The sequence below is a fragment of the Pleurodeles waltl genome, chromosome 1_2 (genome assembly GCF_031143425.1).
Source record: "Pleurodeles waltl isolate 20211129_DDA chromosome 1_2, aPleWal1.hap1.20221129, whole genome shotgun sequence".
Taxonomy (NCBI): Eukaryota; Metazoa; Chordata; class Amphibia; order Caudata; family Salamandridae; genus Pleurodeles; species Pleurodeles waltl.
The window spans coordinates 1,311,042,412-1,311,186,590 of NC_090437.1; the positions used below are offsets into that span (position 1 = coordinate 1,311,042,412).

The 144,179-nt window shown below is 47.4% G+C and overlaps 1 protein-coding gene across 2 annotated transcripts; it reads right to left on the minus strand.

Moving 5' to 3' along the window:
* Positions 1-51,009: 51,009 nt before the first annotated feature.
* PRADC1 (protease associated domain containing 1) lies at positions 51,010-88,798 on the minus strand. 2 transcript variants are annotated; one of them, XM_069205601.1, is made up of 5 exons: positions 88,684-88,798; positions 57,938-58,038; positions 57,206-57,315; positions 54,964-55,131; positions 51,010-52,239 (listed from the first exon to the last, which is right to left on the minus strand). In XM_069205601.1, the coding sequence occupies exons 1-5, from the start codon at positions 88,736-88,738 to the stop codon at positions 52,119-52,121; spliced, it is 555 nt and encodes a 184-aa protein (XP_069061702.1). In that variant the 5' UTR covers positions 88,739-88,798; the 3' UTR covers positions 51,010-52,118. The 2 variants fall into 2 exon arrangements, with proteins under 2 accessions (XP_069061702.1, XP_069061703.1); XM_069205602.1 differs by lacking the exon at positions 88,684-88,798 and adding an exon at positions 88,554-88,642.
* Between the last annotated feature and the right edge of the window lie 55,381 nt (positions 88,799-144,179).

Below are 144,179 nucleotides of genomic sequence, written 5' to 3' on the forward strand. Positions count from 1 at the left end.
CTGCCAGCTGGAGCTAAAGACAGCAATATCTTCAAGATAAGCTGCACTAAAGGACTCCAAGCCAGCAAGGACTTGATTCACCAACCTTTGGAAGGTGGCAGGGGCATTCTTTAAACCAAAGGGCATAACAGTAAACTGATAATGCCCATCAGGTGTGGAGAATGCTGTCTTTTCTTTTGCTCCTGGTGCCATTTTGATTTGCCAGTACCCTGCTGTTAAGTCAAAGGTACTTAAGAATTTGGCAGCACCTAATTTATCAATCAGTTCATCAGCCCTTGGAATGGGATGGGCATCTGTCTTGGTGACAGAATTAAGTCCTCTGTAGTCCACACACAACCTCATCTCTCTCTTTCCATCTTTGGTGTGAGGTTTGGTAACTAAGACCACTGGGCTAGCCCAGGGACTGTCAGAGTGCTCAATGACTCCCAATTCCATCATCTTGTGGACTTCCACTTTGATGCTTTCCTTAACTTGGTCAGACTGTCTGACTATTTTCTTTTTGACAGGCATGCTGTCTCCTGTGTCCACATCATGGGTACACAGGTGTGTCTGACCAGGGGTTAGGGAAAAGAGCTCAGCAAACTGTTGCAGGACCTTCCTACAATCAGATTGCTGTTGGCCAGAGAGGGTGTCTGAGTAGATCACTCCATCAACTGAGCCATCCTTAGGGTTTGTGGAGAGGAGATCAGGGAGAGGTTCACTCTCAGCTTCCTGGTCCTCATTTGTTACCATCAACAGATTCACATCAGCCCTGTCATGGAAGAGCTTAAGGCGGTTCACATTGATCACCCTCTTGGGGCTCCTGCTAGTGCCTAGGTCCACCAGGTAGGTGACCTGACTCTTCTTTTCTAGCACTGGGTAAGGGCCACTCCATTTGTCCTTAAGTGCCCTGGGAGCCACAGGCTCCAGAACCCAGACTTTCTGCCCTGGTTGAAATTCAACCATTGCAGCCTTTTGGTCATACCAAAACTTCTGGAGCTGTTGGCTGGCCTCAAGGTTTTTACTTGCCTTTTCCATGTACTCTGCCATCCTTGAACGTAGGCCAAGTACATAGTCCACTATGTCTTGTTTAGGTTCATGAAGAGGTCTCTCCCAGCCTTCTTTCACAAGAGCTAGTGGTCCCCTTACAGGGTGGCCAAACAGAAGTTCAAAGGGTGAGAACCCTACTCCCTTCTGAGGCACCTCTCTGTAAGCGAAAAGCAGACATGGTAAGAGGACATCCCATCTCCTTTTGAGTTTTTCAGGGAACCCCATGATCATGACTTTTAATGTCTTGTTGAATGTCTCAACAAGGCCATTAGTTTGTGGATGAATTTGTAAGTCACTCCACACTCATTCCACATGTGTTTCAGGTATGCTGACATGAAGTTGGTACCTCTGTCAGACACCACCTCCTTAGGAAAACCCACTCTGGTAAAAATACCAATGAGGGCCTTGGCTACTGCAGGGGCAGTAGTCGAACTAAGGGGAATTGCTTCAGGGTATCTAGTAGCATGATCCACTACTACTAGTATGTACATGTTCCCTGAGGCTGTGGGAGGTTCAAGTGGACCCACTATGTCCACACCCACTCTTTCAAAGGGGACCCCCACCACTGGAAGTGGAATGAGGGGGGCCTTTGGGTGTCCACCTGTCTTACCACTGGCTTGACAGGTGGTACAGGAGACACAAAACTCCTTGACCTTCTGGGACATGTTGGGCCAATAGAAGTGGTTGACTAGTCTCTCCCACGTCTTGGTTTGTCCCAAATGCCCAGCAAGAGGAATATCATGGGCTAAGGTCAGTATGAACTCCCTAAACTCCTGAGGCACTACCACTCTCCTAGTGGCACCAGGTTTGGGATCTCTTGCCTCAGTGTAAAGGAGTCCATCTTCCCAATAGACCCTATGTGTTCCAGTTTTCTTGCCATTGGACTCTTCAGCAGCTTGCTGCCTAAGGCCTTCAAGAGAGGGACAGGTTTCTTGCCCCTTACACAACTGCTCCCTTGAGGGTCCCCCTGGGCCTAAGAGCGCAACCTGATAAGGTTCTAACTCTAGAGGCTCAGTTCCCTCAGAGGGCAGAACTTCTTCCTGAGAAGAGAGGTTCTCTTTTTGTTGTTGTGTTGCAGCTGGCTTCCCAGTTGTCTTTCCTTTTCTCTTGGTAGGCTGGGCCCTTTTTCCAGGCTCCAACTCTACTTTTTCACCCTGAGCCTTGCACTGTGCCCTTGTCTTGACACACACCAGTTCAGGGATACCCAGCATGGCTGCATGGGTTTTCAATTGTACCTCAGCCCATGCTGAGGACTCCAGGTCATTTCCAAGCAAACAGTCTACTGGGATATTTGAGGAGACCACCACCTGTTTCAGGCCATTGACCCCTCCCCACTCTAAAGTTACCATAGCCATGGGATGTACTTTAGTTTGATTGTCAGCGTTGGTGACTGGATAAGTTTGTCCAGCCAGGTATTGACCAGGGGAAACCAGTTTCTCTGTCACCATGGTGACACTGGCACCTGTATCTCTCAGGCCTTATACACTTGTCTCATTAATTAAAAGCTGCTGCCTGTATTTTTGCATGTTAGGAGGCCAGGCAGCCAGTGTGGCTAAATCCACCCCACCCTCAGAGACTAATGTAGCTTCAGTGTGACACCTGATTTGCTCTGGGCACACTGTTGATCCCACTTGGAGACTAGCCATTCCAGTGTTAGCTGGAGTGGAGTTAGAAGTGGTACTTTTCTTGGGACAGGCCTTGTCTCCAGTTTGGTGTCCAGGCTGATTACAGCTACGACACCAGGCCTTTTTGGGATCAAAGTTTTTACCCTTGTACCCAAAATTGGATTGTGAAGAGGCTCTGGGCCCACCCTCCTGTGCAGGTTTTTGGGGGCCTGTAGAAGACTCTTTACTATTTTTATTTTTGGATGTCTCAACACTCTTCCCCTGGGGAGGCTTTGTGACCCCTTTCTTTTGGTCACCACCTGTGGAAGTCTTGGTCACCCTAGTCTTGACCCAATGGTCCGCCTTCTTTCCCAATTCTTGGGGAGAAATTGGTCCTAGGTCTACCAGATGCTGATGCAGTTTATCATTTGAACAATTACTCAATAGGTGTTCCTTCACAAATAAATTGTACAGCCCATCATAATAATTAACACCACTGCCTTGAATCCAACCATCCAGTGTTTTCACTGAGTAGTCCACAAAATCAACCCAGGTCTGGCTCGAGGTTTTTTGAGCCCCCCTGAATCTAATTCTACACTCCTCAGTGGAGAATCCAAAGCCCTCAATCAGGGTACCCTTCATGAGGTCATAAGATTCTGCATCTTTTCCAGAGAGTGTGAGGAGTCTATCCCTACACTTTCCAGTGAACATTTCCCAAAGGAGAGCACCCCAGTGAGATCTGTTTACTTTTCTGGTTGCACAAGCCCTCTCAAAAGCTGTGAACCATTTGGTGATGTCATCACCATCTTCAATATTTAGTTACAATCCCTTTGGGGATTTTCAACATGTCAGGAGAATCTCTGACCCTATTTATGTTGCTGCCACCATGGATGGGACCAAAACCCATCTCTTGTCTTTCCCTTTCTATGGCTAGGAGCTGTCTCTCTAAAGCCAATTGTTTGGCCATCCTGGCTAACAGGAGGTCATTTTCACTGAGGCTCTCCTCAGTGATTACAAAGGTGCTGGACCCTCCTGTGAGGGAAGCAGCATCTCTGACTATTATAGTTGGAGATAGGGCTTGAGGGGCCCTGATCTCCCTAATTAGGACTGGAGAGGGGGAAGTCTCCTCCAAGTCACTAACTTCATCCTCTGGGAGGTCATCCTCAGAGGGGTTGGCTTTTTCAAACTCTTCCAGCAGCTCCTGGAGCTGTAGTTTGGAGGGTCTTATGCCAACTGGGATTTTCTTTATTTTGCAGAGAGACCTTAGCTCCCTCATCTTAAGATGGAGGTAAGGTGTGAGGTCGAGTTCCATCACATTCTCTTCTGCACTAGACATTATGGGGGTCATTACGACCCTGGCGGGCAGATTTACAAGGCCATAGCAAAACCGGAGCTTCACTTTTTGCACTCTCCGTTGGCGCTAACCACTTCTCAACATTTACAAGGCAGTGTAACGCCACTTTTTGTGGCTTTATGCCTCCTTGTAAAAATGGGCCCTTCTGACACACTTTTCAGTGTCAGAGGGACATGCAATGGGTGTTGCAGTGGGCGTTACACTGCAAGACCCATTGCTTTTGACGCTGCACCAGGTTTATAAGAATTCTTATATCAGAGGCAGCACCAAAATCTAACACCAACCCAGAAGTGGTCTTAGCATGGCAAAACAAGGAGGAATACTTTTATTCCTCCTTGTTTTTTGCTTCTTCTATGTATGATGCATTCTGAAGAACACATAGAAGAAACAAAATGATGATTGTTTATGGGCAGGAAGGGACACCTTCCTGCACATAAACAATTACACCCCTCAACACAGACACCCTTGCACTATGGTGTTAATTTACCGCTGGTGCAGGGATAAACGCAGGTCTGTGCCGTATACTCAACAGAAATTCTGACAACATCTTAAGAATAGCATGATATGTCATGCTCATGGTGGATTATACATCTAAATGGGTGGTGACCAAGTGTGTAAATTCAGTTGATACCCGGACAGTAATTGAGTTTCTGGAAGAAGAGTTCTCTAAGGAAGGTATACCTAGCCATTTAGTCACTGACAATGGGGTACAATTGACTTCGCAAGACATGAAGCATTTTTTAGACTCCCTAGCTGTTAAGCATTTAAGGACAGCATTGTATTTGCCCCAGGCCAATGGTCTAGCTGAGCGTATGAATAGGATGGTGAAAGCTTGTGTGCAAGAAGCTGTTCAAACCAGAACTCCTTTAGCTAATCTATTGAGGGACTTGTGGTGGGCATATCGCAACACCCCAAGTTCTCAAAGCCTCTTTCCTTCCAGCTTTAAATTATGGACATGAAGCCAATCCAGGTCAACTCACCACACTGATAGAAAAGCTCCAAGTTAAAACTTATAAAAGAGTGTTCAAGCTGCCACAATATATAAGGAGTCATTTGATAAGGCTAGAATTTGGCCTTGAATGCCAGAAATGGGCCCAAATGGGGGCCTTCCTGAAATAATACCACAGGATAATCATGGCATCAACCAACACCTTGAAATCATCTCTCTGCCATGTCTATGAAACAAAAATGAATCCCTGGTCACAATATCTAACTGCAGCACTAACCAGTCTTCAAATCGACCGAGTAGAATGATCCATTTGGCGCAGTCACATATTCCAATCAAGTCTGTGCTGAAAAGGCTGACAAAAACGCTTTCCCCGGCAAGTGACCTGGAAAAACTGAGCAACACTCCAGTGCAAGAAGCGTTGGCAGCATCTTACATGCATGCCTCACAGCACTTGGCAGCTCAGCCATATTTGACCTGCATGATTAGGAAAACCGGCGTGACACAGATTGCTTTTGCAAGACTGCTCGGCATAAAAGGAGCTGAACCCAAAATGGAACCCTTTTACCAATATGAAAATTTGCAGGCTTTGTGGATACAAAATAGACATTCATCCACAGATTATGCTACTGCCCGGCACTGATGAATGCATGACGCACTTTATTAAGACCTTTTTCCTTCGCCATGGCACAAGATCCTGTATTGAGGCCAGATCACTGGTGTTCACCCTAAAGGAGCCAGCTAAACTGTCCAAATTCGGGAAGTTTATTACGCAGTTGCAAGCAAAACTGAATGAACGCTCAATGCCCATTCAGACTTTTTTTTTTGCAACAATCTGCGTTTTACAACTGATTGTTTAACACTGTGATATTATAAATTTTTAGTATTTTAACTTGTTTTTTCCGACCCCAAAAGCTTGAATATATGCAAGAGTTTTCACTTCAATTGTTTTATTGGCCTAGATTTTGATAATGGCAACGGTATGCATTTTAGGCAATCCACTTACCGTAACAAGACATCTCACTGAAATTTCTGAAAGCTGATGATTTGCAATGATGGGATGCACTCTAAATCCTTTATACAGGGAGTTTTTGCCCTGTTATGATGAAATGAAGTTTTGTTCATATTCACAATGCTAGCTTTTGCTAGTATCCTATTCACTGCTAGTAGATGATCTGTACTGAAAGTGCGTATGTCATATTGTTATTCATCCAAACAGATTACAACTCATCATGATGGAATGCCTTCCATGTTGTATACTGCATATGTACATCTTTTTGTATTTCTACTTGTTGTACTCTGGTGCATTTTGCAATGATTTTAAGTAATCATGCAATAAAGAGATGATGACGACCCATCAGGATATGCAGGACACACCTCAGCCCCCTTTGTGTGACTGTCAAGAGTGAATTCACAAACAGCCCAACGGTCATCCAAACCCAGATGTGTATTCAGCAGATAGGCAGAGGCACAAAATGGTTAAGCAAGAAAATGCCACTTTCTGAAAGAGGCATTTGGGAATTTACAATTTAAAAACCAACTTTGCCAAAAGATGTATGTAGGAAGCTGGCTCTCTATATACTATATCAAAATGAGATGGTGTGCACTGGGTCCAGGGGTTCCCCAGAGGCTTAATAGAGGCTAAAGTAGATAATACTAATGCTCTCTTTTGTGGTAGTGTGGCCAAGCAGTTAGGCTTATCAGAGGGTAGTGCAAATCATTTTGTTGTACACACACAGACAATAGAAGAAGCACACACTCAATGACTTAACTCCAGACCAATGTTTTTTTATATAACAAAAATATATTTCCTTAATTTATTTCTAGAACCACAAGAAATAAGTTGCAGATAATTACATTAATGAATTCGTATTTCACATCTGAATCAATATTACTTTGTTTGGAATCGGTAAGTTATACAGTTTAAGAATAAATGGCAATTATCTGTTTTAAAAGTTGACACGGTGCAATTTTCTGAAACGGTTCCTGGGGAGAAGAAATGTTAGTAAGATTTACAGGTAAGTACTTAGCTTACAGTTCCATTCTCGGGGGTTAGGATGTCCACAGGTTGGGGTTCAAGTTAACCCCAAACACCCACCACCAGCAACATGGGCTCCTAAGGGGACTGGGGGCAATCGGTTTCAGATCTGCTGGCAGGTAAGTACTTGCCTCTTTGGAGGGCAGGCCTGGGGGATTAGAGGAGCACCAGGGAGACCACAAGTAGGCACCAAACACACACCCTCAGCGGCACAGGGGCGGCTGGGTGCAGGGTGCAAACAAAGCCTTGGGCTCCCAATGCTTTCCTATGAAGGGACACTGGGGTTACTTAGATGCTGCAGGCTGGGTCCAGGGGGTTGGTTCGGGAGAACCTCAGGCTGGACAAGTAGGAGGGCCACCTGCTGAACAATGCTGCACCAGTGGTCGAGTTCTCCAAGGCCTGGGGGCTGCGGGTGCAGTGTGTCCTTAGGCATCGGATATCTGCATCCAGGAGCTTTCGCTGTCGGGGGTCTGCTGAATTCACACTGCAGGCATCATCGTGGGGGGCAGAAGAGGGCAACCCAGGGTGGGCACTTGCTAAGAATCGCCTGGGGGTCCTCTCTAGCCAGATGGGCCACCTGGACACGGGCCATGGGCGTCAGGTGCAGAGTCGTCAGGTCTCACGGATACAGGGAGACAAGAGTCCTTTGGTGTAGTTTATTTTGGACAGGGCTTCTGTCCTCAGGAGTTCTTGGTCCTTTGTGATGCAGGGCAGTCCTCTGGAGCTTGGCAGAGGTTGCTGGTCCCACAGGATGCATCGCTGTTCTTGTGCAGGTTCTTTGAAGCAGGACACAGGCCGGTAGGGCTGGGGACCAAGTCAGTTTTCGTCTTCCTTCTTCTCTGCTGGGGTTTCAGCTTAGCAGTGCTTCTGATTTCTTGTCAGGTCACCAGGAATCTGACGGCTTGGTTTCAGACGAGCCCTTAAATCCTGGATTTAGGGTCGTTACAGGGTTCAGAGGGCAGTCGCCAATGGCTACTGTCCCTGAGGGTGGCTACACCCTTCTCGTGTCCACTCCCTCTAGGGAGGGGGACACAAACCTAACCCTATTGGTCCCTGTCTTCCAAACTAAGATGGAGGATTCTGCAGGGGGAGCTCACCTCAGCACTGGACATCTTAGGGGTGGTCCTAGCTGGGGTGGTCACTCCTTCCTGCTTTCTCTAATTTTCATGCTGGACTTTCCACCAAAAGTGGGGCTTTGTCCAGGGGGCGGGCAACTCCACTAGCTGGGGTGCCCTGGGGCACTGTAACAAGAGGCTTGAGCCTTTGAGGCTAAGCACCAGGTCTTTACCGTTCCACCCAAGACAGGCCTTGTTTCTAGCCACCCCATGTGGTCAGAAGCTCGTCTGGAAGTGGCAGGCTGGCACAGACTGGTCAGTCCTGCACTAGCAGTTTGGCTAACATTCAGGGGGCATCTCTAAGATGCCCTCTGGGTGCATTTTACAATAAATCCAACACTGACATCAGTGAGTGTTTATTGTGCTGAGACGTTTGATACCAAACTTCCCAGTATTCAGTGAAGCCATTATGGATCTGTGGAGTTCGTAATGACAACCTCCCAGACCATATACTCAATATGGCTACACTGCACTGACAATGTCTAAGAATGGACTTAGACACTGTAGGGGCATAGTGCTCATGCAGCTATGCCCTGACCTGTGGTATAGTGCACCCTGCCTTAGGGCTGTAAGGCCTGCTAGAGGGGTGACTTACCTATGCCATAGGACGTGGTTTGTGTGCAAGGCACCCTGAGAGGGGTGCCATGTCGACTTTGCTTTTTTTCTCCGCACTAGCACACACAAGCTGCAAAGGCAGTATGCATGCTCTTGGTGAGGGGTCCCCCAGGGTGGCATAATACATGCTGCAGCCCTTGGGGACCTGCCCTGGCCACAGGGCCCTTGATATCATGGGTACATTTTACAAGGGACTTATCTGCGGGCCATGGGTGTGCTAATTGTGGAAACAAAGGTACAGATTTTGAGAAAGAACACTGGTGCTGGGGCCTGATTAGCAGGATCCCAGCACACTCTCAATAAATGTTGGCATCAATATTAGGCAACAAATTGGGGGGGGGGGGGTAACCATGCCAACAAGGGCACTTTCCCACAATGTATTTTGAAATTGTGAGTTCAGAGACCCCAAACTTCATAGCTTTATCTTCTCCCAATGGGAAATTACACTTAACAGATATTTCCATGGGGCTGCCTTGGGCCTACCTTAGGGGTGAATTACATGTAGTTAAAGTGAAGCTTTGGGCCTGGCAAGTGGGTGCAACTGCCAGGTCAAACTGACAGTAAAAACTGCACGCACAGACACTGCCTGGCAGGTCTGGGAAATGTTTACAGGGCTGCTCGTGGGTGGCACAATCAGTGCTGCAGGCCCACTACCACCATTTGATTTACAGGCCCAGGGCACACTTAGTGCATGTACCTAGGAACTTACTAGTAAATCAAATCTGCCAATCGTGGATATACCAATCACCAATACCATTAAGACAGAGAGCACTGTGGTAAAGTGCCCAGAGTCCTCAAGCCAGCAAAAATGAAATTCAGCACAAGATCAAAACAGGAGATCAGAAGCCAAAAAGACAGGGTAAACCCTGCAGAAAGGGCCATTTCCAACATCTCCCTTATTTCCTTAGGCACACATGATAGTAAGTAGGTGGCCTCTCGCAGCTGAGTGCAGTGGAGGTAGCTAGGGAGGGCAACATCTGACCCCAAGTGTATTCCACCTGTACTTGTATTGAATTACTTGTTGGGGAGTATTGGTGGGTTGGGGTGGGGTATTACAGTGCCATGTCAGTTGGGGTGTACATGGCAAGGGGGGTAGTTGGCTTGTATCTTATGCAACTGTTCGTTGTTAGTCGTTTATGCAGAAATGTTTTACATATGGTGGGGCTAGGCCTGGCAAAGTACACAATGCAGGCTTTAGTCAGTGACTGACGTAGGACAAGGGGTGGTGGATCCCTCGGGTTGTCCACTACCGTGGTTTCTCACATAGAACGTCAGGGTCTTAATGATCACAGAAAAATAGGTAAGGTGGTGGCATCTCTGAAGAGGCATAGAATAGAGTTAGCGATATTGCAAGAAACTTACTTGGCTCCAGGGAGCAGTGTATTGATGCAGCGCAAAACGCAGGGCCACTACTATGCAGCAAGCTTTACCTCTCAGGCTCGAGGGGTATTAGTATGAGTCAGCTGAGGATCAGGGGTTCGCCTACTGGAGATGAGCATAGACCCAAGGGGGATACGTAGTGGCCCGTTGCTATAAGGAAGACTTGGCAGTGTTGCTTGTAGGGGTGTACGGTCCCAATTATGATGATTCACAGTTTCATTATTCCATAAGCGTGTGCCTGTTGCAGTGGGGTGATCTGCCACAAATCTGGGGCAGTAATTTTAATTGTGTTCTAAATCCAGACTGTGGCCGCTCTAAGGGTCCTTTCTCACCACCACACGGTGGCTGCTGGAGCTTTTGCAGACATTGCTGATAGAGAGGGCCTCCTTGATGTCTGGCGCTATAGATCTCACATCGGGGCAGGATACATGCAAAATTCCTCAATGCATGACATCCACACATGCATTGATTTCTGGCTCGTATCTAGGGATTGCTGTCTAGGGTTCAGAGATGTGAACCAGTGCCACAGCCCTAGTCTGATCATTCACCTGTGTTGTTAGAGCTTGAGCTCTGAACCAGGAGGGTTGCAGCGTTCACCTGGCGCCCCTCCCCTCACTCCCTAACAGATTCAGTATTCAGAGATGAATTGGCTCTGGCTATTCAGGAGTTTTTACGTATAAATGTGGGAACAGTTAACAAATTTGCCACGATGTGGGAGACCTTCAAGGTCTATATCAGAGGTGTCACACTGTGAAAGCACACGGGGGTCCTTAAGGAGCCACTTGAGGGGGGAAATAGCAGAACTGGAGCGGAAACACCAAAGCTGGGCGGATGGCCCTCTCCTGAGCGAAATCAAGGCAAAAGTAGATGAATTTCATGAGCCAGCACAAAGGGAAGTCCATCACTTAGGGAATATGCTATAGCCCGTACTTATAGAGAGGGAGAACACCCAAGTGCCACGCTTGCTGCATTACTGCGTAATTGTAGAGGTGCAAGATGAGCAGGGGCAATCTATCTGTGACCCAGACCAGATAACAGACAGATTCCGTAGATACAATGCAGACTTATATCAGTCGAGAGTTTCACATGACGAAGCCAATGCTGCTGTTTGACCCCTATGACGGCACCTCTGCAGCCAGCAGAGGTTTGCGAGGCAGTAAAGTACACGCAATCCAGTAAAGTGCCAGGCCCAGGAGGGCTCACTGTAGCCTTTGACAAAGCCCAGCAAGATGTATTGATTCCTCACCTGGTCAAACTATTCGAAGAGATGGCGGGGACGGGTGTCATGCCTCATCCATGTGTGAGGCCTTAACAGTAATGTTTCTAAAACCCGGCAAACCGCTAATCCAGTGTCCATTTTATATATCTTTATTACTACTAAATGTGGATATTAAACTTTCCGCTCAAGTACTAGGCGATAGAGCGGCTCTGCTCCCGCCTGGATTCGTCCCAGGCCGTAGTCTCACCTTCAGTCTCAGAGCTCTGCTTGGTGCCACACAGAGAATTAATCCAGAGGTCCAGGTAGCATTCCATTCTGTTGAATTGTGGTTTGTATTGGCGGCAATGTGTTGCATAGCCGTGGGTGGAGTGTTTTTGCATCCGATGAAGGTGCTCTTCACCTTCCCGACAAGTTGGATTTGTGTCAATGGGGTTATCTCTGCTCCTATTGCGATCACCAGAGGCACCAAGCCGGGTTGCCCTCTGACCCCATTACTATATGTAATGTTAGGGGAACCATTGGAGCGTGCACTCTGCTAATACCACGGGTTTAGGGATTTGCGTTTTCCAAGTTACAACTTCATAATCTTGGCGTATGTGGACACTTCGCTGCTCTACATTCGCAATCCAGAACGTCATGTCACCCCTGTGCTGCTTGAGGTAGTACGGTTCAAGGGCTTTTCTGGCACTGGAATTTCCCCTGCAGCGGACGATGGTATCAGTACGTTACTTGGGGATGTAGGTGCACAGGGACCCGGCGGCGGTCCTCCTCGATAACAAAGGCAGTGCGGAACAAAAGCTATCTGAGGCGGGTGACCGCTGGATTACATTGCCACGGTCACTAATGCGACGCATCACCATTATGAAGATGGTGCTGTTACCCAGATTTTTATTCCTCTTTCAGAATATCCCGCGGTTACTGACTCGAGTGGTGTTCGGCAATAGATGGTCGTCAGGATAAAGTTGGCCTGGGCGGGGAAGCACCGAGGGTACGGTGGAGGTACTCACGTTTTATGATATGGGTGGCCTTAATGCTCCAGATTTGGAGTCATATTACAAAGCAGCGCAGAGCATGTTTGCACATTATTGGCTACACGGCCCACGTGATTTACTTCATCTGCATCTGGAAAGGAACACCGCGCACCCCAGCACGCTACCCCACGCACTATTTGACAATCCAAAACAGAGACATGGGGGCATATTTATACTCCGTTTGCGCCGAATTTGCGTTGTTTTTTTCGACGCAAATTCGACGCAAAACTAACTCCATATTTATACTTTGGCGTTAGACGCGTCTAGCGCCAAAGTTCATGGAGTTAGCGTCATTTTTTTGCGTGAACACCTTCCTTGCGTTAATGATATGCAAGGTAGGCGTTCCCGTCTAAAAAAATGACTCCCAGGCATGTGCGTGGTATTTATACTCCCGGGTAGAAATGACGCCCGGGAGTGGGCGGGGCAAAAAACCCTGCATTTGCGCCTGAATTTAACGCCTGGGTCAGGGCAGGCGTTAAGGGACCTGTGGGCTCAGAATGAGCCCAGAGGTGCCCTCCCATGCCCCCAGGGACACCCCCTGCCACCCTTGCCCACCCCAGGAGGACACCCAAGGATGGAGGGACCCACCCCAGGGACATTAAGGTAAGTTCCGGTAAGTATATATATATATTTTTTTTTTGTGGCATAGGGGGGCCAGATTTGTGCCCCCCTACATGCCACTATGCCCAATGACCATGCCCATGCCCAGGGGACAGAAGTCCCCTGGGCATGGCCATTGGGCAAGGGGGCATGACTCCTGTCTTTGCTAAGACAGGAGTCATTTCAAAGAGGGATGGGCGTCGTAAAAAAATGGTGCAAATCGGGTTAAGGCGATTTTTTTGCCTCAACCTGACTTGCCCCATTTTGAGACGCCCATACGCCATTTTCCCCTACGCCGGCGCTGCCTGGTGTACGTGGTTTTTTTTCACGCACACCAGGCAGCGCCGGTCGGCTAACGCCATTCTATAAATACGGCGCCCGCATGGCGCTTCAGAATGGCGTTAGACGGCGCTAATTTTTTTGACGCTAAACTGCGTTAGCGCAGTTTAGCGTCAAAAAGTATAAATACGGGCCATGGTGTTTTGGATTCCTTAAAAGTCACAGTGCATGCATGGCATATTACTCTTGAGCGCCAAGCTGGTTCTATATTGTATTCCCCACATGTTCCAGTGACTTGGCGTTCCTGGTTCCCGATGGTTCGGGCGAGAGGGGTCGCAAGGACCTTACACACTCTAGGGATTGATACCATGGGAGATTTGTTCTAAGATGGCACTATGTGCACCTGGGCAATGGTTCAGGAACAGAGTGACGCGCCTACCACTCTCAGTCGCTACCACTTTCATAGAGCTAGACATACATCCCGGATCCCTCAGACATACCAGCACTGTCCTCATTGGTGTAGGTGGCTGCCCCGAACAGACTGGTAGCAAGACTTTATGTTTATGTTCAAGAAGCACGCAGACCTGGGCTAAGTCTTGACTTGAGTGGCAAAGAGGTCTTGGGGTTATCATAACCGACAATCACTGGCAATACTGTTGTTCAGTTGTGAAGACTATCTCCTTGAATGGCAGGCACAGGTTAATACAATTTAAATACGTCAATCGGGTATATTACACCCAGAACGACTATTAAGATATGGTCTGTGGGATACCGTAGCCCGTCATCAGGGTGGCGAGAGAAGGTAGCTGGATTTGCTCATATGGCATGATTTTGTCGAGGAGTGTAGAAGTTCCGGAAAACTGTATTTGGCAAACTGGAGGTCATCCCTGGGGTTCTGCTAGAGTTTACTCCGATGCTGGCATTGTTGGGGTACGATAGAGACGGGGAAGTCAGGTGACTGGTAGCCATAGGTTTACTGCTTGCAAGACGAAAAGTGGCTATGAGATGAGCTTGCAGGCCACTGCCAACCCTTAAGCATTGGCACGTTGGCACGCAGACATGGTATACTGTAACACACAAACAGATATTTATAGTGAATTGCTTCTACCCTCAGAGCCGTCCCAGGAACCAGTGGGGTCCATATCAGACCCACCTAGGTGGCAAAGAGACAGGGAAGGTGGAAGGAGGTGAGGGGCCTGCCATGGGAAATGAGTGATGCCGACTCTGAGAAACACCCCTGGGAGGTCAGGTAACACTGGTGACCAGTCATGTATGTAAATTGCTCTTTGATCATGCACCTCTCACTCAGTGCCCTGTCAATATATCTCTGTGTGCTAGAGGAAGCCTAGCTCCTCTGTAATTGTATTGAGAACCATGTCATGTGTCAGTTGCATAATTTATCAATTACCCTATTACCAGGACCTGTACAGTTTCTCTCTTTCATCTACACACAGTGGTCACGATTGTAACAAGTCGTTCACTGCCATGCCTGGTCAAACTGTATATTTTTGAATTTTTATTTCAATAAAAAGAATATATTTATTTTTATAAAAAGCATTGTGAATCGGACTGCTGAGTGTCAGTGTGTTCTTTAATCTGGAAACTTGTGAGGACTGTATTTGACAGGCCTTGGTACCCACCACTGTCTGACGAGAAAGCAGCAATGCCAACCTCAAGATAATATTACCCAGTGGCAGGTGCTACAGGGTAATTATAGTTAGGACAACATTTCCGTAAGAAATTTATTTTTTGCTAATACTTTTGGCTTCGTTTGTCGAATCTTCACAAAACATGCAAAAACAATCTCATCCACCTCAGCTGCTTCCTGGAAAGTTTCAGGGTGATCCGTCAAGCAGTGCCCATGCCTTAGGCAATAAAAAAAAATGGAAAATGTCACTTACCCAGTGTACATCTGTTTGTGGCATTAGTCGCTGCAGATTCACATGCTGTGCACATCCCGCCATCTGGTGTTGGGCTCGGAGTGTTACAAGTTGTTTTTCTTCGAAGAAGTCTTTTCGAGTCACGAGATCGAGGGACTCCTCCCATTTCGGCTCCATTGCGCATGGGCGTCGACTCCATCTTAGATTGTTTTCCCCCGCAGAGGGTGAGGTAGGAGTTGTATATGCTAGTAATAGTGCCCATGCAATGGAGTGAATACGTATGTACATAATGTAGTTTAAAGTAAGATATATATTTACAAATATACAGATGTTCAAGATCAACTTCTAAACGGCTACAGGCTCCCGGGGAGGCGGGTGGGCGCATGTGAATCTGCAGCGACTCATGCCACGAACAGATGTACACTGGGTAAGTGACATTTTCCGTTCGGTGGCTTGTGTAGCTGCAGATACACATGCTGTGCATAGACTAGTAAGCAGTTATCTCCCCAAAAGCGGTGGTTCAGCCTGTAGGAGTTGAAGTTGTCTGAAACAATGTTCGTAGTACTGCTAGGCCTACTGTGGCTTGCTGTGTTGTAAGCACGTCTACACAGTAGCGTTTGGTAAATGTATGAGGCGTAGACCATGTAGCTGCCTTACATATTTCTGTCATTGGAATATTTCCTAGAAAGGCCATGGTAGCACCTTTCTTTCTAGTTGAGTGTGCCTTTGGTGTAATAGGCAGTTCTCTTTTAGCTTTAAGATAACAGGTTTGAATGCACCTAACTATCCATCTAGCAATGCCTTGCTTAGAAATTGGATTTCCTGTATGAGGTTTTTGGAAAGCAATAAATAATTGTTTTGTTTTGCGAATTAGTTTTGTTCTGTCAATGTAGTACATTAACGCTCTTTTGATGTCCAATGTATGTAGTGCTCTTTCAGCTACAGAGTCTGGCTGTGGGAAGAACACTGGTAATTCTACTGTTTGATTTAAGTGGAACGGTGATATGACTTTTGGTAAAAATGTAGGATTTGTTTGTAGAACTACTTTATGCTTGTGTATCTGAATAAATGGTTCTTGTATGGTAAATGCTTGAATCTCACTTACTCTTCTTAAAGATGTGATGGCAATTAAAAATGCAACTTTCCATGTTAAGTATTGCATTTCACAAGAGTGCATGGGCTCAAAAGGTGGACCCATGAGTCGTGTTAAGACAATGTTGAGGTTCCATGAAGGAACTGGTGGTGTTCTTGGTGGTATAATTCTCTTTAGACCTTCCATAAATGCTTTTATGACTGGTATTCTAAATAGAGAAGTTGAGTGCGTAATTTGCAGGTAAGCTGAAATTGCTGTAAGATGTATTTTAATGGAAGAAAAAGATAGCTTTGATTTTTGCAAATGTAGTAAGTATCCTACGATGTCTTTGGCAGATGCGTGTAAGGGTTGAATTTGATTATTGTGGCAGTAATAGACAAATCTTTTCCACTTATTTAAATAGCAATGTCTAGTGGTAGGTTTCCTAGCTTGTTTTATGACCTCCATACATTCCTGTGTAAGGTCTAAATGTCCGAACTCTAGGACTTCAGGAGCCAGATTGCTAGATTCAGCGATGCTGGATTTGGGTGTCTGATCTGTTGTTTGTGTTGCGTTAACAGATCTGGTATGTTTGGTAGTTTGACATGATGCACTACTGAGAGGTCTAGTAGTGTTGTGTACCAAGGTTGCCTTGCCCATGTCGGTGCTATTAGTATGAGTTTGAGTTTGTTTTGACTCAGCTTGTTTACTAGATATGGAAGGAGTGGGAGAGGGGGAAAAGCGTAAGCAAATATCCCTGACCAACTCATCCATAACGCATTGCCCTGAGACTGATCTTATGGGTACCTGGATGCGAAGTTTTGGCATTTTGCGTTTTCCTTTGTTGCAAATAGATCTATTTGTGTCGTTCCTCAACTTTGGAAGTAAGTATTCAGTATTTGGGGGTGAATCTCCCATTCGTGGATCTGTTGGTGATCCCGAGAAAGATTGTCCGCCAGCTGGTTCTGAATTCCTGGAATAAATTGTGCTATTAGGCGAATGTGGTTGTGAATCGCCCAATGCCATATTTTCTGTGCCAGGAGACACAACTGTGTTGAGTGTGTGCCTCCCTGTTTGTTTAGGTAATACATCGTTGTCATGTTGTCTGTTTTGACAAGAATGCGTTTGTAGCTTATTATGGGTTGAAATGCTTTCAGCGCTAGAAATACTGGCAATAGTTCTAAGTGATTTATGTGAAAGTGTTTTTGGTGAGTGTCCCATTGTCCTTGGATGCTGTGTTGATTGAGGTGTGCTCCCCACCCTATCATGGAGGCATCTGTCGTTATTACATATTGTGGCACTGGGTCTTGGAAAGGCCGCCCTTGGTTTAAATTTATACTGTTCCACCATTGAAGCGAGGTGTATGTTTGGCGGTCTACCAACACCAGATCTAGAATTTGACCCTGTGCCTGTGACCACTGTGATGCTAGGCACTGTTGTAAGGGCCGCATGTGCAACCTTGCGTTTGGGACAATGGCTATGCATGAGGACATCATGCCTAGGAGTTTCATCACCTTTTTGACTTGTATTTTTTGATTTGGATACATGGCCTGTATTACATTGTGAAATGCCTGAACCCTTTGTGGGCTTGGCGTGGCAATCCCTTTTGCTGTGTTGATTGTCGCCCCTAAGTATTGCTGTGTTTGACACGGCAGAAGGTGTGACTTTGTGTAGTTGATTGAGAAACCTAGTTTGTGGAGGGTTTCTATGACATACTTTGTGTGTTGTGAACACCGTCCTAGCGTGTTTGTTTTGATTAACCAATCGTCTAGGTACGGGAACACATGTATTTGCTGCCTTCTGATATGTGCAGCTACGACTGCTAGGCATTTTGTAAAAACTCTTGGCGCAGTTGTTATTCCGAACGGCAACACCTTGAATTGGTAATGTATCCCTTGGAATACAAACCTTAAGTACTTTCTGTGTGAAGGATGTATCGGTATATGGAAATATGCATCCTTTAGGTCTAGTGTTGTCATGTAGTCTTGTTGTTTGAGCAGTGGGATTACGTCTTGTAATGTCACCATGTGAAAGTGATCTGATTTGATGTAGGTATTTAATGTTCTGAGATCTAATATAGGTCTCAGACTCTTGTCTTTTTTTGGGTATGAGAAAGTACAGAGAGTAAACTCCTGTTCCTTTCTGTTGGTTTGGTACTAATTCTATTGCTTCTTTCTGTAGCAACGCCTGAACTTCTAGTCCTAGAAGATCTATATGTTGTTTTGACATATTGTGTGTTTTCGGTGGGACGTTTGGAGGGAATTTGAGAAATTCTATGCAATAACCATGCTGGATAATTGCCAGTACCCAAGTATCTGTTGTTATTTCCTCCCAATGTTTGTAAAACTTGCTTAGTCTCCCCCCACAGGTGTTATGTGTTGGGGATGTGTGACTTGTAAGTCACTGCTTATTTTGAGGAGTTTTGGGACTTTGGAACTTTCCTCTATTTTTTTGGAACTGTCCCCCTCTATATTGTACCCGAAAACTTCCACGCAGATATTGGCTCTTATAAGTGGGCCTTGTTTGTGAGGTCATGGGTTCTGTGCTTTGCCCTCGAAACACCCCTCGAAACTGTGTTTTTCGAAATGTGCCTCTGCTCTGTGGGGAGTAGAGTGCGCCCATGGCTTTGGCCGTGTCAGTGTCCTTCTTAAGTTTTTCGATAGCAGTGTCCACCTCCGGCCAAAACAACTGCTGTCCGTTAAATGGCATATTGAGCACAGCTTGCTGTATTTCTGGTTTAAATCCTGATGTACGCAGCCATGCATGTCTCCTTATTGTTACTGCTGTGTTGACAGTTCTAGCAGCTGTGTCTGCAGCATCCATAGCTGACCGTATCTGATTGTTGGAGATACTCTGTCCTTCTTCAACTACTTGCTGTGCTCTTTTGTGGAACTCCTTGGGCATATGTTCTATAAAATGTTGCATTTCGTCCCAATGAGCCCTATCGTATCTGGCCAACAAAGCCTGTGAATTTGCAATACGCCACTGGTTTGCTGCCTGTGCTGCCACCCTTTTGCCTGCTGCGTCAAATTTGCAACTTTCCTTATCTGGAGGTGGTGCATCTCCTGAAGTATGTGAGTTTGCTCTCTTGCGAGCTGCCCCTACTACAACTGAGTCCGGTGTTAGCTGTTGTGAGATGTACACGGGGTCTGTTGGTGGCGGTTTATATTTTTTCTCCACTCTTGGAGTAATGGCCCTTCCTTTTACAGGCTCCTGAAACACTTGTTTGGAGTGTTTGAGCATTCCGGGTAGCATGGGAAGACTCTGGTACTGGCTGTGTGTGGACGACAGTGTATTAAATAGAAAGTCGTCTTCAATGGGCTCTGCATGTAGGCTGACATTATGAAATGCCGCTGCCCTCGACACCACTTGTGCGTAGGCTGTACTATCTTCTGGTGGCGACGGTCTAGCTGGATAACAGTCAGGACTATTATCTGACACTGGTGCATCATAAAGGTCCCATGCGTCAGGGTCATCTTGACTCATCCCTGTGTGGGTCGGGATTGCATCATAGGTGGAGTGGCTACCGGTGATGGTTGCGGAGAGCATTGTGGAGATGGTGACGTGGTTACTTGTTTAGCCACCTTTGCCTGTGGCTGCTTGTCTTTCTCCTGGAAGGCAAGTTTGCGTATCATCCTAATAGGAGGGAGAGTGCTGATCTTTCCCTTGCTCTTCGGTCTCTTAATGTCTTCCTCGACCAAAACGCTCGACAGGCTTCACAGGTATCCTCCTTGTGCTCTGGAGACAGACACAAGTTACAGACCAGATGCTGATCTGTATATGGATACTTGTTATGGCATTTTGGGCAGAAGCGGAATGGGGTCCGTTCCATCAGCCTTGAAGAGACACGTGGTCGGGCTGACCAGGCCCCGACGGGGGGGATCGAAAAAACCCCAAAGGGCCACCGGAGCTTTTCAAAAGTCGGTGTCGATCTGTTATAACTAACCCGATACCGAACGCAAACAATACCGATGATTTTTCAGAGATTCTAACTAACTTTTTGACCCGAAACACGGAGCAAAAAGGAACACGTCCGAACCCGATGGCAGAAAAAAAAACCAATCTAAGATGGAGTCGACGCCCATGCGCAATGGAGCCGAAATGGGAGGAGTCCCTCGATCTCGTGACTCGAAAAGACTTCTTCGAAGAAAAAACAACTTGTAACACTCAGAGCCCAACACCAGATGGCGGGATGTGCACAGCATGTGTATCTGCAGCTACACATGCCACCAAACATATATATATAGTAGGGATACTCTGCACCTATTAGAGGGATCCCAGGAGGACTGCCTCTGGGGTTAAATTAAGATGATTTTTCTTTTTTGCGATTCCGTTGAACGTGTGTCCTAAGTGTGGCCCAGTATAATTCTGCATGGTAACCACGGATCCCTGGCATCACAAAAAAAAAAAAAAGAGCAGGATGTTGCTGAAACCCCAGACTGCACACAACTGCCTAAGCGGTGCTGGGCCTGGCCGCAAACCCATACATCATTCATGACATGTTAAATGACCACACTGACAACATCACTGATTCCATCTGAAATTACATAATTTAAGATAACACTGTGCATGGCAATGGAGTGAATTATAGTTATGTCATATAACTATAATTGGAGAATTTTAGTATTTTTTTTTTTAAAGTTTTGTTTTTAACATGGTATGCTGTGACATTTTCACCTAACAAACCTTTAACCTTTTTTTTTTTTTTAAATCATTTTTTTAGTGAATATATACCTTTAAATGAGGCAACATAGCACTTCAATGTGGGATAACAACACACTAGTTCAGTCTGCAATAAATTGGTCTGTTTCCCACCATTGTGTGTCAACTTCCTTGTTTTGGACATTGACGGGTTCCACAGCCCTCCTCTGGCACCAACATCCATTGGTGAATGTTATCTTCTATGAGACTTTTTATTTTATTTTATATAAAGGTATTACCGAATGGTGGTCCCCAGTAAGTCTTTATAGTTAGGACCTAGTATCCATAGGAAAAGTGTTTTTTGTTTTGCTAATAACATTGGCACCGTTTGAAATCTTCACAAAAGTTTTAAAACTACTTTGGCACTCACTTCAGCTATTGTCTCAAACGTTTTGGGGTGATTTTTCAAGCTGGGGCGGAGAAAAATTGGGTGTTCCAAAACACGTTTTCCCCATGCAATTTCCCATAGGGATTTTAGACATAACTACAGCCAGAACCGCTGAACGGAATTACACCAAATTTGGCAGAAAGCTAGATTATGGTCCAGAAAAATCTCTCTTTGTAATTTGGTGTAAATCAGTTCAGTAGTTTTGGAGATATTAAAGAAAACATATTTATGTATATCTACGGATGCAGATGGTCCACAAATCCAACAGATCTCAAAGAGAGATCTGAATGGCTGCCTCCACTTCAACTAGGAAGTGGTGGCAGCAATCTTTGGACTCAGACTCGGCAGAGTCCCAAGAAAAAATGCCCAAACAAAAACTTAAGGGGCAGGATAGGAATACCCTGAACCCCTAGGCCTGGTGGTGGGGTCCCACGGGTGCCTCGCTGGGGGCCAAAAATGTATTTTTTTTTAAATCTGCTGAAATTTCTTTTTGGATGGGCCAGGTCCCAGGGGATTTTACTTATAATATAGGGGGAGCACATGGCCCTGGCGACCCCATCTCCTGTGGCCCATCTGAATGTGAAAACAGGGAGCCACGTAGTCCCCTCCCCCGTGCTAATAATGGCCCCAGGGACCCCATCAGGACATAGCTGATTTCCTGCCCACACTGGTGTGGGTAAGAAAAACGGTTTGCTCTCGCATGGCCGGAGCAATTTCAAAGCTCGTGCCAAGCAATCGCAAACACTAAGACCCAGATTTAAGAGGGCCTTTTGCAATCTAATGACACATTAGGGTCATTTTTTTATGCTAATGTGACATTAGATGGCCAAAAATGCCGCATGAAATTCCCTAATTGGCATAGTGCTTGCCTTGCACCCCTTTGTAACCGCTTGCACCACATTATGCCTGTGCCAGGCATAATGTATGCAAGGGGGGGGGGGCATAAGGGGGCAGAAAATATTGCGTCATTTTTTCTGCCATTTTTAACACCTGCTCAGAGCAGAGCAGTGCTTTGCCGGATTAGCATCAACATTTTTTAAGCTAATCCTAAAAAGCGCTGAAGTAGCGTAAAAAATGTTGATGCTAGTTCCCTAACTACCACCAGGGTGCTCTGTATATTAAATACAGCACACACATGGCGGCGTTAGGGGGACACAAAAAAAGTGGCACCTTTCATAAATCTGCTACCAGGGGGTAGGAGCATAACGGTCCTGCGCCCAGCACACTGTGAGCAGGCTTTAGCCATGTGTAGCACAGGGTTGGTCGCAGAGTCACACCCTGTACCCAAACCCTTGTGGGTGGCCACCACCAGCTGCCTTGGGTTAGCTGCAAGGCCAACCTCTTGTTCGCGGCCAACCCACCACACTCACTTTGTCATTTTTTTTTTTTAAATGGTTTTCAGATCCCGCATGGACCTCTGTGATACAGCAAGACTCTTGCAGGAGTAAGGGGCTCATGCTTCCCATGAACGTCCAGTAGCATCCCAGGAACCGGTGTCAGTGTACCCCTATCATGCCACCTTATTCTTTTTTTTCCATTTTTAAGATGCAAGCTGAATCCCCATACCCTATTACAGCGATTGCACCGTTTCTCTGCATGTTGTGGCCAGCCAGTTAGTGCACAAGTTCCTGCAGGACTTGTGGGAGTGAGGCAGGCGACTGGGAAAAAGGTCCCTCCGCCAAGCCGATCGCTCTATTATTTGCAGTTGTGTTCTTGCAGGACTCCCGCGTAACCAATCATCCACATATCTATAGATTTTAAACTGTAATTTCTCAAAACCTACTGAGCAGATTTACACCAAATCACAAAAAGCACGCCTTCTGGGTAAAGACCTAGCTGTCTGCCAAATTTAGTGTAATTCCATTTGTCTTTATTGGTATCTAAAATGCCCTATGGAAATAGTATGGGGGGGAAATGTGTTTTAGTCTGCCCTTTTTTTCGCACCCCCCCCTTTCACAAATCACCTCAAAACTTTCAAGGAAGCAGCTGATGTGGATGAACTTTTCTTGGGAAAGTTTCATGAAGATTTTGTCAATCTGTGCCAAAGTTATTAGCAAACCAAATTAAATCCATTTCCTAAAAGCGAGGTCCTAACTATACACACACTGCGGCAACAGACTGTTTAATATATATTTTGTTTATCATATTAAAACTATTTTTATATTATTTTCATATTTAAATAAGGTTACATGTATGTTTTGGTGATTTATTTTTGGTACTTTTTACTTTTAAGTTATTGTTGATATTTTATTTAGTTTTTAACTTTTTATATGCTTTAAATAACTCATAATATATATTTTTTTATATATATATTACTTTTAGAAACTATTTACTTTTAATTATATTATTTAGTATTTTAATACTTTGAGTTATATATGAATGTATAAATATGAGTGTGTCTTTATTATGGTCCACTTTGTTTTTGACTAGTTTTGTAGTTTACATAGAAAGTATGTATACTCTATATTTCTGTAAACTTTATTTTTGAAACAATATTCTGGTATATCGATATTGTTGTTCTCAATATTTTGTCACACATCCCTTATAGAACCACCTACTTGAAAAATCCCTAGCTTGGAAACATTTAATCAGGTCTCCCCTCGATTGAGCTTTATCTTGGTTTAAAGTCATTCTTTCATTCATTTTCTATTTTTTGCACGTAACACATTCCAAAACACATTCTTTTTTTGTTTTAAATCATTACAGAAAATCTTGTGGTTCCACTAATGTAAAAGATTTACACCCCCTAGGACCTTCAAAAGGAGTAACACCTGGTGTGGATTGCAGTGTGGCATGATACGAGAACAAGATGTCAGAACAATATTTATTCGACTTGCAAGTGTTAGTCTGCCACAGCCTCCAATTAGTCGATTTTGCCCTCTCCACAAGGTCACGGTCACCCCCCCCACCCCCCCCGGGGATAATTTAAATGTGTCCTTTTGTGCTCAATCCGTTTCTTTTCAAAATTTGAACATGTCATTAGATGTGAACAGTACTGCACTCGCTGTCACAATCACCTTCAGTAGACATTAGTTTGCAAACACACGCCTCAGAAATTCAATGGCACAAACATTGCATTTATACTTACAGTCTATAAAAAAAATAAGTGCAATCTTGTTCCCAAAGTTAGCAAACAGGCCAAGATAATCTAATGCAACCTTTTTCTAAACGTGCTGAGGGAACACCAAAGCTACCATAGATGAAATTCCTGTGATCAAATGTTTGAAGGCACCTTTATATAGGTTACATCCTTTGACTTGGACCTCTACATCAGAGTCCCTTTCAGGCCACCAATATTTTTCACAAAGTTTTATTTTTCTTCATGGTCATGCTCAGATGTCTACTTTGTGCTTAAATGGTTTACCCAATTTCCCTCTGATACAACTAGGAGGCACCAGTTTGTCTCATATGAACAATAGCTGTTTCCATGGACAATTCAGGTGAAATTTTAGCAAATGAATGAAGGTCACCATACAAACATCTTTCCTTATGCCATATTTGAATTACCCATTGTAAAATGTTTTGTAGTATAGTACCCTCAGCCAGAGCTTGTCCCCACAAACTTTGCAAGTTTGAGCTTCAAATACAACAGAAGTAATGATGCACTCCATATCTTCACATTCTGGCTTAACAATAGATTCCACCTATAGGCATGCATGACCAAATATCTGTCCTTTTGTTAGTAGTGCCTGGAACATATTCAAGAGTGAACTTATATTCTTGCGGTTTAGTGGTTAATATTGCTGTCAATCTTTCCGAATGCGTGCCTAGTCTACTCAGGGTGAATACTTGAGGTTTATGATTGGTTTGGATGTTGAAGTGTGCACCTAAAAGAAAGCTTCTAAAGTGTTGAACTGCCCACATGCAAGCTAGCATTTCCTTTTCAATCACAGAATAATTGTTTTCTGAATCTTTCAACAGACATGAAGCTCATGCAACAGTACATTTCTTTTTTACTCTTCTGTGTAACAACAGCGTCTAGACATTTATGACTCACATCAATAGTTATACAGACAGCGAGTCCTAGAAAAAAGGTTGTAGAGATGCATTCAATAAGTCTTACTTGATGTGCTGGAACACATCCTTTTGTTCCTTGCCCCTGGAGAATTCTTTTTAATTCAGTAAGTGAGGATGTGTTCAAGTACAGAGGCAAAGTTAGAATTTGCAAAGACTCACAAAAGACATAACCTGTTCCCTGTTCGTTGAATGAGGAGCATTTTCAATGGCTTTGCCCAATCGTATCCTAGGACTAACTCCATCGGCACTAACAACATGTCATAGGCATTCTAACTGCTGTTACCCAAACACGTCAGATGAAACTTATTCAACTCCATTTTCTCTAACACTGCAATAAGCCTATATTTGTGTCCTACCAGTCTTTCCCAGCCAACCACTTTAATCGTGAAAGATTAATACACCTTCTATGTTTCCTACCATTTTCTCCACGATCCTTTGAAAAAAAAAAGGCAGCTGCCCAAACAAAACCAAATTGAGTTTTTCCAATACAAAAGATTGCTATCTACAGTAACAGATTCGGTTGGTAAAATGTAAGATGACATGATGATGGCACAAGAGGATCTTGGAGATCAATTGGTTGAATATGGTGGCATTGTTTAACTTGGCCATGAACTTGTCTATTCTAGGTAGTGGGTGTTCTTCTTGGCCATCGCACTATGGGAAAGCCAAATGGAATGAGCCACTGGGTTCAATAACCCCTTCAGATTGTAGCTTATACACGGAGTGTGACAATGACCCCACTGACCCTCGGGTAGGTCGCTCCCCTGCTCACGCAGCGCCTCCAGTCCCTGACTGCCTTCCTCTCCTGTGAGTGTGCTCCCCCCTTCTTGCCCGTGTACCCCGAGTGCTTGTGCTTGTGCTGACTAAAAATCCCTTTTCTCTCCTTGTATCCCGTGCGTGTGCCCCCGAGTGCCGTGCGCCGTCCTCCCCTCTCAGCCCCTCCTTTTCAGTAGATTTTAGTAGGCTCTTGTTCCCTTTTCGCCGTCTTGCCACTTTTTCCCGCCGCTCCTACCGCGCTTTTCCCGCCGTTTTTTGCCGCTCTTTTTTGCCGCTCTTTTTTCCCGCTTCCAGCTCCCCTGCCCGCCCACCTCCCGCCTCCCAGCTGACCCCGCCTCCTCACCTACCCCTTAAATGGCGGCCGCGCGCAGCGGGTGCGCCGCTGGCGCGCCTAAGGCGCGCCTAAGGCAAGCCCGTCTGCGCCCGTCCGCGCCTGGACCGCGCCCAGCGCCCGAACCCCTGCCCCCCGCACCCCCCGCTTGACCTATGACTCCGCCACCCTCGCCAACCTCAACCCCGGCCGCGCGCCGGGCTGCTACCGCGCCACCCCGAAACGAACCCACGGACCCTTCACCTGCAGCAACTGCCGCTTCACCTGCCTACGGACCCACACCGCCACCACCAAGAACGACGCCCCCGGAAGCAACCTCGAATGCATCCTGGTCAACACCCGCTCCGTCCACAGGCACGCCATCGAACTGTGGAACCTCATCAACTCAACGAACCCAGACATCGCCTTCCTCACCGAGACCTGGATGAACCCTTCCTCGGCACCCGACATCGCCATAGCCATCCCCGACGGCTACAAAATCATCCGGAGAGACCGCTTCAACCGCACCGGAGGAGGCATCGCCATCGCACACAAAAGCTCCATCAGCATCTCGACCCACACCGACAACTCACTTCCCGATGCCGAACACCTCCACTTCGCGATCCACATCGACCCCAAGACAACCCTAAGAGGCACCCTCATGTACAGACCACCAGGACCCCGCACCAAGTTCAGCGAAGACATCGCAGACTTCGTCAACCCCCACGCACTCTCATCCACCGACTACATCCTCCTAGGAGACCTCAACTTTCACCTGGAGAACCACACCGACAACAACACCACCGCCGCTCTAGACAACCTCGCCAACCTGGGACTGAAACAACTGGTCAACACCCCCACCCACTACGCCGGACACACGCTCGACCCCATCTTCTCCTCAAGCAAACACATCACCTTCAGCCACACCACCGAACTCACATGGTCGGACCACAGCTGCGTCCACTTCAGCTTCAAGAAAACCACCGTGCATCACCACACCCGGCAACCACCAAAAAGACACTGGAACCGAATCACCACAGAACAACTCGCAGCAACGCTCTCCCTGAACCAACCCACCAGCACCAGCAACCCCAACGAGGCCGCCAACAACCTCACCAACTGGATCTCCGACTGCGCCAACCTCCTGGCCCCTCTGAAGACCCAAACCAACACCAACAACCACAAGAAAAACTCCTGGTTCACCACCGAACTCAAAAACTCCAAGAAAGAATGCCGCCTCCGCGAGAAGACATGGCGCCTCAACCCGACAGAGGAAAACCTGACAGCTCTCAAGGACACCACCCGCCAACACCACCAACGCCTCCGCACCGCACGAAAAACAGCCTACCAGAACAGACTTGACAACAACGCCCACAACAGCAAGGAACTATTTGGCATCGTCAAAGAGCTCTCCAACCCGGACGCAGAAACCAACCCCATCCCTCCCTCACAGGACCTCTGCGACTCCCTCGCGACCTTCTTCCACCGTAAGATCGCCGACATCTACAACAGCTTCACGACCACCAACATGAACCCGCCCCCGGAAGCCGCAAACGACATCTCCACCATCCTCGCCTGGAACCCTACCACCACCGAGGAAACCACCCGCGTCATGAACTCGATCCACTCGGGATCACCCTCCGACCCGTCCTCACCACATTTACAACAAGGCCGACAACATCATCGCACCCCACCTCCGAGACGTCATCAACGCCTCCCTCACCACCGCTACCTTCCCTGAAAGCTGGAAACACGCAGAACTCAACGCCCTCTTAAAGAAACCTACAGCAGACCCCACCGAACTCAAAAACTTCCGGCCTATCTCCCTCCTACCGTTCCCCGCCAAAGTGATTGAGAAAATCGTCAACGCTCAACTCACCGCCGCCCTGGAAACCTCCGACTCCCTCGACTCCACTCAGTTCGGATTCAGGGCCAACCACAGCACCGAAACCGCCCTCATCGCAGCCACGGACGACATCCGAGCCCTGACCGACAAGGGTGAAACCGTGGCCCTCATTCTCCTGGATCTCTCTGCAGCCTTCGACACGGTCTGCCACCGCACCCTGATAGACCGCCTCTGCAGCGCCGGCATCCGAGGCAAGGCCCTGGAATGGGTCATCTCCTTCCTCTCCGGAAGGACCCAGAGAGTCCGCCTCCCCCCCTTCAGATCCGCAGCCACGGAGATCATCTGCGGCGTACCCCAAGGATCCTCCCTCAGTCCCACCCTATTCAACGTCTACATGACCCCTCTGGCAAACATCGCACGCAAACACGGACTCGACATCATATCCTACGCCGACGACACCCAGCTCATCTTATCCCTCACCAACAACCCCACATCAGCAAGGACCAGACTGCACGACGGCATGAAGGAAGTAGCGACCTGGATGACAGACAGCCGACTGAAACTGAACACAGATAAAACGGAGGTCCTCATCCTCGGCCCTACCCCCTCCGCATGGGACGACTCCTGGTGGCCCCCCGCCCTAGGCAGCACTCCCCAACCGACCAACCACGCAAGCACGCAACCTCGGCTTCATCCTGGACTCCTCCCTCTCGATGACCAGACAGGTCAACTCGGTGACCTCAGCGTGCTTCAACACCCTCCGCACCTCCGCATGCTCCGCAAGATCTTCCGCTGGATCCCCATCGACACCAGGAAGACCGTCACCCACGCCCTCGTCACCAGCCGCCTGGACTACGGGAACACTCTGTACGCCGGCATCACCACCAAGCTGCAGAGGAAACTTCAACGGATCCAGAACGCCGCAGCACGACTCATCCTGGACATACCTCGCCACCACCACATCTCCGGACACCTGAGAAAACTCCATTGGCTCCCGGTCAACAAGAGGATCACCTTCAGACTCCTCACCCACGCACACAAAGCCCTCTACAACCTCGGACCCAAACTCATCAACTCCCGCATCTCCTTCTACACTCCTCCGCGCACTCTGCGCTCCACCGGTCAGGCCTTGGCAGCCGTTCCCCGCATCCGCAAAACCACCGCCGGAGGAAAATCCTTCTCTTTTCTGGCAGCGAAGACCTGGAACTCCCTGCCCAGTCACCTTCGCGCCATACCCGAACACCTCCCCTTCAGAAGGCAGCTCAAGACCTGGCTCTTCGAGCACTGACCCCCTCCCCCCAGCGCCTTGAGACCCTTATGGGTGAGTAGCGCGCTTTATAAATGTGATTGATTGATTCATGCCTTATTGTAGGAAGTTGGCTCTGTATGTGCTATTTCAAAGTAAGGAATAGCATGCACAGAGTCCAAGGGTTCCCCTTAGAGGTAAAATAGTGGTAAAAAGAGATAATACTAATGCTCTATTTTGTGGTAGTGTGGTCGAGCAGTAGGCTTATCCAAGGAGTAGTGTTAAGCATTTGTTGTACATACACATAGACAATAAATGAGGTACACACACTCAGAGACAAATCCAGCCAATAGGTTTTGTATAGAAAAATATATTTTCTTAGTTTATTTTAAGAACCACAGGTTCAAATTTAACATGTAAAATCTTGTTTGAAAGGTATTGCAGGTAAGTACATTAGGAACTTTGAATCATTTCAATTGCATGTATACTTTTCAAGTTATTCACAAATAGCTATTTTAAAAGTGGACACAGTGCAATTTTCACAGTTCCTGGGGGAGGTAAGTTGTTGTTAGTTTTACCAGGTAAGTAAGACACTTACAGGGTTCAGTTCTTGGTCCAAGGTAGCCCACCGTTGGGGGTTCAGAGCAACCCCAAAGTTACCACACCAGCAGCTCAGGGCCGGTCAGGTGCAGAGTTCAAAGTGGTGCCCAAAACGCATAGGCTTCAATGGAGAGAAGGGGGTGCCCCGGTTCCAGTCTGCCAGCAGGTAAGTACCTGCGTCTTCGGAGGGCAGACCAGGGGGGTTTTGTAGGGCACCGGGGGGGACACAAGCCCACACAGAAATTTCACCCTCAGCGGCGCGGGGGCGGCCGGGTGCAGTGTTAGAACAAGCGTCGGGTTCGCAATGGAAGTCAATGAGAGATCAAGGGATCTCTTCAGCGCTGCAGGCAGGTAAGGGGGGGGCTTCCTCAGGGAAACCTCCACTTGGGCAAGGGAGAGGGACTCCTGGGGGTCACTTCTGCAGTGAAAGTCCGGTCCTTCAGGTCCTGGGGGCTGCGGGTGCAGGGTCTTTTCCAGGCGTCGGGACTTAGGTTTCAGAGAGTCGCGGTCAGGGGAAGCCTCGGGATTCCCTCTGCAGGCGGCGCTGTGGGGGCTCAGGGGGGACAGGTTTTGGTACTCACAGTCGTAGAGTAGTCCGGGGGTCCTCCCTGAGGTGTTAGTCCTCCACCAGCCGAGTCGGGGTCGCCGGGTGCAGTGTTGCAAGTCTCACGCTTCTTGCAGGGAGATTGCAGGGTTCTTTAAAGCTGCTCCTTTGGATAAAGTTGCAGTCTTTTTGGAGCAGGTCCGCTGTCCTCGGGAGTTTCTTGTCGTCGTCGAAGCAGGGCAGTCCTCAGAGGATTCAGAGGTCGCTGGTCCCTTTGGAAGGCGTCGCTGGAGCAGAGTTCTTTGGAAGGCAGGAGACAGGCCGGTGAGTTTCTGGAGCCAAGGCAGTAGTTGTCTTCTGGTCTTCCTCTGCAGGGGTTTTCAGCTAGGCAGTCCTTCTTCTTGTTGCAGGAATCTAAATTTCTAGGTTCAGGGAGAGCCCTTAAATACTAAATTTAAGGGCGTGTTTAGGTCTGGGGGGTTAGTAGCCAATGGCTACTAGCCCTGAGGGTGAGTACACCCTCTTTGTGCCTCCTCCCAAGGGGAGGGGGTCACATCCCTAATCCTATTGGGGGAATCCTCCATCTGCAAGATGGAGGATTTCTAAAAGTTAGTCACCTCAGCTCAGGACACCTTAGGGGCTGTCCTGACTGGCCAGTGACTCCTCCTTGTTGCTTTCTTTGTTCCCTCCAGCCTTGCTGCCAAAAGTGGGGGCCGTGGCCGGAGGGGGCGGGCAACTCCACTAAGCTGGAGTGCCCTGCTGGGCTGTGACAAAGGGGTGAGCCTTTGAGGCTCACCGCCAGGTGTTACAGCTCCTGCCTGGGGGAGGTGTTAGCATCTCCACCCAGTGCAGGCTTTGTTACTGGCCTCAGAGTGACAAAGGCACTCTCCCCATGGGGCCAGCAACATGTCTCTAGTGTGGCAGGCTGCTGGAACCAGTCAGCCTACACAGATAGTCGGTTAAGTTTCAGGGGGCACCTCTAAGGTGCCCTCTGTGGTGTATTTTACAATAAAATGTACACTGGCATCAGTGTGCATTTATTGTGCTGAGAAGTTTGATACCAAACTTCCCAGTTTTCAGTGTAGCCATTATGGTGCTGTGGAGTTCGTGTAAAACAGACTCCCAGACCATATACTCATATGGCTACCCTGCACTTACAATGTCTAAGGTTTTGCTTAGACACTGTAGGGGCACAGTGCTCATGCACTGGTACCCTCACCTATGGTATAGTGCACCCTGCCTTAGGGCTGTAAGGCCTGCTAGAGGGGTGTCTTACCTATACTGCATAGGCAGTGAGAGGCTGGCATGGCACCCTGAGGGGAGTGCCATGTCGACTTACTCATTTTGTTCTCACTAGCACACACAAGCTGGTAAGCAGTGTGTCTGTGCTGAGTGAGGGGTCTCTTAGGGTGGCATAATACATGCTGCAGCCCTTAGAGACCTTCCCTGGCATCAGGGCCCTTGGTACCAGAGGTACCAGTTACAAGGGACTTATCTGGATGCCAGGGTGTGCCAATTGTGGAATCAAAAGTACAGGTTAGGGAAAGAACACTGGTCAGGGGGTAACCATGCCAAGGAGGAATTTCCTTACACAACCCCCCCCCCCCCCCCCCAAACGAAAGAGGATGAGACTAACCTTTCCCAAGAGAGTCTTCATTTTCTAAGTGGAAGAACCTGGAAAGGCCATCTGCATTGGCATGGGCAGTCCCAGGTCTGTGTTCCACTATAAAGTCCATTCCCTGTAGGGAGATGGACCACCTCAACAGTTTTGGATTTTCACCTTTCATTTGCATCAGCCATCTGAGAGGTCTGTGGTCAGTCTGAACTAGGAAGTGAGTACCAAAGAGGTATGGTCTCAGCTTCTTCAGGGACCAAACCACAGCAAAGGCCTCCCTCTCAATGGCACTCCAACGCTGCTCCCTGGGGAGTAACCTCCTGCTAATGAAAGCAACAGGCTAGTCAAGGCCATCATCATTTGTTTGGGACAAAACTGCCCCTATCCCATGTTCAGAGGCATCTGTTTGCACAATGAACTGCTTGGAGTAATCTGGAGCTTTTAGAACTGGTGCTGTGCACATAGCTTGTTTCAGGGTGTCAAAGGCCTGTTGGCATTCTACAGTCCAGTTTACTTTCTTGGGCATTTTCTTGGAGGTGAGTTCTGTGAGGGCTGTCACAATGGATCCATATCCCTTCACAAACCTCCTGTAGTACCCAGTCAAGCCAAGGAATGCCCTGACTTGAGTCTGGGTTTTTGGAGCTGCCCAGTCCAGAATAGTCTGGATCTTAGGCTGGAGTGGCTGAACTTGGCCTCCACCTACAAGGTGTCCCAAGTAAACCACAGTTCCCTGCCCTATCTGGCATTTGGATGCCTTGATAGAGAGGCCTGCAGATTGCAGAGCCTTCAAAACCTTCTTCAGGTGGACTAGGTGATCCTGCCAGGTGGAGCTGAAGACAGCAATATCATCAAGATAAGCTGCACTAAAGGATTCCAGCCCAGCAAGGACTTGATTCACCAACCTTTGGAAGGTGGCAGGGGCATTCTTTAAACCAAAGGGCATAACAGTGAACTGATAATGCCCATCAGGTGTGGAGAATGCTGTCTTTTCTTTTGCTCCAGGGGCCATTTTGATTTGCCAGTACCCTGCTGTTAAGTCAAAGGTACTTAAGAATTTGGCAGCCCCTAATTTGTCTATTAGCTCATCAGCTCTAGGAATGGGATGAGCATCTGTCTTTGTGACAGAGTTGAGACCTCTGTAGTCCACACAAAACCTCATCTCTCTCTTTCCTTCTTTGGTGTGAGGTTTGGGGACTAAGACCACTGGGCTAGCCCAGGGGCTGTCAGAGTACTCAATTACTCCCAATTCCAGCATCTTGTGGACTTCCACCTTGATGCTTTCCTTAACTTGGTCAGACTGTCTAAATATTTTGTTTTTGACAGGCATGCTGTCTCCTGTGTCCACATCATGGGTACACAGGTGTGTCTGACCAGGGGTTAGGGAAAAGAGTTCAGCAAACTGCTGCAGGACCATCCTGCAGTCAGACCGCTGTTTGCTAGAGAGGGTGTCTGAGTAGATCACTCCATCTACTGAGCCATCTTTAGGGTCTGATGAGAGGAGATCGGGGAGAGGTTCACTCTCAGCTTCCTGGTCCTCATCTGTTACCATCAACAGATTTACATCAGCCCTGTCATGGAAGAGCTTAAGGCGGTTCACATGGATCACCCTCTTGGGACTCCTGCTTGTGCCCAGGTCCACCAGGTAGGTGACCTGACTCTTCCTCTCTAGTACTGGGTAAGGGCCACTCCATTTGTCCTGGAGTGCCCTGGGAGCCACAGGCTCCAGAACCCAGACTTTCTGCCCTGGTTGAAATTCAACCAGTGCAGCCTTTTGGTCATACCACAACTTCTGGAGTTGTTGGCTGGCCTCAAGGTTTTTACTTGCCTTCTCCATGTACTCTGCCATCCTTGAGCGAAGGCCCAGTACATAGTCCACTATGTCTTGTTTAGGCTCATGAAGAGGTCTCTCCCAGCCTTCTTTAACAAGAGCAAGTGGTCCCCTTACAGGGTGGCCAAACAGAAGTTCAAAGGGTGAGAATCCTACTCCCTTCTGAGGCACCTCTCTGTAAGCGAAAAGCAGACATGGCAGGAGGACATCCCATCTCCTTTTGAGTTTTTCTGGGAGCCCCATGATCATGCCCTTTAATGTCTTGTTGAATCTCTCAACAAGGCCATTAGTTTGTGGATGATATGGTGTAGTGAATTTATAAGTCACTCCACACTCATTCCACATGTGTTTTAGGTAAGCTGACATGAAGTTGGTACCTCTGTCAGAAACCACCTCCTTAGGGAAACCCACTCTGGTAAAGATACCAATGAGGGCCTTGGCTACTGCAGGGGCAGTAGTCGACCTAAGGGGAATAGCTTCAGGATACCTAGTAGCATGATCCACTACTACTAGGATGTACATATTTCCGGAGGCTGTGGGAGGTTCTAGTGGACCAACTATGTCCACACCCACTCTTTCAAAGGGGACCCCCCACCACTGGAAGTGGAATGAGGGGGGCCTTTGGATGCCCACCTGTCTTACCACTGGCTTGACAGGTGGGGCAGGAGAGGCAAAACTCCTTAACCTTCTGGGACATATTGGGCCAGTAGAAGTTGTTGACTAACCTCTCCCACGTCTTGGTTTGTCCCAAATGCCCAGCAAGGGGAATATCATGGGCTAAGGTCAGAATAAACTCTCTGAAACCCTGAGGCACTACCACTCTCCTAGTGGCACCAGGTTTGGGATCTCTTGCCTCAGTGTACAGGAGTCCATCTTCCCAATAGACCCTATGTGTTCCATTTTTCTTGCCTTTGGAATCTTCCGCAGCTTGCTGCCTAAGGCCTTCAAGAGAGGGACAGGTTTCTTGTCCCTTACACAACTCTTCCCTTGAGGGTCCCCCTGGGCCTAAGAGCGCAACCTAAGGTTCCAGCTCCATAGGCTCAGTTCCCTCAGAGGGCAGAACTTCTTCCTGAGAAGAGAGGTTCTCTTTTTGGTGTTGTGTTGCAGCTGGTTTCCCAGCTGACTTTCCTTGTCTCTTGGTAGGCTGGGCCATTTTTCCAGACTCCAGCTCTACTTTTTCACCCTGTGCCTTGCACTGTGCCCTAGTCTTGACACACACCAGTTCAGGGATACCCAGCATGGCTGCATGGGTTTTCAGTTCTACCTCAGCCCATGCTGAGGACTCCAGGTCATTTCCAAGCAAACAGTCTACTGGGATATTTGAGGAGACCACCACCTGTTTCAGGCCATTGACCCCTCCCCACTCTAAAATTACCATAGCCATGGGATGTACTTTAGTCTGATTGTCAGCGTTGGTGACTGGATAAGTTTGTCCAGTCAGGTATTGGCCAGGGGAAACCAGTTTCTCTGTCACCATGGTGACACTGGCACCTGTATCCCTCAGGCCCTCTACACTTGTCCCATTAATTAAGAGCTGCTGCCTGTATTTTTGCATGTTAGGGGGCCAGGCAGCCAGTGTGGCTAAATCCACCCCACCCTCAGAGACTAATGTAGCTTCAGTGTGACACCTGATTTGCTCTGGGCACACTGTTGAGCCCACTTGGAGACTGGCCATTCCAGTTTTAGCTGGATGGGAGTTAGAAGTGGTATCTTTCTTGGGACAGGCCTTGTCTCCAGTTTGGTGTCCAGACTGACTACAGTTTCGACACCAGGCCTTTTTGGGATCAAAGATTTTACCCTTGTACCCAGAATTGTTTTGTGAAGAGGCTCTGGGCCCACCCTCCTGTGCAGGTTTTTGGGGGCCTGTAGAAGACTCTTTACTATTTTTATTTTTGGCTGTCTCACCACCTTTCCCCTGGGGAGGTTTTGTGACCCCTTTCTTTTGGTCACCCCCTGTGGAAGTTTTGGACACCCTAGTCTTGACCCAATGGTCCGCCTTCTTTCCCAATTCTTGGGGAGAAATTGGTCCTAGGTCCACCAGATGCTGATGCAGTTTATCATTGAAACAATTACTTAATAGGTGTTCTTTCACAAATAAATTGTACAGCCCATCATAATCATTTACACCATTTCCTTGAATCCAACCATCTAGTGTTTTTACTGAGTAGTCTACAAAGTCAACCCAGGTCTGGCTCGAGGATTTTTGAGCCCCCCTGAATCTAATCCTATACTCCTCAGTGGAAAATCCAAAGCCCTCAATCAGGGTACCCTTCATGAGGTCATAAGATTCTGCATCTTTTTTTAGAGTGTGAGGAGTCTATCCCTACACTTTCCTGTGAACATTTCCCAAAGGAGAGCACCCCAGTGAGATTTGTTCACTTTTCTGGTTTCACAAGCCCTCTCAAAAGCTGTGAACCATTTGGTGATGTCATCACCATCTTCATATTTAGTTACAATCCCTTTGGAGATTTTCAACATGTCAGGAGAATCTCTGACCCTAGTTATGTTGCTGCCACCATTGATGGGTCCTAGGCCCATCTCTTGTCTTTCCCTTTCTATGGCTAGGATCTGTCTTTCCAAAGCCAATCTTTTGGCCATCCTGGCTAACTGGATGTCCTCTTCACTGGAGTTATCCTCAGTGATTTCAGAGTTGTTGGTCCCTCCTGTGAGGGAACCAGCATCTCTGATTATTATTTGTGGAGTCAGGGCTTGAGAAGCCCTGTTCTCCCTAAGTAGGACTGGAGGGGGGGAATTTCCCTCCAAGTCACTATCTTCATCCTCTGTGTTGCCCACAGAGGGGTTGGCTCTATCATACTCTGCCAACAGCTCCTGGAGCTGTGCTTTGGTAGGTCTGGAGCCCATTGTTATTTTTCTTATGTTACAGAGTGACCTTAGCTCTCTCATCTGGAGATGGAGGTAAGGTGTGGTGTCGAGTTCCACCACATTCACATCTGTGCTAGACATTATGCTTCTAAAAGTTGGAATACTTTTTAAGAAACTAAAACTGGTTCTAGAATCTAATTCAAACTTTTACAAACTTTTAAACTCTAAAAGAAATGCTAACAGGGACTAACACAAGGCCCTAGCAGGACTTTAAAGAATTTAGAAAACTTTTCAAATTGCAAAAATCAATTTCTAATGACAATTTTGGAATTTGTCGTGTGATCAGGTATTGGCTGAGTAGTCCAGCAAATGCAAAGTCTTGTACCCCACCGCTGATCCACCAATGTAGGAAGTTGGCTCTGTATGTGCTATTTCAAAGTAAGGAATAGCATGCACAGAGTCCAAGGGTTCCCCTTAGAGGTAAAATAGTGGTAAAAAGAGATAATACTAATGCTCTATTTTGTGGTAGTGTGGTCGAGCAGTAGGCTTGTCCAAGGAGTAGTGTTAAGCATTTGTTGTACATACACAGACAATAAATGAGGTACACACACTCAGAGACAAATCCAGCCAATAGGTTTTGTATAGAAAAATATCTTTTCTTAGTTTATTTTAAGAACCACAGGTTCAAATTTAACATGTAATATCTTGTTTGAAAGGTATTGCAGGTAAGTACATTAGGAACTTTGAATCATTTCAATTGCATGTATACTTTTCAAGTTATTCACAAATAGCTATTTTAAAAGTGGACACAGTGCAATTTTCACAGTTCCTGGGGGAGGTAAGTTGTTGTTAGTTTTACCAGGTAAGTAAGACACTTACAGGGTTCAGTTCTTGGTCCAAGGTAGCCCACCGTTGGGGGTTCAGAGCTACCCAAAGTTACCACACCAGCAGCTCAGGGCCGGTCAGGTGCAGAGTTCAAAGTGGTGCCCAAAACGCATAGGCTTCAATGGAGAGAAGGGGGTGCCCCGGTTCCAGTCTGCCAGCAGGTAAGTACCCGCGTCTTCGGAGGGCAGACCAGGGGGGTTTTGTAGGGCACCGGGGGGGACACAAGCCCACACAGAAATTTCACCCTCAGCGGTGCAGGGGCGGCCGGGTGCAGTGTTAGAACAAGCGTCGGGTTCGCAATGGAAGTCAATGAGAGATCAAGGGATCTCTTCAGCGCTGCAGGCAGGCAAGGGGGGGCTTCCTCGGGGAAACCTCCACTTGGGCAAGGGAGAGGGACTCCTGGGGGTCACTTCTGCAGTGAAAGTCCGGTCCTTCAGGTCCTGGGGGCTGCGGGTGCAGGGTCTTTTCCAGGCGTCGGGACTTAGGTTTCAGAGAGTCGCGGTCAGGGGAAGCCTCGGGATTCCCTCTGCAGGCGGCGCTGTGGGGGCTCAGGGGGGACAGGTTTTGGTACTCACAGTCGTAGAGTAGTCCGGGGGTCCTCCCTGAGGTGTTGGTCCTCCACCAGCCGAGTCGGGGTCGCCGGGTGCAGTGTTGCAAGTCTCACGCTTCTTGCGGGGAGATTGCAGGGTTCTTTAAAGCTGCTCCTTTGGATAAAGTTGCAGTCTTTTTGGAGCAGGTCCGCTGTCCTCGGGAGTTTCTTGTCGTCGTCGAAGCAGGGCAGTCCTCAAAGGATTCAGAGGTCGCTGGTCCCTTTGGAAGGCGTCGCTGGAGCAGAGTTCTTTGGAAGGCAGGAGACAGGCCGGTGAGTTTCTGGAGCCAAGGCAGTAGTTGTCTTCTGGTCTTCCTCTGCAGGGGTTTTCAGCTAGGCAGTCCTTCTTCTTGTTGTTGCAGGAATCTAAATTTCTAGGTTCAGGGAGAGCCCTTAAATACTAACTTTAAGGGCGTGTTTAGGTCTGGGGGGTTAGTAGCCAATGGCTATTAGCCTTGAGGGTGAGTACACCCTCTTTGTGCCTCCTCCCAAGGGGAGGGGGTCACATCCCTAATCCTATTGGGGGAATCCTCCATCTGCAAGATGGAGGATTTCTAAAAGTTAGTCACCTCAGCTCAGGACACCTTAGGGGCTGTCCTGACTGGCCAGTGACTCCTCCTTGTTGCTTTCTTTGTTCCCTCCAGCCTTGCCGCCAAAAGTGGGGGCCGTGGCCGGAGGGGGCGGGCAACTCCACTAAGCTGGAGTGCCCTGCTGGGCTGTGACAAAGGGGTGAGCCTTTGAGGCTCACCACCAGGTGTTACAGCTCCTGCCTGGGGGAGGTGTTAGCATCTCCACCCAGTGCAGGCTTTGTTACTGGCCTCAGAGTGACAAAGGCACTCTCCCCATGGGGCCAGCAACATGTCTCGGTTTGTGGCAGGCTGCTAAAACTAGTCAGCCTACACAGATAGTCGGTTAAGTTTCAGGGGGCACCTCTAAGGTGCCCTCTGTGGTGTATTTTACAATAAAATGTACACTGGCATCAGTGTGCATTTATTGTGCTGAGAAGTTTGATACCAAACTTCCCAGTTTTCAGTGTAGCCATTATGGTGCTGTGGAGTTCGTGTTTGACAGACTCCCAGACCATATACTCTTATGGCTACCCTGCACTTACAATGTCTAAGGTTTTGTTTAGACACTGTAGGGGTACCAGGCTCATGCACTGGTACCCTCACCTATGGTATAGTGCACCCTGCCTTAGGGCTGTAAGGCCTGCTAGAGGGGTGTCTTACCTATACTGCATAGGCAGTGAGAGGCTGGCATGGCACCCTGAGGGGAGTGCCATGTCGACTTACTCGTTTTGTCCTCACTAGCACACACAAGCTGGCAAGCAGTGTGTCTGTGCTGAGTGAGAGGTATCCAGGGTGGCATAAGACATGCTGCAGCCCTTAGAGACCTTCCTTGGCATCAGGGCCCTTGGTACCAGAGGTATCAGTTACAAGGGACTTATCTGGATGCCAGGGTCTGCCAATTGTGGATACAAAAGTACAGGTTAGGGAAAGAACACTGGTGCTGGGGCCTGGTTAGCAGGCCTCAGCACACTTTCAATTGTAAACATAGCATCAGCAAAGGCAAAAAGTCAGGGGGCAACCATGCCAAGGAGGCATTTCCTTACACAACCCCCCCCCCAAACGAAAGAGGATGAGACTAACCTTTCCCAAGAGAGTCTTCATTTTCTAAGTGGAAGAACCTGGAAAGGCCATCTGCATTGGCATGGGCAGTCCCAGGTCTGTGTTCCACTATAAAGTCCATTCCCTGTAGGGAGATGGACCACCTCAACAGTTTAGGATTTTCACCTTTCATTTGCATCAGCCATTTGAGAGGTCTGTGGTCAGTTTGAACTAGGAAGTGAGTCCCAAAGAGGTATGGTCTCAGCTTCTTCAGGGACCAAACCACAGCAAAGGCCTCCCTCTCAATGGCACTCCAACGCTGCTCCCTGGGGAGTAACCTCCTGCTAATGAAAGCAACAGGCTGGTCAAGGCCATCATCATTTGTTTGGGACAAAACTGCCCCTATCCCATGTTCAGAGGCATCTGTTTGCACAATGAACTGCTTGGAGTAATCTGGAGCTTTTAGAACTGGTGCTGTGCACATAGCTTGTTTCAGGGTGTCAAAGGCCTGTTGGCATTCTACAGTCCAGTTTACTTTCTTGGGCATTTTCTTGGAGGTGAGTTCTGTGAGGGCTGTCACAATGGATCCATATCCCTTCACAAACCTCCTGTAGTACCCAGTCAAGCCAAGGAATGCCCTGACTTGAGTCTGGGTTTTTGGAGCTGCCCAGTCCAGAATAGTCTGGATCTTAGGCTGGAGTGGCTGAACTTGGCCTCCACCTACAAGGTGTCCCAAGTAAACCACAGTTCCCTGCCCTATCTGGCATTTGGATGCCTTGATAGAGAGGCCTGCAGATTGCAGAGCCTTCAAAACCTTCTTCAGGTGGACTAGGTGATCCTGCCAGGTGGAGCTGAAGACAGCAATATCATCAAGATAAGCTGCACTAAAGGATTCCAGCCCAGCAAGGACTTGATTCACCAACCTTTGGAAGGTGGCAGGGGCATTCTTTAAACCAAAGGGCATAACAGTGAACTGATAATGCCCATCAGGTGTGGAGAATGCTGTCTTTTCTTTTGCTCCAGGGGCCATTTTGATTTGCCAGTACCCTGCTGTTAAGTCAAAGGTACTTAAGAATTTGGCAGCCCCTAATTTGTCTATTAGCTCATCAGCTCTAGGAATGGGATGAGCATCTGTCTTTGTGACAGAGTTGAGACCTCTGTAGTCCACACAAAACCTCATCTCTCTCTTTCCTTCTTTGGTGTGAGGTTTGGGGACTAAGACCACTGGGCTAGCCCAGGGGCTGTCAGAGTACTCAATTACTCCCAATTCCAGCATCTTGTGGACTTCCACCTTGATGCTTTCCTTAACTTGGTCAGACTGTCTAAATATTTTGTTTTTGACAGGCATGCTGTCTCCTGTGTCCACATCATGGGTACACAGGTGTGTCTGACCAGGGGTTAGGGAAAAGAGTTCAGCAAACTGCTGCAGGACCATCCTGCAGTCAGACCGCTGTTTGCTAGAGAGGGTGTCTGAGTAGATCACTCCATCTACTGAGCCATCTTTAGGGTCTGATGAGAGGAGATCGGGGAGAGGTTCACTCTCAGCTTCCTGGTCCTCATCTGTTACCATCAACAGATTTACATCAGCCCTGTCATGGAAGAGCTTAAGGCGGTTCACATGGATCACCCTCTTGGGACTCCTGCTTGTGCCCAGGTCCACCAGGTAGGTGACCTGACTCTTCCTCTCTAGTACTGGGTAAGGGCCACTCCATTTGTCCTGGAGTGCCCTGGGAGCCACAGGCTCCAGAACCCAGACTTTCTGCCCTGGTTGAAATTCAACCAGTGCAGCCTTTTGGTCATACCACAACTTCTGGAGTTGTTGGCTGGCCTCAAGGTTTTTACTTGCCTTCTCCATGTACTCTGCCATCCTTGAGCGAAGGCCCAGTACATAGTCCACTATGTCTTGTTTAGGCTCATGAAGAGGTCTCTCCCAGCCTTCTTTAACAAGAGCAAGTGGTCCCCTTACAGGGTGGCCAAACAGAAGTTCAAAGGGTGAGAATCCTACTCCCTTCTGAGGCACCTCTCTGTAAGCGAAAAGCAGACATGGCAGGAGGACATCCCATCTCCTTTTGAGTTTTTCTGGGAGCCCCATGATCATGCCCTTTAATGTCTTGTTGAATCTCTCAACAAGGCCATTAGTTTGTGGATGATATGGTGTAGTGAATTTATAAGTCACTCCACACTCATTCCACATGTGTTTTAGGTAAGCTGACATGAAGTTGGTACCTCTGTCAGAAACCACCTCCTTAGGGAAACCCACTCTGGTAAAGATACCAATGAGGGCCTTGGCTACTGCAGGGGCAGTAGTCGACCTAAGGGGAATAGCTTCAGGATACCTAGTAGCATGATCCACTACTACTAGGATGTACATATTTCCGGAGGCTGTGGGAGGTTCTAGTGGACCAACTATGTCCACACCCACTCTTTCAAAGGGGACCCCCCACCACTGGAAGTGGAATGAGGGGGGCCTTTGGATGCCCACCTGTCTTACCACTGGCTTGACAGGTGGGGCAGGAGAGGCAAAACTCCTTAACCTTCTGGGACATATTGGGCCAGTAGAAGTTGTTGACTAACCTCTCCCACGTCTTGGTTTGTCCCAAATGCCCAGCAAGGGGAATATCATGGGCTAAGGTCAGAATAAACTCTCTGAAACCCTGAGGCACTACCACTCTCCTAGTGGCACCAGGTTTGGGATCTCTTGCCTCAGTGTACAGGAGTCCATCTTCCCAATAGACCCTATGTGTTCCATTTTTCTTGCCTTTGGAATCTTCCGCAGCTTGCTGCCTAAGGCCTTCAAGAGAGGGACAGGTTTCTTGTCCCTTACACAACTCTTCCCTTGAGGGTCCCCCTGGGCCTAAGAGCGCAACCTAAGGTTCCAGCTCCATAGGCTCAGTTCCCTCAGAGGGCAGAACTTCTTCCTGAGAAGAGAGGTTCTCTTTTTGGTGTTGTGTTGCAGCTGGTTTCCCAGCTGACTTTCCTTGTCTCTTGGTAGGCTGGGCCATTTTTCCAGACTCCAGCTCTACTTTTTCACCCTGTGCCTTGCACTGTGCCCTAGTCTTGACACACACCAGTTCAGGGATACCCAGCATGGCTGCATGGGTTTTCAGTTCTACCTCAGCCCATGCTGAGGACTCCAGGTCATTTCCAAGCAAACAGTCTACTGGGATATTTGAGGAGACCACCACCTGTTTCAGGCCATTGACCCCTCCCCACTCTAAAATTACCATAGCCATGGGATGTACTTTAGTCTGATTGTCAGCGTTGGTGACTGGATAAGTTTGTCCAGTCAGGTATTGGCCAGGGGAAACCAGTTTCTCTGTCACCATGGTGACACTGGCACCTGTATCCCTCAGGCCCTCTACACTTGTCCCATTAATTAAGAGCTGCTGCCTGTATTTTTGCATGTTAGGGGGCCAGGCAGCCAGTGTGGCTAAATCCACCCCACCCTCAGAGACTAATGTAGCTTCAGTGTGACACCTGATTTGCTCTGGGCACACTGTTGAGCCCACTTGGAGACTGGCCATTCCAGTTTTAGCTGGATGGGAGTTAGAAGTGGTATCTTTCTTGGGACAGGCCTTGTCTCCAGTTTGGTGTCCAGACTGACTACAGTTTCGACACCAGGCCTTTTTGGGATCAAAGATTTTACCCTTGTACCCAGAATTGTTTTGTGAAGAGGCTCTGGGCCCACCCTCCTGTGCAGGTTTTTGGGGGCCTGTAGAAGACTCTTTACTATTTTTATTTTTGGCTGTCTCACCACCTTTCCCCTGGGGAGGTTTTGTGACCCCTTTCTTTTGGTCACCCCCTGTGGAAGTTTTGGACACCCTAGTCTTGACCCAATGGTCCGCCTTCTTTCCCAATTCTTGGGGAGAAATTGGTCCTAGGTCCACCAGATGCTGATGCAGTTTATCATTGAAACAATTACTTAATAGGTGTTCTTTCACAAATAAATTGTACAGCCCATCATAATCATTTACACCATTTCCTTGAATCCAACCATCTAGTGTTTTTACTGAGTAGTCTACAAAGTCAACCCAGGTCTGGCTCGAGGATTTTTGAGCCCCCCTGAATCTAATCCTATACTCCTCAGTGGAAAATCCAAAGCCCTCAATCAGGGTACCCTTCATGAGGTCATAAGATTCTGCATCTTTTTTAGAGTGTGAGGAGTCTATCCCTACACTTTCCTGTGAACATTTCCCAAAGGAGAGCACCCCAGTGAGATTTGTTCACTTTTCTGGTTTCACAAGCCCTCTCAAAAGCTGTGAACCATTTGGTGATGTCATCACCATCTTCATATTTAGTTACAATCCCTTTGGAGATTTTCAACATGTCAGGAGAATCTCTGACCCTAGTTATGTTGCTGCCACCATTGATGGGTCCTAGGCCCATCTCTTGTCTTTCCCTTTCTATGGCTAGGATCTGTCTTTCCAAAGCCAATCTTTTGGCCATCCTGGCTAACTGGATGTCCTCTTCACTGGAGTTATCCTCAGTGATTTCAGAGTTGTTGGTCCCTCCTGTGAGGGAACCAGCATCTCTGATTATTATTTGTGGAGTCAGGGCTTGAGAAGCCCTGTTCTCCCTAAGTAGGACTGGAGGGGGGGAATTTCCCTCCAAGTCACTATCTTCATCCTCTGTGTTGCCCACAGAGGGGTTGGCTCTATCATACTCTGCCAACAGCTCCTGGAGCTGTGCTTTGGTAGGTCTGGAGCCCATTGTTATTTTTCTTATGTTACAGAGTGACCTTAGCTCTCTCATCTGGAGATGGAGGTAAGGTGTGGTGTCGAGTTCCACCACATTCACATCTGTGCTAGACATTATGCTTCTAAAAGTTGGAATACTTTTTAAGAAACTAAAACTGGTTCTAGAATCTAATTCAAACTTTTACAAACTTTTAAACTCTAAAAGAAATGCTAACAGGGACTAACACAAGGCCCTAGCAGGACTTTAAAGAATTTAGAAAACTTTTCAAATTGCAAAAATCAATTTCTAATGACAATTTTGGAATTTGTCGTGTGATCAGGTATTGGCTGAGTAGTCCAGCAAATGCAAAGTCTTGTACCCCACCGCTGATCCACCAATGTAGGAAGTTGGCTCTGTATGTGCTATTTCAAAGTAAGGAATAGCATGCACAGAGTCCAAGGGTTCCCCTTAGAGGTAAAATAGTGGTAAAAAGAGATAATACTAATGCTCTATTTTGTGGTAGTGTGGTCGAGCAGTAGGCTTGTCCAAGGAGTAGTGTTAAGCATTTGTTGTACATACACAGACAATAAATGAGGTACACACACTCAGAGACAAATCCAGCCAATAGGTTTTGTATAGAAAAATATCTTTTCTTAGTTTATTTTAAGAACCACAGGTTCAAATTTAACATGTAATATCTTGTTTGAAAGGTATTGCAGGTAAGTACATTAGGAACTTTGAATCATTTCAATTGCATGTATACTTTTCAAGTTATTCACAAATAGCTATTTTAAAAGTGGACACAGTGCAATTTTCACAGTTCCTGGGGGAGGTAAGTTGTTGTTAGTTTTACCAGGTAAGTAAGACACTTACAGGGTTCAGTTCTTGGTCCAAGGTAGCCCACCGTTGGGGGTTCAGAGCAACCCCAAAGTTACCACACCAGCAGCTCAGGGCCGGTCAGGTGCAGAGTTCAAAGTGGTGCCCAAAACGCATAGGCTTCAATGGAGAGAAGGGGGTGCCCCGGTTCCAGTCTGCCAGCAGGTAAGTACCCGCGTCTTCGGAGGGCAGACCAGGGGGGTTTTGTAGGGCACCGGGGGGGACACAAGCCCACACAGAAATTTCACCCTCAGCGGTGCAGGGGCGGCCGGGTGCAGTGTTAGAACAAGCGTCGGGTTCGCAATGGAAGTCAATGAGAGATCAAGGGATCTCTTCAGCGCTGCAGGCAGGCAAGGGGGGGCTTCCTCGGGGAAACCTCCACTTGGGCAAGGGAGAGGGACTCCTGGGGGTCACTTCTGCAGTGAAAGTCCGGTCCTTCAGGTCCTGGGGGCTGCGGGTGCAGGGTCTTTTCCAGGCGTCGGGACTTAGGTTTCAGAGAGTCGCGGTCAGGGGAAGCCTCGGGATTCCCTCTGCAGGCGGCGCTGTGGGGGCTCAGGGGGGACAGGTTTTGGTACTCACAGTCGTAGAGTAGTCCGGGGGTCCTCCCTGAGGTGTTGGTCCTCCACCAGCCGAGTCGGGGTCGCCGGGTGCAGTGTTGCAAGTCTCACGCTTCTTGCGGGGAGATTGCAGGGTTCTTTAAAGCTGCTCCTTTGGATAAAGTTGCAGTCTTTTTGGAGCAGGTCCGCTGTCCTCGGGAGTTTCTTGTCGTCGTCGAAGCAGGGCAGTCCTCAAAGGATTCAGAGGTCGCTGGTCCCTTTGGAAGGCGTCGCTGGAGCAGAGTTCTTTGGAAGGCAGGAGACAGGCCGGTGAGTTTCTGGAGCCAAGGCAGTAGTTGTCTTCTGGTCTTCCTCTGCAGGGGTTTTCAGCTAGGCAGTCCTTCTTCTTGTTGTTGCAGGAATCTAAATTTCTAGGTTCAGGGAGAGCCCTTAAATACTAACTTTAAGGGCGTGTTTAGGTCTGGGGGGTTAGTAGCCAATGGCTACTAGCCTTGAGGGTGAGTACACCCTCTTTGTGCCTCCTCCCAAGGGGAGGGGGTCACATCCCTAATCCTATTGGGGGAATCCTCCATCTGCAAGATGGAGGATTTCTAAAAGTTAGTCACCTCAGCTCAGGACACCTTAGGGGCTGTCCTGACTGGCCAGTGACTCCTCCTTGTTGCTTTCTTTGTTCCCTCCAGCCTTGCCGCCAAAAGTGGGGGCCGTGGCCGGAGGGGGCGGGCAACTCCACTAAGCTGGAGTGCCCTGCTGGGCTGTGACAAAGGGGTGAGCCTTTGAGGCTCACCACCAGGTGTTACAGCTCCTGCCTGGGGGAGGTGTTAGCATCTCCACCCAGTGCAGGCTTTGTTACTGGCCTCAGAGTGACAAAGGCACTCTCCCCATGGGGCCAGCAACATGTCTCTAGTGTGGCAGGCTGCTGAAACCAGTCAGCCTACACAGATAGTCGGTTAAGTTTCAGGGGGCCCCTCTAAGGTGCCCTCTGTGGTGTATTTTACAATAAAATGTACACTGGCATCAGTGTGCATTTATTGTGCTGAGAAGTTTGATACCAAACTTCCCAGTTTTCAGTGTAGCCATTATGGTGCTGTGGAGTTCGTGTAAAACAGACTCCCAGACCATATACTCTTATGGCTACCCTGCACTTACAATGTCTAAGGTTTTGCTTAGACACTGTAGGGGCACAGTGCTCATGCACTGGTACCCTCACCTATGGTATAGTGCACCCTGCCTTAGGGCTGTAAGGCCTGCTAGAGGGGTGTCTTACCTATACTGCATAGGCAGTGAGAGGCTGGCATGGCACCCTGAGGGGAGTGCCATGTCGACTTACTCATTTTGTTCTCACTAGCACACACAAGCTGGTAAGCAGTGTGTCTGTGCTGAGTGAGGGGTCTCTTAGGGTGGCATAATACATGCTGCAGCCCTTAGAGACCTTCCCTGGCATCAGGGCCCTTGGTACCAGAGGTACCAGTTACAAGGGACTTATCTGGATGCCAGGGTGTGCCAATTGTGGAATCAAAAGTATAGGTTAGGGAAAGAACACTGGTGCTGGGGCCTGGTTAGCAGGCCTCAGCACACTTTCAATTCAAAACATAGCATCAGCAAAGGCAAAAAGTCAGGGGGTAACCATGCCAAGGAGGCATTTCCTTACACTTATGCTCAGAGGAGCATTTCCCAGTTTATGCCACACAGGTATGGATCCTTCCTTGTGATTTAGTTATCACTGAAAGGGTTTCACTTGACCTGATTTCTCTTCAAATAAATCTTGTTGTTGATTGATATATTTCTGAAGACCCTTGGTGATTTACCAGGCAAATTTGTCATTTAGGTTTGCATAAGATTCTTCCACATTTATAAGATTACAGACATTCATTCTGCGACTTTCAAAGTCTTCACATAACTCACAAAAAGACACTACTTGCTTTTCTTTACCCAGCAAGAGTACAATATCCATCAAGCCTTGATGTAGGCACCCAAGACTATTTTTTCCCTTTAAAAGTTACATAAATATTTCTAGTAATGCCCCAACATTGCTAAGCTACGGGTAACCTAGGCTATCTAATTGAATCAAGACTAGCTCCATGAAAGGACTCAGGGCCTCATTATGACTTTGGCGGTCCCACCACGGGACCACTAAAGCCGCAGGGAGGACGCCACCGCCATGGTGGTGACATCCCTCACCGAGCATGCTTGGATCACTACGCCAGCAACCTTTGAATGCACACTGTCTGCAAAGCAGACAGTTTGCATTCCAAGGGTGCTGGGCAGGGGACCCCCTGTGGCCCCCAGCACTGGATTTTCACCAGCCTTTTAATGGCGAGGTCTCCACCATGAAAAGGCTGGCAGAAAGTGGGGTTGTAATCAGTCAGGCGGTGTCGAGTTCCCCGCCGCCCTAGCTGAATACAACTCAGGCTGCCGTCACCACGTCGGGAATCATGTTCCTGGCGGGAAACAGCTGTCCCCTGGTGGGTCCGCCCGCCAGGGTCATAATGTGCCAGTCGGACCGCCACAGTTGTCCAACCATCACCAGGAGTCTGGCAGTCTTCGGACCGCCAGACTCATAATCAGGGCCATAGTCTTAATGTCTGGTTCAATAAGAATTTCATCTTTACAGTATTTTAGAACAGTGTTGTGACCCTGGCACCAGAATCCTTAAGATTCACAGTAACAACTCGTACATCAATGGCAGCTGTAGGATTCTTGACTCTGTGCAATTCAGATGTTTCTATACTAAATAATAAACTTTTGACACAAGATGCAATTTTTTGTGTTATTCCTGTGCATCTTCAATATCATTTATTCATACTTTATGCAAACTTTAGAAAAGTCCCCCAAGGTTCCACACTAATTACATGTTTTTCTCAATGCTGAACAGAATTGAAAAGATGCTATGTAACAAGTGGAGCCACCGCTAAAACAGCCAAGAAAATTGCTCGGTAAAAGAAAAGGACCATTTGACTTCTTGGAAGGATCACTATTTATGGCAGATATATATTCATCAGAACGCTTCCTTAATTTCATCTCTTCCTGTGAAGATTCGCTTATGGTTGCTGCTTCAATGGATTTAGATAATTAAAGTTTTAGGAAATTAAAGTAAATTTTCTTGTACCACTTTACTATGGAGCCTACGACTAACTGATCCCATATCAGTTGATCTGTACAGTTTTCAAACTCACAAGTTGAGGCTAGTCCTCAGAGTGCAGTAACACAACTTCTAGCAGATTCTTCAGAATGCTGTTCCCTTGAAAATAATTGTAACTACCTGACACTACTATTCTGTGAACTAAAACGTTGTTCTAAGCACTGTACAGCTTTTTTAATTGTACCCAAATCCTTTACTTCAACTGGAGTACACATAGGAAGATGTCCAAAATGTGTAAACTTTCTCTATCACATTTTTTTTCCCTTTCTGCTCTGAAAAGTTATGTCAAGTAGCCATTAGGTCTAAAATGAATGATCTATGCAACTCTTTCCATTAAACTGGTGGGTCTACTGGACAATCTAAAAATAGTGGAGGAGGGTAAACTGCTTGAAGGGTGTAGAGTTATACAATGGAAAGTATTAACTAAAGTAGTATGTATAAATGTAGATGCATGAATATAACCTTGACATACCTTGTTTATAGTAAGTTTAACACTTCTTCACTATTCCGGGCGTGTTGTGTAAGGAAGGTTGATACCGATGTTGTAATGATAATAAACTGTTGTGACCACTGAGCTGCTTTAAAATTGTGAACATCGAAAATATACTTCTTCTGTGCACACAAACGCATTATAATACAATTCAGTATCAAGATTACATTAAACTATGTTGTGTGCATCAACAGTAAGAAAGTTACTGAGGAGGTGTGCAATTAACCAAGAGATTGTAAATCTGAACATAAAACCACAGCTTTAAAATAATGTGTGTGCATCCCCCGAAACCCAGACTGAGCAGAAACAACTTGTGCTTTTGTTGTATGAAAGTCTTAGTGTAGAGTGCAGTGTAGCTGTTGTTTTCGGGTTTATTCTGATGTATTGCGCAATATGGGAGCGGAGTGGGGTGGATGACACAATGGTGGAAGGCAGAGATATGCCAAATGTAAATGCAGCAGAATGAATCAAAGTTGGGACAGAGTGATAGTTCAGCAGAGTTCAGTCAGCAAAATGGACTCTAGACAGGAGGCTTCCACAGAACATGTTGATTACAGGGATATGTAAAAACAGCGCAGCAATGCTTGCAGGAAGTGGGTCGAAGTTTGGATAATCATCGCCCATTAACAAGTCGAAAATACTGGTTACTCACAGCGGTAAGTAGAAATAAAACAGTTGTTTTAGGGATTCGCAGAACAAAGCTGGGTGTAGGTGATTATAGGCAGTATTAGTTGGAAACTCCAACTAAGAAAAACATATTTCAGCATGAATGTTGTGGAAATCTTGTTTTTCAATAAACCTAAACTTACCGAAAGATAATTAAACTCTTTTTAAATTTGGCTTTGATCCTATCCACAGATTTCCTTCTATATAGTCATGTAGTTTTCTTCCATTTTAGGGGATGGGGAAGGTGGCAGCTCAGGTACAGTTTGGGTGTTTAGGGTTCAGTGTTTTTGTCTACCATTCGGGGGTGGGGGAGTGAACTATTGTCTTTTAAAAACTTCTAAAATTTTTAATTTATTAAATTGTTTGAAGTCTAGCAGTGCTTAGTTGCAGATTACTAAAACAATGTGCCTAAATGATCCCATAGAATGCTCACTTTCCTACAGGTCATCATCTGTTCAGTCTCCGCCAATCTTTACAAGTGATCACTATTTCAGTGCAGTCTGCCATGTTCCTTCACTACACAAGCATAGCCTAGAGACAGTGTTGCATCACCGTGCTACTTGGCTGGGCATCACCTTGGGGCTAATCGAACTCAGCAGCTTACAAGGGATAAAATGACAACCATATTAAGTGCAACAATAAAGAAAGAGGCCAAGTACGAGCATCTGCAGATATGCAGGTCACATCACTAGGTTTATAGTACACCACCTGCTACGATGCACATTACAGCATTTATAAAAATCCTCTTAAACTCTGGTAGCCACAAATATAAGCACCCATTAAATTACAGTGCCTGTAAAGACAGTGCTTAAGAGCAGTGGTTATGAAATCATCTTTAAACCACAGTACAGTTTCAGGTGCAGTGCTCATCAATACACAATTTAAAGTGCAGTCTGCACATAAATGCAGTTTTATGTAAACACACAACCTAAGCACAGCTTTATCAAACACAGGATTTTAAACATTTTTAATTCCCTCAACGAATTGCCATTTTATTATATAGTACAAGAAACTGCTGAGAGATGTGGGGTCTGTGCAGAGGTAAAATACATAAAATTCCAACTACTATGTAGTTAAATAACAAAATATATAAATCATGAACATTGTTTTAACTTTTTATAAATCTATTCCTGAACACTTTAAAAGAAGACAGGACCTGCTACTGTGAGGCCTGCCTGAAGGACGATGCACTTCTGACATTGCAGGCTACAAGAAGCACTCTCCATGCCTGCTGCCTATTATAGCGTGAACTGCCAAAGGGCTTTCCTTGTGCAGCTATGTCTCCAATTCAATATTGGAACAGCATCTAGGAGAAAGTCTTGAAGCAGGAAGTAGGAGATAAAAGGGACACATCCACTTTTGTGCCATTGTGCAGGGTGCCCTCTTTCCATCCAGTCTACATGTCTCTGCTGCAGACTATCTCCTGGTGATTTACAGGATACCAGGTATGTTGTAAAAACCTCTCCTCAATTGGCCAGCTACCGTTTGCATAAATTTCCATAGATCTGAAAGTGGAACTGAAATGAACGTTTGAGGTAGCCAAGCAGGATAGGAGAGGTAACAATTACCATGAAATGGCCAATCAGTTCCGGAACTTCTGGAGTACAACCATTTTTCAGGCAGAAAGGCCATCCACATATACAGAGACACCAGGCAGCTTGCATCTAGTCCATACACAGGCCTCAATGAGCCCGTTAGGATCTCCCCTAATGTTCAATGTTCAGAGAAGTGTAGCAGTCTCTGGTCAGTCTTTCTTCAACATCCTTTTGCAGGGACTACCAAAATGTCCACGGTGGCTGCTTGAGCACAAAGGACGGCATGCTGGTAACATTAACCGGGATGGAGATAATGGCCCAGGGGAGGCCGTGCTGCTCAAGGGAGCGTCTGATCATGTACCTACATGGAGAAAGAAAGACAATTTCAACACTTCATGAACTCATATGTGGATTTCCTCTTCCAGCACATATAAGTTGGATTCCTACATTTACTTTTCACAAATAATGTACTATGGGTCTAGGTCACAATTTCTAGAGCTCATCTTTATCTTCAACGTTAGCTTCATGATTCACAATTAAGTCTCAAGAGTTGGTTTCTGGCTCAGATAGGCTACCCAAAACATTTGCTTCCCTCTAACAAATTTATGACAGTTGAGCAAATCAGACCACGTGGCGCTATGGGTGGGTGGGGTCTGCGGGACAGAGTTCTAAACACTCTGGATCTACCCATTCTTTCTAAACAGCGCAAAGACAAACAGGATTGACACACATAAAAGGAGAGCTGTGAAGTTTAAGAAGCTTAGTCGCCTGGATAAAGAAGATGTGCAGCAGGGACATCAAGAAACAAGCATTGTCCTTTGGACATATTAGCTTGGCCAATTGTTTGAGTTATGCTGTACACCACCATATCTGGTATCCTGACTGTTATTTTGGCTAAGGTGTAATATTGATCTAAACATGCACATCTGAAGTCCGGGATGTGTCCTGTTACCTGGAATGGCACACCAACCATGCCCCTGGTATAGTGCACAAAGTGGTGGTAGGAGCAAGCCATGTTTTGGAAAGATTAATACTGTGACTAGACCTTTTTATCAGTGTCACTGGGAGTGAGGCCTCCCGGCCCCAACTGTGTACAGCCCTGCTGTTTTGTGTATCGCCAGGACCTTGGGCCAGCATCTGGTGTGTATTTCGAGTGAGTGCATGTGTTGTGCATGTAGCACACAAGTAACAGTACGCTGCATGTGTGAGAGTGACCCTGAGTACTGGACCAGAGGGAACCATTTCAGATGTCCCTGGCGGGGCATAGCAGAGGATGGAGGGTAAGAATGTTCTCCAAAACAGTGGAACTGTATTGCATGCATTCCGCTGGCTGGAGGATGGAGATCCAGATACTGAAAAAAGGCAGAAGGAGGCGGGATTAGCTTTAGAAACTCGTTCAAGTCTTTTGTTAGCAAGAGGCTGCTTATTAGGCTTCCTGAGCACTACGGTTTAGTTGATGGATGAGGCGAGGTATGGGTCTGCAGTTCGATTGCATGAGGCAATAAAATGTCTAGGTCATGCCTGCCTTTTGTCTGTCCATGATTACTGCTTCAATTCAGCTGATAAGAGCCATGTGAAGAAATCTCACACCTCACTGTGCCTGCATTGTGAGTGCTCCAGTTTGGAGACCGCCTCAGTGCTACCTGCTGTGAGAAACATCACTCTACACAAAGGCTGTGTTTGGAGAGCAGCCTGAAGAGCACATATGTAAAAAGAACCACCCCATAATCGGCTCTACATTATGAGACACGCCCCCTGGCTGGGAATGTTGTATACACATGGGTCCTAAACTACCTCACTTTGTTCCGGGAATGCTCTGCATAGTAGTCAAACAAGTGTTGTGCAACAAGGGCTGGGGCCTACCTGACAGCCAGGCTCCCAAAGGTGACATGTACATTAGTTGAAGTCTGCACCTTCTGCTACAGGACTTGAGGATCTGATTGAAGTGCCAAGAAGCGGTTGCCTGCTGAGAGAGGGAGGCCGTTTGTCCGGCCAGACAGGAGCAACAGACAATCACCTGCCCAGTGCATCACCATTGAGAAAGGACAATTGTGAATCGAGTGGGCAACGTAGCTGTGGGGAAGGGATGGACTGCAGTCATTATTTCACCCGACTAATAAAAGGAGGGGGGCAAGGTAGGAACCAACCAGAGAGGAGTCGCCCAGGAAGGACAAGCAAGAAAGATCAGTGGGTCTACCGTCACGTGTGAGGATAGTATCTAGGGACTCTACTATGTTTAATAAGTTTGCTTGTGTAGTATTTAGTACTGCTGTGTGATTAAAAGTACTTTCTTTTCCTTAAACGACAAGAACTGGGGTGGACACAGTTACTTTATCTGTCGGTTGACTGTTGAGGGATTACCTCAGGCACCCCACGCTACTTCCCTGGAAGGCCTGTGACTGCTTGCCATGCTACCTTGATAGTCGAGGCAGAAAGGTGTACTTGGCCAAAGTTGCAGAGCTTTAGTAGGACGTGCCCCAAGACATCACCGGAAAATTATCTCAACTACCACGGTTGAGGCCCAGTAGCCCCCGCCTACCCTGAATGGGGTCTGTTACATTGATTATAGCTCCTTCTGATTTCTTTTGTATTGTCTCCTTTAGACACATCTCTTTATTTGGTTTAACAATCTCTGCAGTATGATGGTTTGAACACATTACCATGTTTGCTAAAAGAGTGAACCCCCAGACTGTCAACTGTAACTTGAAAAGTGAGAACAACCCCAAAACTTGTGTTAGGGAAGCACTTTCTCAAACAGGTTATCATCTGCTATTCTATGTTAAGGCTCATGGGGCAAGGCCACTACCTTGACAACCATAATTTTTTTTACAAACTCTCAAGATTTGCAACATTTTATTAGTGCTTTATGGGTTGCTAACTGACAACAGCAATAAGGTTAAAAAAACTTGTCCCCTTTTTGGTGTCTTGTGAAAAAAATGTCACAGACTATAATCCTATTGTTAAAGGCACAATACAGAATGGCAGCAATGATGGAAGAAGGCAATAGATGAAGTCTTTTAGCTTTGTATCTCACCAACATGACATGGCCAAATGTGTTCTAGCCATTCCATGAGATGGTACTTACCCGTCTCTTCCCAAAAGGAAGAGTGCTGGGATGTCCGCTGTCCTACTGGTGTTATCTTGGATCATCTCCACGTAAAAGCTGTCGTTCTCATATGCGTTATCAGAAATTATCACTGCCAGCCCTCCGTGTTCCTGCACAATGCGCGTTTTGGACAAGAAAGAGCAACCCCTGTAACAGATATATGTAGATAAGGAGAGTAATATTATTTGTTACAAAATTACACTGAAAAGATACACCTGGTCGGACGTGGGCATGTAAAGTGTGGCATTTCATCATGAGCGATTTCTTGCATTTCTTTTCTTTACAAAAAGTATCTGCAAATCAAAAAAAAAAACTTACACCAGCACTTTCCATCTTATCATAGTTGGCACACAAATTATCCTAATGCAAGAATTATTTATATTTTAGGGAATTCAAATGCCTGGATGGCAGTCCCTATAACTGCCCTTAATTTCTCCTTCCTGGAGACACTGAAATAGGAACTTGCAAAAGGGAACTCACCTGTACACAATAACACATTTCAGCATCCATAAGGAACACTATGCCCAAGATGTGTAAGCAACTGGGCCCAAGTCCTTCCCAGGTGTGCATCAACTTTATGGAAACAAACATCTAGTTACCGTGTTTCAATCAGTCTATAAGTAACTTGCATGAACTGAACTGCTGCTTTAATTTGCCCTGAACATGAATAAGCATAAATGTATTTAACACTCCTGATTCACAATTGTGAGATCATGAATCCATGATGTTAAACAAAGCCTTCATATGGATATTTTGGTCCCATACCTCGCCTCAAATCTAGAATACAAAAAGAATGGGAGAGTCCTTTAGTTGATCTACTACCACTGTCTCCATAATATTAGCCACTGCAGGCAGAGGCTTCACATTGCACAGAATGTTAGGGTTCAAGTTTGCTTGAAGAGGGGGTTATTCTCCCATCTACAGGAGAGACAGTAGCTTCTAAAGCTGACAGTCTGGCAGTAAGGGTAGCAGGATTCAAAAAGTTATAATGGGTCTTCCGTAAACACCCTAAGTGGATGGGGCACAAGATGTCCAAAACATGACAAAACTCTGACATGCTACACTATTACTTAAAAATAAGCAGGTCTGAAAGTTTTAAATGCTAAAAAATGTAAGGTGCTCCTCTTCCATAACTCACTGTATGGACAAAATGCTGAAAATGATATCAGTTTCTGTGAATGCACTGTGTAGATCCCCAATTCACATGTGTGATTTAATGCATTTAATGGCAACATATTTAATATTAGACTGATTATCCAGTGGGATACAAATCAGTCAGTTAAGGAACTTAATATGCTTTAATTTGGGTTTCTTCATTTCTCTAGATCCAATAACTTAGTCTGTCTTCCACTAATAATCTTGGCACTGGAGTATTTGAAAGGTATGTTCTGTATATTCCATACATGGGACAAGCAAAGCAATTTCAATCTACACAATAATAACTTGCATTGGCAACAAATGCACATTTGACTGTACTGCCATTCACAAAGTCAAAGGGGAGATTACAATGGACTAAAGTGAGAGCCTTCCTCTTCCATTGTGGATTTCAACCACCATTGCGTGCCCCATTCATCCTGCTTGGAGCTAGTCCTTTGACAGACCTGTCCCACCACGCAAAGAGGTCACATTAGCACTGACATACCAGAGCATCTACAGCAGTAGCTTTGACATATTCACAGGAGACAAGATTTGGATGTGAGCAATAGAGAGGGGGGGGCTCTTCTATCTGTGTTCTTCTACCAGTATTGTACAACTCATGTGTGCTGCTAGTGGCATCTACAGTGCAGAGATAGGCCAGCTTTGCACCATTTAAACAGTCATCTAGTCAGGCCTAGTTCTGAACTCTAATACTGAAAACATCTACTTCCCTTCACCCAGCATCCTACTGACCCACTTTTATTTCCAACCGATAGGCTCACAATGTCCTACTTCTTTAGAAGTTATAGAAGCTCTTTAAGGAAACATTCAATCCCAAAGCAACAACAACCATAAGGATTCATTCTATATAGCCAAAGCACTAGTTATGAACAAAATAAACTATTGCAGCAGCGTCCGAATTGATTTTCCACCCCTTTTCTTCAAGCGCAATCTTCCCCAGTGAAGATGGTCAGCACACTTTGTACTGAAATCCCCCCTAGCATGAACAACTGCCTGGGAACTCCCTCTATGTGGCCTTTTAGGAAGCCCTTCAAAGGGAAATTCAGGAGACTGGTACACTTACCCCCGCTCCACCAGCGCAATCTGGTCCTGAATGAAGACTCCATTGCTCAGCTCTCCACAAGCCTCCGGTGGATCTGCAGGGACCAGGTGGATCGAGTCATAGCGTCTGTTCTGAGATGAAGGAAAGACAAGTCAAAGTCTGGTACGAAGCATGATTGAGTAATAAAACTTTAACAGCTGATGGAGGCTGTTCTGTGCATAAACAAAAACAGTATGAACTTTGTAACACTGGGCACAACCCTCCAATCTAGCGGTAAAATGCCTGAAGGGAGAAAAGAGACGTTTAGGGACTGGAAATCTGAGAGCCTACTAAACATTTTGTCTTTGGCCCGTCACAGTGTGTCTGGCATACTGTCAGTGGGAATACCCTTCACTTGCTTCAGTGAGGTGGTAAGACATGAGCTATTCTAAGACACATAAAGGGCACAGTTAAAAGTCTCGAAGTAAACAGTTCATATGCGATTTGAGATGGAAAAAGAGGGCTGCAAATCTACACATCCACTTGTATGTAGTAAATTACTGACAAGTGCTTCTAAAGTTGGTCAAATGAAGTTGGCCAGTGAACGTCCAACATATTCCATAATAATTTACTAGACACAGCAGTAAGATCAGACTAGACATAAATATGTGGTACTAACAGGAGGATATGGACTATGCATGGCAACCGTTACAAAGGAGGAAAATATTACACCTGTGACTTAAACTAAACTTATAAAAGTCATTTAATACTTACAAATATGCCCCCAAAATCTTTAGCAGGCGTAGCAGAGAAAATGTATCGAATGTCTCCAGGGCTCACCACTTGAAAATACAAATACTCATTGATGTGCAGGCCTGAAACAATTAAAGAGGGCACACTTCAGAGTTCGGATTAGCTTTCAAGACATACTTCATTTCCCGATTTTAAACAATGATGTTCCTACAGCAGATTCAGTTTATTTATTCATTCAGTATCATATAGTGCGAGCATTACCCAAAGGTAAGCAAAAAGTGTTCGATCACTTTACAAAAGAAATATATCACTATATCAATCAATCATGGATTTGTAAAGCGCAGCTAATCATCCACAGGGACTTGAGGCACTGAAAGTAGGCGTGCTGCTCAGTCGAAGAGCCAGGTCTTGAGGTCCTTCCTGAACTGCTTCAGTGATGCGGACCGCCTGAGCTTGAGGGGAGTGTGTTCCATGTCCAGGCTCCTAGGTAGGAGAAGGATCTTCCTCCTGCTGTACTGTTCCAGAACTTGGGGACCGCTGCAAGGGCAAGATGGGAGGAGCGGTGACGTCTGTTGGGTACGTGGAAGGTGAGGCGGTGGTTAAGGTATGCCAGTTCTATGTTGTGCAGTGCCTTGAAGGAGTGGATTAGGAGTTTGTACGTGATGCGCTTGTTGACTGAGTCAGTGTATGTCTCTGAGGTGGGAGGAAATTCGGCTGTGACAGGGGATGTCCAGGATGAGTCTGACACTGCATTCTGGACTATTTGTAGCCTTGATTGGAGTTTCTTGGTAATGCCAGCATAGAATGCATTGCAGTAGTCCAGTTTGCTGGTGATGAGTGTGTGGGTGACTGTCTTCCTCGTGTCGGGGGTGGGAATCCATTTGAAAATATTCCGCAGGAGACAGAGGGTGTGGAAGCTAGATAAGGAGACGGCGTTAACTTGACGGGTCATCGATAGAGGAGTCCAGTATGATGCCCAGGTTGCACGCATGGTCTGTGGGGGTGGGGGCATTACCCAGACGGGTGGGTCACCAGGAGTCGTTGCAGGCAGAAGGGGTTGACCCGATAGCGAGGATCTCTGTCTTGTCCGAATTGAGCTTGAGGCAGCTGGCCTCCATCCAGGCGGCAGCTGCTCTCATTCTGTTGTGGAAATTCTTCTTGGCTTACGCAGAGCCCTCGGATAAGGAGAGGATCAGTTGGATGTTGTCGGTGTAGAAGGCTATGTTTAGCTTCTGTTTGGTGATCTTAGCAAGTGGGCCATGTAGAAGTTGAATGGCGTTGGGATGAGTGAGGATCCTTGGGACACTCCACAGCAAGTGTCTTTAAGTTCTGATCTGAACGGTGGTAGTCTGACCCTCTGTTCTTCTGGTGAGGAAGGACCTGATCCCGGTCAGGGCTTTCTCTCGTATGCCGGTGTCGTGCAGTCTGTCGCAGAGGGTGGAGTGGGAAATGGTGTCAAATGCAGCCGAGAGATCGAGAAGATGAGTGCGGCAGTGCCTCCTCGGTCCAGTATGATGCGTACGTCATCAGTGGCTGCTAAGCGTGCAGTTTCGGTGCTGTCGTTGCTTATGAATCCGGACTGGGAAGGGTCTAGGATCAGTGTTTCTCGAGGAACTCAGTGAGTTGCTGGTTCATGGCTTTCTCCGTTACCTTGGCTGGGAAAGGAAGCAGAGAGATGGGTCTGTAGTTCTTCAGGTCCCTAGAGTCAGCTGTGGGTTTCTAGCCTACAAGGCATATACATTACCCCAGGTATATAAAATACATTACCACAGAGTGTTGGGTCATTTACAATAGACAAAGGGCAATAAACTAAAGGTACTAATTGCAGCAGACAAATCTGGAGTAACAAGATGTGAACGGGGTCCAGGTACAGGAAGGAGTCCAATCAAGTCAAGGCAGAGGCGTACACCTCAATGCACTGATCCGTGCAGAAACTAAGCCAACGATGTGTAGAATGAAGAGAATTGACTAAAAAGCCTTTCAAAACGGATGTCAGTTCAGATTTAAAAATAAGTTGCACAATGCTTGTTAACATTCATCTTGTGGCACCTTGCCAACTCTTGACGAGCGCTCAGGTGTCCACTCAATGAGTAGAGAACGTTCAAGTCTATCAAATTATCTGACGATTTACGCCCTTGCAGACATATAGGGAAATTATTGTAGGAGGCTGGACTGGCTTTTAGTGAGTACCAAGGGGTACTTGCACCTTGCACCAGGCCCAGTTATTCCTTATTAGTGTATAGGGTGTCTAGCAGCTTAGGCTGATAGATAATGGTAGCTTAGCAGAGCAGCTTAGGCTGAACTAGGAGACGTGTGAAGCTACTACAGTACCACTTAGTGTCATATGCACAATATCATAAGAAAACACAATACACAGTTATACTAAAAATAAAGGTACTTTATTTTTATGACAATATGCCAAAGTATCTCAGAGTGTACCCTCAGTGAGAGGATAGGAAATATACACAAGATATATATACACAATACCAAAAATATGCAGTATAGTCTTAGAAAACAGTGCAAACAATGTATAGTTACAATAGGATGCAATGGGGACACATAGGGATAGGGGCAACACAAACGATATACTCCAAAAGTGGAATGCGAACCACGAATGGACCCCAAACCTATGTGACCTTGTAAAGGGTCGCTGGGACTATAAGAAAATAGTGAGAGTTAGAAAAATAACCCTCCCCAAGACCCTGAAAAGTGAGTGCAAAGTGCACTAAAGTTCCCCTAAGGATAAAAAAGTTGTGTTAGAGGAATAATGCAGGAAAGACACAAACCAGCAATGCAACAACTGTGGATTTCCAATCTAGGGTACCTGTGGAACAAGGGGACCAAGTCCAAAAGTCACAAGCAAGTCGGAGATGGGCATATGCCCAGGAAATGCCAGCTGTGGGTGCAAAGAAGCTTCTACTGGACAGAAGAAGCTGAGGTTTCTGCAGGAACGAAAAGGGCTAGAGACTTCCCCTTTGGTGGACGGATCCCTCTTGCCGTGGAGAGTCGTGCAGAAGTGTTTTCCCGCCGAAAGAACGCCAACAAGCCTTGCTAGCTGCAAATCGTGCGGTTAGCGTTTTTGGACGCTGCTGTGGCCCAGGAGGGACCAGGAGGTCGCAAATTGGACCAGGAGGTAGAGGGGACGTCGAGCAAGACAAGGAGCCCTCTTAGCAGCAGGTAGCACCCGGAGAAGTGCCAGAAACAGGCACTACGAGGATGTGTGAAACGGTGCTCACCCGAAGTTACACAAAGGAGTCCCACGTCGCCGGAGACCAACTTAGAAAGTTGTGCAATGCAGGTTAGAGTGCCGTGGACCCAGGCTTGGCTGTGCACAAAGGATTTCCGCCGGAAGTGCACAGGGGCCGGAGTAGTTGCAAAAGTCGCGGTTCCCAGCAATGCAGTCTAGCGAGGTGAGGCAAGGACTTACCTCCACCAAACTTGGACTGAAGAGTCACTGGACTGTGGGAGTCACTTGGACAGAGTTGCTGGATTCGAGGGACCTCGCTCGTCGTGCTGAGAGGAGACCCAAGGGACCGGTAATGCAGCTTTTTGGTGCCTGCGGTTGCAGGGGGAAGATTCCGTCGACCCACGGGAGATTTCTTCAGAGCTTCTAGTGCAGAGAGGAGGCAGACTACCCCCACAGCATGCACCACCAGGAAAACAGTCGAGAAGGCGGCAGGATCAGCGTTACAGAGTTGCAGTAGTCGTCTTTGCTACTATGTTGCAGGTTTGCAGGCTTCCAGCGCGGTCAGCAGTCGATTCCTTGGCAGAAGGTGAAGAGAGAGATGCAGAGGAACTCGGCTGAGCTCTTGCATTCGTTATCTAAAGTTTCCCCAGAGACAGAGACCCTAAATAGCCAGAAAAGAGGGTTTGGCTACCTAGGAGAGAGGATAGGCTAGCAACACCTGAAGGAGCCCATCAGAAGGAGTCTCGGACGTCACCTGGTGGCACTGGCCACTCAGAGCAGTCCAGTGTGCCAGCAGCACCTCTGTTTCCAAGATGGCAGAGGTCTGGGGCACACTGGAGGAGCTCTGGACACCTCCCAGGGGAGGTGCAGGTCAGGGGAGTGGTCACTCCCCTTTCCTTTGTCCAGTTTCGCGCCAGAGCAGGGCTAAGGGGTCCCCTGAACCGGTGTAGACTGGCTTATGCAGAATTGGGCACATCTGTGCCCAAGAAAGCATTTCCAGAGGCTGGGGGAGGCTACTCCTCCCCTGCCTTCACACCATTTTCCAAAGGGAGAGGGTGTAACACCCTCTCTCAGAGGAAGTCCTTTGTTCTGCCATCCTGGGCCAGGCCTGGCTGGACCCCAGGAGGGCAGATGCCTGTCTGAGGGGTTGGCAGCAGCTGCAGTGAAACCCCAGGAAGGGCAGTTTGGCAGTACCAGGGTCTGTGCTACAGACCACTGGGATCATGGGATTGTGCCAACTATGCCAGGATGGACATGTTACATGGCCATATTCAGAGTGACCATTGTGAAGCTACATATAGGTAGTGACCTATATGTAGTGCACGCGTGTAATGGTGTCCCCTCACTCACAAAGTCCGGGGAATTGGCCCTGAACAATGTGGGGGCACCTTGGCTAGTGCCAGGGTGCCCTCACACTAAGTAACTTTGCACCTAACCTTTACCAGGTAAAGGTTAGACATATAGGTGACTTATAAGTTACTTAAGTGCAGTGTAAAATGGCTGTGAAATAACGTGGATGTTATTTCACTCAGGCTGCAGTGGCAGGCCTGTGTAAGAATTGTCAGAGCTCCCTATGGGTGGCAAAAGAAATGCTGCAGCCCATAGGGATCTCCTGGAACCCCAATACCCTGGGTACCTCAGTACCATATACTAGGGAATTATAAGGGTGTTCCAGTAAGCCAATGTAAATTGGTAAAATTGGTCACTAGCCTGTTCGTGACAATTTGAAAGAAATGAGAGCGCATAACCACTGAGGTTCTGGTTAGCAGAGCCTCAGTGAGACAGTTAGGCATCACACAGGGAACACATACATATAGGCCACAACCTTATGAGCACTGGGGTCCTGGCTAGCAGGGTCCCAGTGACACATAACAAACATACTGAAAACATAGGGTTTTCACTATGAGCACTGGGCCCTGGCTAGCAGGATCCCAGTGAGACAGTGAAAATACCCTGACATACACTCACAAACAGGCCAAAAGTGGGGGTAACAAGGCTAGAAAGAGGCTACTTTCTCACAATTATTAGCAGATATTCAATTATGGATGATGGTCAACTCTTTACAGACCAAGAGCTCAAAGACAGAAGTTGATATAGGGAAGAGAAGCAGAACAAAACTAACATTCCTTAAACCTCAAACATTTTGGCCTTCTCTAATGGTCGCCTAACAACTGCACCCATGTACACTACTGCCCCTTCAACATATTGAGCAGTGGGGGGGTTTCATGTATGCATAATTTAATAGTTCAGCATTTCTCTTTTTTTCAACTTCACACACCACCCTCCAAACCAGCTATCGCTCCCCCTTATGTAATCCACACAAAGGAATACAGCCCCATGTACCAATCTTTTATTGCTGTGCACAACATTTCTTGTTTAATTGGCCTCACTGCTCAATAAACATGATTGGCTGTGTGAAAACACACCAATATAGGGCAGTGTAGGAAGTTGGCTCTGTATGCACTATTTCAAAGTAAGGAATAGTATGCACAGAGTCCAAGGGTTCCCCTTAGAGGTAAAATAGTGGCAAAAAGAGATAATACTAATCCTCTATTTTGTGGTAGTGTGGTCGAGCAGTAGGCTTATCAAAGGAGTAGTGTTAAGCATTTGTTGTACATACACACAGGCAATAAATGAGGAACACACACTCAGAGACAAATCCAGCCAATAGGTTTTGTTATAGAAAAATATCTTTTCTTAGTTTATTTTAAGAACCACAGGTTCAAATTCTACATGTAATATCTCATTTGAAAGGTATTGCAGGTAAGTACTTTAGGAACTTTGAATAATTACAGTAGCATATATAATTTTTACATAAAACACAATAAGCTGTTTTAAAAGTGGACACAGTGCAATTTTCACAGTTCCTGGGGGAGGAAAGTATTGTTAGGTTTCACAGGTAAGTAAGTCACTTACAGGTTTCAGTTTTTGGTCCAAGGTAGCCCACCGTTGGGGGTTCAGAGCAACCCCAAAGTTACCACACCAGCAGCTCAGGGCCGGTCAGGTGAAGAGGTCAAAGAGGTGCCCAAAACACATAGGCTTCAATGGAGAGAAGGGGGTGCCCCGGTTCCAGTCTGCCAGCAGGTAAGTACCCGCGTCTTCGGAGGGCAGACCAGGGGGGTTTTGTAGGGCACCGGGGGGGACACAAGTCAGCACAAAAAGTACACCCTCAGCAGCGCGGGGGCGGCCGGGTGCAGTGTGCAAACACGCGTCGGGTTTTCAATGAGAGATCAAGGGATCTCTTCAGCGTTGCAGGCTGGCAAGGGGGGGGGCTCCTCGGGGTAGCCACCACCTGGACAAGGGAGAGGGCCTCCTGGGGGTCACTCCTGCACAGGAGTTCCGTTCCTTTAGGTGCTGGGGGCTGCGGGTGCAGGGTCTTTTCCAGCCGTCGGGAAATGGAGTTCAGGCAGTCGCGGTCAGGGGGAGCCTCGGGATTCCCTCTGCAGGCGTCGCTGTGGGGGCTCAGGGGGGACAACTTTGGTTACTCGCGGTCTCGGAGTCGCCGGAGGGTCCTCCCTGAGGTGTTGGTTCTCCACCAGTCGAGTCGGGGTCGCCGGGTGTAGTGTTGCAAGTCTCACGCTTCTTGCGGGGAGTTGCAGGGGTCTTTAAATCTGCTCCTTGAAACAAAGTTGCAGTTCTTTTGGAGCAGTGCCGCTGTCCTCGGGAGTTTCGTGTCTTTCTTGAAGCAGGGCAGTCCTCAGAGGATTCAGAGGTCGCTGGTCCCTTGGAAAGCGTCGCTGGAGCAGGTTTCTTTGGAAGGCAGGAGACAGGCCGGTAAGTCTGGGGCCAAAGCAGTTGGTGTCTTCTGTTCTTCCTCTGCAGGGGTTTTTCAGCTCAGTAGTCTTCTTCTTGTAGTTTCAGGAATCTAAAGTTTTAGGTTCAGGGTAGCCCTTAAATACTAAATTTAAGGGCGTGTTTAGGTCTGGGGGGTTAGTAGCCAATGGCTATTAGCCCTGAGGGTGGGTACACCCTCTTTGTGCCTCCTCCCAAGGGGAGGGGTCACATCCCTAATCCTATTGGGGAATCCTCCATCTGCAAGATGGAGGATTTCTAAAAGTTAGAGTCACTTCAGCTCAGGACACCTTAGGGGCTGTCCTGACTGGCCAGGGACTCCTCCTTGTTATTCTCATTATTTTCTCCGGCCTTGCCGCCAAAAGTGGGGGCCGTGGCCGGAGGGGGCGGGCAACTCCACTAGCTGGAGTGTCCTGCGGTGCTGGCACAAAGGGGTGAGCCTTTGAGGCTCACCGCCAGGTGTGACAGCTCCTGCCTGGGGGAGGTGTTAGCATCTCCACCCAGTGCAGGCTTTGTTACTGGCCTCAGAGTGACAAAGGCACTCTCCCCATGGGGCCAGCAACATGTCTCTAGTGTGGCAGGCTGCTGGAACCAGTCAGCCTACACAGATAGTCGGTTAAGTTTCAGGGGGCACCTCTAAGGTGCCCTCTGGGGTGTATTTTACAATAAAATGTACACTGGCATCAGTGTGCATTTATTGTGCTGAGAAGTTTGATACCAAACTTCCCAGTTTTCAGTGTAGCCATTATGGTGCTGTGGAGTTTGTGTAAAACAGACTCCCAGACCATATACTCTTATGGCTACCCTGCACTTACAATGTCTAAGGTATTGCTTAGACACTGTAGGGGCACAGTGCTCATGCACTGGTGCTCTCACCTATGGTATAGTGCACCCTGCCTTAGGGCTGTAAGGCCTACTAGAGGGGTGACTTATCTACACCTGCATAGGCAGTGAGAGGCTGGCATGGCACCCTGAGGGGAGTGCCATGTCGACTTACTCGTTTTGTTCTCACCAGCACACACAAGCTGGCAAGCAGTGTGTCTGTGCTGAGTGAGGGGTCTCCAGGGTGGCATAAGACATGCTGCAGCCCTTAGAGACCTTCCTTGGCATCAGGGCCCTTGGTACCAGGGGTACCATTTACAAGGGACTTATCTGGATGCCAGGGTGTGCCAATTGTGGATACAAAAGTACAGGTTAGGGAAAGAACACTGGTGCTGGGGCCTGGTTAGCAGGCCTCAGCACACTTTCAATTCAAAACATAGCATCAGCAAAGGCAAAAAGTCAGGGGGTAACCATGCCAAGGAGGCATTTCCTTACAGGCAGTTTATATTACATTAAATGACTTTTAATAGCCACATAAGTAGGGCGATGCCTGACCCCATAGATGTTCCGTAACTCTATTCAGGACTGTGGTGGGGGTAAAAAGGAAATGCCTGGAGGTTTGACTTCCTCCCAGCTGCCCTACAGTCCACACCTCCCAAATCTAGCTTTGTTTCTGGGGAGGAAGAGGTGCTCAGCTCCAACTATTCTCCACCCCCCCCCAAACAGACCTACAAGAAAAAGGTAGCAAACCCACTAAGTGATTCTATGGAACCTGAGGACTCTTTACATTGCTGGTGGACTTTTCTGCTCCTTCCTAATTGCTAACCAGAAGATCTTTACTTCCTCCTACGACAGGAAGCTTAGAGTTGGAGGAAGGTTTCATGCTCTCCAAGCCCTCCTTCAAGCTCCAGATCTTCAGTTTTGTCTCTGTGGAAGGAGTGTGGTAGGGCTGCCTCAAGGAACTGTCACTTCCCACTTTCCCTAGTTATAAAATGCAGGGTCAGTGGTTTGTGATGGAAAGTGGATGAGGAGGAAGGAATGAGCTCTTCTTACGAGTCACAGCTCAGCAGCCCCCCCCCCTTCCAGCTCTCAATGAATGCCTGGGTGAGGCAGGAGAAGGACCAATGTTTCAGATGGAACATCTAATTCACATGTTAGAGCAGCAAATAGCTTTAAGGAATAGATTTGTGAGCCAGAGATTCAAGTCACAGGGTAAAAGATTGAGAAATCAGGTACAAAAGTGAGAAACAGAAATATTAGAGACACATGGATGAGAAATAAGAATCTGCAGAGAAATAAAGGAAAAATCTGAGACATCAGAGTAATCAAATTCACACAGGTAAGTTGGAGAGAACAGAGGCAATTGTAGCAAATGCATGCCTATGATATGCACTCAGAAGGACAAGGATGACCCCATTATTCTAATCAATTCCATGCAAGTGACTATGCAAAACAAAACAACTATAGGAACTATGTACCCACAGAGCAAAAGACACAATATAAAGTAAATTGCAAAATAACCATCCATGATATGTCGAGCACTGGATTGATCTATAGCCAGATGCTAAAACAGAGACTCAAGAACAGAAAGTCACACAAGAAAGAAAAAGTCCTTTAAGTGACAGCGGTGGTGAGAGAGACGTAAGACACAGAGTAGACGAGAGACCATTGCAAAGGAGATCAGAAATGGATATAGCAAATATATAAAGGCCATAGGCACAGACATGCAAGAGGGTAAGAGCAAGAGAGAAACCATAAGACATGACTTCATAGACAAATGCGAGCAATGGGGAATAAGCGACAGAGGAAGCGGACTACAAACACAATAACTTGCGGGTTTTTTCATTTACATAATAAAGGATGCACCTGTCTCCTGAATAAGATGACATATGTTAATACTGTTTATGCGCCTGAACAGTTCACACGCAAGAAAGGCAGAGAAATATCTTAATGTCTTCCATAGAAAAAAGAAAAAACAAACGTTCAGGTGCGCACACTTTTACCAATGCCCCCCGTCTAACAGTAAGATACTGGGAGGGGTGTCAGAATCCAGGAATATGTAATTTTAATGCTTTTATTTAGCCTAGTTCTAGTCAAAGAAAAAGAGATCTGGGGAGTACAAAGTATGCAAAGAGATAGTAGGAGCAAACTCTTATTGTCCTGAGACCAGCCTTCGATGTGTACCCAGGCATCTTTTTAGGCCAGGTCTACTAGACAGTGCATGTGCTGCCTGTTGCGGGGAATATTGTAGCTTGCCACAGAGGGGCTTGGAGATCACCCGTTGCTTACAACTGGCCGGCTTTCCTTACCACTCTCATTTGACTACTAGGTATTCACGCCTCAGGTTGTCAATTCTATGTTTGTAACTTGCATGGTGCACTGCATCTTCACAATCTCTTTGAATGGCTAACATCACTTTCGCCTTGTGCTTGCTTTTCAAGCACTACTTTTTTCTATTAGAGTGCATGTTTGTGAGCCATCTCTCGTGTACAATTTCCCTCTACCCTCAGTGTTGATCTTTATTGTCCAACTACTTCTCCCGGCTCCCTTTTCTCTTTGCTCACCATGTGCCTCTCTACTTTGCCCCACCCACCAACCCACACCCTGTATGTTGCTTTCCCTAACCCTGTGTTGCTTTTGCTCCCACCCTTCCCCGTTGCCTTTGTGTTCCCTGTAGCCATGCCCACTGCTGCTTTCAAGCCCTCTCTTATGTTGCTTTGGCAGTCCCCTCCAACTTGGATTAGTAACTAAAAAGAACATGCATTTGCAATGCAATAGGTCGCGCATATGCGTGGGTTAGAGCTATTGGCAATGTAAATGCATAACTGGACTTTTCGCGCTACATAAATAGGTCAACCCTGCCACATAATTTGGTCCTCTCTGCTACATAATTCCAGTGGCCCTGCATATAACTAAAACACTTCCATTTACCTTCTTCCTCTATTTGCAGCAAAAAATGAAAATATTGCCACAAACATCGGTCTCATCCCGTGTCCCAAGGGACATCTGTTGCACCTTTTGTACATGGAAACACCACTGGTATTAATGCATAGGAGAGTGTCTAATGCCCAAGGGAACACCCCACTTCACTGCACCTTCAAACTTCAATAGTGTACATAGAAGCACCGAGTGACATGTATGAAGGCATCTAGCGGTGCACTGGGAGATCTGCCAGGGCCAGCGTACAAGGGGGCCTCTGACTCGGACTTCTAGCGAGTACAGGTCAGTATACTGGGAGACATTTACCTCCATCAATGTACAGCAAGACATCTAGCTTGACTGTACAGGACGATATGTACCATACATTGAGATGTTTAGGTATTAAGAAAGTGTCTGTTCATGAATATATCTGCCTTAGAAATTGTTCAGTGTACAATGAACACCTGATGCACAGAATGGCATCTATCAGATAGACACAAGTGTACACAGAAGTGCTGACATTTAACCTATGCAGGGGGACAACTGTACAGGAGATATCTACCTCTGTGAGAACATAATCGGACATTTCAGGTACAAGGGCTCATGAAACTTGACTCTGTATATTAACAATTAGTGTATATGGAGTGGTAAGATGTGTATATAAGTGCATCTTACAGTGTACTTGGGCAGAGGAGAGGCCTGACAGTCCCCAGGGTGCAGCTGAAAGGAACTTAGCTGTGCTGTACAAAATGCAAGCCCGTTCACGCACACGGCATACATCAACTGGAACAAAGTGGGCAGTGCACGGACAAAGTTACAGCCCTAAGTGCCATGGAGAGACCCACCTGGAGGTGCCTAACAGTAAATGTACACATTCAGCACCTAGAAATGATAAAAGTGCAACATAAGTCGCTCTGTAAATTTCTTTTTAACATGTTTCGTACATCCACAAATCAAACTCGAAGATATAATGTGGTTGTAAGTTTATAAGCTCCTTCTAGCCGCTAGAAATTACTTGTGAATGTACGGGCAAGTCACCTCTTCCTCTATGGTCAATGTTCTAATCACTAAGCCATGTGTTAAGGAGCTCTTTATACCGCATGTCTGTAGGTGTAAGCGCTGTAAAGAACAGGGTTGTGTTTGCACTGCCAGGCATATACTCCATCCTTAATAAACGAATCACTGGCTTCCCCCATCACAGCTCCGACATTGAGGGTCCGACTGCAGGATCAGCCGGTCAGGACACAGCTCAGTTCTAACATTGTTTGCTGCCCCCATCAGAAGGCTTTCATATATCCTAGCATAGAAGGAAACAGCCTAGACATCCGCAGAAGACAATAGCAGCACCAGACACCCAACTTTGCAATCAGAGGCTCCGCGCCGAAGTTTCAGCAACATGTCCACCATATGTTGGGCTAGGGTGGGGACCATGCTATCCTCTGGGTGCAAGGGCTGAATACGAGTCTACAGAGCTGTGATTCTCATTCCACGGAAAACGCTTCAAACAGAAAGGAAGCTTTTGCACTTTTATATGCCCTTGCTTGTTAATGCCTTTTGGTTCGATATGAACTCAGGCTTTGTGGTAACTACAGTCTCATTCCTTGCTCTCGTCAGTGGTGACCGAGCATCTGTTTCAACGCTTGGGAAGTAATTTATTTATAACAGAATGTCTTGACATTACACCAGGCACAGAATACTTTCAGCACAAGAGTACCAAGAAAATGTCAAGGAGTGGATGACATGATTCCTCTGTTAAAGGAGCAGGCACTTGTAAAAAGCGCTTGTTGTAAGTTAGCGATGTGGTGTAACATACAGAGCTGCCGACTTTGGGACTGGAGAACCAGGTTAGAGTCTGGCGTCGGCACTATTAAAACAAAAAAAATGCTGATCTTAAAAAAAAAAAAAAAAAAAAAAAAAAAAAAGGTAACAAAATGAAATAAAACAATGGCATTTAACCCCTTCACTGCCAGGCCTTTCCCCCCTCAGGTGGCAGGCCTTCTTTTGGGCTATTTGGGGCAATTCGCACTTAGGCCCTCAACTTTTTTTCCACATAAGCTACCCACGCCAAATTTGCATCCTTCCCACCCCCCAAACATCCTAGGGATTCTAGAGGTACCCATAGTTTGTGGGTTTCCCTGGAGCGGACCATGAAATTAGCCAAAATACAGCGATTCTTGTTTTTTTTTTAATGGGAAAAAAAGGGCTGCAGAAAAAGGTGCGTTTTTCCCCCTGATAATGGCATCAACAAAAGGGTTTGCAGTGCTAAAATCACCATCTTCCCAGCTTTCCATCGGGGGTAATTGCCCCATCTACCCACCGGTGGGCAGAACAACTTTGTCTCCATTTATTTGGGGTAGGGGTATTGCCATATCCCTCACCCTCTTTTTTTGAAGAAAGAAAAAAAATCTTCCCTGGTCTCTGCTGGGCTTTCTGCCCCCCCCCCCGAGGCCGATCTGCCCCCAAGGGGGGGCAAAAAAGGCCAACAGTAATGTGCCCCCATGGGGAGCGACCCTTGCCCAAGGGGCTGCCCCCCAACCTAAACACACACCAATCCCTAAGTGGTTTCTCCTCCCCAGGGCAGATTGGCCTAATAGAAATAGGCCAATCTGCCCTCAAGGGGGTAGAAATTGCCTAAAAAGAATTTGCCCCACAGGGTAGTGACCCTTTCCTAAGGGGTCGCTCCCCACCTCTTAAATAAAAAATAAAAAAAGTATACCTGGTGCATAGTGGCTTTCGCCCCCCTCCCCCCCCCCCCCCGGGGCAGAACTGCCTAATTAATATAGAGGGGGGCGCAGAAAAGGCCTCATAAATAATTGCCCCCCAGGGGAGCGACCCTTGCTCAAGGGGTTGCTCCCCTTGTGCCAATTTCACAAAAATACTAATTCCCTTCCATCCCTGCCCCGAGGGGGTAGGTGGGAGGCCCTCAGGGGGAGTACTAGCTACAAGGAGTGGCTGAAGGCGTTGCACAAGGCATAAGGCATCTCTGAGCATTTTTAATAGCCCGAACATTGTATTTATGTTAAGTTATCCTTTAAATGTGCATTCAAATACATTATCAGCCACATACTATTTAGAGACCCATCACCTTAAATGTATTCACAGGGTGAGGCATTGGGAAGCCTCATTTTAAAAACCGCTAGCCCAAGACTACTCTGTTTTCTTGCAGTAAGTCACAGCACTGTTTTTCAGTGGCATGTTTGTTGTGGTTCCGCAGGGACAGACTAAATGTTCCTTCTGGTCAGTGCATGGCACCCCCGTGGCATCCCTCCACGTCCCCCCAGGGGACACACGTAACCGTCTGAAGGCCACTGATCTGCCGATGAAGGAATATCTGTTCTACTAACATATCCTGCTTGAGAGAGGCCTAACCACAACGTAAGATGATGCAAAAAATAATAATAATAATAATTTTACCTTGTAAGAAAAAGTTGCTTTTTCAGCAAGATCCCTTGGCTAGCCAATCAGAAGCAAAGAACGAAACAAGCGATGTAAAGAATCAGCAGGTTACGTAGAATCTCAGATAATGAAAATGTCACTTACCCAGTGTACATCTGTTCGTGGCATCAGTCGCAGTAGATTCGCATGTTCTGCAATAGCTCGCCATCTGGTGTTGGGCCGGAGTGTTACAAGTTGTTTTTCTTCGAAGAAGTCTTTCGAGTCACGGGACCGAGTGACTCCTCCTTTTGTCTCCATTGCGCATGGGCGTCGACTCCATCTTCGATTGTTTTTCCCCGCAGAGGGTGAGGTAGGAGTTGAATTGTATTAATAGTGCCCATGCAATGGAGTGACTAAGTATGCACCTATTTAAGGTTGAGATGATACATATATAAATAATTTAAGGTAACTTCCAAACTGCTACAGGCTCCCGGGGAGGCGGGTGGGCACATGCGAATCTACTGCGACTGATGCCACGAACAGATGTACACTGGGTAAGTGACATTTTCAGTTCGATGGCATCTGTCGCTGTAGATACGCATGTTCTGCAATAGACTAGTAAGCAGTTATTTCCCCAAAAGCGGTGGATCAGCCTGTAGGAGTGGAAGTAGTCTGAAATAATGTCCTTAATACAGCTTGACCTACTGTGGCTTGTTGTGCGGATAACACGTCTACACAGTAGTGCTTGGTGAATGTGTGAGGCGTAGACCATGTGGCTGCCTTACATATTTCTTGCATTGGGATGTTTCCTAGAAAGGCCATGGTAGCACCTTTCTTTCTGGTTGAGTGTGCCCTTGGTGTAATGGGCAGCTGTCGTTTAGCTTTAAGGTAGCAGATTTGGATGCATTTAACTATCCATCTGGCTATACCTTGTTTTGAAATTGGGTTTCCTGCATGAGGTTTTTGAAATGCAATAAAGAGTTGTTTAGTCTTTCTGATGTTCTTTGTTCTGTCAATGTAATACATTAATGCTCTTTTGACATCTAATGTATGTAGTGCCCTTTCAGCTACGGTATCTGGCTGTGGAAAGAACACTGGAAGTTCCACTGTTTGATTTAGATGGAACGGTGAAATAACCTTTGGCAAAAATTTAGGATTGGTCCTTAGGACGACTTTATTTTTGTGTAGTTGTATAAAAGGTTCCTGTATAGTAAACGCCTGAATCTCGCTTACTCTTCTCAGGGAAGTAATGGCGATGAGAAATGCCACCTTCCAGGTTAGGAACTGTATGTCGCAGGAGTGCATGGGTTCAAAAGGTGGACCCATAAGTCTAGTTAGGACAACATTTAGGTTCCATGAAGGAACAGGTAGTGTTCTTGGTGGTATAATTCTCCTAAGGCCCTCCATGAATGCTTTAATGACTGGTATTTTATATAGGGAAGTTGAATAGGTAGTCTGCAGGTATGCAGATATTGCTGCAAGGTGAATCTTAATGGAAGAGAAAGCTAGGTTAGATTTTTGTAAGTGAAGCAAGTAACCCACTACATGTTCTGGAGTTGTGTGTAATGGTTGTATTTGATTAATATGGCAGTAGCAAACAAACCTCTTCCATTTACTTGCATAGCAGTGCCTGGTGGATGGCCTTCTTGCTTGTTTTATGACTTCCATACATTCTTGGGTAAGTTGTAAGTGTCCGAATTCTAGGATTTCAGGAGCCAGATTGCTAGATTCAGCGATGCTGGATCTGGGTGTCTGATCTTTTGGTTGTGCTGTGTCAACAGATCTGGCCTGTTGGGCAATTTGATGCAGGGTACCACTGATAGGTCTAGCAGCGTTGTGTACCAGGGTTGCCTTGCCCAAGTTGGTGCTATCAATATGAGTTTGAGTTTGCTTTGACTGAGTTTGTTTACCAGGTAAGGAAGGAGAGGGAGAGGAGGAAAAGCGTAAGCAAATATCCCTGACCAGTTCATCCATAGGGCATTGCCTTGGGATTGTTTGTGTGGGTATCTGGATGCGAAGTTTTGGCATTTTGCGTTCTCCCTTGTCGCAAACAAGTCTATCTGAGGTGTTCCCCAGAGTTTGAAATAAGTGTTCAGTATTTGGGGGTGAATTTCCCATTCGTGGACCTGTTGGTGATCTCGAGAGAGATTGTCTGCGAGTTGATTTTGTATCCCTGGTATAAACTGTGCAATTAGGCGAATTTGGTTGTGAATTGCCCAATGCCAAATTTTTTGTGCTAGCAGGCTTAACTGCGTGGAGTGCGTCCCACCCTGCTTGTTTAGATAATACATTGTTGTCATGTTGTCTGTTTTGACGAGAATGTATTTGTGAACTATTATTGGTTGGAAAGCTTTTAGTGCTTGAAAAACTGCTAGAAGTTCTAGGTGATTGATATGCAGTTTTGTTTGATGTACGTTCCATTGTCCTTGTATGCTGTGTTGATTGAGGTGTGCTCCCCACCCTGTCATGGAAGCATCTGTTGTTATTACGTATTGTGGCACTGGGTCTTGGAAAGGCCGCCCCTTGTTTAAATTTATGTTGTTCCACCACAGAAGCGAGAGGTAAGTTTGGCGGTCTATTAACACCAGATCTAGAAGGTGACCCTGTGCTTGAGACCACTGTGATGCTAGGCATTGTTGTAAGGGCCTCATGTGCAGTCTTGCGTTTGGGACAATGGCTATGCATGATGACATCATGCCTAGGAGTTGTAATACCATCTTTGCCTGTATCTTTTGTGTTGGATACATGCGTTGTATGATGGTGTTGAAATTTTGAATTCTTTGTGAACTTGGAGTGGCTACTCCTTTTGATGTGTCTATTATGGCTCCCAGGTATTGTTGTACCTTGCGTGGCAGAATTTTGGATTTTGTGAAATTGACGGTGAACCCTAGTTTGAAGAGGGTTTGTATGATATGATTTGTGTGATTTGAGCACTCTATTAACGAATGGGCCTTGATTAGCCAGTCGTCTAGATATGGGAACACATGTATTTGCTGCCTTCTTATGTGTGCTGCGACCACTGCTAGACATTTGGTAAAGACTCTTGGTGCGGTTGTTAATCCGAAAGGCAGTCCCTTGAATTGGTAATGTATTCCTTTGAATACAAACCTTAGGTATTTCCTGTGCGATGGGTGTATTGGTATATGGAAATAAGCATCCTTGAGGTCTAAAGTTGCCATGTAGTCGTGCAGTTTTAGCAATGGCAATACTTCTTGTAGTGTGACCATGTGGAAGTGGTCTGATTTGATGAAAGTGTTCACTACTCTGAGGTCTAGGATTGGTCTCAGCGTTTTGTCCTTCTTTGGTATCAGAAAGTACAGTGAGTAAACTCCTGTGTTTATTTGTGTGTTTGGCACTAATTCGATTGCATTCTTTTGCAATAGTGCCTGCACTTCTATCTCCAGGAGATTGGAATGGTGTGTTGTTAAATTTTGTGCTTTTGGTGGTATGTTTGGAGGGAATTGTAGAAATTCTATGCAATAACCATGTTGGATAATTGCTAGAACCCAAGTGTCTGTAGTGATTTCCTCCCATGCTTTGTAATAATGACCTATTCTTCCCCCCACTGGTGTTGTGTGGAGGGGGTGAGTGACATGTGAGTCATTGTTTAGTAGTAGGGGTTTTGGGGCTTTGAAATCTCCCTCTATTTCTAGGGAATTGCCCTCCTCTATATTGTCCCCGAAAACCTCCTCTATACTGTCCCTGGTAAGTGGACCGTGTTGCTTGTGAGGTGCTGGCTTGTGTGCTTTGACCCCGAAACCCCCCTCGAAAGGGCGTTTTACGGAATGTGCTGTAATTCCCTCTGCTCTGCGGGGAGTAGAGTGCGCCCATGGCTTTGGCAGTGTCTGTATCTTTTTTGAGTTTCTCAATCGCTGTGTCCACTTCTGGACCGAACAGTTCTTTTTCATTAAAAGGCATATTGAGAACTGCTTGTTGAATCTCTGGTTTAAATCCAGACGTTCGGAGCCATGCATGCCTTCTGATAGTTACAGATGTATTAATTGTCCGTGCAGCTGTATCTGCAGCGTCCATGGAGGAACGTATCTGGTTGTTGGAGATGGTCTGTCCCTCCTCAACCACTTGTTTTGCCCTATTTTGGAAGTCTTTGGGCAGATGTTCAATGAGATGTTGCATCTCGTCCCAGTGGGCTCTGTCATAGCGCGCAAGTAGTGCCTGGGAGTTCGCGATGCGCCACTGGTTTGCAGCTTGTGCTGCGACTCTCTTACCAGCTGCATCGAACTTGCGGCTTTCTTTATCTGGGGGTGGTGCATCTCCAGATGTGTGAGAGTTGGCCCTTTTCCAGCTGCTCCTACAACAACAGAGTCTGGTGGCAGCTGTGTTGTGATGAAAACCGGGTCCGTAGGAGGCGGCTTATACTTTTTTTCCACCCTTGGTGTGATTGCCCTACTTTTGACCGGGTCCTTAAATATGTCTTTTGCGTGCCGGAGCATACCAGGGAGCATAGGCAGGCTTTGGTAGGAGCTGTGGGTGGAGGAGAGTGTGTTGAACAAGAAATCATCCTCGACCTGTTCTGAGTGGAGGCTTACGTTGTGAAATTGTGCTGCTCTAGCCACCACCTGAGAGTACGCGGTGCTGTCTTCTGGTGGAGATGGTTTTGTAGGGTATGCCTCTGGGCTGTTATCTGACACTGGGGCGTCGTATAGGTCCCATGCGTCCTGATCTTGGTCACCCTGGCTCATGGTGGTGTGAGCTGGGGAGTGTGATGGCGTTTGTGCTGGTGAAACGTTAATCACGGGCGGAGGAGAGGGTGGTGGTGTAACTCTTTTCACCACTTTTGGTTGTGGTGCTTGTTCCGTCTGGAACTCCAACCTTCTCTTTCTCCTAATGGGGGGAAGGGTGCTTATTTTTCCTGTTCCCTGCTGAATGAAGATACGCTTTTGCGTATGGTCCACATCAGTTGCTTGTAGCTCTTCCTCAAACCTATGCTTTTGCATTTGGGAGGTTAGCGAGTGCTCTTCTGTATAAGAGCCTGAAGCTGGGTCGCTTGCAGTTTGTTTCGGCATCGAAACTTTGTCTGCGTGTTTTTTCGGCTCCGAGGTGACTTTTTTCCTTTTCGGGGCCGAAACCTCTCGGCGTCGATCTGTTTAGGTGCCGCTGTCTCGGCGTCGAGACGTGTCCACACCGGCATCTCGGTGTCGAGGCTTGTCTCCAGCACTTTCTCGGTCCCGAGAAGGCTGCGTGCCGGTGTCTCGACCGGAGTCGGACGATCTCGGCACTGTTTGGGCCTTTTTCGGTGCCGACGGTCGGTCACCGAATTTATGGGTCGAGCCATGGCCTGGTGGCAGTGGCGTCCCCTGGGCCTTGTAAATGTTTCTTTGTGTGGTTTTCGACGTCTTACTCACGGTTTGTGTATCGTCGAATCCTTCGGAGTCTGAGTCTTGGATCGAGAAGGTACCTTCCTCTTCTTGTTCCTCGAACTCCCGTTGGGCTGTCGGTGCGGACGCCATTTGAAGTCTTCTGGCTCGACGGTCTCGGAGTGTTTTTCGGGACCGGAACGCACGACAGGCCTCGCAGGTGTCTTCGCTGTGCTCAGGTGACAGGCACAGGTTGCAGACCAAGTGTTGGTCTGTGTAGGGGTATTTATTGTGGCATTTGGGGCAGAAACGGAACGGGGTCCGTTCCATCGGCGTTCTTCAGCACGCGGTCGGGCCGACCAGGCCCCCGACGGAGGATCGAAAAACTACCCCGAAGGGCACCGGAGCTCTTCGATCTTCGATGCGGTGTGGAATCTAAGTACGCCGAACCCGAACGCAACAATACCGACGAAAATCTTCCGAAATTAACTATTTTTTCCGTTCCGAAACTCGGAGCGACAGGAACACGTCCGAACCCGATGGCGGAAAAAAAACAATCGAAGATGGAGTCGACGCCCATGCGCAATGGAGACAAAAGGAGGAGTCACTCGGTCCCGTGACTCGAAAGACTTCTTCGAAGAAAAACAACTTGTAACACTCCGGCCCAACACCAGATGGCGAGCTATTGCAGAACATGCGTATCTACAGCGACAGATGCCATCGAACCTTCTGTTTCCTATCTTTTCTAAAAGTTCTGTCGTTTTCAAAGAATCGGGGAGCAGAGACCAACATAGTTCTGAAAAACTGATTTATTGTGCTCTGGTGGAGGCCAAAAGCCCCGAGGTTAAACACATGTATGGTTGTTACCATTAGGAGACCTCAGGAATGTGTCTGAGACAGTATTTTCCTCTAATAGGAAAGTAGTACAGAAATGTATTATTTGCCAAATGTTGTGTGTGTGTGTGGTGTGTGGTGTGTTTTTTGGTTGGGGAGTCTGATGGCCCTGGACCCTAAGGTAAAGTGCAGGGTGGTGGGCGAGGCTCTTGTGGGCCACTGCAGTGTGGAACAGGAAATTGTCGTCACCCATGAAGCCCACAATTGCAAGTTGGGTGGTTTCCCCTAGCAGAGAAGGTGTTTTTCACTTCCTTAATCTAAACTTCACAAACTACTGAACTTGTAAAGCTTAAAAAGGAGCACTGGCAGTGCCAATAGCTCTGGCTTTAAAGGAATGCTGTATGGCAAATAGCACGGGAATGGATACGTATTTGTGTGGAAGCAAAGAACTGCAGAATTAATATTTGTTTAAGTTAAAAGGTCAGTTGGCAGTTAATGACAGCCCTGCTCCCATCTTTACTGCTGCCAGAGAAAAATACTAGAAATAATCTAGGTATCTAAGAAACTTTAATAGCATTACAGTGTCATGGGTGTGACCCTGAAAGATCACTCTCAGGCAGCAAGATATATAAACCGAATGATAACTGTCATGTGAAGGGCAAGCACTTTTTGTGGAAGTACATAACATCTGCCCAATCACAACATGTACTCCGCCTCCCAACATGTGGGAGAAGCCAAAACCCCTTTCTAGTGATGCTCACATAATTGTCTGGCCACGCTATGCTATCAAGCCAGATCATAAAAATTGGATGTGCATTCAAGTCAGGAGACTTTGTAACTCAGATCACCCTTGAAGCAGAGTCCACCTTTCCCATCAACATATTCTTGTTTGGTGTAGCTAAAAGAAAACAAAATGAAATATTTTACCAACTTTATGTGAGAAAGAGAAACATATTCTATAACAACTCCCCACCAGCTATTTGTACAGAAAGAAGTCCTCCCTAGCTAACTTTAGGGTAATCTGAACTGGAAATTATATGGCTAGTATGTTTCTTTGTGGTCCTAGGGTGAATATATGTCAGCAAAGAACTACTGCTGTAATTCCACAACAATGTACTGACAAAGACAAATATTTAAAAAGTGCCAGTATAGACCACAACTACTGTGAAACTTGCACATATTTGCTATTGTCAGACTCAGGATATTCAGGTTAACTTTTCATTGATCAACTTCTAAGTAAACAAGCATTTGCAATACAATAGGTCTTGCATTTGCTTGAGTTAGAGCTATTGGCGTAGTAAATGTATAGCTGGACTTTTCATGCCACATAAATTGGTCAACCCTGCTGCATAATTTGTTCCTTTCTGCCTCATAATTCCAGTAGCCATGTATCCACTTCAGAAATCAAGCCCAGAAAGTTACCATGCCCTCCCCTCCCTTGCCGACGCTGCTGAATACTCTATCCATAAGGTACACATGCGTGGGTTTAAAAAAAAATAAATCTGAACAAATAAACGGGCAGAATGTGCAAGCTTTGCCGCCTTAGTGAAAATCATAAAAAGTGAGATTTACTGTGTTTCTGGGGGAACATCTGCCGCCTTTGTTTTAATTACTGAGTCCACAGCTGCAGCGGAATAAATCTTAATACCACGTAATGTTATGATGGTGTTGTTTTTGCTGCAATACAAATGTTTATTGTGAATACCAATATTGCTCTTTACGCTCAGTGCCAGCGCGCCATGAAAGTAGAACATTAGGTATAAAATGTATATAAAACGTAGTAGCACACCACAATTGTATCTTGCAACTTTTACAAGTGGAAATTTAAAAAAATGTGCTGGTTTGTTAGGAATCTCATACACTTCAAAACAAAATTCTCAAGGGTTCTTCTGCACATTGCCAACAATGTGCTAAAAATTATCCTTCAAAACTGACAGTTACATAACAGCAGCGTCCTGTGTACAGATCCCGTCCTCATGTGGTCCAGACGTGTCGCATTACTGTACACGACACAGGGAAAGGAGTCATAAGCTACAATAACTTGTTACTATGGTACATTTATTTATTTTCAGTTGCGTAGCACAGAATACTGATTAACAATGTCTAGTCCCTACACACTTCTTTCACAGTTATTCGGGCATGTAGTTCTCCTATCTAAGTTTAGCTTAGCTCAAAGGAAACAATTATCAGATGATACAATTAAGATGGCTTCCTAGTGGGCAAGTCTGTATGATGCATCTACCATGCGTTGTGTCCTTTCATTGCATAGTTGCATGGCTACCTTTGGCCAATCCTGTTCCTCAATGTTTCCATACTATTTTCAAAAGCATTCAAGCACGTATTCACCTCTCTCTCTTCACCTTCAAACAACAACATCCAAGAACGGGACAGCAAGTTGAGATCCGGATGGGCACGTGCCTACGGTGGAAAAGCTTTCCCCTGCCGGATTCCAAGGAGCTAATGGATGAGAATGTTCTCTTGAGCCAAGGAACTCTGCAACCACACCCCTACAGTATTCAACCCATTTTCAGCCCGCACTGGACCTCAGACATGGAAACAGAAGAGGAACACACCAGTCTGGTGGCCTGGCAATCCGTAATTTATTATTGGAGCTTCCATCTTTGAAGGACTGATTGGTAGTACCACTTGAAGAATAAACTTGTTTATTTATCTTTAATTATTCAGTTAACTTCAGGTATTTTAATCAGTTTTCAGAAACATACATAATTGTATTCTTAACCTTTAAAATGTATGCTGGACTCTCTAACACTAAAGTTATGATATTAAACGCAGAACAAGCCAGATCTCAAACATACATCAATAGTAAATTTCTCTCAGGGAGTCTCATTTTAGAATATGGTAGTATATAACATTCCCAAAAGAATACAAGCTAATGCATAACCTTAACTGTAATCAGTATGAAATATGTTTAATATGAGTTAGTCTTTCTTTTGGTTATAATTCCCTTTCTTTCAGAGACGCAGCAAGTACGAACAGTCTGCTGCCACCCCCAGTGTATGCGGACGTGCAGTTTGGTCCGCCATCCACTGTGCTTAAAAGGGAAGCAAGACTACTGGGGGAGAGAGGAAGTCATCATTAGGCTTCCGGAGAAGACACTAAGTTAATAAAATTTTAAGAGCTTTGCAACGTGACTGGTGCTCATGAAATGCGCTCTAATACCTCCAATGGGGTTTGCGCTTGAAACGGTCATGGCCGCCCAATGCAAAAGGGAGTGACAAAAGAGAAAATTAGTTCACCCACACAAAAGTATATGGGTGATCATGCAATAATCCATGTAACAAGGTCAGTCTGTAAGGCAGTAACAAATCAGCCTCTAGGCGGATCAAACGTAAGGTATTTACCAACAACATCGAGGGATTTTTGAAAGTCAGGCCAGTGAATGAATTAAGTGATGGGAGTGGTTGAAGCCAACAAAATAGATTACATGTCGAGAAGAGCACCCTACCTAACCTAATAAGCAAAGAACTTTATTTTTTTTTTTTTTTTAAGTACTGAGACAGATTGCTCCCTCTGATTACCTCCTCTGCTAATCCTTCCTGCTGCATAAGCCCTCCTTTGAACACGTCTGCTCCTGTTGGACACTGTCAAATCGAAGACACCCACCATACGCTCTCTCTTTTGCAAGCATTTTGTTATAGTTTGTGTGAAACATGTCACAAGCATTTAAGAACTGAACCCTATTTCCATTTATATGCTTGTAGATAGGAAAACACAACTATAACACTTGTGCCATAGTCTGCCCCATGTGAGCCACAGCTGATAAATGTAAGGGACCATTGTTCAGCTCCACACATATACGTTCTTCAGTTTCCAAAATGTTGTCACACTTCTTCCAGGTCATTGTGCCAAGTGTCTTTAATGCAAAAACAACTTATGTTCAAAGGCCAATTGTTAAGCAGCAGTTCAACAAAGTCCATAATCTAACATGCTTCACTGGATCCATGTGAAAGCCAAGTTAGAGAAAACCGCCCAACCGGCCACGTCCTCACTTCGGCTTTATATACTGCAGGTGGCAATGGAAGAGCTAGCTTGAAACAAGAGTGATGTCAAAGCCAACAAATGGTAAGTCATGGGCGGGACCTAAGCCTGTTTTTAAGCTTTTTTTGTTAACAAAATATTTTGCTGACAACACATGTGTTATCTTAAGCGAAACCTAAAAAGGAATTTATTGCCCTCACTACAATTCATGGACAACAATTACCCAAAAAGTCAGCCGCAATGAAAAAGGAAATGGAGAAAAAGTTTTAAAAAATAACAGAGTTTTCCTAGTACCGACAACAGATCTAGCAACGACCTACTGTAGTCAAACAAGAGGGAAAGTAAAGAATCAAGCTGTGCTACTAAAAGGTGAAATTATTAATAGCAGACACAAAGATCCCTATCTTGGTACATGGACAAACTCAGAAATAAATTCAGGTTTTTTAAGGCCTGAGGCAATTTGTTCAGTCTCAACTATCTTTATGTGCAACGGATCTTGGATCTTTCCATCTAGTTAATAAAACAGCAAGATTGCATCGGATATTCACACATTAATAGGTTTTGCACTGCATGGAAATCTCAAAGGGATTATTTGGAAGCTATAAAAAAGTACCCGGCTATTTTACGATCTTTACAATTTCATTATCACCTCATGTGTCCTGGCTGGCCTCTCAGCGCTACCTTATGTCACTCAGAAGTGGCATGAGAGAAAGACTTACAGTTTATTGAATTATTAGAAAAAAAGATTAAATAACCAATATGAAGTAATGAGTTAAAGACTACGGGTGTGATTGAAGTACCTCATAAAGGAGCAAAGGGCTAATAATGCTATATAAATGTTCTAAAGAGCATGTCCTGCAAGTCAAACAAAAAGGAAATGAAATGATGAAGCTCTACAATTCCCAAGTTATCAGTTAGGAGTGGATCACATGGCAGAAACCTGCCCAACAATCATATATGCCCGAGGAAAAGGCATGTAGCAAGAAAAAGACCAATAAACTAAAACCTGCAGATATTCAAGGAGAAAGGCAAGTCAAACCCCAACAAGCTGCATGATCAATGGGACTTTTCACAACTAGCCGGACCTTTCTTCACAATATAATAGCAACACTGTAACTCAATGCCTAACCTCCTAATAGGCACAACAATCCACAAAACCAAATTCAATGAATTCAAAAGTGAAGGGCCCTCAGTGCTTGTTTTTCTAATCAATCTAGCAATAGTATGGCGGACAGTCAGGGGGCTCAACTTAAGGAAATAATGCAGAGAAAAGCAGATATACTACCAAAAGTGTCAAGCCAAGTATTTTGAAATTCCGGCCACTGTCAAAAACAAATGTGAAAGAGTTGCATCAATAAGTCAATATTACCTGGTCAAGCCATATAATAAACTGCCAGCAACTACACACAAGCGAGGTTTGAGACTCAAAGTCCACACACAGTGATATATGGCTGAACTTGTAAGAGTATGTAGGTAATGCAAGGGACCAAAGTCCGCTACAAACTTCTAATCTTAGTATCACATGCAACCCATGGTACTGTGCCATGTTACCTATGACAAGCTAGCCACAAACACTCCAATTTGCAAGATGCAGTTTCCTTTTGCCTATTCCTCTTCTCCTTAAACTGGAATGTATAAAAATGCAAAAGTGTAATTGATTGTTAGGTCTTTATTTTGAGTGTCGGAGTGATCCTCCTGGTAACTTCAGCGGCACTGGAGTTACCAATAGTTGGGATACTAATAACTCATAAGGGCCAGAGTTGCCGGGGAACTACAAGTGGGACTCTGAGGAGCCTCTTAGAAATGTGGAATTATTGTAAATTCTGTAATTTTAGGTCTGATTCCACCAGTAACTCATCATGTCACTTTTTTTTTTTCCACATAAAGATTTTGGCTGCTTCCGGCAGCCAAAGTCTCTGTGGAAATAACAGATACATAGAGTTCTCGCAGAAGCTCATGATCCCGATAGGGCCAGTAATTGGCTTTTATGGACACCCCCCATCAGAATTAAGAGAGCACTCATAATGCGGACCTAGGTATCTTGCATCTATAGACCAGAGGTCTTTAAACTGTGGGGCGTGCCCTTCTGGGGGGCCGCTGATTGGTTCCCAGGGAGGTGCAAGTGACTTTGCAAGTACATGTAAATGAAGACGGCAGGGAAGTGCAGCCTTGTTTATTAGCCGCATTTCCATGCTTTCTTACTTTACATGGAGCTCCTGAAGTGGATTAAAAACAGTGAGACCTGTGATCTGAGTGATGGGGGGGCAGGAGGCAGTGAGTGTTGGGGCAGGGTGAAAGGTGGCAAAAAAAAGAAAAATCACCTTTCTGTTGCTTATGGCTATATGTGAGTGTTGAACTGTGACTTATGAGGGGTAGGGTTAACAAATATAAAAAATAAAATACAAAACAATGACTAATACTATCACAAAATGCACCGCCTTATGCAGCCGGGTCTGGTGGCTTAGTGGACTAATGCGTCCACTGTAGGGGCCTGTGTTTGACCTCATGGTCACAGGTTCAAATCCCAGCAGGTTCACTCAGCCTTTCATCCAAAATTCTGAGGTCGATAAAATGAGTACCATTGAGTTGGGTAACAATAAACATCTGTTATTCAGCGCCAAGCTGCCTGCGGGTGAACGTGCGCTTTACAAATACACATGTTATGTTATGTCATAATTTGCCTATTTTGCCCTATAATTTAGTCAAATCTGCTGCATTATTTGACCTTCTGCCATGTAATTCCAGTGGTCCTGTTTATAGTGCTATGAGGTTCCAGTCTGTGGCAGAAATCACTGAATATGCAAGTCATTATTTTAAAATAGTATTTCACACAATCCAGGCCAGGCTGCTGCAAAATGTCGCAGTGTTTGCGATAAAACAAATTCTAACAAAATATACTTTTTACTAATAAGTCTAATGTATCTAATGCAAACACTAAGTGTCGCCGTTATTCCAGAAGTCAGCTAATTCCCCCAAGTTATATCGCAAAAAGAGTAAGTATTTGCCACTTTGATGCTTTAGCAGAGCCAATGGAATTATGTGGCAGGAGAGGACCAAATGATGCAGCATGGCTGACTAAATCATGCAGTGTAATGTGGCACATTTTGTGTTAGCATTACTTTAATATTTTGTGATTTTAACTCCTGGTAACATTATCAGGGTAACTATTTCAGCTGACTATTACCAGTTTAACACCAGAGTACAGCAATAAGCAACTACAAGAATACCAGTCAACCCTTGCTATGGGACTGCCACTGCTCTGGAACACTTTTCCACGTTTTAAGTAACCTTTGTTCCATTTGAGCTAGAATCAAATCTTTTTTGCTAAAATCTGCAGATTATGCAGCAGATGATGGATTATGCAGCAAATGCGATAAACCCATTATTATGCGGTAAAAGCTGCTGCTTCAGAAACTCATAATTCCAGCGGCCCTGGCTGTAATGACTCAATTAACAGCTGGTAAAAAGGCTTGGTTCTTCTTTAACTCTCTGCATTAATACCACACCCTTCGTCATTAGCTGTTGAGAAGCAGTTTTTTTGTAAAAGGTGAGTCCACGGGGTGGCAGAGAGAAGGCCAACAGGGCTGCATTCAGATGGAGCCCTGACCCTCTTGACTGCTGGGACCTCACGGTAATGGTCCAGGAGATAGAGCAAAGGAGCGAGACCCAGGAATATTGTCAAAAAGATGGCCCGGAATAGGAAGCCCTGACTGGGGGCTAATTTTTATGCTTATAAATGGCCAGAGATAGCCTCCTCAGAGAAATACTCCAAGGAAGGCAACAGTATAAGTGGCTTTTATTTTGTGTTTTTTTAAAGGGCTGTTCATAAGTGCAGCAGGTACAGTTGCCAAGTGTGTAAGTTGCCACTACTGCTCAATTATGGCTGTCTTACCATGAAAAGGTAGAGTGGGGTGACCATTTTTCTTGCAAACAGAGCCTAGGTCACACTTTGTGCTTTTTAACACTAAGGGACAGAAAGTATAATTGGTGATGCAGGTACAGTGACACCATTGCCAAGCGTTACGAAGAGCCAACTAAACCTCAGTTATGGCTGTGTTATTGTCCTTCCTTGCTTGCTTGGGTCCAATGTGCACTTGCCCATGTTGATTTAGACCTTGGAGCAATGGCCTAATGGAAGATGAAAATTAAAGCAAAGGAGACATCTTCCTCTGGCCTCAGAGAGATGGGAGGGGTAAGATGGGAGTCTATGTATTTAACAAAGGGCAGAGGAGACTGCCCTCTTTGCAAAACAGAAGTTATCATTGATAAAGCAGATGCAGCAGCACTGGGAACCACGGGTTGAGGGGCCCACTGCATCACAATTATGACTGTCTCACTTCAAAAAAGGGGCATGGGAGCTATGTTTCCTTTCTAGGATTGGGACTGAGGGCACCCTTGCAGAAAAATGAGACACAACATGTGGGAGCTCTTTTTTTCTGAAAGGGATACAGGGCCTGTTTCTAGATTGAAGTGATGGTCAGGCATGGTGGGAAAGGGGTGAAAGAAGTAGAGGAGTTTGTCTGATACTCAGGATGGCAGTTATCATTAGTGCAGCAGGTGTAGTAGCATTGGGGTCTAGGAGTATGAAGGGCTCACAGCACTCCAGTTATGGGGAGCAGTCTTTTTTGGGTCAATACTTGTTTTTCTTTGACGCATCTGCTGTTTTATAAGTCTTGTTTAGAGTGATGTACAAGCTGTAGAAAAAGTACTCCTGAAATGATCTCAAGCCCCACCCCCTGCACTCAGCAATGTTTCTCCCTCTTCCCCAATCCTTGCTATAAAGTTTTTGAGGGGCCAAACTTCAAAACATTACACTTAGGGGGGCTCAGAGCAAAAAAAGTTTGAAGACCTCTGCTATAGACTGATAGGCATATAGAGAATGGAGGTTGTTGGAAGATGATACAAGATTGTGTACATCAAGTGGTAATATCAAGATAAGCTTCCTGGCAAAGAGTTAATAGAATAATAAATCTACTTCCATATCATTGTGAATAGAATAAACATATTTCACTAACCTTTTTACTCTCAAATGCAATGCTACAGCACACACTGCCAAACGAATGGCACACATTCACTCCCCATAATTAAGACAATGCAAGTTACCCATGAATGCACAATTTAGTCAACTAGAGAAGGAGGGATTTGGCTAAAGCTCTTGTTGTCTAGAATCACCTGGTTCAAGGGTCAGTGAACTAATGCATCCACGCCAGTGTTACGTTAGACCTCCTAGTCGCAGGTTGAAGCCTGGTGGGTCCTCTCTCAGCCTTTCATTATTCAGTGGTCGAAAATGAGTTGGAAAACAACAAACATTTGTTATTTGGTGCCAGGATGACCCAAATGGTGAGTGTGTTATTCCCAAGTGCTCCAATCAGTTAGAGATAAGATTCATTCAGCAACAACTAGTATATTTATAGTGAGAAGGGCAACCATTGCCAATTGTCAATATCCCAGTCCTGTACATAATAGAACATACTGTATATTCCACTTCCAGAATGCAACACATCTAATTTGCTAAAAAAAATATTGTAATAAAGGCATAGAATTGTTAAAGCATTAACAGCACAGTATAATTTTCTAACTTACGAAAACACATAGGTTTGCATGAGATACCACCTTAAGGTCATGATATAATCAGACACCTACAACTAAAAAGAAGCACAAAACTCCATTGACTACCTACTTGCACAGTCCTTTTTCAAAACAGAAACTTGAGGCCTCTTTTCCCATGCAATTTCGTTCTGACACAAAGACCAATCTTAAAACTAAGTTTTCCTCCCCCCTCCCAAACATCCACAAAATCAAATGGACGAGGATTACCGAGGGCAGTGGTATTCAAACGTGTTCATGCTGCACCCCCCCCCCCAGTGGGAAAAAATAAATCATCATCCCCCCCCTTCAGAATTTTTCATAACCATTCTATTACGTTGGCAACGTTTAAGTACGTCTGGACTCATTCAAACATTGCAGTTAAGTTCTGTAACCTTTTTACAAATATAACCAACACTTTTCTGCTTAAAACAAAGCACTATTATCTGCATAAACTTTCTTTTGACCAGAGCCTGGGATCACTAGAGGCCCCCCTAGGGGGGCCCGCCCCCAGTTTGAAGACCCCTGAAAAAGCACCCAGGGAAGCTGTCCAGGTTTGCCTGATGAAGACATGGCAGCCTTAAAAACAAGCTAAGGGCAAACACAAGCTACAGACTAAATGTCAGGGGAGGCCAGAGACGTAAAGCCGGCGCAGCCACGAGCTCACGTGCCAGCACGGGCTGGAGAATGAACTCCAAAGCGGGTAACGGGTTAAATGCACCCACGGCTGCCGCCGAACTGCAGAGCAACCCAAGGGCGGCGTGACGCTGCAGCTCGCACGCTAAAAAGCAAAGTGCATGCAACCCACCCTGCTTCATCCCCGCTGGGGGACTGAGCGCGGGCACGCCGCCTGCAGGAGCCCCGGACCCTCACGGGCTTTGCATGTGAACGGGTACAAAAAACAAAAATAGACGAGTGGAGTCCCGCAGCGCACTCACCGCAGAGCACGCAGGAGGGCGCCAGCAGCAGGAGGAGGGCCGCCGAGGGGGACATGTCTGCAGAGCCGCAGCGTGGACCGGAAGCAGGAAGCGCCGCTGGCCCCGCCCGCAGACGCGCCGGCCCGGCTGATTGGTGCGGCGTGGCGTCACTCGGGGCGGGTCCCGCGCCGCTTCCTGGTTAGGGACCGCCCACGCGCGCAGGAGCTGAGCTGCAGAGGTGCCCCGGGCAGGCCTGGCCCTGGTGGGGTAGCATGCAGAGGTTACACCAGGGAACAACAAGCGGGCGGTCAAGGCTGGATTATTCAAGAAGCGAAAAGGGAGTTTTTAGGGCATCAGGGAAGGGGGCACCACAGGAATTTTCCATTCCCAGATTTACCATGGACCATATGGTGGAAATCTGCACATGGTGCAGCTGAAACGGGTTCCACAAATAGGGGCTCCCACAATCAATTAAAACGTGACATACGTATATATACAAATAATAAAAATAGTAATAATAGAGGTTACACTGGAGGAACCAAAATCTTTTAGGTGCTTAGGGCCTCTGGTGGCATTCATAGGCAAGGCTGAATGTGAAGTGGGGGGCGTGGCTGGGAGTGAGCCACATTTCCAGCCAGTGACCTTGAGCATACAGTGCATATGTTTCTGTTAATTGTAGATTTTTTTGTTTGTATATGTAATTGTCACTGCACTCACAGCTTTTTTTGGTTCTTTTGTACCCATTCCTCCCCAAGTAACATACATAAACAAGCATTTACAATGCAACGGGTCTCGCGTTTGCTCATGTTAGAGCTGATCGCGTTGTAAACTCCTAACCTGACTTTTCACCTATCGGGCAAAAGTGCATTTATGTACATAACCTGAAAAAGTGAAATCAAGTATGTAAAGCGCTCGACTTCTGCCAAGCGAGATCGCGCTCGTAAATTAGAGAAAAAAAATTCCACGAGCCCGATGGAAAACAGCGAGCCTCGCATGTTTTCTGTACTTGGTCGCTGCGCTCGAGGAGGGCTAGCCACCGGAAAAGGCATGACATATGCGTGCCTTCGACTAATGAAAGCAAGCAGATTTTATTAGGGAAGCCCACAAACCAATAAAAAACACTGATATGAAGTTGACAGAGCTCAGAGCCCTTTCCTAAATACAAAAGAGTCTCGCTGCGATACGCATGCGCGAGCGCATGCAACACAGGCTCGACCCTAAAAAGCATCAATGTAGTGAGAGCAGTAACTATTTTGACCTTTTTTGCGGACTTTGAACTTGTCATGCTATTAAAAGCATTTGTACTGCATGTGTGTGGTCTTAAAGCGCTTCTGAATCTGCCGCTCTTGCAACCTTGACAATAGCATTCTACATTCAGCGGCATTAGCACTTCCGCGCCTCACCAGTATTTCTAAGCGCTTTGTATAAATATGCATAACATATACAACATTCCATGTAAACAAGCATGCTAGTGTGGATTTCTCTTTTTACTGCTCTTCCTAAAAACTATATACTTCCAAAATATACCCCAACCCTTCACCAATAGGACCTTCTTTTCTCTTGGGAATGGCACTCATCCTTCTAAAAAAGTGCGAGGGAAACAGCGTATGCCATTAGCATGCCGTGCATCAGCTGAGCAGCTGACGAGTGTGTGAGCAGGAAGGCCTGGGTACCCACAGTTCGTAACTTCCTTCTTATGATGAACATATATGCAATGTTCCCTTCACCGAGCTCTCTGAGACTAGAAACTCATTTCATGAGACCCATAACTCATGCTCAGAGCGAAAATCTGCCTGTCTCGCTGGCTACTGAGATATGACCATATGCGCTGGCTTTCCACCAGCACCTGAAGTATGGTAAAAACAAGCATTGGCAAAGCCAAAAGGTCTCACCTATACAAGAGCTATTGGCTTTGACAATGTGTTTTGCCATATTGTACACCATGGTATGGCTAAAAGTTAGTGGTGTGGTGTGTCAGAGTGGAGTGGAGGAGTAGAGTGTTGTAAAGTGGATTTGTTGGAGTGTGGTAGAGTGAAGTAGGAGTAGAGTATCATGGAGATGACTGGAGGGTAGTAGAGTTCAGTGGTTCAGTTGCAGTGAATGTCATAGAGTAGAGTGGGGTGGAATAGAGTGGAATGGGTTGGAGTGGATTGAGGTGGTGTGGATTGGATTGGAGTAGAGTGTGGTGAATTGGATGGAGTGGGGCCCATTGGTGTGGGTGTATTGGATAGGGGTGAGGTGTGGTGAATTCAAAAGGGAAAAGGTGGCTTGGATTGGGGTGGATTTGAGTGAGGTAGATTAGATTGGATTGGGGTGGGTGGTTTGGATTGGAGTGATAAGGGTGGAGTAAACTGGGGTGGATTGGAGTTGGGTGGATTAGATTGGACTGAAATGGACTTGGTGGATTGGATTTGCTGGAATGGAGCCACTTAGAGTGGGATGGGGTGAATTGAATTGGAGTAGATTGGTTTGGGATGGATTGGAGTGGATTGGAATGGGGTGGATTGGGTTGATGTATGGCGAATTGTATACAATTGGGGTGAATTAGGATGGATTGGGGTGAAGTTGATTGGATTGGAGTGGGGTGTATTGTTTTGGTTTCGAGTGTGGCAGACTGGAGTGGGGCAGATTGGAGTAGGGGAGATTGTTTTGGATTGGAGTGGGGTGGATTAGAATGAACAGATTGTTTTGGATTGGAGTGGGGCAGATTGGAGTTGGAAGTATTGAAGTGGGGCAGATTGTTCTGGATTAAAGTGAGGCAGATTGGATTAAGGCGGATTGTTATTGATTGGCATGGGGGAGATTGGTTTGGGGAGGATTGTTTTGGATTGGAGTGCAGCCAGTTGCAGTGGGCAGACTGTTCTGGACTGGAACGGAAATTATGGTTGCCCTGCAGTGCCCAATTGCGAGGCTGTAAAGAAGAGTGCCACGCAAGCCAACAACTGGTAAGCGACAGGCGGGCTCCAATCTCTTTACTGTACACAACAGAGTCATGCAATCCAGATGCATTGCACTGGCAGGCTCGACCCAAAAAAGGTGCAATGGGGATGGGCCAGTGAGCATGGGGGTGGGGTCAAAAGTGTGGCTAAAAACAATATTCTGTAACTATTTTGTTAGTCTTCCACCTTTAAGTAATTGCATTCAAAATAACACACATTGAACAAAAAATAAATACAATTTAAAGTTGTAAGTGGGAAATTCACTATTTTACGTTATGAAACATCTCTCATTCTGGTTGTTCGAGATGGGAAGAGTGACTTGTGTATTTTTAGTGCTTCGAAGTTGCAGCTTGTGGCAGAAAGCACTATGATCATGTAAGCCATTATTTTAAACTTGCACTACACACAGTATAAAATAGGTGATCACCAAAGGCACAAACAAATTTATGGTTAAGATAAAAAAAAGTGCTTTCAAGATATAGAGTTTAGAAATACATAATCAGACTGAACCTAATGCAAACTCGTTTTATAACTATCTATTAAAAGCACAAGCTCTTCAGCTTAGCTACTAACAAGCATACATCTTTGCTATCAGGAAACTTCAAGTGACCCATCAACTAAACCCAATACAGACTTCCGAGCAGGGTTTATATTTGCAGAATGGCCAATTGCACATGTTTACATTTCTTTGAAGCAGCAGTCCCCCTGGCAAGAAGGTGTGTTTCTACTCTAGCTGTCTGTCCCTCCTATGGCTTCGCAGCACAGGGATTTCCTCCCTTCCATTTAAGGTCCAGCCGTGCTAAGTTTCCCAGGTCCATGATTGATGTGCTGCTCCTGTCCAGGGTTTTTCCTTTGAATTCTGGGACTTGTAGTTTTATTTATCCCATTATAAAAAGGACTAAAAGTCCCAGAATTAAAACAAAAACAAAAAGAAAACTGGGACTGGGGCAGCATATCACGCATCGACCTGGGAAATTTGCCAGCTATGCAGGTGGGGCACATTAACTGCTGGAGTGGGGCACCTTAACTGCTGGAGTGTAGTACTGGTGGAATTCTCTGTATGTGTTGCATGCCGAGAATTCCAAGATTCAGAATGCAGGGATTGTCTCGAGGGAAAAGATTGTGCAGAGACAGTGGAGATCGGTGGGAGAGCTGGAGGTTGGCGAAGGAGCTTTCTTGTCTTCGTGTCCTGTGATGTTACCAAATAAAACCAAGAATCAAATATTGACTGCTGTATGACCTGCATTTTTAATGATCTTAACATTGGCGACGAGCGCCGACCTCAAATTCCACATCAACGGGAACACGAGGAAGTAAAGCTACGAACCTGCGTGTTGGAATCAGTGAATATTACTGGAAAACTAGGTACAGAGTGTGCGAAGCATTGCAGAGAGCGTATTAATATGGGGCTTTTCATACTATCATCCACATACGTACCTTCACGCTCCCCAGCCTGTATCACACACTCACGCACAAATACTTGCGCAAGCTCCAGCCGTCATTGTACAAGACGACCACCTTAAAGAAACTTCACGTGCAACAGCAAACAACTTCCACTGCCTCTAAAAACAGACGTCAGATGACGTGGCGGCCATCTTAGGAGTGGAAAATAATTGATAGACTTGTGTATTTTAAAGCATAGACTCAATGCATAGTCAAACATGCATTATATAATAACAAGGATTGGCTGCATATTAAAATATAGTATTTATAAGTTGATGGACATTTTAAATGTGGAAAATATATTGGAGAAATCACTACTGGTCTTGACATTTGTTAATGTTTAAAGTTAACCTGGAGAATATAAAAACAATACATTGAAGATTATTCCAGTGTTAAGAAAATTCACATGGCAACCAATACACAAGGAATAGTACCACCTCCTCCTTTCCTTACTCAACCTTGTAATCCACTTATTCCATGGGAAGAATGGATAGATATATTTGAAAATTATTTGGTGGCACTGGATGGTCAGGATTTGAGAGCACCAAGGAAAAAAGCCCTCCTCCTCAGCACATTGGGCCAAGAAGGACAGTGTGTATTTAAATTCTTGCCTCCAATTTTAGAGCAGGATGGGCAGCAAGCAGCGGATGTGTACAAAGAAGCAAGGAAAAGATTAGAAAACCTTTTCTCAAAGGAAGTCAATATTGTGATGGCAAGACACAAGTTTTATACCCAACCACAAAGGTTGGAAGAAAGCATAGATGAGTTTGTTACAAGATTAAGAGAACTGTCTACTAAATGCCAATTTGGTGTGATGACAGAAGAGTTGATACGTGACCCATAAATAGTACAGTGTTGCAGCAAAAAAATGCAAAAGAGGTTATGGGCACCAAAAAATCCTACATTAAAAGATGCCATAGAAATAGCAAGAAATATTGGAACAATCTGAGTACTGCATGAAGGAAATGGAAAAACAACACTGACGATCTTGATACAAATTGTATTGGTAAAGAGGGTAATGATGCATTAATGAGCACTAAAGCTGTACGTACGCCTAAAAATGGTAACAAAGGTGTGTACAACAACACTAACAAACCTTCTAGTAAGATGTGCACCAGGTGTGGGAGCAAGTTTCACGATACAGAGTCGAAGGCATGTTTTTCTTCGGGTAAGGAATGTATGAAGTGTGGGAAAAAAGGGCATTTTGCACGCATGTGTAAGACCGGCAATAAAGTTAGGGTGGGTGTCATCCACGAAGAATGTATGGGGTTGGAAGAGGAGGTAGACAGAGTTCTGTCGGTAGATAACAATCCTGATGGGAAAAATAATGTATTCAGACCGCCTAGACTTTACAGTGTGTGGGAGGGGCGTTCAATTAATGATAGACTTCGGATCATTGTATACAATTATACCCCAGAACATGTTTGTGAAAGAATGGCCTAAGTTATGCCTCCTACCCAAAGATATTAATCCAGGTGGCTATCAAGGTGAGAAAATAGATATAGTAGAATACATGTTGGCAAAAATTTAATTTGGAGAAAGACAAGTTGAGGGGAAGATTTATATAGCCACCAATGGGCCACCAATTTTGGGATGGCATCATCAATATGATTTACACATTAAGATAGATCCGAGAGCAGGTAACAGGGTTATGGTATTAGAAGACATCACCCTGGACGAAATCTTAGAGGAGAATAAAGATGTTTTTGCTGACAAATTAAAGAAGGATGCTGTCCGGTACAGCATAAGTTGAAGAGAGTTCCCATTATGGCTAGGAAAGAGGTGAAAAATATGATTTCTGACATGGTACATGAAAGTATTATTGAACGGATTGAAACCTCCAGTTGGATTTCTCTAGTCATCATTACAGGCACATCAGATGGTTCTTTGAGATTTTGTGTTGACCTTCGGTCGCTCGACCAAAATAATTGTAGTGGATAATTATCCATTGCTGAATATAAATGAATTAATCTTATTGTTAGATGGGGGAAAGTACTTTTCCAAATTAGATCTTAGAAGTGTGTATCACCAGGTCAAATTGCATGATGACTCAAAAGAACTTATGGCATTCATGACAATGGAAGGGGTTTTCCAGTTCACTAGGATGCCGTTTGGTTTGGCTTCTGCTGCAAGTGTGTTCCAGAGAATGATGAGTAATGTATTTGAAGGTGTGGATAACATGATTTATTTTCAGGATGATATTCTAATTTTTGGAGACACTTTGGAGAAACATAACAATGTATTGAGGTGTGTGCTGGAAAAGATCAATAAGGCAGGTCGTACGGTAAAGAAAGAAAAGTGTAAATACTTCAAAGAAATTGAGTATTTGGGTTATACTTTATCAGAACAAGGAGTCAAACCGAAAAGGAGTCTCCTGGAAGCAATTGAGAAAGTTCCTTCTCCCCAAGACAAGGAGCAATTGAGATCATTCTTGTCACAGTGTCCTTTCCACGGGATCCGCACATTGCTGAACAAAAGGCCCACCTTCCGGCGTCACCAACTCAGAAAGCTATTACAGCACAGAGTTATGATGAAGCCAGTTGGGGGGAAGGGAAATAGGTAGGGAACAGCAGGGAGAGAGATCTGAAAAGAAAAGGTTAGAACAAATATGCATTTACTCATTCATAGAACTATAACTCATCAATAGACTCTTGACTCAAATGGTCTCCGATATCTGATGGAGACCCCTTTTGAAATGAGGGCAAAGCCCCTTCTTTGAATCATGGAAAAAGTATAAACTACGACCTCAGAACCAAGAGATGGCAAGAACTTTAGACTGTGATCATCATGGAACAAGAATAAACTATGACCTCAGAACCAAGAGATGGCAAGAGCTTTGGACTATGATTATACTCAGAATATCAATCCTGTAACATCTATGTATTTATAACATAAACCTTTGATCATGACCTAGAAAATCTCAAAGAATTAAATATGCTTTTCACATATTATGCTTTCCAAAAAACAATGAAAACTATGATTTGCTTATCTCCAGTAATACTTTCACATTCGCAACTATAAAGGCCAAAATAGTTTTTACTCATTGAACTTGAAGCGCTTTACTTATGTGGCCTGAATCACTTTGATGGTTGTACCAGGAACCTTTTACTCCTGTGGATTGAAGCGCTTTGATTGCTGTGCCAAGAGCGCTTTTCATCTGTGAACTGACGCGCTTGAATTGCCGTGCCAAGAGCGTTTTATACCTATGGACTGAAGAGCTTGAATTGCCGTGCCAAGAGCGCTTTACATCTGTGGACTGAAGCGCCTGAATTGTCATGCCAAGAGCGCGTTACACCTGTGGACTGAAGCGTCTGAACTGCTGTGCCAAGAGCGCTTTACATCTGTGGATTGAAGTGCCTGAATTGTCATGCCAAGAGCGCTTTACATCTGTGGACTTGAGCGCCTGAATTGTCGTGCCAAGAGCGCTTTACACCTGTGGACTGAAGCACCTGAACTGCCATGCCAAGAGCGCTTTACATCTGTGGACTGAAGCGCCTGAACTGCCGTGCCAAGAGCGCTTTACATATGTGGACTGAAGCGCCTGAATTATCGTGCCCATAGCGCTTTACATATGTGGACTGAAGTGCCTGAATTATCGTGCCAAGAGCGCTTTACATCTGTGGACTGAAGCGCCTGAATGATCCTGCTAAGAGTGCTTTACATATGTGGACTGAAGCGCCTGAATGATCGTGCCAAGAGCGCTTTACATATGTGGACTGAGGCGCCTAAATGATCGTGCCAAGAGCGCTTTACATCTGTGGACTGAAACGCCTTTGATCATCGCGCCTCAGCCGCTGTAACCTGGACACTGGAAATGCTTTGTTCGTTGTGCTAAGGGGCGCTTTACTTCTGGAAGTAATGACTTCCTCCAAAATTGAAGTCATCAAGGCCTTACCACTACGAGTACGACCTACTCGTTTTTGAATTCACCATGGAAACAAGGATACTTCGATCGGATGCTACTCTGCCATGCAGGAACTCTGCTCTCATTTAGAGAATCCCCCCACGAGGTCTGACTGCATCGAAGTCTTCAAAATAGTGAGCAACGTGCTTGAGTGTGGCTGGGCTTTATAGGCCTGCCACACCCCAAGATGGCAGCTGCCTCTAAAAACATGGGAATTGTAGTCCCTTCATGGAATAGCACTGATAAGTGCATCTTGTCCACCAATGTCCTGAACCTGTAGCTCTATGAGCTTTGCCACAGGGCAGACGACGCTGATGGCCACCTTTGGAGCAAGAGGGGATGACAAGTGGTGCGCAGAAAGCGCCGCAGAGCCGCGCAGCAGAGTTTCGGACGGGACCTGGACCGCGCATGGTCTTATTCCTGACAATTTTTGGGACTTATCTAGTATTATTCAAAGTCCATAAAGAACTTTGCTGAAAAAACTGAAAGCATTAGGAAGCTTTTTCACAAAGGCCATTACTAGAGTTTATTTAAATTGAGCATTGAAATAAGAATATAAGGATAAGAGGACGCAGCTCGGTGCTCTGTTTGTTTGCTATTTCCTGTCAACGACATACACCAGTTTTCCTGACGGTTGTGTTGCTAACAAAGTGCTGTGCGCACATCCTTGCTCAGCACTTTATTTTTAGACGCTTGATACTCTGGGGCAATGCCAGACGGGAAGTCTTCTGGTAAACACCCCCGCAACTTGCTGTTTTCTGAGGCCCTGGCGCAACCTAAAGTCATGTCAACACAGGGTACCGCTTCTACTTCTCCCCCACTGGAGGCGACAGACCGCATTCTGCAAGAGATTGCTGCGGTGGGGTGTCATCTGGAGACAATGGACGCCAGAATCTCTGATTTGACTATAGCCTCCTCCTCCATTCGGGCAGACATAGCTGATTTTCGGGAGACTGTGCATAACTTGGATCAGCGCCTCACATCCATGGAAGAACATGTGGCGGCTCTATCTGGTCAGGATGCTGAGCTGAGGTCCCTGCGAACAAAGGTCACTGACCTGGAGGATAGGAGCCGTAGAGATAATATATGTCTTTTTGGTATTCCAGAACACAAGGAGGGCTCTGATATTAAATCCTTCCTCAAAACTCTATTACCGAGCTCACCGGTTTGGAGTATTCACCACCATTAGAGTTCCAAAGAGCGCACAGGATTGGTCCTCTCCATAGAGCGACCCCGGACAAACCCCGTCCCATCATCGCATGCTTCCTGAGGCATGAACAAGCTCGTCAGACAATCCTGGCAGCTAAATCCCAAGGATCATACTCTCTTGAGGGTCATGAAATCAGGGTGGCGGCTAATTTCTCCAGACCAACAAATGAAAGGCGGAAAGCTTTTTTGGCCCTTCGTCCTCAACTCAGGAACTTAGAGATTAAATATGGCCTTTTCGAGCCAGCACGTATGTGGATCACCTACAATGGTAAATCCACGTATTTCACTGAACCAGCAGACCTCAGTGTCTTCTTGAGTGGCCTGGCGTCTCATCCTATGGACACCACCTCCACACATCCTGGCACGGACAGTACCATCCAAGAGGATCCATCAACAGTCTCCTCTTCATTGTCTCAACCACAGCGTCTTGTCTCGCAGAAGAGAGGCAGGATCCACGATCGTTCATCTAAAACTCAGGAGGATCGTGATCACGTTATGCAAGCGGTGATTGACCATACTCAGGATCAGAGCAGGGACAAGTCTTGTTCACCCCTTAAAATTAATTCCTGAGGAACATTGAGTGCCAAAATGAGCTATTGCTGTCATTGCCTTCTTTCTTGGTGGAGGAGGTAGGGGTTGGTGATTGATCCTCAAGCGTTAACTGTATTTGTTATGATTGAGCTTTACTCCTGGTTGGGTTGTTTGGTCATTTCTCTTGTGAATGCTACACTATCCTGAGGATTGGCTGTGGCTCGTGTCTTGGAGTGGCAATGGATATACACTTTTGCTACTAGTATCTTGTATATGTTCTTTGATGCAGCTTTGATTGTTGATTGAGGTCCTATAGTCCGGCGTTGGCTCACCTTTTCCCCCATCCCACTCATTTCCACTTAGTCCGTCAGCGTTACTGACTTTAGTGTACATGATATGGACTGCTTATTCCTTTATTACTACAGTTGGCTCCTGACCTCTTCCTCAAATTTATGCCATACCATAGCTTTGTTTGCGGGGAAGGCCCCTTGGAAATCATGCTCGTCTTCCAGGTTTTGACCCGCAGTTCAACAGTTCTCTCAGCGACAAGATATTTCCCGATTTCTGCAGTTGTCTCTTCTTCCCGCTTGTTGCTCTGTTTTTTTTTATTTTTATTATTCTTTTTTTTTCTCTTTTCTGTTTCCCGTTTTATCTTTCACTCCTTTTCTCTTTTTTCTCTTTTCCCTTTTCTTTTCTCTTTCTTTTCCGTGACCAAGGGGTTTCCTCTTCATCTCCCGCTTTGTCTACCTTAATTATCCCATTTCAAAACACAAGTTTGCGGAGTACCGCTATATTTAGCTCTTGTATAAATCTATTGTCTTACTGATTGCAAATTCCTCAATTATTTGTAAGTCTGCGCTCTTACTCTGTTACATAATGGGATTGGTGAAACCACTTACAGTTCTCTCCTGGAACGTGCATGTTATGACTCATTATATCAAGCATCAGAAAGTCCTCTCTTATCTTCGATCAAAAAATACTGACATCGCTCTTTCACAGGAAACTCACCTTACTCCATCTGAGTCAGAGAAACCCGGTAGAGATTGGGTAGGCAAGGTGCTTTATAGTGGAGCACCAGATGTGCATGGTGAGTCGCAGGGTTAGGGGAGGGGATGCGGGGTTGCAATACTTATTCGCCGATCCCTCCAGTTTAGGCTTCTTAAAATGTGGAGCGATCCAGATGGGCGTTATGTGTTGGCTAAGATTATGCTGGGATCTTCTACGATTTGTATTTGTAGGAAGTTGGCTCTGTATGTGCTATTTCAAAGTAAGGAATAGCATGCACAGAGTCCAAGGGTTCCCCTTAGAGGTAAAATAGTGGTAAAAAGAGATAATACTAATGCTCTATTTTGTGGTAGTGTGGTCGAGCAGTAGGCTTATCTAAGGAGTAGTGTTAAGCATTTGTTGTACATACACATAGGCAATAAATGAGGTACACACACTCAGAGACAAATCCAGCCAATAGGTTTTGTTATAGAAAAATATCTTTTCTTAGTTTATTTTAAGAACCACAGGTTCAAATTTTACATGTAATAGCTCATTTGAAAGGTATTGCAGGCAAGTACTCTAGGAACTTTGAATCATTACTTTAGCATGTATACTTTTTACATAAAACACAATAAGCTGTTTTAAAAGTGGACACAGTGCAATTTTCACAGTTCCTGGGGGAGGTAAGATATTGTTAGTTTTCACAGGTAAGTAAGTCACTTACAGGTTTGAGTTTTTGGTCCAAGGTAGCCCACCATTGGGGGTTCAGAGCAACCCCAAAGTTATCACACCAGCAGCTCAGGGCCGGTCAGGTGCAAAGGTCAAAGAGGTGCCCAAAACACATAGGCTATAATGGAGAGAAGGGGGTGCCCCGGTTCCAGTCTGCCAGCAGGTAAGTACCCGCGTCTTCGGAGGGCAGACCAGGGGGGTTTTGTAGGGCACCGGGGGGGACACAAAGTAGCACAGAAAGTACACCCTCAGCAGCGCGGGGGCGGCCGGGTGCAGTGTGCAAACACGCGTCGGGTTTCCTTCAGTTTTCAATGGGAGACCAAGGGGTCTCTTCAGCGACGCAGGCAGGCAAGGGGGGGGCTCCTCGGGGTAGCCACCACCTGGGCAAGGGAGAGGGCCTCCTGGGGGTCACTCCTGCACAGAAGTTCTGTTTCTTTAGGGGCTGGGGGCTGCGGGTGCAGGGTCTTTTCCAGCCGTCGGGAAATGGAGTTCAGACAGTCGCGGTCAGGGGGAGCCTGGGGATTCCCTCTGCAGGCGTCGCTGTGGGGGCTCAGGGGGGACAACTTTGGTTACTCACAGTCGTAGAGTCGCCGGAGGGTCCTCCCTGAGTTGGTTGTTCTCCACCAGTCGAGTCTGGGTCGCCGGGTGCAGTGTTGCAAGTCTCACGCTTCTTGCGGGGAGTTGCAGGGGTCTTTAAATCTGCTCCTTGTAACAAAGTCGCAGTTCTTTTGGAGCAGTGCCGCTGTCCTCGGGAGTTTCTTGTCTTTTTCGAAGCAGGGCAGTCCTCAGAGGATTCAGAGGTCGCTGGTCCCTTGGAAAGAGTCGCTGGAGCAGGTTTCTTTGGAAGGCAGGAGACAGGCCGGTAAGTCTGGGGCCAAGGCAGTTGGTGTCTTCTGTTCTTCCTCTGCAGGGGTTTGTCAGCTCAGCAGTCCTTCTTCTTGTAGTTGCAGGAATCTAAAATCTTAGGTTCAGGGAAGCCCTTAAATACTACATTTAAGGGCGTGTTTAGGTCTGGGGGGTTAGTAGCCAATGGCTACTAGCCCTGAGGGTGGGTACACCCTCTTTGTGCCCCCTCCCAAGGGGAGGGGGTCACATCCCTAATCCTATTGGGGGAATCCTCCATCTGCAAGATGGAGGATTTCTAAAAGTTAGAGTCACTTCAGCTCAGGACACCTTAGGAGCTGTCCTGACTGGCCAGTGACTCCTCCTTGTTGTTTTCTTTGTTTCCTCCAGCCTTGCCGCCAAAAGTGGGGGCCGTGGCCGGAGGGGGCGGGCAACTCCACTAAGCTGGAGTGTCCTGCGGTGCTGTGACAAAGGGGTGAGCCTTTGAGGCTCACCGCCAGGTGTTACAGCTCCTGCCTGGGGGAGGTGTTAGCATCTCCACCCAGTGCAGGCTTTGTTACTGGCCTCAGAGTGACAAAGGCACTCTCCCCATGGGGCCAGCAACATGTCTCTAGTGTGGCAGGCTGCTGGAACCAGTCAGCCTACACAGATAGTCGGTTAAGTTTCAGGGGGCACCTCTAAGGTGCCCTCTGTGGTGTATTTTACAATAAAATGTACACTGGCATCAGTGTGCATTTATTGTGCTGAGAAGTTTGATACCAAACTTCCCAGTTTTCAGTGTAGCCATTATGGTGCTGTGGAGTTCGTGTAAAACAGACTCCCAGACCATATACTCTTATGGCTACCCTGCACTTACAATGTCTAAGGTATTGCTTAGACACTGTAGGGGCACAGTGCTTATGCACTGGTGCCCTCACCTATGGTATAGTGCACCCTGCCTTAGGGCTGTAAGGCCTACTAGAGGGGTGACTCATCTATACCTGCATAGGCAGTGAGAGGCTGGCATGGCACCCTGAGGGGAGTGCCATGTCGACTTACTCGTTTTGTTCTCACCAGCACACACAAGCTGGCAAGCAGTGTGTCTGTGCTGAGTGAGGGGTCTCCAGGGTGGCATAAGACATGCTGCAGCCCTTAGAGACCTTCCCTGGCATCAGGGCCCTTGGTACCAGAGGTATCAGTTACAAGGGACTTATCTGGATGCCAGGGTGTGCCAATTGTGGAATCAAAAGTACAGGTTAGGGAAAGAACACTGGTGCTGGGGCCTGGTTAGCAGGCCTCAGCACACTTTCAATTCAAAACATAGCATCAGCAAAGGCAAAAAGTCAGGGGGTAACCATGCCAAGGAGGCATTTCCTTACACAACCCCCCCCAAACGAAAGAGGATGAGACTAACCTTTCCCAAGAGAGTCTTCATTTTCTAAGTGGAAGAACCTGGAAAGGCCATCTGCATTGGCATGGGCAGTCCCAGGTCGGTGTTCCACTATAAAGTCCATTCCCTGTAGGGAGATGGACCACCTCAATAGTTTTGGATTTTCACCTTTCATTTGCATCAGCCATCTGAGAGGTCTGTGGTCAGTCTGAACTAGGAAGTGAGTACCAAAGAGGTATGGTCTCAACTTCTTCAGGGACCAAACCACAGCAAAGGCCTCCCTCTCAATGGCACTCCAACGCTGCTCCCTGGGGAGTAACCTCCTGCTAATGAAAGCAACAGGCTGGTCAAGGCCATCGTCATTTGCTTGGGACAAAACTGCCCCTATCCCATGTTCAGAGGCATCTGTTTGCACAATGAATTGCTTGGAGTGATCTGGAGCTTTTAGAACTGGTGCTGTGCACATAGCTTGCTTCAGGGTGTCAAAGGCCTGTTGGCATTCTACAGTCCAGTTTACTTTCTTGGGCATTTTCTTGGAGGTGAGTTCTGTGAGGGCTGTCACAATGGATCCATATCCCTTCACAAACCTCCTATAGTACCCAGTCAAGCCAAGGAATGCCCTGACTTGAGTCTGGGTTTTTGGAGCTGCCCAGTCCAGAATAGTCTGGATCTTAGGCTGGAGTGGCTGAACTTGGCCTCCACCTACAAGGTGTCCCAAGTAAACCACAGTTCCCTGCCCTATCTGGCATTTGGATGCCTTGATAGAGAGGCCTGCAGATTGCAGAGCCTTCAAAACCTTCTTCAGGTGGACCAGGTGATCCTGCCAGGTGGAGCTGAAGACAGCAATATCATCAAGATAAGCTGCACTAAAGGATTCCAACCCAGCAAGGACTTGATTCACCAACCTTTGGAAGGTGGCAGGGGCATTCTTTAAACCAAAGGGCATAACAGTGAACTGATAATGCCCATCAGGTGTGGAGAATGCTGTCTTTTCTTTTGCTCCAGGGGCCATTTTGATTTGCCAGTACCCTGCTGTTAAGTCAAAGGTACTTAAGAATTTGGCAGCCCCTAATTTGTCTATTAGCTCATCAGCTCTAGGAATGGGATGAGCATCTGTCTTGGTGACAGAGTTGAGACCTCTGTAGTCCACACAAAACCTCATCTCTCTCTTTCCTTCTTTGGTGTGAGGTTTGGGGACTAAGACCACTGGGCTAGCCCAGGGGCTGTCAGAGTACTCAATTACTCCCAATTCCAGCATCTTGTGGACTTCCACCTTGATGCTTTTCTTAACTTGGTCAGACTGTCTAAATATTTTGTTTTTGACAGGCATGCTGTCTCCTGTGTCCACATCATGGGTACACAGGTGTGTCTGACCAGGGGTTAGGGAAAAGAGTTCAGCAAACTGCTGCAGGACCTTCCTACAGTCAGACTGCTGTTGGCTAGAGAGGGTGTCTGAGTAGATCACTCCATCTACAGAGCCATCTTTAGGGTCTGATGAGAGGAGATCAGGGAGAGGTTCACTCTCAGCTTCCTGGTCCTCATCTGTCACCATCAACAGATTTACATCAGCCCTGTCATGGAAGAGCTTAAGGCGGTTCACATGGATCACCCTCTTGGGGCTCCTGCTTGTGCCCAGGTCCACCAGGTAGGTGACCTGACTCTTCCTTTCTAGTACTGGGTAAGGGCCACTCCATTTGTCCTGAAGTGCCCTGGGAGCCACAGGCTCCAGAACCCAGACTTTCTGCCCTGGTTGGAATTCAACCAGTGCAGGCTTTTGGTCATACCACAACTTCTGGAGTTGTTGGCTGGCCTCAAGGTTTTTACTTGCCTTTTCCATGTACTCTGCCATCCTTGAGCGAAGGCCAAGTACATAGTCCACTATGTCTTGTTTAGGCTCATGAAGAGGTCTCTCCCAGCCTTCTTTAACAAGAGCAAGTGGTCCCCTTACAGGGTGGCCCAACAGAAGTTCAAAGGGTGAGAATCCTACTCCCTTCTGAGACACCTCTCTGTAAGCGAAAAGCAGACATGGCAAGAGGACATCTGTAAGGAAATGCCTCCTTGGCATGGTTGCCCCCTGACTTTTTGCCTTTGCTGATGCTATGTTTACAATTGAAAGTGTGCTGAGGCCTGCTAACCAGGCCCCAGCACCAGTGTTCTTTCCCTAACCTGTACTTTTGTATCCACAATTGGCAGACCCTGGCATCCAGATAAGTCCCTTGTAACTGGTACTTCTAGTACCAAGGGCCCTGATGCCAAGGAAGGTCTCTAAGGGCTGCAGCATGTCTTATGCCACCCTGGATACCTCTCACTCAGCACAGACACACTGCTTGCCAGCTTGTGTGTGCTAGTGAGGACAAAACGAGTAAGTCGACATGGCACTCCCCTCAGGGTGCCATGCCAGCCTCTCACTGCCTATGCAGTATAGGTAAGACACCCCTCTAGCAGGCCTTACAGCCCTAAGGCAGGGTGCACTATACCATAGGTGAGGGTACCAGTGCATGAGCCTGGTACCCCTACAGTGTCTAAACAAAACCTTAGACATTGTAAGTGCAGGGTAGCCATAAGAGTATATGGTCTGGGAGTCTGTCAAACACGAACTCCACAGCACCATAATGGCTACACTGAAAACTGGGAAGTTTGGTATCAAACTTCTCAGCACAATAAATGCACACTGATGCCAGTGTACATTTTATTGTAAAATACACCACAGAGGGCACCTTAGAGGTGCCCCCTGAAACTTAACCGACTATCTGTGTAGGCTGACTAGTTTTAGCAGCCTGCCACAAACCGAGACATGTTGCTGGCCCCATGGGGAGAGTGCCTTTGTCACTCTGAGGCCAGTAACAAAGCCTGCACTGGGTGGAGATGCTAACACCTCCCCCAGGCAGGAATTGTCACACCTGGCGGTGAGCCTCAAAGGCTCACCTCCTTTGTGCCAACCCAGCAGGACACTCCAGCTAGTGGAGTTGCCCGCCCCCTCCGGCCAGGCCCCACTTTTGGCGGCAAGGCCGGAGAAAATAATGAGAAAAACAAGGAGGAGTCACTGGCCAGTCAGGACAGCCCCTAAGGTGTCCTGAGCTGAAGTGACTCTAACTTTTAGAAATCCTCCATCTTGCAGATGGAGGATTCCCCCAATAGGGTTAGGATTGTGACCCCCTCCCCTTGGGAGGAGGCACAAAGAGGGTGTACCCACCCTCAGGGCTAGTAGCCATTGGCTACTAACCCCCCAGACCTAAACACGCCCTTAAATTTAGTATTTAAGGGCTACCCTGAACCCTAGAAAATTAGATTCCTGCAACTACAAGAAGAAGGACTGCCTAGCTGAAAACCCCTGCAGAGGAAGACCAGAAGACGACAACTGCCTTGGCTCCAGAAACTCACCGGCCTGTCTCCTGCCTTCCAAAGATCCTGCTCCAGCGACGCCTTCCAAAGGGACCAGCGACCTCGACATCCTCTGAGGACTGCCCCTGCTTCGAAAAGACAAGAAACTCCCGAGGACAGCGGACCTGCTCCAAGAAAGGCTGCAACTTTGTTTCCAGCAGCCTTGAAAGAACCCTGCAAGCTCCCCGCAAGAAGCGTGAGACTTGCAACACTGCACCCGGCGACCCCGACTCGGCTGGTGGAGATCCAACACCTCAGGAGGGACCCCAGGACTACTCTAAGACTGTGAGTACAAAAACCTGTCCCCCCTGAGCCCCCACAGCGCCGCCTGCAGAGGGAATCCCGAGGCTTCCCCTGACCGCGACTCTTTGAATCCTAAGTCCCGACACCTGGGAGAGACCCTGCACCCGCAGCCCCCAGGACCTGAAGGACCGGACTTTCACTGGAGGAGTGACCCCCAGGAGTCCCTCTCCCTTGATCAAGTGGAGGTTTCCCCGAGGAACCCCCCCTTGCCTGCCTGCAGCGCTGAAGAGATCCCGAGATCTCTCATAGACTAACATTGCGAACCCGACGCTTGTTTCTACACTGCACCCGGCCGCCCCCGCGCTGCTGAGGGTGAAATTTCTGTGTGGGCTTGTGTCCCCCCCGGTGCCCTACAAAACCCCCCTGGTCTGCCCTCCGAAGACGCGGGTACTTACCTGCAAGCAGACCGGAACCGGGGCACCCCCTTCTCTCCATTCTAGCCTATGTGTTTTGGGCACCACTTTGAACTCTGCACCTGACCGGCCCTGAGCTGCTGGTGTGGTGACTTTGGGGTTGCTCTGAACCCCCAACGGTGGGCTACCTTGGACCAAGAACTAAGCCCTGTAAGTGTCTTACTTACCTGGTTAACCTAACCAATACTTACCTCCCCTAGGAACTGTGAAAATTGCACTAAGTGTCCACTTTTAAAACAGCTATTTGTGAATAACTTGAAAAGTATACATGCAATTTTGATGATTTGAAGTTCCTAAAGTACTTACCTGCAATACCTTTCGAATGAGATATTACATGTAGAATTTGAACCTGTGGTTCTTAAAATAAACTAAGAAAATATATTTTTCTATACAAAAACCTATTGGCTGGATTTGTCTCTGAGTGTGTGTACCTCATTTATTGTCTATGTGTATGTACAACAAATGCTTAACACTACTCCTTGGATAAGCCTACTGCTCGACCACACTACCACAAAATAGAGCATTAGTATTATCTATTTTTACCACTATTTTACCTCTAAGGGGAACCCTTGGACTCTGTGCATGCTATTCCTTACTTTGAAATAGCACATACAGGGCCAACTTCCTACATTGGTGGATCAGCGGTGGGGTACAAGACTTTGCATTTGCTGGACTACTCAGCCAATACCTGATCACACGACAAATTCCAAAATTGTCATTAGAAATTGATTTTTGCAATTTGAAAAGTTTTCTAAATTCTTAAAAGACCTGCTAGGGCCTTGTGTTAGATCCTGTTTAGCATTTCTTTTAGAGTTTAAAAGTTTGTAAAAGTTTGAATTAGATTCTAGAACCAGTTGTAGATTCTTAAAAAGTATTCCAACTTTTAGAAGCAAAATGTCTAGCACAGATGTGACTGTGGTGGAACTCGACACCACACCTTACCTCCATCTTAAGATGAGGGAGCTAAGGTCACTCTGTAAAATAAAGAAAATAACAATGGGCCCCAAACCTACCAAAATACAGCTCCAGGAGCTTTTGGCAGAGTTTGAAAAGGCCAACCCCTCTGAGGGTGGCAACTCAGAGGAAGAGGATAGTGACTTGGAGGAAAATTCCCCCCTACCAGTCCTATCTAGGGAGGACAGGGTCCCTCAAACCCTGACTCCTAAAATAATAGTCAGAGATGCTGGTTCCCTCACAGGAGAGACCAACACCTCTGAAATCACTGAGGATAGCCCCAGTGAAGAGGACATCCAGTTAGCCAGGATGGCCAAAAGATTGGCTTTGGAAAGACAGATCCTAGCCATAGAGAGGGAAAGACAAGAGATGGGCCTAGGACCCATCAATGGTGGCAGCAACATAAATAGGGTCAGAGATTCTCCTGACATGTTGAAAATCCCTAAAGGGATTGTAACTAAATATGAAGATGGTGATGACATCACCAAATGGTTCACAGCTTTTGAGAGGGCTTGTGTAACCAGAAAAGTGAACAGATCTCACTGGGGTGCTCTCCTTTGGGAAATGTTCACAGGAAAGTGTAGGGATAGACTCCTCACACTCTCTGGACAAGATGCAGAATCTTATGACCTCATGAAGGGTACCCTGATTGAGGGCTTTGGATTCTCCACTGAGGAGTATAGGATTAGATTCAGGGGGGCTCAAAAATCCTCGAGCCAGACCTGGGTTGACTTTGTAGACTACTCAGTGAAAACACTAGATGGTTGGATTCAAGGCAGTGGTGTAAGTAATTATGATGGGCTGTACAATTTATTTGTGAAGGAACACCTGTTAAGTAATTGTTTCAATGATAAACTGCATCAGCATCTGGTAGACCTAGGACCAATTTCTCCCCAAGAATTGGGAAAGAAGGCGGACCATTGGGTCAAGACAAGGGTGTCCAAGACTTCAACAGGGGGTGACCAAAAGAAAGGGGTCACAAAGACTCCCCAGGGGAAGGGTGATGAGACAACCAAAACTAAAAATAGTAAAGAGTCTTCTACAGGCCCCCAAAAACCTGCACAGGAGGGTGGGCCCAGAGCCTCTTCACAAAACAATGGGTACAAGGGTAAAAACTTTGATCCCAAAAAGGCCTGGTGTCATAGCTGTAAACAGCATGGACACCAAACTGGAGACAAGGCCTGTCCCAAGAAAGGTTCCACTCCAAACTCCCATCCAGGTAACACTGGTATGGCTAGTCTCCAAGTGGGGTCAACAGTGTGCCCAGAGCAAATCAGGGTCCACACTGAAGCTACTCTAGTTTCTGAGGGTGGGGTGGATTTAGCCACACTAGCTGTCTGGCCGCCTAACATGCAAAAATACAGACAGCAACTCTTAATTAATGGGACTAGAATAGAGGGCCTGAGGGATACAGGTGCCAGTGTCACCATGGTGACAGAGAAACTGGTTTCCCCTGGCCAATACCTGACTGGAAAAACTTATACAGTCACCAACGCTGACAATCAGACTAAAGCACATCCCATGGCAATGGTTACTTTAGAATGGGGAGGGGTCAATGGCCTGAAACAGGTGGTGGTCTCCTCAAATATCCCAGTGGACTGTCTGCTTGGAAATGACCTGGAGCCCTCAGCATGGGCTGAGGTAGAACTAAAAACCCATGCAGCAATGCTGGGTATCCCTGAACTGGTGTGTGTGAAAACAAGAGCACAGTGCAAGGCACAGGGTGAACAAGTAGAGCTGGAGTCTGGAAGAATGGCCCAGCCTACCAAGAGAACAGGAAAGTCAGTTGGGAAACCAACTGCAACACAGCAAAAGAAAGGGAACCTCTCTTCTCAGGAAGAAGTTCTGCCCTCTGAGGGAACTGAGCCTTTGGAGCTTGAATCTTATCAGGTTGAGCTCTTAGGCCCAGGGGGACCCTCAAGGGAGGAGCTGTGTAAGGGACAAGAAACCTGTCCCTCTCTTGAAGGCCTTAGGCAGCAAGCTGCTGAAGAGTCCAAAGGCAAGAAAAATGGAACACATAGGGTCTATTGGGAAGATGGACTCCTGTACACTGAGGCCAGAGACCCCAAACCTGGTGCCACTAGGAGAGTGGTAGTGCCTCAGCTGTTCAGGAAGTTCATCCTAACATTGGCCCATGACATTCCCCTTGCTGGACATTTGGGACAAACCAAGACGTGGGAGAGGTTAGTCAACCACTTCTACTGGCCCAATATGTCCAACATGGTTAAGGAGTTTTGCCTCTCCTGCCCCACCTGTCAAGCCAGTGGTAAGACAGGTGGGCACCCAAAGGCCCCCCTCATTCCACTTCCAGTGGTGGGGGTTCCCTTTGAAAGAGTGGGTGTGGACATAGTTGGTCCACTGGAACCTCCCACAGCCTCAGGAAATATGTATATCCTGGTAGTAGTGGATCATGCTACCAGGTATCCTGAAGCTATTCCCCTTAGGTCGACTACTGCCCCTGCAGTAGCCAAGGCCCTCATTGGTATCTTTACCAGAGTGGGGTTCCCTAAGGAGGTGGTGTCTGACAGAGGTACCAACTTCATGTCAGCATACCTAAAGCACATGTGGAATGAGTGTGGAGTGACTTATAAATTCACTACACCATACCATCCACAAACTAATGGCTTGGTTGAGAGATTCAACAAGACATTAAAAGGCATGATCATGGGGCTCCCAGAAAAGCTCAAAAGGAGATGGGATGTCCTCTTGCCATGTCTGCTTTTCGCTTACAGAGAGGTGCCACAGAAGGGAGTAGGATTCTCACCCTTTGAACTTCTGTTTGGTCATCCTGTAAGGGGACCACTTGCCCTTGTTAAAGAAGGCTGGGAGAGACCTCTCCATGAGCCTAAACAGGACATAGTGGACTATGTACTTGGCCTTCGCTCTAGAATGGCAGAGTACATGGAAAAGGCAACCAAAAACCTTGAGGCCAGCCAACAGCTCCAGAAGTTTTGGTATGACCAAAAGGCTGCACTGGTTGAGTTCCAACCAGGGCAGAAAGTCTGGGTTCTGGAGCCTGTGGCTCCCTGGGCACTCCAGGACAAATGGAGTGGCCCTTACCCGGTACTAGAAAGGAAGAGTCAGGTCACCTACCTGGTGGACCTGGGCACAAGCAGGAGCCCCAAGAGGGTGATCCATGTGAACCGCCTTAAGCTCTTCCATGACAGGGCTGATGTCAATCTGTTGATGGTAACAGATGAGGATCAGGAGGCAGAGAGTGAACCTCTCCCTGATCTTCTGTCATCAGACCCAAAAGATGGCACAGTAGATGGAGTGATCTACTCAGACACCCTCTCTGGCCAACAGCAAGCTGATTGTAGGAGAGTCCTACAACAGTTTCCTGAACTCTTCTCCTTAACCCCTGGTCAGACACACCTGTGTACCCATGATGTGGACACAGGAGACAGCATGCCTGTCAAGAACAAAATCTTTAGACAGTCTGACCATGTTAAGGAAAGCATCAAGGTGGAAGTCCACAAGATGCTGGAATTGGGAGTAATTGAGCGCTCTGACAGCCCCTGGGCTAGCCCAGTGGTCTTAGTCCCCAAACCTCACACCAAAGATGGAAAGAAAGAGATGAGGTTTTGTGTGGACTACAGAGGGCTCAATTCTGTCACCAAGACAGATGCCCATCCAATTCCAAGAGCTGATGAGCTCATTGATAAATTAGGTGCTGCCAAATTTCTCTGTACCTTTGACTTGACAGCAGGGTACTGGCAAATAAAAATGGCACCTGGAGCAAAAGAAAAGACAGCATTCTCCACACCTGATGGGCATTATCAGTTTACTGTTATGCCCTTTGGTTTAAAGAATGCCCCTGCCACCTTCCAAAGGTTGGTGAATCAAGTCCTTGCTGGCTTGGAGTCCTTTAGCACAGCTTATCTTGATGATATTGCTGTCTTTAGCTCCACCTGGCAGGATCACCTGGTCCACCTGAGGAAGGTTTTGAAGGCTCTGCAATCTGCAGGCCTCTCTATCAAGGCATCCAAATGCCAGATAGGGCAGGGAACTGTGGTTTACTTGGGCCACCTTGTAGGTGGAGGCCAAGTTCAGCCACTCCAACCCAAGATCCAGACTATTCTGGACTGGGTAGCTCCAAAAACCCAGACTCAAGTCAGGGCATTCCTTGGCTTGACTGGGTATTACAGGAGGTTTGTGAAGGGATATGGATCCATTGTGACAGCCCTCACTGAACTCACCTCCAAGAAAATGCCCAAGAAAGTGAACTGGACTGTGGAATGCCAACAGGCCTTTGACACCCTGAAACAAGCAATGTGCTCAGCACCAGTTCTAAAAGCTCCAGATTATTCTAAGCAGTTCATTGTGCAGACTGATGCCTCTGAACATGGGATAGGGGCAGTTTTGTCCCAAACAAATGATGATGGCCTTGACCAGCCTGTTGCTTTCATTAGCAGGAGGTTACTCCCCAGGGAGCAGCGTTGGAGTGCCATTGAGAGGGAGGCCTTTGCTGTGGTTTGGTCCCTGAAGAAGCTGAGACCATACCTCTTTGGGACTCACTTCCTAGTTCAAACTGACCACAGACCTCTCAAATGGCTGATGCAAATGAAAGGTGAAAATCCTAAACTGTTGAGGTGGTCCATCTCCCTACAGGGAATGGACTTTATAGTGGAACACAGACCTGGGACTGCCCATGCCAATGCAGATGGCCTTTCCAGGTTCTTCCACTTAGAAAATGAAGACTCTCTTGGGAAAGGTTAGTCTCATCCTCTTTCGTTTGGGGGGGGGTTGTGTAAGGAAATGCCTCCTTGGCATGGTTGCCCCCTGACTTTTTGCCTTTGCTGATGCTATGTTTACAATTGAAAGTGTGCTGAGGCCTGCTAACCAGGCCCCAGCACCAGTGTTCTTTCCCTAACCTGTACTTTTGTATCCACAATTGGCAGACCCTGGCATCCAGATAAGTCCCTTGTAACTGGTACTTCTAGTACCAAGGGCCCTGATGCCAAGGAAGGTCTCTAAGGGCTGCAGCATGTCTTATGCCACCCTGGATACCTCTCACTCAGCACAGACACACTGCTTGCCAGCTTGTGTGTGCTAGTGAGGACAAAACGAGTAAGTCGACATGGCACTCCCCTCAGGGTGCCATGCCAGCCTCTCACTGCCTATGCAGTATAGGTAAGACACCCCTCTAGCAGGCCTTACAGCCCTAAGGCAGGGTGCACTATACCATAGGTGAGGGTACCAGTGCATGAGCCTGGTACCCCTACAGTGTCTAAACAAAACCTTAGACATTGTAAGTGCAGGGTAGCCATAAGAGTATATGGTCTGGGAGTCTGTCAAACACGAACTCCACAGCACCATAATGGCTACACTGAAAACTGGGAAGTTTGGTATCAAACTTCTCAGCACAATAAATGCACACTGATGCCAGTGTACATTTTATTGTAAAATACACCACAGAGGGCACCTTAGAGGTGCCCCCTGAAACTTAACCGACTATCTGTGTAGGCTGACTAGTTTTAGCAGCCTGCCACAAACCGAGACATGTTGCTGGCCCCATGGGGAGAGTGCCTTTGTCACTCTGAGGCCAGTAACAAAGCCTGCACTGGGTGGAGATGCTAACACCTCCCCCAGGCAGGAATTGTCACACCTGGCGGTGAGCCTCAAAGGCTCACCTCCTTTGTGCCAACCCAGCAGGACACTCCAGCTAGTGGAGTTGCCCGCCCCCTCCGGCCAGGCCCCACTTTTGGCGGCAAGGCCGGAGAAAATAATGAGAAAAACAAGGAGGAGTCACTGGCCAGTCAGGACAGCCCCTAAGGTGTCCTGAGCTGAAGTGACTCTAACTTTTAGAAATCCTCCATCTTGCAGATGGAGGATTCCCCCAATAGGGTTAGGATTGTGACCCCCTCCCCTTGGGAGGAGGCACAAAGAGGGTGTACCTACCCTCAGGGCTAGTAGCCATTGGCTACTAACCCCCCAGACCTAAACACGCCCTTAAATTTAGTATTTAAGGGCTACCCTGAACCCTAGAAAATTAGATTCCTGCAACTACAAGAAGAAGGACTGCCTAGCTGAAAACCCCTGCAGAGGAAGACCAGAAGACGACAACTGCCTTGGCTCCAGAAACTCACCGGCCTGTCTCCTGCCTTCCAAAGATCCTGCTCCAGCGACGCCTTCCAAAGGGACCAGCGACCTCGACATCCTCTGAGGACTGCCCCTGCTTCGAAAAGACAAGAAACTCCCGAGGACAGCGGACCTGCTCCAAGAAAGGCTGCAACTTTGTTTCCAGCAGCCTTGAAAGAACCCTGCAAGCTCCCCGCAAGAAGCGTGAGACTTGCAACACTGCACCCGGCGACCCCGACTCGGCTGGTGGAGATCCAACACCTCAGGAGGGACCCCAGGACTACTCTAAGACTGTGAGTACAAAAACCTGTCCCCCCTGAGCCCCCACAGCGCCGCCTGCAGAGGGAATCCCGAGGGTTCCCCTGACCGCGACTCTTTGAATCCTAAGTCCCGACACCTGGGAGAGACCCTGCACCCGCAGCCCCCAGGACCTGAAGGACCGGACTTTCACTGGAGGAGTGACCCCCAGGAGTCCCTCTCCCTTGATCAAGTGGAGGTTTCCCCGAGGAACCCCCCCCTTGCCTGCCTGCAGCGCTGAAGAGATCCCGAGATCTCTCATAGACTAACATTGCGAACCCGACGCTTGTTTCTACACTGCACCCGGCCGCCCCCGCGCTGCTGAGGGTGAAATTTCTGTGTGGGCTTGTGTCCCCCCCGGTGCCCTACAAAACCCCCCTGGTCTGCCCTCCGAAGACGCGGGTACTTACCTGCAAGCAGACCGGAACCGGGGCACCCCCTTCTCTCCATTCTAGCCTATGTGTTTTGGGCACCACTTTGAACTCTGCACCTGACCGGCCCTGAGCTGCTGGTGTGGTGACTTTGGGGTTGCTCTGAACCCCCAACGGTGGGCTACCTTGGACCAAGAACTAAGCCCTGTAAGTGTCTTACTTACCTGGTTAACCTAACCAATACTTACCTCCCCTAGGAACTGTGAAAATTGCACTGTGTCCACTTTTAAAACAGCTATTTGTGAATAACTTGAAAAGTATACATGCAGTTTTGATGATTTGAAGTTCCTAAAGTACTTACCTGCAATACCTTTCGAATGAGATATTACATGTAGAATTTGAACCTGTGGTTCTTAAAATAAACTAAGAAAAGATATTTTTCTATACAAAAACCTATTGGCTGGATTTGTCTCTGAGTGTGTGTACCTCATTTATTGTCTATGTGTATGTACAACAAATGCTTAACACTACTCCTTGGATAAGCCTACTGCTCGACCACACTACCACAAAATAGAGCATTAGTATTATCTATTTTTACCACCATTTTACCTCTAAGGGGAACCCTTGGACTCTGTGCATGCTATTCCTTACTTTGAAATAGCACATACAGGGCCAACTTCCTACAACATCCCATCTCCTTTTGCGTTTTTCTGGGAGCCCCATGATCATGCCCTTTAATGTCTTGTTGAATCTCTCAACAAGGCCATTAGTTTGTGGATGATATGGTGTAGTGAATTTGTAAGTCACTCCACACTCATTCCACATGTGTTTTAGGTATGCTGACATGAAGTTGGTACCTCTGTCAGACACCACCTCCTTAGGGAAGCCCACTCTGGTAAAGATACCAATGAGGGCCTTGGCTACTGCAGGGGCAGTAGTCGACCTAAGGGGAATAGCTTCAGGATACCTAGTAGCATGATCCACTACTACTAGGATATACATATTTCCTGAGGCTGTGGGAGGTTCTAGTGGACCAACTATGTCCACACCCACTCTTTCAAAGGGGACCCCCACCACTGGAAGTGGAATGAGGGGGGCCTTTGGATGCCCACCTGTCTTACCACTGGCTTGACAGGTGGGGCAGGAGAGGCAAAACTCCTTAACCTTCTGGGACATATTGGGCCAGTAGAAGTGGTTGACTAACCTCTCCCACGTCTTGGTTTGTCCCAAATGCCCAGCAAGGGGAATATCATGGGCTAAGGTCAGAATAAACTCTCTGAAACTCTGAGGCACTACCACTCTCCTAGTGGCACCAGGTTTGGGATCTCTTGCCTCAGTGTACAGGAGTCCATCTTCCCAATAGACCCTATGTGTTCCATTTTTCTTGCCTTTGGACTCTTCAGCAGCTTGCTGCCTAAGGCCTTCAAGAGAGGGACAGGTTTATTGTCCCTTACACAACTCTTCCCTTGAGGGTCCCCCTGGGCCCAAGAGCTCAACCTGATAAGGTTCCAGCTCCATAGGCTCAGTTCCCTCAGAGGGCAGAACTTCTTCCTGAGAAGAGAGGTTCTCTTTTTGGTGTTGTGTTGCAGCTGGTTTCCCAGCTGACTTTCCTTTTCTCTTGGTAGGCTGGGCCATTTTTCCAGACTCCAGCTCTACTTTTTCACCCTGAGCCTTGCATTGTGCCCTTGTCTTGACACACACCAGTTCAGGGATACCCAGCATGGCTGCATGGGTTTTCAGTTCTACCTCAGCCCATGCTGAGGACTCCAGGTCATTTCCAAGCAAACAGTCTACTGGGATATTTGAGGAGACCACCACCTGTTTCAGGCCATTGACCTCTCCCCACTCTAAAGTTACCATTGCCATGGGATGTACTTTAGTCTGATTGTCAGCATTGGTGACTGGATAGGTTTGTCCAGTCAGGTATTGGCCAGGGGAAACCAGTTTCTCTGTCACCATGGTGACACTGGCACCTGTATCCCTCAGGCCCTCTACACTTGTCCCATTAATTAAGAGCTGCTGAATGTATTTTTGCATGTCAGGGGTCCAGGCAGCCAGTGTGGCTAAATCCACCCCACCCTCAGAGACTAATGTAGCTTCAGTGTGACACCTGATTTGCTCTGGGCACACTTTTGATCCCACTTGGAGACTGGCCATTCCAGTTTTAGCTGGATGGGAGTTAGAAGTGGTATCTTTCTTGGGACAGGCCTTGTCTCCAGTTTGGTGTCCAGACTGACTACAGTTACGACACCAGGCCTTTTTGGGATCAAAGTTTTTACCCTTGTACCCAGAATTGTTTTGTGAAGAGGCTCTGGGCCCACCCTCCTGTGCAGGTTTTTGGGGGCCTGTAGAAGACTCTTTACTATCTTTGTTTTTGGCTGTCTCACCACCTTTCCCCTGGGAAGGTTTTGTGACCCCTTTCTTTTGGTCACCCCCTGTGGAAGTTTTGGACACCCTAATCTTGACCCAATGGTCCGCCTTCTTTCCCAATTCTTGGGGAGAAATTGGTCCTAGGTCTACCAGATGCTGATGCAGTTTATCATTGAAACAATTACTTAATAGGTGTTCTTTCACAAATAAATTGTACAGCCCATCATAAGCATTTACACCATTGCCTTGAATCCAACCATCTAGTGTTTTTACTGAGTAGTCTACAAAGTCAACCAAGGTCTGGCTCGAGGATTTTTGAGCCCCCCTGAATCTAATCCTATACTCCTCAGTGGAGAATCCAAAGCCCTCAATCAGGGTACCCTTCATGAGGTCATAAGATTCTGCATCTTTTTTAGAGAGTGTGAGGAGTCTATCCCTACACTTTCCTGTGAACATTTCCCAAAGGAGAGCACCCCAGTGAGATTTGTTCACTTTTCTGGTTTCACAAGCCCTCTCAAAAGCTGTGAACCATTTGGTGATGTCATCACCATCTTCATATTTAGTTACAATCCCTTTGGGGATTTTCAACATGTCAGGAGAATCTCTGACCCTAGTTATGTTGCTGCCACCATTGATGGGTCCTAGGCCCATCTCTTGTCTTTCCCTTTCTATGGCTAGGATCTGTTTTTCCAAAGCCAATCTTTTGGCCATCCTGGCTAACTGGATGTCCTCTTCACTGGAGTTATCCTCAGTGATTTCAGAGAGGCTGGACCCTCCTGTGAGGGAGCCAGCATCTCTGACTATTATTTTTGGAGTCAGGGCTTGAGAAGCCCTGTTCTCCCTAGATAGGACTGGTGGAGGGGATTCTTCCTCCAGTTCACTATCATCCTCCTCTGTGTTATCCACAGAGGGGTTGGCTCTATCATACTCTGCCAACAGCTCCTGGAGCTGTACTTTGGTAGGTCTGGAGCCCATTGTTATTTTTCTTATGTTACAGAGTGACCTTAGCTCTTTCATCTGGAGATGGAGGTAAGGTGTGGTGTCGAGTTCCACCACATTCATCTCCGTACTAGACATTATTCTTCTAAAAGTTGGAATGCTTTTAAGAATCTAAAACTAGTTCTAGAATCTAATTCAAACTTTTACAAACTTTTAAACTCTAAAAGAAATGCTAACAGGGACTAACACAAGGCCCTAGCAGGACTTTAAAGAATTTAGAAAACTTTTCAAATTGCAAAAATCAATTTCTAATGACAATTTTTGAATTTGTTGTGTGATCAGGTATTGGCTGAGTAGTCCAGCAAATGCAAAGTCTTGTACCCCACCGCTGATCCACCAATGTAGGAAGTTGGCTCTGTATGTGCTATTTCAAAGTAAGGAATAGCATGCACAGAGTCCAAGGGTTCCCCTTAGAGGTAAAATAGTGGTAAAAAGAGATAATACTAATGCTCTATTTTGTGGTAGTGTGGTCGAGCAGTAGGCTTATCCAAGGAGTAGTGTTAAGCATTTGTTGTACATACACATAGGCAATAAATGAGGTACACACACTCAGAGACAAATCCAGCCAATAGGTTTTGTTATAGAAAAATATCTTTTCTTAGTTTATTTTAAGAACGACAGATTCAAATTTTACATGTAATAGCTCATTTGAAAGGTATTGCAGGTACGTACTCTAGGAACTTTGAATCATTACTTTAGCATGTATACTTTTTACATAAAACACAATAAGCTGTTTTAAAAGTGGACACAGTGCAATTTTCACAGTTCCTGGGGGAGGTAAGATATTGTTAGTTTTCACAGGTAAGTAAGTCACTTACAGGTTTGAGTTTTTGGTCCAAGGTAGCCCACCGTTGGGGGTTCAGAGCAACCCCAAAGCTATCACACCAGCAGCTCAGGGCCGGTCAGGTGCAAAGGTCAAAGAGGTGCCCAAAACACATAGGCTATAATGGAGAGAAGGGGGTGCCCCGGTTCCAGTCTGCCAGCAGGTAAGTACCCGCGTCTTCGGAGGGCAGACCAGGGGGGTTTTGTAGGGCACCGGGGGGGACACAAAGTAGCACAGAAAGTACACCCTCAGCAGCGCGGGGGCGGCGGTTGCAGTGTGCAAACACGCGTCGGGTTTCCTTCAGTTTTCAATGGGAGACCAAGGGGTCTCTTCAGCGACGCAGGCAGGCAAGGGGGGGGCTCCTCGGGGTAGCCACCACCTGGGCAAGGGAGAGGGCCTCCTGGGGGTCACTACTGCACAGAAGTTCCGTTTCTTTAGGGGCTGGGGGCTGCGGGTGCAGGGTCTTTTCCAGCCGTCGGGAAATGGAGTTCAGACAGTCGCGGTCAGGGGGAGCCTGGGGATTCCCTCTGCAGGCGTCGCTGTGGGGGCTCAGGGGGGACAACTTTGGTTACTCACAGTCGTAGAGTCGCCGGAGGGTCCTCCCTGAGTTGGTTGTTCTCCACCAGTCGAGTCTGGGTCGCCGGGTGCAGTGTTGCAAGTCTCACGCTTCTTGCGGGGAGTTGCAGGGGTCTTTAAATCTGCTCCTTGTAACAAAGTCGCAGTTCTTTTGGAGCAGTGCCGCTGTCCTCGGGAGATTCTTGTCTTTTTCGAAGCAGGGCAGTCCTCAGAGGATTCAGAGGTCGCTGGTCCCTTGGAAAGCGTTGCTGGAGCAGGTTTCTTTGGAAGGCAGGAGACAGGCCGGTAAGTCTGGGGCCAAGGCAGTTGGTGTCTTCTGTTCTTCCTCTGCAGGGGTTTGTCAGCTCAGCAGTCCTTCTTCTTGTAGTTGCAGGAATCTAAAATCTTAGGTTCAGGGAAGCACTTAAATACTAAATTTAAGGGCGTGTTTAGGTCTGGGGGGTTAGTAGCCAATGGCTACTAGCCCTGAGGGTGGGTACACCCTCTTTGTGCCCCCTCCCAAGGGGAGGGGGTCACATCCCTAATCCTATTGGGGGAATCCTCCATCTGCAAGATGGAGGATTTCTAAAAGTTAGAGTCACTTCAGCTCAGGACACCTTAGGGGCTGTCCTGACTGGCCAGTGACTCCTCCTTGTTGTTTTCTTTGTTTCCTCCAGCCTTGCCGCCAAAAGTGGAGGCCGTGGCCGGAGGGGGCGGGCAACTCCACTAAGCTGGAGTGTCCTGCGGTGCTGTGACAAAGGGGTGAGCCTTTGAGGCTCACCGCCAGGTGTTACAGCTCCTGCCTGGGGGAGGTGTTAGCATCTCCACCCAGTGCAGGCTTTGTTACTGGCCTCAGAGTGACAAAGGCACTCTCCCCATGGGGCCAGCAACATGTCTCTAGTGTGGCAGGCTGCTGGAACCAGTCAGCCCACACAGATAGTCGGTTAAGTTTCAGGGGGCACCTCTAAGGTGCCCTCTGTGGTGTATTTTACAATAAAATGTACACTGGCATCAGTGTGCATTTATTGTGCTGAGAAGTTTGATACCAAACTTCCCAGTTTTCAGTGTAGCCATTATGGTGCTGTGGAGTTCGTGTAAAACAGACTCCCAGACCATATACTCTTATGGCTACCCTGCACTTACAATGTCTAAGGTATTGCTTAGACACTGTAGGGGCACAGTGCTCATGCACTGGTGCCCTCACCTATGGTATAGTGCACCCTGCCTTAGGGCTGTAAGGCCTACTAGAGGGGTGACTCATCTATACCTGCATAGGCAGTGAGAGGCTGGCATGGCACCCTGAGGGGAGTGCCATGTCGACTTACTCGTTTTGTTCTCACCAGCACACACAAGCTGGCAAGCAGTGTGTCTGTGCTGAGTGAGGGGTCTCCAGGGTGGCATAAGACATGCTGCAGCCCTTAGAGACCTTCCCTGGCATCAGGGCCCTTGGTACCAGAGGTACCAGTTACAAGGGACTTATCTGGAAGCCAGGGTGTGCCAATTGTGGAATCAAAAGTACAGGTTAGGGAAAGAACACTGGTGCTGGGGCCTGGTTAGCAGGCCTCAGCACACTTTCAATTCAAAACATAGCATCAGCAAAGGCAAAAAGTCAGGGGGTAACCATGCCAAGGAGGCATTTCCTTACAGTATTGGTTCCATTTACGCTCCTATCGGTTCCAAACGCTCTTTTTTCCTCTCTCTTAACAGAACTCTAACAGAAATTAGGGCCTCCCAATACTTGTTGGGTGGGGACTGGAATTTAGTACATGATGTCATCTTGGATCGCTCTAGTGGTCTGGATGTGGGTAATAATGCGGACCGGGTCCTTTTCCGTGACGTTCTATTAGACCATGGTCTATTGGATCATTGGCGCCTTTGCCACCCTACAGATCGCAAATATACTTTTGTCTCTGCAGTACATGGGACTCAATCTCGGCTAGACTACTTTTTAATTAACCACAGGTTATTGCATTCGGTTCATGTATCTGAAATCCTTCCGGCCGCACTGTCTGATCAATCCCCGATTTTGCTACCTTTGGAATTGGGGATAGCGTCGCCGGGTCGTAAGCCTTGGCGTCTTTCAAACTCCAGATATAGATCCCCGAAGGGAAAAGAACAACTTAGGTCCCATCTTGCCACATATCTCCAGAATAATATGGGTTCTGTCTCCTCACCACAATTATTATTATGGGTGGCAGCAAAGGCGACCATCAGAGGGCAGCTTATGAAGGATGGAGCCATTTCCAATGCCCAAAAGAGAGTTCGACAGAATGATCTGGAAACCTACATCGCTCAGACCACCCGAGAATATACTCGAACACCCACCCCAGCCGTTCATCGACGTTTGGAGGTAGCTAAAATGGAACTCAACTCGCTCTGTACGTCGCAAGCGGAATTTGCCTTACAGAGACTGAAAGGCCATCATTACGAACACGGTGAGAAGGCAGGTCGTCTACTGGCTGCTCAACTTCAGAGGGAAGCGGCGCTGGGCATCCCAGCTTTACGCAATACTGATGGTTCGTTTATCACACACCCACAGGCAATTGCGGAGGAGTTTGGTCATTTTTACCAAACCCTATATACACCGGACACTACTGAAGATATTGGATTATTGGAGGCCTTCCTTGATAGAGCAAACATTCTGTGCCTTTCAGATGAGGCTAGAGCACTCTTAGAGGGTGACATTAGCAAAGAGGAGATACAGCAGGCTGTGGCCAATCTTTCTTACCATAAAGCACCTGGTGAAGACAGATACACGTCAGAGTTTTATAAATGGACAGAAGAAGATACTGTTGATGCATTATATGAGGCATTTCGAGGGGCTGATCAAACAGGTACCTTACATCCTATTTCCAACAAAGCCTCCATAGTAGTTCTCCCTAAACCAGGCAAAGACCCTCTTCTATGTGGCAGGTATCACCCTATATCTCTTCTTAATGGAGCTATTAAGATATTGGCAGGGATTTTAATGTCTTGCCTCAGGAAAGTTGTCCCTTCTTTAATTCATCATACCCAAGTAGGTTTTGTTCCGGGTCGTTCGTCTCGAAATCATCTTCGCATATTACTTCACGCTATTTGGACTGCCTGTGACTCCCAGGAGGAGGACCTTGCCCTTTCACTTGAAGCTGAAAAAGCGTTCGATCGAATAGAGTGGTGGTATCTCTTCAAAGTATTGCGCCGTTTTGGTCTAGGGACGAATTTTATCAATCGAGTACGTTTGTTCTACAACTCCCCGACAGCTCAGGTAAACTGTGGTGGGTTCCTTTCTGATGTTTTTTCGATCAGTAGGGGGACACGTCAAGGTTGTCCTCTGTCCCCGTTATTATTTATTTTTGCTGTGGAGCCCTTAGCGGCACTAATACGCAATTCCAATCTTATCTCCGGCATTCCGGTTCCAGGTGGTCGATCCACCATTTATTTGTATGCTGATGATATTCTCCTCACTCTCTCTCACTTATCCACTTCTCTTCCAGCTCTTCAAGCTGTTCTGGAGGAGTTTGAACATATTTCCGGCTACAGAATTAATTGGGACAAAAGTGAGGCGTTACCATTATCTCCAGTAACGGTTTATGCTTCAGTCCAGGGACTTCCAGTTAAATGGAAACAGGCACGTCTCCGTTATTTGGGCATTGATGTCAACAGAGGTTTGGACAACATGGTGGCAGATAACTTGGATCCTTTAATTTGCAGTATGAAATGGGATTTTTCGAAAGTGGACCCATTTGGGTCTTTCTATGTGGGGTAGAGTTCAGGCGGTGCGAATGGTGACCTTGCCACGTTTCTTGTATGTTTTAGGTATGCTGCCCCTACGAATACCCCTCTCCCTCCTTCGAGGGATTGATCGTCATATTCGGTCTTTTGTTTGGGGATCCTTGCGTCAGTGGTTGCCCCGAACCACCCTACTTGCCAGACATGAATACGGAGGTTTAAGTCTTCCCTCAGTAGTACATTACACCTTGGCTCTACACCTATCGCAAATGGTCTTCTTACTCCCGGGAATTCGAGATCCCCCACATTGGGTGGAAATCGAACAACTGCTTTCAGATGCCGAATCAGGACTCCAAGTTATATACAACCCAGGTTCGACTCCCCATTGTATTCACAACCCTATGATTAGGGCCATGCGTACTGCATGGCGGCAGGCACACCGTTTATTGAGTGTAAATCCCTACATACACGACAGGGCAATCATTTGGGGCAATAAAGGTTTTCTTATTGGAGGAAAGACCATTTTTTGGAAGGATTGGAGCCTGAAAGGTCTTGTGAGGATAGATCAGTTTCTTAAAGGGGGTCAGGTGGAAAACGTTCTTGGAACGTAAGGAGGAATTTGGGCTTTCCAAACACCATTCATGGTGTTTTATGCAGCTCAAGCACTGTCTGATGAGTCGTCTTGGGAATCCTCCTCAACGACTCATTCAATCTCCAATACTTCATTACTTGGAAACGCGGGGACAACTGAAGGGTGCCGTATCAGGCCTGCAAGCCTTGCTAAATCGTCACTCTTTTCGCTCCCCCTTCTGGTTTCTCTCAAGAATAAGTGGGAGGCGCGTCTACAGGTTGACTACGATTTGGAAGATTGGGCAGATATAATCGAAGCTAGAGACTGTGGAGCTCGGGAGGCCCGCTCAAAATTCAGTCTTTTTAAAACATAACACGATTGGTATTGGACCCCCTTGAAGCTCCGTACTGCAGGGTTACTACATCAGGCCTCCTGCTGGAGGTGTCCTCATGAGCGCTGCGATTTACCTCACATTTTGCACGATTCCCCAGCCATATAGCCTTTCTGGCGAGCAGTGGGGGCTACTCTTCGGGAAACACTACCCCTGCCACTTTCCCTTACCCCTCATCTTCTTTTACTGCACGACACCAGGCAGCTCCCTGATCTCTCCAGACCACAATGTCGCTTGTTGCACACTGCGCTAGCCACGGCAAAGATATGTATCCTCAGATATTGGCGAGCGACACGTGTACCCTCCCACAGGGAGTGGATCTCTGCAATTTATCAGACTGCCTCACATGAGCGTCTTATTTATGATCTGCAGGATAGGACAGAAATGTTTCTACAGACATGGGTGCTCTTTCTCTCTGGACCTGTGACCTGATTATCCCCTGAGCGGAATACATCACAAATGCCCCAGTACGAACCGGTCCTTTTTATTCTACTCTTCTTTATTACACATTGGACTCCACTGAGTGCGCACAAGCATTCTCTTCACGTATTCCTACATTCCTTTTCCCCCCTCCCTTCTGTACTTTGGTCTTCCGTAGGCGTGTTTTTTGTTTTTCCTCCCCTCCCCTCTTGGTCACTATTACTATGGTTATTCATACTTTTATTACTATTACTATTATCATCATCATTGTCTTTTTTTCGGCTTCTGTCCTCTCTAATTTTCCTCGTTCTCTTTCTTCTGCCTTTACCTTTTCTGTTACCTTCTTTGATATTTTCATCCTATCTTGTCAGGTATATTTCCCTTAAATATGACTATATTCATGTCATTGAACTTTACTATTTAGAGACACTTATCTCTCCATTTTATTTGGGTCCGCAGAACATCATGAACCATGTACTAAAATCAGATGTCCCCAGCTTGGAGGTACAAAAGTGCTCTGTACCTATAGTTTCTTCAACACTCAGTTGGGGTCTTTGTAATGATGGACCTCTAATGATGTGGCAGGTTGGAGAGGGTGGGTCTATTAGGTCGATTAAGTCTCTTAGGAATACATTGTAAAATGTTGATGATGAATTGCTCTTATGCATATGTTATGTTATTTTGTTCTATTTTGCTATATCATTGCATTTCTCCATTGTGGAGCAGGGTTTAGGTATTGTATTACAGATGCTTCATATGGTATATTACAGTAGATGTTGTATATTTTAGAAAGTATTGCTAGATAGCAGACATTTTTGAGAAGTTTTATATCCATTGCTTGTCCAGGTGTATTATACATACGGATGTTAAGGAATTATTGCTAGCTCTTTGTTTCTGTATACTGTATATTGTTTTAAAAAGTGACAATAAAAATATAAAACACAAAAAATTCCAATGGGAAGAACAGGAGATTGCGTTCCAGAACATTAAAAAAGAGATGTGTAAGACAAAGGTACTAGTGCCACTCAATGTCAATGCAAGAACCATTATTACAGTTGATGCAAGTGCGATTGGTTTGGGAGCAGTCTTGTCACAAATTCATGATAAAAAGGAAGAGACAGTAGCATTTGCCTCACAATCACTGACTAAGTCAGAATGAAATTACTCAGTCATGGGGACTTGAATACTTCCGAATTTACATTTGGGGATGGAAAATAATACTTCGTACTGATCGTAAGCCACTTTTGAGGGTGTTATCACCAGGAGGTGCTAGCAAAGTATCAGCACAATTACCCAGGTTGGCAGCAAGGTTATAGGTACACCAATTCATGTTTGAATACATTCCGGGATGGTGCAATATTCAAGCAGATTGTTTATCTTGCCTGGCCCTGGATTGGCAGGAAGTAGATAAACAACAGGCATAAGAATGTGAAAAAGTGGCTTGAAACACTGTCATAGACTAGATCGAACCCCCCTCCTCCTCCTCACCGAACGTGATCAAGGAACTATCTATGCCTTCCCCCGAAAGGAAAAGAAAAACATGTACATAGTAAATGTACCACAATTGAATTGTTCGGTTGTACCTGTGCTAAACTGTTGTTGCCATAATTCTCTGAAAACAAAATTTGGTTATAAAAAAAAAAAAGAATGTGAAAAAGAAGGAGCAGTAGCCAGTGCTGATGATGTAATAGAATGTACCCAAGGCATAGTGTCACATGAAGAATGGTGTAAAGGTATGGAAAATGCTAACACAAGGAAGGGAGTGGTTAAAATGATCAGGGAAGGAGAGAAAGTACATTGAGTGTTCAGGTTTGACCACACTTAAAGGTTTTGGAGGAATTGTCTTTGATTTAAAAAAACATTGTAGTAAGGGATAATAGATTTGTTCCTCCGAGGGGTATTAGACACAAATTATTCATATTGGCACATGAGGGTCATTTAGGTCAAATGTTAACTAAGAGAAGGCTGGAGGAGAATTTTTGGTGGCCAGGAGTCGATAGTAATGTGGACAATTGGGTTGAAAGGTGAGTAGATGGTAAGGAAAGTGAAAAAAGGTTGAAGGTAGGAAAACAAAACATAATGGGAGTGATACCAGATCCTGGGAGGTCACCACTGGCAGCACCATTAGAGTAATGCAAGAAATATTTCATGAGGGTCGTCCGGTGAAACTAATCACAGATAATGGTACACAATTGATGTCCAAAGAAATGGGAGAATTTCTTAACTACTGAGGGATTTATCATTCTCGTACCGCCCTATACAATCCACAGGCGAATGGTATTGTTGAGAGGTGTAATCGCATGGTGAAGGGAGTTATCCAAATGGCGTTAAGAAGTGGCAAGAATGTACGCACCATGGTGAATGATTTAGTGTGGGCTTATCGCACTACTATGAAAAGTGTGACGGGTAAAGTACTGATTGAGGAAATGAGCGGTAGGAGGGCAGGCACAAAAATTAAACCCACCTTGCATGTTTTCAGTAATAGAAGGAGGAAGTGTGGTTGAAAGAAGAGTAGGAACATCTGTCTTAAATTGGGAGAAGAACATACAAAAAGGAGATTTGGTGAAAATAAAATCAGGATGTATAGGAAGGGGTCTTACAAAATTCCATGGACCATATGAAGTTAAAGATGTGCAAGAGTTCCATTTAGTACTGAAAAATGGAGAACGTTGGAATAAAAGGAGAGTTGCTCTATGTATCAAAGGTAATAATGAGAGGGAAAGGAGAGGTAATTCTGAAGAGTACAGTAGTTTTTTGCTCATGAGTGATGAAGACTTAGGGGGTCATTACAACATTGGCGGTAAAAGCCGCTTACCGCTGTGCAGAAGACCGCCAACACACCGCCGCGGCCACAAAATTCTGCCACAGCTATTATGACCCACATCTCTGAATCCGCCAAAATTCAGACACCCACACAAGTCCGCCACACCAAAGGTCAGTGATGAACTGGCGAAAACAAAACCGACACCGTCACGCCAACAGAAATACGCCCACACTATACACACACCACTCCCACACACCCATTACAATATAACAACACACACCCACATCACCCACAAACCCCTATGACCACAATTCACGACCGAAGGCCAGGGAGAGACACCACCATCAACAAACTAGCATCCACAGGCACACAACACCATCACCCACACAACTTCCACGCACCTCACACAACACACCACTACATATCACCACACTGATCACCACACACTCCACCCCACACATCACCTACACCACCCCCTGGCACGGCAAAGACACCCCAGGTTCTCGGAGGAGGAGCTCAGGGTCATGGTGGAGGAAATCATCCGGGTAGAGCCACAGCTATTTGGATCCCAGGTGCAGCACACCTCAATTGCAAGGAAGATGGAGCTATGGCGAAGAATAGTCGACAGGGTCAACGCAGTGGGACAACACCCAAGAAATCGGGAGGACATCAGGAAAAGGTGGAATGACCTACGGGGGAAAGTGCGTTCTGTGGTCTGTAGACACCACCAGGCGGTTCAGCGGACTGGCGGCGGACCCCCACCTCCTCACCCACAACTAACAACATGGGAGGAGCAGGTCTTGGCGATTCTGCATCCTGAGGGCCTCGCAGGAGTCAGTGGAGGAATGGACTCTGGTAAGTCACATCTTAATTATTACAACCCCCACCCTACCTGCATGCCATCACATATCCCCACCCTCACCCCTATCACTCCAACTCCTCACAAATGTACCAATATCACAAACCACACATCCCAACACCAAGCCCTGCATGCAACAACAACGCATGGACACCCATCACTAAAGCATGCCCACTGCACATACCCATACACCCCTCTAAACCATCATCACACAAGCTCACACACAGGAATGCCAGCACTGGGGTACACAGTCACCCACCCATTGCACACCATGACACACACAGATGCAATAATCATGCCTTTACACCCCTGCAGGACCACTACCCAACGTCACCAGACAGGAGGGTCCAGACATGTCCACTCCACCCACAGAAGAGGCCCACAGTGATGACAGCACCTCTGTCCACCTGGATCTAGATGACCAGCCCAGACCATCGGAGGCCTCGGGACAGTCGGTTCCGCCCACACACAGACACAGGCCACAACAGACCTTCCCCCCTCAGGAACCACCAGCACAGCACCCACCCAGCGGGCCCATACCTCCGTCCCCAGGACACGTCAATCAGCTGTGTGTCCACCACTACAGGGAACCCAGGATAACCCACCACCCCAACAACAACAGGGACCTGGGGGCAGTGGCAGTGGGCACACGGTCCAGGGGACGGAGGCCCAGGAACACAGGGGAACTGGGAGGGCTGCTGTGCGACAGGGGGCGGACAGGCCAAGGGAACCCACTCTTCACGAGGCCCTCTCCTCCATCATGGGAGCCTACCACCACCCCCAGGAGACAATGGCAACGGTACTGGCCACGTTTCAGGAGACCCAGCGGATGCAGGAGAAACAGTATTTGGGGTTCAGGGAGGAACTCAGAACCATCAGCTCCACCCTGGGCACCATCGTAGGGGTGCTGAAGGAAGTACTCAACACCAGGAGGGACACTGTGGCACTACAAGGGGCCCCTGACACTAGCCTGGACGATGAACTGCCCACCACCTCCGCCGGCGCTAGTGGACAGGAGGCACCGCCACAGGACCACCACACCAGCACCCCACCCCCTGCAGACGGAGAACCACCCTGCAAACGGTCCCTGAGATCCAGGAACAAGACAGATCACGATGCCAAGACCCCCGCCAAGAAATGAGACCACCCTGATTGTCATCCCACTGTCCCACTTTGTCACCTTGTCCATATTGAAACTGCCCCAGCTCCACTTCCTATGCCCATATGGGCAATGCACCTGTGAGACTAATAGACTGGACTCTGCCATGGACACTCCTCCGCCATCACCCATCACCATTTAACTTACCCCTCCAATATTTTGTTTCAAATAAACACACCTAAAGCACAAAAAGATCTGGAGTCTGTGTGAGATTTCGAAATAGTGTATTTGCAATTACAGTGACAAAATGATCTTGAAATAGTAATGTCAACATACCTATGTCACACAGCTCTAGTCCACGAGGAATCTAAGCAGATGTCACACAGTGGGACCCACATCTGTGAAATCATAAGGGAAAGTGACAACTCAGTGACCATACGCTGGGTGAAAACGACATACAGGATAGAGGTAGAAGTGTAAAAGTACATGTAGTAGGCAGGAATGTATTCTCACCTGTGTTTCACTGGAAATATTGCTGGATCACTGAGTCCCTGTTCTGTATGTCTTCTTCCTCTGCTTCCTCCTCATCACTGTCCACAGGCTCCACAGCTGCAACAACACCGCCATCTGGACCATCCTCCGGCAGAAAAGACACCTGTCGTCTCAAAGCCAAGTTTTGAAGCATACAGCAGCCCACGAAGATCTGGCACACCTTCTTTGGTGAGTAGAATAGGGATCCACCTGTCATATGCAGACACCTGAACCTGGCCTTCAGGACGCCGAAGGTCCGCTCAATCACCCTCCTAGTTCGCCCATGTGCATCATTGTAGCGTTCCTCTGCCCCTTGTCCTGGGATTCCTCATTGGGGTCAGTAGCCATGACAGGTTGGGGTAACCAGAGTCACCTAATAGCCACACACGTTGCCTCTGGAGTTGACCCATCACATAAGGGATGCTGCTATTCCGCAGGATGTAGGCGTCATGCACTGAGCCAGGGAACATGGCATTCACATGGGAGATGTACTGGTCTGCCAAACATACCATCTGTACATTCATGGAATGATAACTCTTCCGGTTTATGTACACCTGTTCACTCCTGTGGGGGGGACCAAAGCCACATGGGTCCCATCAATGGCACCTATGATGTTGGGGATATGTCCAAGGGCATAGAAGTCACCTTTCACTGTAGGCAAATCCTCCACCTCAGGGAAAACGATGTAGCTCCGCCTGTGTTTCAGCAGGGCAGACAACAGTCTGGACAACACGTTCGAAAACATAGGCTGGGACATCCCTGATGCCATGGCCACAGTTGTTTGAAAAGACCCACTTGCAAGGAAATGGAGCACTGATAGCACCTGCACTTGAGGGGGGGATTCCTGTGGGATGGCGGATTGCTGACATCAGGCCAGGCTCCAACTGTGTACACAGTTCCTGGATTGTGGCATGGTCAAACCTGTAGGTGATAATCAAATTTCTTTCCTCCATTGTCGACAGGTCCACCAGCGGTCAGTACACCGGAGGATTCCGCCATCTCCTCACATGTCCCAGCGGACGGTGCCTATGAAGGACAGCAGCGACCACAGAGTCAAACAACTCAGAGGTATGTACCCACAGTCTACACAGAACACCAATCATACACAAAATGTGGCCTGTATGTCGGGTGAGTCTAGGCCTAGGTATGTGTGACGCAGTTGGAAATTAGGCCATGTGGGCCCCTGAAATGGCGGCTGCCTGACCTCTAAAGTGGGACAATGGGATGTGAGGTAACTGCGCTGGCGTTGTACAACGTCGCAGTAGGCGGTCGAAGACCGCAGTACAATGCTGCATTGGTTAACATTGGACCCTATGGGTCCTAAGAGCCAATGACGATGTACGCTGGTGGTGATGGTACGCACCGCCGCGGACGTGACCGCCATTTTCGATCTGTATAATCACTCGATACCTGATCTTCGATAGGAGAGGACCTACACTGCAAGTGCTGCTGTGACCTCGGTCTGGAAGAGACAATGGCTCATGCGTCTGGGGAAAAGGCCCCTTCCTTCACATCGGAGGAGCTGGAGAAGCTCGTCGATGGGGTCCTCCCCCAGTACACGCTACTCTACGGTCCTCCAGACCAACAGGTAAGTACACAGGGAGCATGTTGTATGGGCTATGCCTGTGTGGAGAAGGCTGGTTGTAAGAAGGAAGGGGGCAGAGTTCTGCGTGCATGAAAGACGGTGGATGCATGTGCCACATGGCAAGGGTAGGGATGGGGGCCACTCACATTGATGGCGCAGTTGGTAATGACTTCTCTTCTTCCCCTGTACATTTCATGTAGGTCAGCGCCCACCAGAAGAAGGATATTTGGTGTGCCATCGCCAAGGACGTCCGGGCCCTGGGGGTCCACCACAGACGGAGCACCCACTGCCGGAAAAGATGGGAGGACATTTGCCGCTGGAGCAAGAAGGCGGCAGAGGCTCAGCTGGGGATGGCCTCCCAACATGGGAGGGGTGCCCGTCGAACCATGACCCCCCTGATGTTCAGGATCCTGGCGGTGGCCTACCCGGAGTTGGATGGGCGCTTGAGGGCATCACAGCAGACACAAGGGGTTAAGTACACTCTCATTCAGCTGACTTTGCGCGCAGTGGAGGTGTCTGGGTGGGGGAGGAGGGCTGTGGGTTTCCCTAGGCCAGGGCGAGTTCCGTAGGATAGGCCCCTCCGTAAGGCTTGGCCCTGTGGCCCTCCACCCCACCTCTGTAGATTGCCAAGTACAGCTATTAATGCACCTGTGTCATCTATGTGTGCAGATGTTGTCCATAGCCTTGTAGGCCATTTCCCATGAATTGCACTGTAGAGCCCAAGAGCGCGACGTAGTGCAGGGGGCTTCTGTGTCTGTCTTGTCCGCCAACGGTAGCGGTAATCCATGCACTCAACATGTCTTTCTTCTGTTTCCACCCCCACCTTTTTTGTGGTCTCCCTGTTCTTGTGTGCATTAGCATCATCAGCGGAGGAGCAGTGGCACCGGAGCACGAGGGAGCTGCATCCCACATGGCCATGGAGGGCCACACAACGGACTCAGAATTCACCAGTGGGACGGAGGGGGAGGGGAGCACCACAGCGGGGACAGGAGCTGAAACCAGCGACACAGACTCGTCCTCTGATGGGAGCTCCCTTGTGGTGGCGGCAACATCTGTGCCCCCCGCATCTACAGGTACAGCCGCCACACCCCTACCAGCACCGCCCTCCCAGCAGCCCCTCAGCCTTTGCCCCGTGCCCGCTCACCCAGGAGGGTGGGCATCACCTTCGCCCCAGGCACCTCAGGCCCTGCCCCAGTCACCCCTGCTGCCCTCAGTGAGGAGGCCATTGACCTCCTCAGGTCACTCACTGTTGGACAGTCTACCATTTTGAATGCCATCCAGGGTGTAGAAAGGCAGTTGCAACAAACAAATGTATTCCTGGAGGGCATTCATTCTGGTCAGGCGGCCCTTCACCGAGCCTTTCAAACTCTGGCCTCAGCACTGATGGCAGCCATTGTCCCTGTGTCTAGCCTCCCCCCTCCAACTTCCTCCACCCAGACCCAATCCCCTGTACCTCTGCCTATCCCAAGCACACCATCAGACCAGCCTGCACACACCTCACCACACAAGGGAAGCTCAGGCAAACCTAAGCACCATACATCCCACAGGCACTCACGCAAGCATCACACACATACAGACACACCAACATCCACTGCCTCCACTGTGTCCCCCTCCTCGTCGTCTCCCTCCTCCCTCCCAGTCTCGTCTACACTCACACCTGCATGCACTACCTCTACAGCCACTACGTCCCTCACCAGCACACCCCGCTCACGTGCAGTCACCACCCCCACTACCATACACACGTCCCCTGTGTCCTCTCCCAGTGTGTCTGTGACGCCCCCTCCCAAGATACACAAACGCAGGCACACACCCACCCAACAGCCATCCACCTCACGACACCCTCCAGCGCATGCACCTGCACCCAAAGCCACTAAACGTATACCTCCTACAGCCACCACCTCTTCCTCCACTCCCATACCCCCTCCAGCTACCCGTCCCAGTGTGTCCAAAAAACGTTTCCTGTCCAGCCTTAACCTATTCCCCCCGTCCAACTCATAGGTCTCGACGTAGCACCTCAGCCACAACATCTCCGGGACCAGTGGTGCCTGTTGTCACAGGTATGTGGAGTGCACCGGCCACCAGGACAGCCGGTGTGGCACGGAGCCACAGCACAGCCAGTCCCCCCCGTGAAGCACCCTAAGTTGGCCAGTGCCCGGCGGGAGAGGGGGAAGACTCCAGCCACCCAAGCCGCTCCCAGGGGTCCCGGTGGGAGTGTGGACTCAGCTGTGACTCCTCCCAAGGTGGGGAAGGGGCACAAGAAACCTGGCAAGTCTGGGAGGAGCAGCACGGCGGAGAAGCCCGCCATCATCCCCGCTGCCCAGGAGGGCCCCGCCAGCCCCATCCCCGCTGCACAGGAGGGCCCCGCCAGCCCCATCCTCGCTGCCCAGGAGGGCCCCGCAAGCCCCATCCTCGCTGCCCAGGAGGGCCCCGCCAGCCCCATCCTCGCTGCACAGGAGGCCACCGCCAGCCCCATCCTCGCTGCACAGGAGGCCACCGCCAGCTCCATCCTCGCTGCCCAGGAGGGCCCCGCCAGCCCCATCCTCGCTGCACAGCAGGCCACCGCCAGCCCCATCCTCTCTGCCCAGGAGGGCCCCGCCTGCCACAGCCCAGCTGCCCAGGAGGGCCCCGCCAGCCACAGCCCAGCTGCCCAGGAGGGCCCCGCCAGCCACAGCCCAGCTGCCCAGGAGGCCACCGCCAGCCCCATCCTCGCTGCCCAGGAGGGCCCCGCCAGCCCCATCCTCGCTGCCCAGGAGGGCCCCGCCAGCCCCATCCTCGCTGCCCAGAAGGGCCCTGCCAGCCCCATCCTCGCTGCACAGGAGGGCCCCATCCTGCCTGCACAGGAGGCCACCGCCAGCCCCATCCTCGCTGCCCAGGAGGCCACCGCCAGCCCCATCCTCGCTGCCCAGGAGGGCCCCGCCAGCCCCATCCTCACTGCACAGAAGGCCACCGCCAGCCCCATCCTCGCTGCCCAGGAGGGCCCCACCAGCCACAGCCCAGCTGCCCAGGAGGTCCCCGCCAGCCACAGCCCAGCTGCCCAGGACGGCCCCGCCAGCCACAGCCCAGCTGCCCAGTGAAGGACCGCCAGCCCCAGCCCAGCTGGGCAATGAAGGCTCCGCCAACTCAAGCACCGCTGAACAAGGCACCGCCAACTCAAGCACCGCTGAACAGGGCACCGCCAACTCAAGCACCGCTGAACAAGCCACCACCAACTCAAGCACCGCTGAACAGGGCACTGCCAACTCAAGCACCGCTGAACAGGGCACCGCCAACTCAGGCACCGCTGAACAGGGCACCGCCAACTCAAGCACCGCTGAACAAGGCACCGCCAACTCAAGCACCGCTGAACAGGGCACTGCCAACTCAAGCACCGCTGAACAAGGCACCGCCAACTCAAGCACCGCTGAACAGGGCACCGCCAACTCAAGCACCGCTGAACAAGGCACCGCCAACTCAAGCACCGCTGAACAGGGCACCGCCAACTCAAGCACCGCTGAACAGGGCACCGCCAACTCAAGCACCGCTGAACAAGGCACCGCTAACTCAAGCACCGCTAGCCCATGAGCGGCAGGGGCACTGACGCAACTGGGACCGTGACGGGGTGCGTGATGCACTCTGGGCACCAGTCCCCCTCCAGAACCAGTGGAGACATGCATCCACTACCTCTGTCCTTCACAGGATGAAGCACTCTGGGCACCAGTCCCCCTCCAGAAGCAGTGGAGACTGTTATCCACTGGTGAGACTGTGGCTTTGCACTCCCCAGGATGTAACAGTGGCAACCCACCCACTGTACAGACTTGAGAGACTGTGGCTTTGCACTCCCCAGGATGTAACAGTGGGCAAACCACCCATTGTAGAGACTTGAGAGACTGTGACTTTGCACTCCCCAGGATGGAACTGTGGGCAAACCACCCACTGTAGAGACTTGAGAGACTGTGGCTTTGCACTCCCCAGGATGGAACAGTGGGCAAACCACCCACTGTAGAGACTTGAGAGACTGTGGCTTTGCACTCCCCAGGATACATCAATGGGCATGGAGCCCCCTCGTTGATCTGGCGTTGTGCACTCATCCGGCTGAGGTGCCCCCCCTTCCCCCTGAGGTGCCTGTTGTATTTCTATCTGATGCCCCTGCAGTGTTCTCTCTGTTTTGATCTGGTATCGTGTGTGGGCCTCGCCCATGCATTGGTCCACGGACTATGAGTGGTGCAATACCTGGACTACTAATCTTGGTGTATAGTGAATATATGAATATGTATATTTTTGCCTACTGCATTTTGATATATTACAATGGTTACACTCATTTCCTTTTGTCTTTGCATTCTTCTAGGTGGGTTGGGGGTGTAACTATAATGTATAGATATGTATTAGTGTGTGTGTTGTAGTGGGTGACAGTGGGGGTCGGGGTGTTGCGTGTGTGTGTCCCTGTTTTTTCCCTCCCCCCTCCCCAGTGTCGTAGGTGCAGTACTCACCGTGGTCTTCGCCGCCGGCGTTGGTGCTCCTTGTACAGGAGCAGGAAGACTATCGCTGGTAAGATTTGGAGTTCCGTGTCCATGGTGTCCTCCTTCCTCGTGGAGTGTGTAGAGGTGAGTGTCTTCCCTTCGAAATTCCTGTTTCCGCCATACTTTTATCCGTGGTGTATCCGCCCCGGAAAAGGTGGCGGATTGGCCTGTCATAATAGTGTGGGCGGTACATTGTCCTCCGCCTGTCTGTTGGCGGTGACCGCCGCACTGTTTGTTTGTACCGCCGAGGCGGTCGGAGTGTTAAAGTGGCGGTTTCCGCCACGGTCGTAATTCCAAAACTTTTACTGCCGCTTTAACACTGTCCGCCAGGGTTGTAATGACCACCTTATTGTCTTGTGCGGAGGTTGGTGGAAAAGGGTGCAAGCAGACACCATGTGGCATTCGTGGGACTCAGGTACCAAGGGTTAGTCAGGAGACCTGCACTCAGGGAGCAAATGCAAGGCATACCCAAACAAGAGAAGTCAATCCAAGGTGTCGCAAACTCCTGGGGTATTTACGTGATTATGTTATGTAAACATTTTTATTTTTAATGTTTAATGTTTAATGTAACAATGCAGCATGTATATCTTCTCATATGGATTTTCTTTTGTGTTGTTTTTTTATTATGTAAAGGTGGTGTATATGTAGAACTGGTGGAATTTTCGATGTGCGTTGCATGCCGAGAATTCCAAGATTCAGAATGCGGAGACTGTCTTGAGGGAAAAGATTGTGCAGAGACGTTGGAGATGAGTGGGAGAGCTGGAGGTTGGCGAGGGAGCTTTCTTATCTTCGCGTCCTGTGATGTTACCAAATAAAACCAAGAATCAAACATCAACTGCTGCATGACCTGCATTTTTAATGATCTTAACACGGAGTTCCCCATCCCCTGATGGTTAACTTATATTAAGGGGAACTCTTTCTGTGAAATTAAAAAACGTATAGGCCCCACATCCCAACACCTGAAATCTTGGCCTTTGGACTGTATTTTTCAGTAACACAAGGTTCTAACACTCATTGCAACATGTAATCTGTCTGCAGCGATGCTCTGACTCCTAAGGTGCCACGTTCACCCTTCCTAAGGAGCACGACAGTCGTGCTGGTGAGGCACAACTTGGTCCAGTGAGCCAGTGTAGGGAACTAGCTTGTGACAGCCCTAGACCAACCATAGACCACTGAAAGAGGAGTCAGGGCAGGGTTTTAGTTAGTTGCAGGGTGATTTGCTAGCCTTTCACTGGTATCTCACTGTAGGAAGCTGGCTCTGTACATACTATATAAAAATGAGATATAGGCCCTCATTATGAGCACGGCGGTAAACACCGTTGACCGCAGTGGAGATGGCAAACAGAAGACCGCCCTTGGCGGTGAACAGAAACCTGCCAAATAATGATGCAAAAATCAGAAACTGACAAAAATCTCCCTGCCACCAGTCACCGCCAGGACCTTGTCGGCAGAAATGCTGGACCTCCCACCCTGCCACCGCCCAGCACACAAACACCCCGCCCTCCAAATAATGAAGCACAAATCACTGCGGCAGTCAGTGGAAGCCAAACGACCATTGGCGGTACAGACAGCCATGGGCGGCAAGTTGACCCAAAAGAACGAAATGCACACATTGGCAAGTTTGAAACCCAAACACCTGACACACATGCACAACACTATAAAACACTCACAGACACACCCCACAAACCTTTGCAACAAAATTAGGACAACTGATACAGAGAACCCTGGAAACAGACACCGAACGCCACAATACATGATACATTCACCCATCCACACAACAACACCCTCACCTAGATCCAGACAGCACACCATTCACAACACACACCATGGCATCCCCCAAACACCAATGCTTCACAGAAAGAGAGCTAAGGACCATGGTTGACGAGATACTGAAGGTCGAGCCACAATTATTCAGGGCACAGGTCCAGCACACACCCATCGCCAGGAAGATGGAGCTATGGCAGACAATAGTGAACAAGGCCAATGCAGTGGGACACCATCCACGCACCAAGGACGACCTCCGGAAGAGATGGAATGACCTGCGTGGGAAGGTCAGGTCCATTGCATCCCGTCACAACACTGCAGTCCAGAAGACTGGGGGAGGACCTCCACCAACAGCACCCAACTACACTGACTAGGAGGAAAAGGTACTGGCCATCCTGCACTCTGAGGGACTCGCTGAACTCACTGGAGTAATGGACTTGGATAAGTCATCTACAATTACCCCATATCCATCACACCTGTAATGCATGCACCACCCCACCCCTCCAACACCCACCAGGACCACTACCCCGCCCAAGCGGCCACAATCACTACATCCAGTCACCCTGCATGCCCACACACCCACTAACAGGCCCACATCCCTCCCCCTGTGCACAGCCACCTACCTCTGCAAGGAATCACAATGGCACTACACCACCCACAATGCACCTCCACATCCAAAGAAAAATGCAATGCAAACCTCACAAAGGCACCCTGCATGGCCTCAAAGTGTGAAAACCTGCAAAAAACAGCCCAGTCCTGTTCACCCCATCCGATCATGCAATTGTAACAGACATGTCCATTCCCCCCAACAGGCACCATAACCCATGCCACCCTGACGGAAAGGACAGGGAGTGGCGGTGCCCCACAGGGAGACAGAGGCACCTCCCAGGACACTGGAGATGGAACCCTGGACATTGACGATCACCCTGGCCCCTCACACAGTCCAGGACTGTCATGATCCAGCAGCTTCACCCAGGACACCACTGACACCCCTACCACCCAGCCAACAACATCAGCCCAGGGCAACCGTCCCCACACCTGTGTATCCAGGCCACAGACTGGTGGAACACATGGACAGAGGCCACACTCACCCCCTACCAACAGGCAGGAAGACGATGGCCCCAGTACAAGTGGTACCACCAGACCTGTGCAGGGGACACAGGCATAGGGGGCTAGGCCCAGTGGGAGGGCCACAGGATTGATGCTGCAGCCGCCCCTCCCAGTCGTAAGTCCCCACCCCCACCACCCCCTGCCCCTGTTCCTTGAGGTGCCTGGATGCCCCAATGTTGCCCCTATGATGTGGAGTACCTTTGTACTTGTGGGAGTCAAGTTGGGGCCAATGTGGCCCATCGGACTACGTACAATGGACTGGCCATTGGCCTTTTGTTGCCTTTTATAATGCTCACTGAGCTGAATAAAATTAATGTGTGGCCTGTATTGTTTATGGCACACTCAGGATCCGTGGTTCATTGTTTCATTCGTTGGGGGTGTTGGGCACATGTGTGTACTTTGGGCAGGTTGGATTTGCCTTGTGTCGGGTAAGTATCTCTTGCTGTGGGGTGTATGGCTTGTGCTGCTGTGAAGGGTTGTGGAAGCGTTGCGGGGTGGGTGGGTATGTAACTGTGCCCTTTCTTCCCTTGTTTAGTAGGTTACGGTATTTACCGTCTGTAGGAGGCTGGACTGGCTTGTAGTGAGTACCAAGGGGTACTTGCACCTTGCACCAGGCCCAGTTATCCCTTATTAGTGTATAGGGTGTCTAGCAGCTTAGGCTGATAGATAATGGTAGCTTAGCAGAGCAGCTTAGGCTGAACTAGGAGACGTGTGAAGCTACCACAGTACCACTTAGTGTCATATGCACAATATCATAAGAAAACACAATACACAGTTATACTAAAAATAAAGGTACTTTATTTTTATGACAATATGCCAAAGTATCTTAGAGGGTACCCTCAGTGAGAGGATAGGAAATATACACAAGATATATATACACAATAGCAAAAATATGCAGTATAGTCTTAGAAAACAGTGCAAACAATGTATAGTTACAATAGGATGCAATGGGGAAACATAGGGATAGGGGCAACACAAACCATATACTCCAAAAGTGGAATGCGAACCACGAATGGACCCCAAACCTATGTGACCTTGTAGAGGGTCGCTGGGACTATTAGAAAATAGTGAGAGTTAGAAAAATAACCCTCCCCAAGACCCTGAAAAGTGAGTGCAAAGTGCACTAAAGTTCCCCTAAGGACAAAATAGTCGTGTTAGAGGAATAATGCAGGAAAGACACAAACCAGCAATGCAACAACTGTGGATTTCCAATCTAGGGTACCTGTGGAACAAGGGGACCAAGTCCAAAAGTCACAAGCAAGTCGGAGATGGGCAGATGCCCAGGAAATGCCAGCTGCGGGTGCAAAGAAGCTTCGACTGGACAGAAGAAGCTGGTGTTTCTGCAGGAACGAAAAGGGCTAGAGACTTCCCCTTTGGTGGACGGATCCCTCTCGCCTTGGAGAGTCGTGCATAAGTGTTTTCCCGCCGGAAGGACGCCAACAAGCCTTGCTACACGCAAATCGTGCGTTTGGCGTTTTTGGACGCTGCTGGGGCCCAGGAGGGACCAGGAGGTCGCAAATTGGACCTGCAGAGAGAGGGGACGTCGAGCAAGACAAAGAGCCCTCACTGAAGCAGGTAGCACCCGGAGAAGTGCCAGAAACAGGCACTACAAGGATGCGTGAAACGGTGCTCGCCGAAGTTGCACAAAGGAGTCCCACGTCGCCGGAGACCAACTTAGAAAGTCGTGCAATGCAGGTTAGAGTGCCGTGGACCCAGGCTTGGCTGTGCACAAAGGATTTCCGCCGGAAGTGCACAGGGGCCGGAGTAGCTGCAAAGTCGCGGTTCCCAGCAATGCAGCCCAGCGAGGTGAGGCAAGGACTTACCTCCACCAAACTTGGGCTGAAGAGTCACTGGACTGTGGGGGTCACTTGGACAGAGTCGCTGGATTCGAGGGACCTCGCTCGTCGTGCTGAGAGGAGACCCAAGGGACCGGTAATGTAGCTTTTTGGTGCCTGCGGTTGCAGGGGGAAGATTCCGTCGACCCACGGGAGATTTCTTCGGAGCTTCTGGTGCAGAGAGGAGGCAGGCTACCCCCACAGCATGCACAAGCAGGAAAACAGTCGAGAAGGCGGCAGGATCAGCGTTACAGAGTTGCAGTAGTCGTCTTTGCTACTATGTTGCAGGTTTGCAGGCTTCCAGCGCGGTCAGCGGTCGTTTCCTTATCAGAAGGTGAAGAGAGAGATGCAGAGGAACTCGGCTGAGCTCATGCATTCGTTATCTAAAGTTTCCCCAGAGACAGAGACCCTAAATAGCCAGAAAAGAGGGTTTGGCTACCTAGGAGAGAGGAAAGGCTACTAACACCTGAAGGAGCCTATCAGCAGGAGTCTCTGACGTCACCTGGTGGCACTGGCCACTCAGAGCAGTCCAGTGTGCTAGCAGCACCTCTGTTTCCAAGATGGCAGAGGTCTGGAGCACACTGGAGGAGCTCTGGACACCTCCCAGGGGAGGTGCAGGTCAGGGGAGTGGTCACTCCCCTTTCCTTTGTCCAGTTTCGCGCCAGAGCAGGGGCTAAGCGGTCCCTGAACCGGTGTAGACTGGCTTATGCAGAATTGGGCACATCTGTGCCCAACAAAGCATTTCCAGAGGCTGGGGAAGGCTACTCCTCCCCTGCCTTCACACCATTTTCCAAAGGGAGAGGGTGTCACACCCTCTCTCAGAGGAAGTTCTTTGTTCTGCCATCCTGGGCCAGGCCTGGCTGGACCCCAGGAGGGCAACTGCCTGTCTGAGGGGTTGGCAGCAGCAGCAGCTGCAGTGAAACCCCAGGAAGGGCAGTTTGGCAGTACCAGGGTCTGTGCTACAGACCACTGGGATCATGGGATTGTGCCAACTATGCCAGGATGGCATAGAGGGGGCAATTCCATGATCATAGACATGTTACATGGCCATATTCGGAGTTACCATTGTGAAGCTACATATAGGTAGTGACCTATATGTAGTGCACGCGTGTAATGGTGTCCCCGCACTCACAAAGTTCAGGGAATTGGCTCTGAACAATGTGGGGGCACCTTGGCTAGTGCCAGGGTGCCCTCACACTAAGTAACTTTGCACCTAACCTTTACCAGGTAAAGGTTAGACATATAGGTGACTTATAAGTTACTTAAGTGCAGTGTAAAATGGCTGTGAAATAACGTGGACGTTATTTCACTCAGGCTGCAGTGGCAGGCCTGTGTAAGAATTGTCAGAGCTCCCTATGGGTGGCAAAAGAAATGCTGCAGCCCATAGGGATCTCCTGGAACCCCAATACCCTGGGTACCTCAGTACCATATACTAGGGAATTATAAGGGTGTTCCAGTAAGCCAATGTAAATTGGTAAAATTGGTCACTAGCCTGTTAGTGACAATTTGAAAGTAATGAGAGAGCATAACCACTGAGGTTCTGGTTAGCAGAGCCTCAGTGAGACAGTTAGGCACCACACAGGGAACATATACATGCACACCTATGAGCACTGGGGCCCTGTGTGACAGGGTCCCAGTGACACATACATATAGGCCACAAACCTATGAGCACTGGGGTCCTGACCAGCAGGATCCCAGTGACACATAACAAACATACTGAAAACATAGTGTTTTCACTATGAGCACTGAGGCCTGGCTATCAGGATCTCAGTGAGACAGTGAAAACAGTGACAAACACCCTGACATACACTCACAAACAGGCCAAAAGTGGGGGTAACAAGGCTAGAAAGGGGCTACCTTCTCACACAACCCCCCCCCCAAACGAAGGACAATAAGGCTAACCTTGGCCAGTTGAGACTTTATTGTCTAAGTGGTGATAAGTAGAGAGTAGCTCTGCAATAGACTGGTTACTCCCTTTATCATCCACTATATGGTTACTTCCCTGTGGGGATGTAAACCACCCTGTTGGAAGTTTTTTAGCTAAGCAACAATGTGAAGATGTATTTTCAGAGTTTCTATCAGTAAGTTTTAGTTTAGAGCAGTGGGAATTGTCCACTGAACCTATTTGTAGTGATGGGAATGCCAGACAGGGATGCTGTCTCAGAAAAGCCATATCTGGGCAAAATCTTTGTCCATATGGCTGGAAGAGAGAACAGGGATGCTGTTTCTCTTGGGTTGGAGCAGGGCAGGGATGCTGTCCTATCAGCTCCACACTAGGGCAGGGATGCTGTCCTAAGTGTTGTGAGGCAGTGCAGAGTTTCTGCACTAAAGTTTCTCTGGGAGGGTTGGAGGGATGCTCCATGTTAACTAAAATGGTGCTCTTTTTCTCACCAATGTTAGTTATCCCACAGAGAGGTACTTCCACCTCAGGGAGTACAGTTTTGCCAACTGATGATTCCCTTGGAACAGGTGCCACCCCAGGAGAGGTTTCTCCCACCACAGGAATGGTGTCCTGAATGGTAGGGTGGTTAGGGGATACTGTGATACCCTTTTTTCCTGTTGATGGAGAGGGTTCCTGAGTTTTCAGGCCTTCTCTCCTTTGCTTTTTCATTTCAGTAGAAATGAGAGGGAACAATTCCTCAGGGATGCCCAGCATGGCTGCATGGGCATAAAACTCTACATCAGCCCAACCTGAGGCCTCTAGGTCATTACCTAAGAGACAGTCTACAGGTAAGCTAGGTGATACCACCACCTGCTTAGGGCCAGTAACTCCACCCCAACTAAACTGAATTATAGCTAAGGGAAGAAACTTAGTGGAGTTATGGACATCAATAATCTTATACTGTTGTCCAATGATGTGTTGTTCAGGAGGCACTAGGTTTTCAGTCACCAAAGTGAAACTGGCACCTGTGTCCCTGTAGGCCAAGGCCTCAACACCATTTATTGATACTGTCTGCCTGTACTTATCCATTGTAAGGGGACAAGCAGCCAGTGTGGCAAGGCCAATGCCACTAGGTGTGACAGAAACTGTCTTGGGACTGATTACATCAGTTTCCACTATGGACCCATAAGTGAACCCAACTACACCCTTTGCTTGACTGTTGCCAGCAGTCCCACCACTAGTACCACTACTGCTAGGGGCACTAGAGCTTGATGTATTAGTGGTGGTAGGCTCAGGGGGTTTACCTGGACAGGACTTATCCCCTGGCCTATGGCCTCTGTTTTTACACACAAAGCACCAAGGCTTTTTAATGTGTGCAGGTTGGGAAGAAGAGGAAGAATTTGTTTTATCCCCACCCTCTGAAGAGTGTTTAAGATTTGAAGTGGGATCTTTGGTTTTACCCTTATCCCCATGCTTATCTTGAGATTTTTCACCATCTTTCTTCTTATTGCCATCTTTGTCACCCCCTGTATGAACTTTTCTGTTCACCCTTGTTCTGACCCATTTGTCTGCCTTCTTTCCCAATTCTTGGGGAGAGGTCAGATCAGAGTCTACCAGGTACTGGTGCAACAAATCAGACACACAATTATTAAGTATATGCTCTCTCAGGATTGTGTTATACAGGCTTTCATAATCAGTAACTTTACTGCCATGTAACCACCCCTCCAAGGCCTTCACTGAATGGTCAATGAAATCAACCCAGTCTTGTGAAGACTCCTTTTTGGTCTCTCTGAACTTTATCCTGTACTGTTCAGTGGTTAAGCCATAACCATCCAGGAGTGCATTCTTAAGAACTTGGAAATTGTTGGCATCATTTTCTTTCACAGTAAGGAGCCTATCCCTACCTTTTCCACTAAATGATAGCCATAGGATAGCAGCCCACTGCCTTTGAGGGACATCCTGTACAACACAGGCCCTCTCAAGTGCAGCAAACCACTTGTT

Coding starts and splice junctions, on each gene's coding strand:
- PRADC1 (XM_069205601.1), bottom strand. CDS start 88,738: ATGTCCCCCTCGGCGGCCCTCCTCCTGCTGCTGGCGCCCTCCTGCGTG. Junction 58,039..88,683: donor GCCCTCCTGCGTGCTCTGCG/GTGAGTGCGCTG, acceptor TAATTGTTTCAG/GCCTGCACATCAATGAGTAT. Junction 55,132..57,205: donor ATTGCGCTGGTGGAGCGGGG/GTAAGTGTACCA, acceptor TATCTGTTACAG/GGGTTGCTCTTTCTTGTCCA.